This window comes from Perissodus microlepis, chromosome 1 (assembly GCF_051167445.1).
Source record: "Perissodus microlepis isolate ML-2025 ecotype Zambia chromosome 1, ASM5116744v1, whole genome shotgun sequence".
In the NCBI taxonomy this organism is placed as follows: domain Eukaryota; kingdom Metazoa; phylum Chordata; class Actinopteri; order Cichliformes; family Cichlidae; genus Perissodus; species Perissodus microlepis.
Window position 1 is genome coordinate 30,049,309 of NC_140461.1, and position 125,344 is coordinate 30,174,652.

Consider the following 125,344-nt stretch of genomic DNA (forward strand, 5'->3'; position numbering starts at 1 on the left):
TTCACCGCCCCCCTCTCTCTTTGACTCTTCCTTCCTTCTCTATCATCTCCTCCTCCTGCTCCTGCCGCTCCTCCTCCAGCGCTAGCAGGATAACATACCGCCTGCCTCTTGTTTGGATAACTTAATGCTGAGATGTCAGCCTCGATTCTGATATATACCACCTGCCTTGGCCTCTGGCTGACCTCCTACTCCAGCTCCCACTGCAGAGACATTCCAGTGCTTTTCTGGTGCTTTGTTTACACTGCAGCAGATTGCCATGGTCTCCCTATCTGTGTCATCACATTGGTTGGCTTCCACGAGAGTCATCCCAACATGCTCGGGTTGTTTTGGAGGATATGCAAGTTCAACGAAGCTTCGGTGACCCTTAAGATGAATTGCTCTCCTTAAAAGTGAAATTTTAAACTGAGAAGTTAAAATTCCTTTTTTCAAAACTTTAGATTTACAGAATTAGAAAAAGGGGGAGGTCACTGGACATGTTTGCTACACAATTTCTTTTGGCCTGGGCCCAGAAGGGGAAGTCCCCAAGCGGCCAACAGTCATTCAGATGCCAAGAACCCTCCCACTCAACACTGTGGCCACACCACGCCTGGCCTTTAAATGAATTAGTGCTGTTGACTTACATTTTAAGTCCATGTTAGATCCAACCTGAAAGACTGACGTCAAGCAAAAAGAAGTTTTCAATTCAGTAGCCTTTATCTTGGATTTAGCTCAAATACATCAGTTTTAATGGGACACGCACAAACTCTGCTGAAAGCTGTCTTGAAGAAGAAGAAACATTGCGTTTTTGTGTGAGTGTGTTTTTCCATTCTTAGTTTACCTGAAGTTACCTTCTTAGTTATGTTCTGCCAGCAGCTGGCACTTGTGACCAGGCAGATATTTTCATCTACTCTCAGTTTATCTTCTGCATGACTGATAATATTCACTTTGACATCTAGTTTAACAATCAAGATTAGCATAAACAAAGCAATGCAATTTTACTTATTTATTTATTTATTTATTCATTCATTTATTTAATTATCTATTTTGCAAGACATTTAACCAGGCATCTAAAGTGTTTGGTTTACTCCTGCTTGTTTTCAGCTGAGGAACACAGCTGCGAGGAGACCCATTTGTGTCTCAGGGGCTGAGATGGAGACGAGTGCTGACAACCTTTGTAATTCACTACTCCCTCTGTCTTTGCAAATAATCTCTGAATCATTTACTGACAAGCCTTTCAAGGAGCTCTCAGGTAACCGCACTGCTGATCCATCCACTGAGGCTCCCCGTCAAATCCATAATTCATTCCAAGGGGTTAGAACCCTCCATCGTATCTATCTATCTATCTATCTATCTATCTATCTATCTATCTATCTATCTATCTATCTATCTTATTTAGAGTCCCAGCAAAAATGTACGCTTATATCATTTTTCAAAGCAAATCCTTGTTGCCAGGCATCCTCTGCTGCCTTCAGTTTTGTCTACAGTCTTGACTGACTCATTCATTTCTGATCCTTTACTTTAATAAACTCATCATGATGTGATTTGGGTCGTTATCCAACTGCACTACGAAGGGCCATCTGATCAGTTTTAGCAACAGGATGAATCTGAGCAAAGAGTACAACCCTGCACACTGACCATCCTGCTGCTTCTATTAACAGTCACATCATCGATAAACTCTAGTGACTCAGTTCCACTGGCAGCTGCCCATACCATAACATTGCCTCCACCATGTTTGACAGATGTTTGTAAGAAAGCTGTTCCTTTCACTTTCCATACTTCTCTATTTTCCCCATTCTGGTTAATCTGTCCAGAGAGTCCAGATTTGAACAGGCTTTTTTAGATACCCTAATCTAACTTGACACTTCTGTTCTGAGGGCCACCAGTGTGACACTAACCTTGCAGCCTTTTTTTTTATTCCTTTGTATTTACATCCATGGAAGTGTCTCTTGTTTGGAGATGCTGACCATGATAACCCTGTCTGCTCAAGTGTTCTCGCTTTGGCCTAGGGAGGCCAAGGAAAGAGTTTCACCATTGTCTGCTTTAGTTTACTTTCATAGTCTTAAAGGCGTTTTTGTGTTGCTGAGCTGGCCCAGTGCATTACTTATTTATTTAGAAAATAGACCAAATTGTTGAGTGGTCACTCCAAATGTTTCTCATTTCAAATCAGTTCAATGTTATCTATATATTGCCTCAATGCACTTATTATTGTAAGGTAAAGACTGTACAATGATACAGAGAAAACCCAGCAATCAGATGACCCCCTATGAACAAGCACTTTGGCGACAGAGGGAAGGAAAAACTCCCTTTTAACACAAAGAAACCTCTGGCAGAACCAAGCTCAGGGAGGGACAGCCATCTGTCACAACTGGTTGGAGGTAAAGGGAGGAAGACAGGACAAAAGACATGCTCTGGAATATGATAAATAACTAATGATAAATGCAGAGTGGTGTATAAACACGTGAGTAAAAAAAGGTGATAGAAGGAGGAACATTTAATGCATCATGGGAAGGCTCCCAGTAGCCTAGGCCTATTGCAGCATAACTAAAGGAGGATTCCAGGTCACATGATCCAGCCCTGACTATATGCTTTATCAAAAAGGAACGCTTTAAGGCAAATCTGTAACATTACAGATTCATCACAGCAAATAGGGGATACAGATGATAATTATTAATGTTATTAATTTTAATATTAACATTTATTTAATCCTGTCTTTTATTTGATCAGTGACAGGAATATAGTTAAACTTACTTGCACAGCAGTTATTTGTGCATTACACCGTCCCTTGTATTAAAATGATTGTTTTCTAGTTTCTGTTGTTCTTGCAAGTCCTCCATGTCCTTGTCATGGATATGTCTCATTTAATTGCTATCCTGTGTTGTTATCAAGAATAAAAAGATAGAAAGAGAAAAAAGACAAAAAAAACAAAAATAAAAAACCAACAGAAACCACAACTAACTTGAGAGACCCTCAGTAGCTCCGAGAGCTCTCCATGCAAGAAAAGGCAGAGCAATATCAAATTTGTTCTTGTCATTCCTCTTTGTCTGAGACCTTTATAACCAAAACATGAAAATCTGAAAGCTCTGGACAGCACTCTGCCATCTTGCTTTAACAATGCAGTTCAGGAGGCCATACTCGAGTGTCATTATGAACAAAGAGAAAGCCGACAGATTGAACGAGAGGACAAATTTATGGGACAACCCCATTCTCTGTGAAGGATGCCGTCACTCCACTGTTTCTCTATTTATAGAAATTTTGCAGTATTTTTAAACCCACTAAAATAAAGCTGCAAATCTGAACTAAACAGTGTTGATTGCTTCATTGCGCTGATATGCAGACGCAAGGTTTCCTAAACTGTGCCACTGTCCAAACACTTGTGAATTTGAGCCTATATTATAAATAAAAATGTGCAAAAGCACTCGTGAACGAATTCCGTCGCGTACTGCTGACAGCACAATGCAATATACACAACCTTGCTTTAGCAAATATGATGGAAGAAACTGGCAAACAACAGCTGTATTAAAAACTAGGTTAGTGCAACATAATCTTTCCAGGTGATGTGAAAAGACTAAAAAGATACATATAAAATCTATCTATCCATCCATCCATCCATCCATCTATATAAGTATAAAAAGTTCTATAGCAAAGAATGTAAAGAAAAATGGAAATGAACAGTCCAAAACACAAACACTGACCAGAAGATTTGCTTTATTGATTGAAGCTCTGCTGAGATATTTTCTGTCTATACAGGAAGTGATGGTGTCGGTCAGTTCAACCTTCTACTCGATATGTTCTATAGTGTTAACAACAGCTGGTTTTAGTGATCGCCTACATCGTTTGTAACAAAGTTCCCTTTACTGATCACACACCAGTGACACAGGCACGGAGTTGTGTTCATATTAACCACCTGCTCTTTATACCATGCTATCCAACATATCTGAGTGTTTGTGTACACAAAATTGATGGCATAATGACAACTATTGCCCGATCACTTAGGATTATGTGTGATTTATTTTAAACTGTGAGTACTGTATCTGTGAGTCTGGCTCCACTGCTCTGTATTCAGCACGTCTTGTTCGTTGACTGATGACTGTTAACCAAATTGTGGCGGTTATTTTTCATAGTTTATGGTGCAAACTGAGCAGTGTTTTGAGATAAAAATGATAGAGCCATGCTACGACTCTATGAGAAGAATTAAGTGCACATGTGTTGCCTAACACGGACCAGAAGGACATTGGCTGGAGTAGATTTGAAAGGTGAACACATTCGCCATCAAGTGGTAAGCAGATCACATTACAGAGGAAGTGAGATGGAGCTGGCTGAAGGATGCGAGGCTCAATGGGCCAACAGTAAACAGAGGAAACTTTATTTTTAACGCTCAGTGTCATGGAAGAAAAGGTTATGCAAGACGTGGTAAATATTTATCTGCCTCTCTGGGAAAACAGAGCACATAACTTCTATTTCTTTGAATTAATAGTCAAACTGTGATCTCGATTTTGGTGACTAGATGCGTGCTTCAACATGCTTGATTTTTTTATTTTTGAAGTGACAGTTTCACAATTAATTGCGATACTACCAAAAGTAGAGTGTTTTCTTAGCCTCTCTTAAGTGTTCATCCACAAGACCGATGGCTCCATCAAGTGGCAAAAAACAAGGGGAGCTTATGACAACACAGCCATACAGATGGCCTTTAATTAACTTCAAATTCAGCATACTGCTTATTACATTGATATTGCTCTAAAGCGTGTTTTATTGTGTAAATAAAACACGGATCACGTGTATGACATGTACAAATAAACCAACATTTCTATCAGTTTCCAAATGTTTAATGTAAAAGACAAAACAAAACAGGTTTTGGTGACACGGGTGAAAAGAAAGTTATTATTTTGCTCATTTGTCCTTTTCCTTCTGCTCCTTCTCCTTTTTGTCTTTCTCAGCCTTCGCCTCTTCGGCCTCGTGGCGCTTGATGAGTTCCTCCACTTCTTTCTGTTTCAGCACTTTTATTTTCGTCTTCCCATCTTCCCGTGTCAGGGTGGCAATCTCCACTGAAACAGTCGGTGCGAAACAGGGTTTTATTATCGTATACTGTTGGCAACAAGGCAGGACCCAATTTTGGTCCACTGATAGTAAATGGAAATAACAGTAAGAAAGTCCTTTTGTGCCTCACCTTTCTCTGCCGACAGCTTGCTGACATCCATTGTTTTGTTGAGGACTTTGACAGCCAAAGCCAGAGCAGAGGACAGAGTCATCTCTCCCTCTTTGTAGTCCTGCTTCAGCATGGATACGGCAGCCTGAAGCAAAAGAAGTGAACGTGTCAAACGCCACAAAAACAGTGTATTAACAAAAAAATATGTGTATACATGTGTCACTTAGGCCTCTAGAATTTCACTAGAAAAAGACACAAACATTTAGAATATCCATTACTGTATGGGTTTAATCAAACCCAAGACAATAAAAAAAGAAAGAAAGAAAATAAAAATCAGAGAAACGAAGGTAAATAAAGGATTACCACGAGCTTCTGGGATTTAAGATTACAATCTGGTTTGCTTCCCAACTACCTGGTGTATGTAATGAGATCATTTCACAGATTTTCATTATCAGAGTATTTTCGGGCTTACAGCGCTGTTGTTTCCAATGCAGGTTGCCTTCCAGCCTCCATAGTTGCCACTGGGGTCGCTTTGGTACAACTGGAAGCCGTAATGCTTGTCCCAGCCCATGTAGAGGAGAGAAACACCAAATGGCCTCTTACCTGTCAAGACAAACCACACAGCTATTAAAAAATGCTAAAATACATCCTTTGTGTTTTAAGCAGAGAGGAGAGCTTCACAGATATCAGGTTTGACAAAAAAAAGGATAAAAGTCAGTGTTATGAAGAGACATTTAAAACTACAGATGTTCCTGGCAACAAATTTACTAGTCACTTAAATGACAGAAAAAAAAAAATCTCACTAGTTGACTAGTCTCGAATACAAAACACACTGAGAAAACACTGAAAACTGCATGCACGTTAATGGACGTAGATAAATATTTGGTGTATTTTAGTAGCTAGAAGAAACTGTTAATTGCGTTTCTTGTTCATCAAATCATGTTTTAAATGTTGCTGTTATGTGTGTCACTTTGTATCATGGATGTATAACACTGCAAAAACACAAAGTGTCAGATTAGTTTGAACATGCAAACTTTCTGTATGGAGTTTGCATGTTCTCCCCGTGTTTGCGTGGGTTCCCTCCAGGTACTCCGGCTTCCTCCCACAATCCAAAGACATGCACTTATTGGGGATAGGTTAATTGATTAATCTAAATTGCCCATAGTTGTGAATGTTGGAGTGAATTTGAGTGCGAATGATTTTCTGTGTGTTAGCCCGCCTCTCGCCCTATGACAGCTGGGATAGGCTCCAGCGCCCCCCGCAACCCTGAAAAGGATAAGCGGATGAATGGATGTTTAACTAACTAGTGTTTCTGGTGTTAGAGCAAGAGCAAGGGCAGCAGTGTTTAAATGTCTAGTTGACCAGTCAAGCACATTCCCATTTAAAACACTTTAAATGTAAGGACTGACAATAAGTTGAGGAGATTTGCCATGGTGAGCAATGTAAAAGGCTGTGAGCATTAAAACAGACAGTGCATCTTACCTCCAAACTGTGTGTAAGCTTGCTTAATGTCACACAGAGCTGTGACCAGCTGCTCACAGGGTATTGGCTCCTGGTACTGCAATAAATACCTAAGAAGAATTCAAACTGGTTAGTGGTTGGTGTAAATGAGAGAAATGGTTAGAAACTACAGACACGTTTAAGGCTGTAATCTCAAACTTCAGATCACCAACTATTTAACACATTTTGTGATAAAATAACTCAAGTAATAAGATTGATTTTGAAAGTGCACCAGTTTACACATATTTAGGCTTTTCTTTATTTATGCGTATGAAAACAACTGCTGGTGGTGGTTATATCAGCCTGCATTCACCATCATCTCTTTGTTTCTAATTACAACCATAAATGTGTCTCCTTCTGAAACTCACCTCTGTGCAATTAGCCGCAGCTCATTTGTCAGTACATTAGCATCTGATGTGATCCCAGCAACGCTGCAGGCCATGTCTCTGAAAATGTGACCACAAACGCAATGTTAACCAAAAAAACAAAATGAATGACTTCATTTTGAAGGTAAGAATCTAGTGATGCTCACTTACTCATTGAGTTTGTAGATCTTCTCAGAGAAGAAAACCTCATCGAGCAGTTTGTGGATGTTGCGTCTCTCTGCTGCCAACAGCACCCCGTCATTTGCTAGGATACCCAGACACGTTCCAGCGTGACCGATTGCTTCCATTGCGTACTCCACCTGATACAGGCGTCCTGTAAATTACAGTCGGGTTTTTAGATGAACAATATTGAAAAAACAAACCCCTTTAAGACCAGTTTTTGGAAAACAGTGGCTATATAAAATACTAAAGAAAAAATACTTTTACAACAGTTTCACTATGTATAAGAGCTCACAGGTAGCCCCTTAAGTAAAATACTAAACTCAAATTATTCATGCGTTGACCCAGAGTGTTTATTTCTAGGGCGTTGTACTAGGCTCATTAAATCACATGCTCCTGCTTTAAGTACTAGTCATGAGTTTGTGAATTTTGATAGCTTGTATTTGAAGTTCATAGAGGGATAAAAATAACAAAAACTCATGAGATTGTAATAAAATGTAATTATAGAATGATAGTATTAGGCCTCTTGTGTTGGATTATTTTGACCAGTATTTGGTTACAAAGTCTTAGATAAGAAATAAAACATACCCTCTGGAGAAAATATGGTTGTCCGGGAATCATATCTGCGAGACTAAACAATAACAACAACACAAAATCAATGCCTATACTAGTTGAGAAAACAAACAAGTAACATTTTGAGATTTTTAAAAAGTAAAACAGCTACGTACCATTTTCTCAAGTCGCTGGCAATATCCTGAAAAGGTAAAAAGAGCAGCAGTTACAGACAGGCGTAAGCTGCAGAAGACAAGACCCACACAACGATGCCTTTTTAAAATTGACACAAGACGTATCTGAATTCAGAGATAAAGAAAGTGAACATATATTTAGCTAAAGTCAGAAACCAAAATAGGTGCTAAAAATTTCTGAGACTGGTTTACAAAAACAACGCGTGCTTTAATAAGCCCATGGCAGCTAGTCGGCTAACTGGTGCAGCAGAATGAATCTGCAATATCTCAGCATGCTAGCTAGCATGCTAACGAGCTAGTTCATAACAAACGAAGTCGCCAAGCTGCTCCACGACAAAAGGAAGTAAAGAAGTAAAATTATGCTAGAATAACAAGTACTGTAGTGACTATATAGTAATTGTGTATTATTTACCTCGGGTGAACGAGTCTAAGTTGGCGTACTTCTGCCCAGGATGAGAGGTCCACTACTTTCAGTTTGCCGTTTCCTCACAAACACCGGCGTACCGCGTCAGTGAAGTAGCCGCTCAGCAGCGCCACCTCTCAGTGGGAGGACCGATCAGTCTGTAACACAGTGCACAGCTCACTGATGTACTTGAACACCTCCTAATGGCACGTTTAAAAATGACAACTTTACTGAAGCAAAAGTACATCCTCCTCCTTCTTTCATCTGCTCCCTCTAGGGGTAGACACAGCGGATAAACTGCCTCCTCTGTCACACCAACCCTTTGCATGTGGGTTGCATGTCCTCCTGTGAGGAATTTCTCTGTTTTTCCTGCCTGGCAGCTCTATTTTTAACATTCCTAGTCCAATACACCCACTGTCACTCCTCTGCACATATCCAGGCCATCTCAGCCTTGCCTCTCTAACTTTGTCCCCAAACTGCTCAACCTGAGCTGACCGTCTGGTGTACTCATTTCTAATCCTGTCCATTCTGGTCACTCCCAGTGAAAAACGTAAACTTTGCCATCTCTTTTTTGTCAGCAACACTGTTTCGCAGGTCTCAGTACAATCTTGTAAACATCCCCTTTCACTTTTGCTGCCATGTTTTTCTCACAAATAATCAGTCTTGTTCAGAAGCAAAAATACTAAATGACTTCTGAGCCATGTCACATGACACAGTTTAGAGTCATAACGTCATTAGGTATGTTTTTACATGTTGTGGGTCATTGTTGTCATTGAGTTGAACTATTCTTCTGTTTTCAGTTATACTCAGTAAGCTGTTAGAAAGAAAGAAAGAAAGAAAGAAAGAAAGACTTTCTTTCTTTCTATTTATTTAGATTGTAAATATTTACTTTTATTAATTTGGTAAAAATCAATGGAACACCAAGATTATAATATCCTTGGGAACATATTTTATACCATGGATGGTCAATAAATTAAACCAAGTCGCGTTCACTATAATAAACGCTACTTAAACTAATATCAGAAACCGGGCCCTGATAAAGTATATATTCAAAACAGAACTCGGGTAACTTACCTTTTCTTGCCTCTTGAACTTGCTGAAATACATTTACTACTCCAGCTCTGGTGGTGCGCGACAGTAACGAGACAGCTGAAATATCCGGAAGCGTAAAGTAAAAGAAAGCGAAGAAGACACGTTGCATGTGATTGGCTGTTTGAACAGCATGGCGTTTGAATGGGAGCAGGAAGATCTCGGAGAGTTAGCCGACTAGCTTGGAAGTTAGCCAACTCCGTGTTTTCTTGTCTTTCACCCACGCCAGCTTTAGTTACACATTCCCAGTCGTTTGTTGACGCGATGTTTCATGCTCGACTTACACTAAGCAGATGACTCTGAAATAAACATATGTCCGAATAGGTAAGTAGTCACGAAGCTAGTTAACGTTCAACCAATGCTAACATCGTTTACCCCGGGGCTAGCACGGCTTAAGCTAAAATATGTTAGCTAACAACGCTAAACCAGTAGGTGGCAACTGGCACGTTTTGTGAAGCTCGTGGCTTGCTCAGTGTGTTAGTTGCTATATTAGGTTTACGTGTTGTTTTCAGCTGAAACACTGGCGCTTCAGTTGACTCCACGTTTACTCGGGAACGCGGTGTCCTCTGATACCGGGGTCAGCTATATTCTGCTATAATGTGTACATATATAATCAGACATTTGTAAGAGCATGGCAGTACAGTTTTTACTTAAGACACTTATTTCTTTAGAAACAGCCTTTTAGCTTTGATTTGCTAGTGTCAGCATGACCCTTGAACTCATTCGTAGATAACTGGATGTAAGTTAAACATTACTGCTCAAGGAGAAGTAACAACCAGTTTTGTATTAAAGGCATTTCGTAATATATTTAGGTAATATTAGGAATGGCAAAATGGTACAAGATCACCTAAATTGGAGAGGATATTATTGCATCCAGGAGGATTTTCATCAAGTTTCTGCACTTGCCCTTCAACTCCAGAATACAGTGTCTAAAAGAGTTTCAGAACACAAAATGTTTGCCAGTTTTTCATTTTGAATATAAAAAAAAACACGCAGTTTCTTTTAGCTGCCACTTTAAAGACAGTTCTGTTTTCTTTCTTTTTTTTTCTCTGTGTGTTAGACAAGAATCCATCTGATGAGGGGGCACCTACAGCTGTCAGGATGCAGCAGAAAAGGAACATCCAGATCATCGAATGGGAGGACCTCGACAAAAAGAAGTTCTACTCCTTCGGGTTGTTCATGACTATGACAATCCGGGCCACAGTCTACCCGGCCACTCTGATCCGGACTCGACTACAAGTGCAGAAGGGCAAGTCACTCTATGGCGGCACCTTCGATGCTTTCTTCAAGATCCTGCGGGTGGAGGGTGTACGGGGCCTGTATCGTGGCTTCATGGTCAACACCTTCACCCTCATCTCAGGCCAAGCGTACATAACCACCTATGAGCTGGTGAGGAAGTACGTTTCGCAGTATTCAGAGGACAACACCGTCAAGTCACTGGTGGCAGGGGGCTCGGCCTCCCTGGTCGCTCAGAGCATCACTGTTCCCATTGACGTCATATCTCAGCAGCTGATGATGCAGGGCCAAGGGCAGCACCTCACACGCTTTCGGCTTGACTCAAACACTGAGACTGGAAAGCCAAAGAAAGTGTTTGGCCAAACCAGGAACATTATTGCTCAGATTTTTGCTGCTGATGGGTTCAGGGGTTTCTACAGGGGATATGTGGCTTCTTTACTCACCTATATACCGAACAGTGCTGTGTGGTGGCCTTTCTATCACTTTTATGCTGGTAAGCGGAAGCTGTAGTGCAGTTTCTTGACTTTGAGGCTGTGAGTCTATCTTATCTTTTGTGTTTTCATTGTTTTAGTAAATTTGTAGTGTGAATGAATGCTTCATGGCCTCAACATGTGATTAATAACATATCTGCATGTGTAATGTTCTGCAGAGCAACTCTCTAAACTGGCTCCCAGCGACTGTCCTCATCTGATCTTACAAGCCATGGCTGGACCACTAGCTGCTGCTACTGCCTCTACTGTCACCAATCCAATGGATGTGGTCAGAGCCCGAGTCCAGGTAAGCTATTATATTTCTCACCAAATACAAATGTTGGAAGTATAGACTGTAATATAAAGGAAAACTGTTTCCTGTCAAATGGCCAACAGGTGGTGGCACCTTTGGTTGCAAAAAGAAGTCTGTGTGAAAATGACCCTTCCTATTCTTTATCACCAGCAGGATTGCCTGTGCTTCCAGCTTTGCATATCCATTTTTAAATGCTGGTAGAAATGCAACCAAATAAGTTAGAGCATTATTTTTTTTGCATATAAAACTCCAGGAGTTGTGCTTATATCCTGCCTTCAGCATGTCCCAGACCGCTGTTTCCTTCTGCTAATGTCAATCACGTGAAAAGCATGTGCAACAACAAAAACATTATAATGCAGATGCAGGTGTTTTATCAATATGATCAGCTGTTCACAGCGCTTCCTGTGCCGCAATATATATCACCACGTTTTCATCATAAACTGTTAAATGTTTTCATGAGCGCCATTAACTGCGAAAACAAAAAGATGTAATTCCTCTCCCCCTTTTTTCCCTCTCCAAGGCTTATCACAGCTTCACTTGTGTTATTAAAAAGTCACGTTTGACTTTTGTGCCTTAGAAGTTTGAATGCACTTTTGGAAATGGTCTATGTTGATGTGCATGCATACTTTTTGCATATTGGCCACAATATACATTTATTTTCATTTTTGCTGCAGGTTATAGCAAGAGTACCTCAAAATGAAGTTATGAATAATGTGTTTAAAAAAACATTTTAAGCTTTTTGGTGGTCTGTTGCACTTTTAAGCAATTTATTTAGTCTCTCTGGACTTATTGCAAACATATGATTAAAATTTGGGATATAGAGGTTATATTTATGTATAGCAAGTTGAATGTGTTGCAAAAAATGGCACTAAAGTCAAAGTTAGCTTTATCTTCAAAAACCATATGTACAGATTATACACAGGAATTTTAAATTGCAGCGCTCCCACGGCCCTCAGTGTTACACTAAACAAACATAAACATTTTATATACACAACAGAGTCCAACACAATCCACTTGTTTGAAGTCAAGAGTTCATGTGCATAAGTCAACTGCACATTTCTATGTGAAGCTTGCATGTTCCCTCTGTGCTTATGTGGCCTTCTTGCCCACATGGCTGCCTTGCCACAGTCCAAAAACACCCATGCTAGCATAAATAGTAGTTATAAATTGGCTGTAAGTGTAAATGTGAAGAGTTGTCTGGGTGTGTGTTACAGTTGAATCCTTGTAGAGTCTGTGATGTAACGTACACATGTGGCCGAGGCTGTTACCAGCATTCATACCTGTGCGTGTTAACCACCTTGTAATTATGTCCAGGTGTCTTATATGCGATGGCAGCCTTAACCCTTTAAAGCCGGTCGGAGCGGACATTTGCGTAACTATTTTTAAATCCCGGTAGCACTGCAACCACGTAAGCTAGCGCAATAATTTTTTTTGCATATGAAACCGGAGGAGTTGTACTTACATCTTATGCCATCAGCTTGTCCTAGGTCACAGTTTCCTTCCACATATAGCTTTGCAAAAACTGCATAAAAAGCACCTGCAGCAACAAAAACATAATATTCCAGAAACGCGCTTTGCCGATCCGATCAGCTGTTTGTAACACTTCCTACGTCCATCAGCGTGAACTATCACATGTCCGGCATGACCTGCCCGAAACCGGAAGTGACGTCATTTTGCGGAAATGTAGTTTTTTACCATCGTGGCCTTATGAGCCTATACTTGTGTTTTTAAAAGTTATGTTTGACTTTATGACTTTCTGTGTCGTTTCTGGGATGCTGAGGACTCATATTGCACTGCTGGAAATATTTTATTTTGATGCACATGCTGTTTTTTTGCAAATTTGCACTATAATATATTTTTTCGTTTTTCCTGCAGTATATGAAAATTGGTGTATCTCAAAAATAAAACTATGAAGACACTTAAAATAAATTTCCTTTGGTGGGAAACTAGTTTGTGCAACTTTTTTGTATTTACAGTTTTGAGGGATAAGCCTCTTAAATTTCTCTAACTAGAAATATATGTTAAAAAATCAAAAACGATTTAAAATTTTTTTTGTAGTTTATTGCACTTTTTTGCAATTTATGTAATTACTATGCACTTAATGCAGACATATTATTAAAATTTGGGCTATAATGGTTGTATTGATGTATAGCAACTTGAAATGCTCCAAAAAATGGCTCCACAGCATGTAAAAATATACTATAAGCTCTGGCGGACTTGGTTCTATGGTAGGTCTTAAAGGGTTAATAGAAACAAATCTATAAAGTCATTATAAATAATGCTGTGATTATTAGTCTCTATACTGAGGTGGGGATGGTTCTCTCACTGATAAACTGAAGAACTGCAGAGAAAATGTAGCCAGAAATGCACAGGAGGGATCGAAAGTACAGAAAAGGCCGATTACACTGGTTGCTCCATCGATGTGACGTGTAGTTGCATTTCCAGAGAGGTGCATGTCATGTCGGGTTATGCCATGGGTGATAGTGTAGAGTTTCAGAGGTGTTTGTGGTTATGACATACCTACAGTGATGTTTCAATGCAGAAGTCAAAATCAGCTATTAACCCAGTGACAAATTGGCAACCTGTCCGAGGCGTCCTCCCCCTCCACCACCCTTTAATGGATGGTCTCATTTGAGTCTAACATGATCAGGAAATGTAATTTATTTATTTAGGATCGGTGCTATTCTTCTTTAAGTTCTCTCTAAACCATAGATGATCTGGTAGCCCTTACTTCAAGACCAGGTCCAGCTTGTAAAACAAACAAACAAACAAAAAAACATGACCAAAGAGTAAAACTTTATTTTGACAATGACTCACAATTTTTTCTTCTTTTTTTTTTTTTTTTTTGAACTAACTCGCAGTTTCTCCCTTAAAGCATAAATATTACATTACTAAACGAAAATAAGGAAATGTTTGCCATTACTGACTAGATTAAACACATTACCCAGCCCTACTCTTAGCTGTGATGTTTGTGTGGTTCTAAATGGTAATGGGATTTGTATGTGTTTAGGTTGAAGGGAGGAACTCCATCATTGAGACGTTCAGGGAGCTGATCAAAGAGGAGGGCTTCTGGGGATTGACCAAAGGACTGTCTGCACGCATCATTTCATCCACACCCACCGCCATCGTCATGGTGGTTGGCTATGAGACACTAAAGAAACTGAGTTTGCGACCAGAGCTGGTGGATTCAAGACACTGGTAGAAGATATCTGGAGAGACAATATAAGGACCAGTTTGTTGTGCCATTTGTAGCCCTCAACCCTAATTTAGACTTTGTGTGTAAGTACTGAGTGAAAAAGGATTTGCTTTAATTGCATTTAACAGCCGTGGGGTCAAAATGGAGTAATTTAAATTCACACTATGAATTCTAATCTTCAAACTTCAAACCAACTTAACATGAATTACCTGGCTATTAAGAATATTAACCAGGTTTACAGTTTTTATGTGTTGCCGATTAACAGAACCTGCTGCTGTTTGGTACGAATTAAAGGGGTGATGCCATTTTGTTTCAGTAATCGCGAGGGCATGGAAGATAATGCAGCCTAATGGGACTTACTTTATATATTTACTTTATATATTTGATCCTCATATGTGTTGGCATTTTGGTGATTGAAAGTCTTGTTTGAGGACCTTTGCTGTGGAGAGTTGATTGCTGACAGTTATTATGTTTGATCATTTGTGAGAGTAACCATATGGTTACTGTAGTAACCTGTGTTTGTGCTCTTCTAAAAAAAAAAAGCCAAGAAGTGTTTTGATGATGGTCTGGATGAAGTTCATTTAACTGGCGATGACGCATTCACATCAGCAGTAAATAAATCTTTCCCAAGTGTTTGTGTCCTTATGTTCACCAGACTGGCTTTTATCTCCGTTTGAAGTTCCTTTTTCTTGGCCTTTTTTTTTTTGTTGTTGTTGTTTTTTTAAAACCTGCCTTTTTAATGCGAATGCTTTTTAAAGCTGTGTGCATCAGCCAGGTTGCATTCAAACATTTCACTTTAGAATCTACAATGTGACAGATTTTTAGTTTGATTCAAAGTCATCATGCAATTGACACGATCCAAAACATGGTGCATATACCGTATGTTTTATTTACACTTTTTACTGACTTTACTGAGGGGTTTTATTAGCAGTGTCGAAAATATCACTGTGATCAAGCTGGTTAGTAAAAGGCTCATTTAGTGTTTTGTTATCTAACGGGAAGGCGACTACAAGTGAAATCTTTCCATTATGCTCGGGCTGTGACTCTAACCTGGTTGTGAACTAACTGCTGTTTTGCTATTGTGACAGTATATGTGCAATAATGTGAATGCTTTGTCCATTTCAGCACAATGTATTTGTATGTTTCCTCTAAGCTGTGTGAATTTTAAAAAGACCTAAATTATTATTATTATTTTTTCAGATTTATTTTCTTTTGGGGAATGTGGTGACTAAAATTTGCTTAAGAGGAGTAATTTTGGGCTCACATAGATGTTTTTAGTTGCACTTTATGGAAGGTAGTCAATTACAAAACAAAACATTTATTTTAAATAATCTGAAATGGTCAGATTGTAGAAAGGATTCTAAGACAGGAGAAGGTAACGTGTCTAAAAGTTTAGGTGGAGCCATAACTGTCCATGTGTTACACGTACGTCTGCTGTGTTGGAATAACTCACGGGATCCCAGTTGGACTTTGGAATGAACTAAAACTAAGACTCCATATGGATGAGCTGGGAATTAATCCAAAATGGTTTTTTAAGATTAATACTTTTTCCCCCATTTTCATTTGTGCAGCCTCGAGTGACTAATGAAAGTGATATATTTTTGTCTTTTACTGTAAATCTAAACCTGATTATGTCACACAGAATACACCTGGGTTCATATCATGTGTCAGTGTGTCTTCAGGTATTTGTTCAATAAAACATAAGAGCTATAAAAACTATAAAAAGGAGTCTGTCAGTTATTATAGTTTTATATTATAGTTGTTTCTACTTGAATCTTTGACTTTGCTTTTAATCCAGTAGTTTCCATATTGGTTTTTTTTGTTTCCGTTCAGTTTTTATTTATTTCCAGTTTAATTTTTGATTCGTTTCAGTGTTGGCTTTAGTGTTGTTATTGTTTTTTATCTTAGTTATTCAAGGAAATAATCTCACTGAGATTAAAATCTTTTTAATTATTATTGTATTGAGGGTGCATGTCAAAAGTATGTCAATATTGTGCATTCCTGTGTACAGTCCTCGGGGAGTTCAACGTGCAGATAAGAGGGTCTGATGGGACAATTTGTTTCCTTGATGTTCACCTAACCGTAGGGCATCCATAGATCTTATCCAAGGTGACGCTCTGGCACCAAAGGTCATATCTCATTATGTTAGTTAGATAATGAGATGAAAGGATCTACTTTGCAAAGTCCACTGGGTTTAAATGGTGTTATTCCCAATAGAATAGCTTTGCAAATATTTTAGTGTGAAGACTGGAATCCTTGTTACCATAATAATAAAAGTGTTAGTGTACAGTCACACGTCCTCAGTTCTTCAGAAAGGTCACTGGAGACCTACACGACTGAAAAACCCTGACTCTTTAAGATCAGATTAAACAGATTGCAGCACCAACGCAACTGACACGTACGTTAAAAAGCTCAATTTGCATGAGCTGGACAACAGATGGCAAAAGGCAATGCTCTTACAGCGTACACTCTTCCCTCTGAGCCTGTCACACATCCTCCAACTGTCTCTCTATGCCAAACAAAACGTTCACTTTCCCTTTTGAAAATAAAGCCACCCAGAGACCAACGGACAAATCTACTGATGAATGAAACAAACAAGGAGGCCGAGTGAAGACGGCAGAGGCCTCCTTTGAGCTGACACTTCCTGGTGGGATGACAGAGTGCTCCCTGTTCTGAGCTATACATTAATTATCAAGCCATGTCTGGGAGGCATTTTGTCAAAAAGATTGATGAGGGGCCGTCAGACGGAGAACAAATCTGACTTGGCCGAGGTTAAAGGGAGGGCCCCTCATTCTCATGGGATGTATTGGTGGAAGCTGGGTGAGGGTGTGTGGTGCACTGAAAGCATCCACATGAGCGTGGTATTGAAAAGACGATTACACAAGAAAGTTGTTTGATATGTGAAAAGAGGGCAAATAGTGACCACAAAGGAGTTTTATTACATAAGTCTATGTCTCATCTTCAGCGAAAGTGATGAGATGATGATGTGTTCATTGTGTGTCTGGATGGAAATTTCATCTTTAGAAGACCGCTGTAATTTTTTCTCCTCTCCACCTTATACTGTAAAGTGATTCCTTTGCAGCCTAACAAACAGAAGGGAGACATGAGATGGGGGTCCTAATTCAATCAGTCCTCATTTCAAGCAAAAATAAAGGTCATGCAACGGATTGTGACACACTGCAAGGGAACTCCACGTAGGTGTTAAAATTTGGGAAACAGTGTCTTCATATGGACAGCTTTTATTGTCTTGTAACAAATCCAGAAAACAACTTATAACGCACCACGTTCACCTCCGTAGAGGTGGAAACCCCTCCAACTACTCAAAAACTAACCAAAAACATGATTTCTGCTACTTCAAACACATCCTTTAAAATTGGATTTGCTATTCAGTACATGATAGCGCTCTTTGTTTAATCAGCTCTGAGAAATTTAGCGAAAAAGATTTGAATTTATTTCCACTGCAGATGAGATGAGACCTGAAAACCTTGAAACTAAACAGCAGTTTGAGGTCATGAAAAGAATTCTCTAATCAGAACAAACCATCAGAGATATGTGTGTGTGTGTGTCTAGGTGTATAAATGTGTCTGTTGAGGGGGAGAGGAGGCAGAGGTCGAGGGGGTTTGGTCTGCCATGAGGGATCATTACACATAGGGAGGAGAAAGGGAGGGAGCACCTAGACAGACGGAGAGAAGCGGAGAGAGAAAGCCTGAAGAAAGGCAGCAGAGGAGACAGAAGAAAGGAGGCGTTCGGCTGACACACAATCAAAACCGCACAAAATGCAGAATTTCACAGGCACCTGGAAAATGAAAAGCAGCGAGAACTTCGACGAGCTTCTCAAAGCTTTGGGTGAGGACAAATTACTCTTTCTTACCTTAAGGTGTGAGTTTATTCAAAGGTTTTTTTCAAACATAACTGAAAATGCAGTATTCTAGTTAGTGGGTTATTATCTTTTATTACCCCAATTAAATTGAAATGCATTACTTTGAAATAAAGGCAAGTTCAGTGAAATTGTGGTTTATAAATGTAAAAAAACAAAAAGCTACAACAAAAGGCTGTTTAAATTGATACAAATATAAGTCATTTGCTAATCCACATATGCCTAATTTTAGTCTGGTACTTGCTGTTTATTTTTTTAATAGGAAAATATAGTGACAGGAGACAAATTTAACACTGGAACAAACACCGCACTTAAGCTCTAGTGGTGCACTTGAGTGGAAACAGACTGAAGTATTCTGTCATCTGACTGTTTGCACTTCAACAGATCTGGTAAATGGTTTTTCCACTAATTTGAAAGACAGAATCTATCACGTATTGCAGGACAGCTAAACAAATCAAATAAGCCTTCCTCCATGTCATCACATTGGTACTGCACTCTCAAAATTGACAACATCTGGTGATAAAAATCTCAGTTGTACACGCTGAACGCTCCAATTATTAAATTATTAAACCATCAAGTTTAGACTCTAACATCTTCTCCCGACAGCTAAAAGGTGATGACTTTTCGTTTGACTGAGATAGATGGGACAGGCATCTTCTACCTTTACTTTGAAACATGAGCTCAGATATTTTTCTTACCATCTTTTTGGCCCTAGAGGGGAGCAGAAAAAATGTAAGGTGACAAGTCAACACCAGACAATAGAATATAGAGAAAGCAGTAAGAAGTAGATATCTGAAATGTATTCATTTAGTCCTCTACAGGCTCATTAACACACTTTAATGTATGTATATATCAGTGGCATGGGGTGACTTCTAAACAAAGGCAAGCAGGGACAATAAAGCAGATATGCAAGGACAGAGATCACTTTCACTTTGCTTTAATAGATGCTCTCCTTGCTTGCCTAGATGGAACACCACTGTTATGTGCTGTAGTTGTGCAGAGAGTGTAACCATGTTTTTATAGGTACAATCATACTACAGTTATGTTTTCTTTTTCGAAAAGAGGACAGCTGCGAACAAAACAAAAAAGTAAATAAAACCACTTGGTACCAAATAGAGTTTTAGACCGTCAGTGTCATGAGGGATTCTGTCAAAGATGGACCTTTCTGCCTGGTTCTCTTTCTTAAGGCCTGTTTTACAGTTAAAACCTAGTTTTTCAGGTTAAAAAGAACACTAGGTTAGAACTATGTAGGGGTGTGGTATTTAGATTTAATAGTTAAATGTAGAGGATAGAAGACCTGAAAAAGTTATATTGAAAACCAGGTTTTACAAATTACTGGACAACAAAAGCATAAAAAAACAAACAAATTGGCAAATAAGATGAATCTCAAACACAGAGAGAAAACATAGAGCACACAACGAAAACCTGACAGAGGCTACAGCAAAAACACACTAAAGTAAACACACAAAATGAGGGAAAAGTAATAAGAGATGGTGAACTTAGACACTAACAATGGTGGGAAAAGAGCAAAGGAGGGAAATAAGAAACAGAAAACCACAGGAGGATCTAAACTACAAAACAAAAAGAAAGAAAAGACCTGGACCAAACTCACACAGGCAATGAAAACCAGACAAAAGGCAGCACAGAAGGTACTTAAAAAATAAACAATTGAGAATTACAACTAAAGATTAAAATAAAAAAAATAATTAAAGAAGCAACATTCAAAAACTCAAACGAATAAATAACAGAACCATGAATTATACAAAGACCATGGCACTGATTGGCAGTTTCTTCACTGACACTGATTTCAGTGAAGGTCATCACAAAGATAGCCAACCAAAAAGCCTGTGTGTGCCCCTCCCCCTACACACAGAGTGGAGCAGGCAGAGGAGGACTTCCTTGGAGGACTTGTATGACTGGCTGTGGAGATAGGTGAGCCACAAAGTGCCTCATTGGGAAATTGGTGCATGCTTTCAGGTGTAAATGCCATGCTGAGGAAGGTAGCCGTGGCAGCCGCATCCAAGCCCCATGTGGAGATAAGACAGAACGGAGAGCACTTCTACATCAAGACTTCAACCACAGTGCGCACCACGGAGATCAACTTCTGTATTGGCGAGGAGTTTAATGAGGAGACAGTGGATGGCAGAAAGTGTAAGGTACGTGAATTGACCTGTCAAAATTTGAACTCTGAAATGTACCTATGCTGAAGCTATGGATGCTGGGGAAAACAAACAAACTGCAAAGCCTTAAAAGTGGCAGGAAGTAGTAAAAAAAAAATGAGACATTAGTGTGACAGACAGAGATAAACAACCCTCACATCTGTGCTAACAGCCAGGTGAAGCCAAAGTGATGAAATACAGGAAACTCATTAAAATTATGCTTTTCGACAGAGTTTGGCCACTTGGGAAACAGAAAACAAGATTTACAGCAAACAGACTCTTCTGAGCGGGAACGGCCCAAAGACCTTCTGGAGCCGAGAACTCAAAGGGGATGAACTGATATTGGTGAGCAATTTTTAAGTTTATACTCTAACTTGAAATGTGGTGACAGTGTGTGCAGCTGTAGAGTATAGGGAATGCATTATATTATGGGCATTTGTCTTTTTTGAGATGATCACATTTGTTTTTCATTGTAGAAGAAAATTAAATTTCTGTGAAATTGTGGCTCCCAAACTTTCACCGTCAAGAAGGATTATCAACATTCGAGGCTGAAATCCCTCAGCAGATTAATGAACAGATGTTTGGATGTATTGCAAAGTGGGACGGGGTTTCAGATTTGGAGGTCTTTATTCACATGGGTGCTTTAAAAATCAAAACCACAGTTCAAATAGCTCAGCAAAGCATTTTCTTAAAGGAATAGTTTACCATTTTGAGAGTTTTTTCACAAGAGTTAGAAGGTTAATATTTACCTCTATCACAGACTGTATATGAAAATGCAGTTGTAAAAAACTAAGTACACTCTTGCTGCTTCCATAGGATTTCGGAGGGAAAGTAGCAGTCAGATTCTACTAATCAAATGAGCATGATTGGCTAAATATTAGCAAGTGTGAGCACTTCTATGAAAGCAGAAATTTGGCATTATGGTTTTTGTATTGCTTTTGCATGAAAGGGTTGCCAGGTGAAAGCCTCTTCTCTCTTCTGGAACAATGTCCATTGGACAAATAAAAAAAGTGGAGTTGTTTGGCCATGATCCACAGCGCCACATTTGGTAAAACTCAAACCCTCAAAAACTCATAAACACACTTAACTGTCAAGCACAGTGGTGGAGGGGTGATGATCTGGGCACCTTATAGTCCCAGAGTGGACCATGAACTCCTCTCTGTACCAAAGTATTCTAGAGTCAAAGAGGATATGAGGTGGCCAGACTTTACCTTTGGTCCTTTTTGATACCATGCTGTATATAATTGGCTTTTGCGTTGATTAGAATAAACAAATCATCCAAAGCTGTTAGCTCTGACTTTGGGGACTACCAAAAAGTCCAACAGATCAATCTGTTAATAGTAAAAACAATTAGTAGCTCTATTATGAAAATCAGTATATACAGTTAACAATAGTATCAATCTTTTTATTCAGCTCTCAGAAAGTAGTCATTTTCCACAGAAAAACAGAGCAGAAGCCCAAACCGGGCAGATGGTCAAGGGAGTTCATAAATGGGTGGTGACACCAGATGTGCAATTTTTTACCAGTTTTCTAAAATACTGTGTAGTTCATGGGAAATGTCTTTAAGAGCCCATGGTTAGTTGGAGAAATCATCCATTCCTCATTTTCCCTTTAGAAGGGTGTGTCTTTAAGACATCCCATTATAATGATGCATGACTAATGATGTATGTGCATCAAGGACAAAACAAAAGCCACCCAGAACGGTTTACTTAAAACCAAAACTGTTCTTTTCTTCTTCCTTTCAGATAGATACAAATAATCATTTGTTAGATTCTGAAGCAACAGCGATTTGGACAACCTGCAGGAAAACTTACTGTATATTTCAAAGGGGCAAATTAAGATTTCGCTGCCATACGTTCGCTGTTGCATTCTATCAGAAACACTTCTCCCTCCCGTCCCTGGCAATCTGAAATCACTAACACAAAGCAGTTTTCCTGTAAACATCTGGTCCTGGGGTTTATTGGCCAGATGGACAACAAAGCTGTGTCCAGTTTGGCTTTGATGGAGAGCTCCTCTTTACTGGCTGTGACTCTGCAGAGTGGCAATCATGAAAACCTTTGAGATGGCCTGCTATTTGGATTGAATGCAGGTTTTCAAAGGCGTAACAAAAAGCTTTGAATGGGCCAAGTCTGTTTTTATTCAAGATGAGGGCGTGCATGTCTGTCCACGTTGGATTGATGGACTGTAACCTAATAGGCATGTGGGAATGAATCACTGGAGAAAAATGTGATTTTTCAAAGAAAAGATCATGACTTTATGTGTGATACCGGTGGGAAGGGGGAGATCAGACAGATTCCCTGCTGTCAGTAACTTAAGCAAAACGCCTACATATTTCATCTCAGCTAATGGATTGTTTAGATGTGAAGATCTGATGTTGGAGCAGATAATAATGAAAGATAAAACAGACTGTAAAATAAAACCTACAATATGAATTGGGCTATGAGCTCAGTGGCTGTAACCACACATTATTATTATTATAGATAAATCTACAATATGAATACAGGCAGAATTGTCCATATAAGGTATGCTCTCTCAATTATACTGAGTGTCAGTATATTGTGAATGCACATTTGTTCTGCCTACAGCTACAGCTTTGGAAACACAGGGATTACTTGTACACACATGGGCAGAACAGAAGTCGATCCCATTTAAAGGTGTGTATATTTCTGGGCGTTTTAAAGGGAACGATAAAGACAAATATTGAACAAATGGCGCTAAATTCAGTGTCGCTCCTTCAAAGCAGCCTTTAGAGTCTATAGTTAAATAATTATGAAACAATCCAGCTCCTGCTTTGCACACTCACGTAATTTCCTCAAGGGCCAGCGGTCTGGGGTACAGCTGCAGAGGACTGTTTAGTCAAGAAATCAATGAGTTTGAAGCAATAACATTGCATTTTGGCTTTGCCCCGTGAGGCTGTCATTTCTGTCAGACAAATCGTCCTTACATCTGGTGGCTCCAGCTTCCTTAATGTGAATATTTACTTTTGTGTCAGCAATGATTCTCTTTGACTTTTGGAGTATTTGCCAGACGGAAAGAGATTTGAAGACGTCACATCAATAAGAAGCAGATCAATCAGACATTGTAAATATTTCATGCTTTTAATCCTTCACATCCATTTATTTTCCTCTTATCTCATTGAATTCATTAAATTAACACTTGAGCCTTTTTTTAAATTTCTTTTTTCCAAATAAGGGAAAAGGTCAAAACCCTCCTCTGCTGCCCATCAGAAAACATGAAGCTCATTTTGTGGACAACTAAAAGCAACCACATCCCATCTTGTACTTCACAGAGGATTGATCCTTTTAGTGTAAACACACAAAATACCCCAACAACATACACATGAGGCTGACTTAAAGCGCCGTGCAGCAGATGAGGAAATGAGGCTCTAGGCGAGAGATGGATGAAAGTGGAGCTTAATGAAGACTCCATGTGGTGGCTCATTGCGTTTACTGTCATCTAATATGAGTGGACTATAATCAGGGCAGTCTAGTGTAAAATGCAGATGGGGGAAAATGCTCAAAAATGGAAAAGGTCTTTTACTGGTGTGAGGAACCTCACGTATGTCCTCTTATTTCACTTCAAAGCCAATAAATATTGATTAGGAAAGATGAATAGAGTCTTGCATCGACTCATTTGTGATGGTTTAGGAGCTGGGAGAAACTGCAAGGCTGTCTGGTGGGGGGTTCCGGATCTGTATGTGTCCTCATGTGGGTTAATTGGTCTCATTGATCACGCTGTGGAGAAGTGCCAATGAACCCCGGTGTTACCTCCATTAATGTCTCCCTCGACATCACGCCACGCGCCAGATGGAGTCGCCTCGGCTTCATTTTTCACAGCTCTGCTTCTTCGCCGTCCTGCCACACAGCTTTGCCTGGGATATTGATGATGTGTAGTGCTGCAGTTGGCCATAATGTTACGCCCCAGGGACTCCCATAAATCACTGGGCTTTGTCACGCACAGGCACACGCCCCTACAGCCAATATCAACCGCCCCAACGCCCACCCTCTATTCTGATATCAGTGTTTGTGCATCTGTCTCTTTTAGCAAAATATCAAAATAAAAATGATGCCATAGATGTGCGGCAGAGGATGAGCACTTTGACGATGAAATATAGTTACTACACAATACGCAGCTAAGAGTAAAAGAGAAAAGAAATAATAATCAAACAACACTTCATCGAAGTGACTTACTCCTGCCTGACATTAGAGTACATTGATTAGAAGACAGGGTTTTCTTTCCAGTAATGAGCCACACTGATAGAGAAAGCTGAAGGTCCTGTCATATTACACTGCACTTTCATTCAGATACAGTTCTGAAGAAGGGCTTTATTTGCTGTTTTTTTTAGATGATAAGTGGGCTGTAAAAAGCACCGTGTATTAAAGGAGAGCTGATTTTATTTTGATGTGTCCTCAAATTTAGAAACAAAATCTAATTTTGCTTTTTAAATCTTGTTTCAGATCTTTGGAGCCGATGATGTGATCTGCACACGGATCTACGTACGCGCATAGGAGAGGACCACGATTGTCCAAATTCAAAGTTTGCTCAGCAAATAGTCTGTCAGTGTGAGAAATTGCCAGTAACCTGTTTTCAATAGCATCTTACGTTTTTGTGCAAGTCTCTATCTTAGCAGGATATTAGACGTTAGTTCTACCGCCATTTTTTGTATATATTTTTTGTTTTTAGCGAAGTGAACGTTCAGTATGATTTCTTTTATACAAAAAAGAGCAGCAGCAGTAGGCCACACAGTAAATACTACAGGGAAAATGTAATGAAGAACTTGCTAGTGTCAAAACTTTCCCTCAATAAATTTTTTAAAACAATATTCAAGGAGCACACTGAATTCTTGGGGGGCATAATTTAGTCAGTAATTGCTTTAAAAGCGAGGTCAGCATGAACACCCTCGGGTTCTGTGGATGAGAGTCGCTTTAGACAGAGAATATACACTCACGACCACTTCATTAGGTACACCTTGCTAGTGTGCTCAAAAAAATATACAATAAAATACTCCCATCACACCACCAGCAACAGCCTGAATTGTTGATTGGAGGCAGAATGGAGCCATGCTTTCACGTTATTTACAATGGATTCCAACCCAGCCATTGAGACTCATCCGACCAGGCGACATTTTTCCCAATCTTTTATTGTCTAGTTTTGACAAGCTCATGCAAATGTTTGCCTCAGTTCCTCTTCTGGAAGGCAGCAGTAACTAACCACTTGTTACAGGAAAGGTATGCAGAACAGCATCTCTGAATGCACAACACATTCAGCCTTGGAGCAGATGGGCTACAGCAGCAGCAGACCACACTGGGCATCACCCCCATCAGCTTGTAGCCGCCGCTCACTGGAGATTTTTTATCATTCTCTAAAAACCTCAGATGCTTCCCAGTAGGTCAGTTTCAGAAACGGATCAGCCCAAAGATGCTCAATTTGCCGATGTCTACATTCCTAAACACACTGAGATGCTGTCATGTCATACTTAAATTAATAAATAGCTCATTATGTGCGCCTAATAACCCAGTGATGGTAAATCTACTATCTAAAAGTAACTAACAGGCTTTTATGGCAAAACTGAACCCAGAATGAAGGATAGGATTGGGGCTTGGGACATAAGATTAAACATAAGTGACAATGGCAGAAATGAAAAAGGACACCGTGAACTGAACTTCTGTCTACTCAAAGGATAGTTTAATGCCAAAACACCATACTAACAATCATGTACAACATCATAAAAGAGAAGAGACATATTAAACGCAGTACAAACAATGTCTTAATGTACAATCAGCTCCCCGGGGCTTCCTGTGGTATTCTATATTAAACACAGTAATATATAAACTGTTCCAAGATTGTCTGCAGCTGGTTAGGTTACTGACCACTGCTTTTTTGAAAGTGTCAAAGGGTGTCATGTTGCCAGGCAGCTTCTTCTCTGGACCTCCATCCTGCTTATGTAATGATCCACGTGAAAAGTATTAACAATGAAGAACTGAATGTGTTGAAGTTTATATTAAGAATATGTATATTTCTAATGTGAAACATGCTTTCCAGCATTTAATGTGATAGATATCCATCTTCCATCTAACCTCACCTACATTATCTACAGGGCCAATTCCAATTTTATTAAACTGCTGAGAGGAAAAGGCAAAATGCGTAGTTTACATCCCTCTTTTAAGGGCATACAACATTCACATTTGTACTTCAGCCACAAATACAAACAGACAAACTGTGACTGAAGGAATTATTGCTTTTTCCTTGCTCCTTAATCTGTACACAAGTCACACAGCTGACAGTCTCATACTATACATCAGTCAGTGTTTGTCATTAGCACTTACCTTACACAAGAAAAAAAGATATAGTCTTCATAGGTGGCAAAACATCACTGAACCTGTCTTATAGATTCTAACCATTTTGCTTAAATACACAAAAAGCAGATAGTACTGATGAGACTTCAGTACTATATACATACAGTATACTGAACTTAAAAAAATTATATAAAAAAAAGGACAAATTGTTGCTCAGCTACATTCAATCATCTTAAAACCACGAGTGATGTCTGAAGACTAAAAGGTAGAAACACACAGAACTGATCCAATCATGTAGAAACAAAGACTTCAGGGATCACATGTTCAGTAGAACATGAGCCTTTGGTTTAAAAAAAAAAAAAAAAAAAAGTAAAATTTTGTATTTCTTAATAAAAATTTTCTTCAATTTCCAGCTAAAGACTGATTACTGTGCGCTCTGATGTACGCTACACCTCAGTGACATCTGTTTAAAAAAAACAAACAAACAAAAAACCCGAAAAACTACTTTTATAAACATATTTACACAAAGTGTTTGGGCAGTCATAAGTTATTGTACTCGATACACAATGCTGGAACTAATGCCGAGCATCTACCCAGCAATCACTATAGATGATTTTTTTTTTTTAATATATAGAGTGCACCATTGCACCTTTACCACCAAAAGGGAGAACATTCACAGGCTATACAAGTTTACAGCAGGAACCCATATTAAGTTCCACGTCCACACACTTTAACAGAGGTAACTTGAACTTGTTTTTGCTACCTAAACACAGAAGCTGAGGTCGTTTTGTTTTTATCTTCTGTAAAATGATAAGTTGCTCCTTATCAAACACTTTTCACTGTTAAGCTGCTGAGTTTTAGTTAGGAAAACCTTTACACTGAATTGCACCATGGAAACAGATGCTCTGAGTGTTTTTCCTCTGTATAGTCATTTCATGTAAAAATGTGCCTTTAACATTATAAATTGCTGCCACCCACTCAAATATACTGACAGCAAATTTTGAAAAAAAAAAAAAGTTCCATATTACATCTGCTGCAGAGTTTGCAGCATACGCTTTAGAGACAAATTCCTGCAACAGGTACAAAAAAAAGAAAAAAGGAAAACTTAGATCCGGTTTGGATCATGGATTGAAAAACCCTCACAAAAATTTTGGCAACTGAATCCAGTAACGGCAGCTCTGAGAATTCATCCTTGGCAGCTTGTTGTGTGGACACGTTAACAGCCAGTTTGCTGAGACACAAGTATTACGGTGTTTTGTACTTCACCCGGTACTTGTTAATGTTGAGATAATGGAGCACCTCAGGGCTGCAAGTCGTGGTGCAGGCCAACAGGCCTTCTTGTCCATCTCCCATGAACCACTTGCGGCTTTCAGCAGCCATGTCACTGGTCACGTGCTCCTTGGCCCAAGTATCCAGCCAGGCGTGAAAGCGTCTGTGCAGGCGTGTGTTCACAAGCTGGTGGGACTGAAAGAGATAACAGGAACACGGCACAAAGGAACGTCACAAACTGTGTGTACATGAACTGCAAGGGCTGTCCTATAGCCAAAACCAATTGCGGATGTTCTGTCAGCGATATAGGGGGGAAAGAAAAAAACAAGAAAGACAAAAAAATGAGAAATGCTAAAGTTGCCAAATGTACTTGGGCGTCTTGCCCAAGTAAAGTCTGGGGGAAACAGCTATTGTCTCAAAAGACTATAAAAATTATTCTTTTCATATTATTCTCATCCATCGACAATTGGATACAAATCAAGTGAACATTAGCTTGTATGAGAAAAATGTGGAGTACATCATAGTATGACACATACGTTTTTATAAGACTGATCTAAATTAAAACAAATAAAATAAATGAAAAATATCTTTGTACTTCTAGCCATCACAAAAAACTGCTGCAGGACCACACAGGCAAATTTAAATACTTGTGGTTGTTTTATGATTATTGATTATGATTACCGTACAATTCTAACACTGAAGCTTACTGGACAAGACTACAACAACATGGCAAACACATGCCTCTTAATTTTCGTCCTTACCTGATGAGCCCGTGTGAGCGCTGTGTGCCTGTACATGTAATCTTCTGACTTGCAGACATAAACCATCTTATAGGAGTTCAGCTTGAACATGCACTCCATCTTCAGCTCGCTGCTGCCGTCCTGCGACTTGTCCGAGGAGCCTTTGGTCATTCTCTCCTGTTGCAGCTGCTCCCAACCTCTCTGGCACTTCCTTATCCGTCTCAAATTCCTAAAGGCCAAAAAAGATCGAGAGCCATGAATAATACTGAGCGACGCTACAGAAAATTTCTTGATTACACCACACATCAGAAGAATACATCACTTTTTTTTTTTTTTTTTTTTTAAAAAACAAGGAAATATCCAATTTCACTTGAGAAAGTTTTATGGTACGATTTTGTGCTTGACAGTACTTACTGATCAATTTTAAAGCCTAAGATGTAAGGTCAGAGACGATACACGTACACAAATTTAAGAACAGTATTTCCAAATTTGAGAGGACTGTCCCTTTAAAAGAATTGTAGTTTTTTTAAACCCATGCAATCCAACTCACCAAGAACCAGCGATAATTAGTTAGGGAGTCAAATCATTCGTGGGAAATGTGGATCTATAAGAGCAGCAGAGGCAGCGGTCATTTCTCTGTACAGTGCACTTCCATTGCACAGCCACATTTTTCCAAATCTTAATATGCTTGGCAAACAATTGGATTCATCCCGATTTTGTGCAGGCAATTTTCTTTTCTTTTCTTTTCTTTAAAAAAAAAAGCAATTATTCACCCCACCTGAATGAAAGGTTTAAATGTGTACTTACCACAGAGGGTAAAGGTGAGCGAAGACTGAAACCATGAAGCATTTTTTGCATTCAGGGCTCCACTTAAAAGACATGACAGTGAGGCCAATTTCAAGTAAAAACGGTCACATCACAAACACTAAAAAAGGAAACTGCTGCCTGACCAGATACCAAATCCAAAAAATATGAGCAGAGGGTATTTCAATGTCTTTGACCAGAGTGTCATGAAAATGAGATGAAGACCCAACAGAAGTGAAAATTGATTTTTTCTGTTTTGAGTGAGGAAAGGCCAATTATTACTATTATTATTATTATTTTTTTTAAATCTCTTGTGCTGCTGATCTCTCATAGATTTGATGAAAGAAAAAAGAAGACATGATGTGGGTGAGCCCACTGAGGAAATCATAGTCAGATTTATGCAATGGGTTAAAAAAGAGAAAACTCAAGAGCTTTTTTTTTTTTTTTTTTTTTTTGCCTTTTTAAGAAGTTGTTTGATACGTATATGGTAATGGACAGCCATCTCAAAGTAACGAGAAGAAAACAAAACCAAAAACACAAAAAACACCAAAAAAAGATGCTTCAAAAGATGTTCATGTGCAACACTCAGCCTTCACGCCTTCATGCACAGCTCTGAGGTGTCAGGAAAGAAATACACCAACATATGAGCATACAATTTAGACAATCATTTTATTTACAAACCCTACTCCTCTGTACAAGTGCTGCAGATAATGTGCTTAACCAGGGTTAAAAAACAAACAAAAAAACAAACAGAAAACCTAAGATCACTAATCTCTTTCAAACCAGGAAAAAAAAAAAATCTCACCGACAACAAAAAGTTGTAACGTGAGTGCACTGCTTCCCCTGAAAATTGTTACAAACATAACACTGGGTATAACAGTTGTGAACAAGTGAACATTTGAACATTTACAGTTTCAAACAGTGATTAAGTCACATACAGGACCTTTGATCTGAATACAATCACAAAGGGCATGATAAGGAAACCATGACGTCCCTTCTCTTCTTTTAACAAAAGTTTCTCTCAATCTGTTTTTGTCAAAACATCGTAGGAAAATAAAAAGGGAACAAATCCTTGTTTTGCCTTAAGCTTTTGCATTTATCGACTTCTATTCGTGCGTCACATAATCATTCATCACTTCAGTTCAATACAATGTGAATAATCGAACTAATGATTCTTCTTCTTTTAGCACTCTAAGGGGAAAAAAGTTCAAAACCCACAATCAAGCCAAAAACCATCTATAAAAACTTTACTTACTATAAATAAAATTCCCATTAAAAGGAATCAATAAATAAATAAATTCACTTTAAAAAAAAGAAAAAGAAAAAAGATGATCGTGTAAAGTGCTTCCATGTGAGGCAGAGGTCACAAAACAAACTGAAGAAGTTAAATTTACGGCCAGTGAGATTCTTAGCAGGCGGACATTCAGGCACCGCGAGCACAACTAATAACTCCTCAAATTTCCTCTTACAAAAAACAGGCAGCACGCTCACATCCACACAGTTTCCTCTTTCTTTTTTTTTTCTCAATTAGCTTTCAAAGTCAGGCTTGTGCTGAGGTGCCTCTGTTTCTATCTTGACAAAAATGACTTGTGTTTGGCAGCTGGTTTGGCTCGGCAACAGTTGAGTGGCTGCTCAGCTGACTAGAGCCTCGCCTCGGGACAGAAGCTTAAAGTGTGCAGACAAGAGGGAGACATGGCTGGAGCCTCACCTGGGGAGGAACACGGGCTTTTGGGCCAGATGCTCACGCAGCTCTGGGGATGAGGAATCTGAGTTCAGGTACCTGCCTACGTAGTCTGACCACTTCTATGGAGGACAGAGCAGAACAGCAACCAACCATGTAAATAACAAAGACATACATTTAGGTTCTGTATGAAAGCAGGTTGGAGGCTATAGCCTTTCATTCTGGACCATGTGACACTCCTCAGAGTGTAGGAGGGTTTAAAATCATAGGTGCACAAATTAATAGCCAACACTAGTTTGTAGAGGTACATGTGTATGTAAACCACCAAGTACAAGGAATTTATAATACAGGAATATGATTAAAAAGTTTAAAACTGAGATGACTAGTGCTTGACAATTTATTAAATCGTAATATCAAACTATTACCTGATAACTAGTGCTATACTAAAAATTCTTGACGAGCAAAACATATCAAGAGATACACGAAGCAATGCCACCCCAGCATCACATATACTACATGTCTACTTAATAAACTGCTGTGTGCATGAATTGCATTTTGTGAGTCTTACTTCTGCCTCTGCAGGCTCATCAGAGTTTTCCTCTTCTGTATCCAGGAGCTCTACTGCCAGACTGACAGAGGCTTGGTTCTTCACAAACATCATCTGGATAAAACGAGACAACACACACAGAATTAGAAAAAAATACTTATTGAGGGAGAAAAACAAAATAAAGTCAGCCTGTTTTAAAATATAATTATTCATTTCCGTGCTGTTTTGTACCTTGAAGCAGTTCTCATCCGGCATAAGCTGTTCTGCTTTGCGCTGGTATCCCCCCTCTGCGGTGGCCCTCGATGCCTGTGTGGGCAGTGTGCCCCCCGTGGCTTTATTGGAACTCTCGCTCAGATACAGGTCCGTCACACGCACAGACACATCATCAGTGACAAGGTGCTGGAGCTGTAAGAGTAGGTTAGTATGCCACTTGTGTGTCCACATCAGCATGTAGAATCAAAACAGCAGCACCTTCAGTGACTATAGATGCGTACATTTGCTCATCGACTAGAGGCATTACTGAGTTTTGACGTGAGGAGCATGTCTATTTTATTTTCCCCCTTTTTCTTCTCCAAATTTAAGAACGAGCCTACAGCTCGCGATGCCACTCTAAGGTTAAAAATGTATTTTTTCTTAAGACTTTGTACCTTGAAGACGAGCAAATAAACAAATTGGTAAACAAATAGATGAATTAAAATGAGAAAATCTTAAAATGTGCTGACCTGCCGGACAATGCTTTGGATGAGTTTATCCATGGTGAAGGCAACGTAGGCATGGACAGTAAACATCTCCCTCAGGGAGTCCTCATACTGAGCCGGCTCCATGTTTCCATCCAGAAGATTGCGAACCATTTCCAAAAATACTGAGTAGTAGTCCTCCACATCAACATCCACTGCAGACAGAAAACACACACACAGTGAGTAATACATGGAGGAATTGAGGAGTATGACGCACCATGACTGAGAGGGTTCATAGCAAAACGTAACAGTTAAAAAAGTCAGTTTCTCACTTACTTGGCTCCTTCATCTTCAGCTGGATGGCTGGATTTTCGTTTTTCTCCCTTTTGAACCCCAACACTTCTCTTTCCCACTCTCGTTCACGAGCATCCTCTTCGATCTGCTTCTCAGCTTGCCCGTAAATTCGTAGCAAACGAGAACAGAGGATGTAGTGAAGACGAAGGAAGACATACCAGTAGTTGTTCACGTAGAACAAGTTGTAGGCATCGTCAGTTCCCCGGAGCTTCTGAGCTGCCGTGTTGCTGAACAGGAGCTTGGACTTGGTTGGGCTTCTGCCTGGCAGGCCATTGTGTTTCTTGCTGTCATCTTGATCCATCTCCGTGTCTTCGTCCTCTTCTTCCTCCTCCTCCACATCAGAGAGCTCACCTCGCTGTGCAAACAGCAGGTCGGGGATGAAGTGGTGGACTATCTGTTTGATCTTGCACTTGTCTTCTTTCTGGATGCCGACCTGTCTTTTGACGTGGTGAATGATGAGGGAAGCAGCATCCTCGAGGATCTGGCTGTCGTCGTAGGTCAGAGTCATGTGTGGGCCATTCGGTGGCGGTGTAGCAGACTCCTCTGATGCCCGCTCCTGGCGCTACAGGACATACATAATACAGGAGCATTTTAGACTTTAATGTTTTACGAAATTTACAGTTTAGCCAAATACATTAAAACCATTTACAAAGTGGAGCATTATTGTTTGATTCAAGGATAACTGCGGCAATAAACTTAGAATCAGTCTAGATTTATTCTGCATTTATAAATATCAAATAACAAATAAATAATATTGTTTAAAAACAATTTACTTACTTCATCATATAACATCTCAATTTCATTGAGCAAGGTCTTTGAGCGTAATACTTTGGTGTCATTCTGCTTGAAGTTAATGCCTTGATGGTCAAGTGACTTCAGGTAATACTTTTCATTCTGCTCCCGCCAGATTTTGTTGAAGCCCCTTTGGGCTTCTCTCCACTCCTCATCCTTTATTTTTAATCTGAAAACAGAAGAAACAGATGTTATAAAACTGTAAAGGTGTGAGCTGAGGAGGACACACTAAAATCTAACTGTTACCTTTTTAGAACTATGGGGATGGACACAGCAGGGTTCTTCTTGAGTCCTTCAATGATGTCTTGAGCTTTGTCCCCATATATCCGCTGGATGGCTTTGCGGTGAATGACCTCTGAGGAGCCACCCATTGTGTTGTCCAGCTTGAAGCGTAGCTGCTCTTCCGCTGACATACGAGAGAGCCGCCGCTGCACTGTCTCGAGGGCTCGGATTGTGGCAAGGTTGGTCTCCAACACAATATCCAGCTACAAAAGGAACAATCACATTCAAATGAATAATTTCAACAGAACCAGATTTTGAAATGGGCACCTGGACAGTTCATGTGGTGTGAGATCTTTTCCTGTGATTTTTTGACTCCTGAGCAAATCGCATCACACAGACATTTATGTAAAAGACACATATTATGTAAAAGAACCTCCATTATTCCATCTTCTTAACCTCTTCTACATCCAAGGGTCTTATTTTCATTTGGAGCGTGGGTGGACTGAGTATCTCTTACCTCAAAGCGCTCATCTTCACATCTGTAAATGTGTTCCTCATATTGTGTCTTCTTGGAGCTCACAAATGTGGAGTCCTCAGACCATGAAGGAAATGACACCCATGTGTCATTCAAAACCTGCAACAGGATGTTACAACATGCAGTGAAAACACATTATTGTTACTCTAAATATGAGATGCATTTCATATTTATGTAGCAGTAAAATAAAAATGCATGAAACTTAATCTAGTTAAAAATGTCTTGATTTTGTGGTGAAACACTGGGTTCAATAACATCAGTTGATCAAAGAAGTCACTCATTATCTAAATTTAAATGGCTAGTTACAGCCAAAAACAGTTCATGTAGTTTATAAAATTAAAAATATGTTTTTCAGTAAGCAGATCATATCCTAACTTATTATCTAGACACTTAAACATAATAAGGTAACATTAAATGTAGCCAAACAGTTCAATGATCGCTAATGCTTCCACCAACCCACTGATCGACTAAGAACAAGTTTGCTGGCATCTGCTGTCTGCTCAAGACATATTTAACTACAGGTACCATCTGAACTTTACATCAGTTTCTGCTCCAGAGGACGTTGTGTGGGCCAAATACATTTGTTGTTGTACCTGGTGGCCCGAGGACAAAGGATAAAATGTACACTGTAAGACAAATACCTTTATTAAACCGACTTCCTTTAACGACTCACCTCTCTGCACAGCGGTGTTCTTCCTGTGCATTTGGGCTGCTGGAAGCTCTTTGGCAGCGCTCTATAGCTGGACCCCAGCTTCTTGCAGGAAGAGTAGTCGATTTCCATGGCGATACCCTCTGTGGCACGCTCCTTGGGTAAACTCTCTGCATGGCTCGACTCTCCGTGACTGGACTCTCGGTAGCCCAAGAAGTTTTTAAACCATGTAAAAAGCTCTGGGAATTTTCTGTCAGTCACGCCACAACATATGTGAAATACAGAGTTATTGGTGCGGTTAGGGTTTAAATGTTAGCAACATATTTCAAACAAATGCAGGTGGTTTACTGGTTTACATTTGGGTAATTAAAGTTTCATTATGTAATGTTATGTATCAAAACAGTGTTTGATTTAAAGTCAAATCTGACTTATTGGCAAAAAGAAGAAGAAGAAGATGAAGAAGAAAGACGAGATAAAAAGTCAAGAATTACGTACTGAACCAGTCAGTTACAAAATTGGACCACAGGTATGCCCCATTCAGTACCTAAAAACTGTATGTTTAAACTCACCCAAGAAATGGGATAACTAACTGGACCAGCTCAGTGCGTGAAATGACTTCCTGGTTGAAGATGTGCAAGCAGCGTAGGAAGTTGTCATATGCCTCAGAGCTTCGAAGAGCCTTCTTTACCTGTTAAAGTGTTTGCAGCCATGACAAATAAAGCAAAATGAGATTTATTTTCATCACAGATCAGTGAAAGTCTTTATACCAACACTCAAAATGACAATACTGACCTTCTCGAAGAACATTGTTTCAGTGCTGGTGCTGTGTTTGCTCACGTCACTCATGCCATGGTCCTTCCCTGTTATTTTAGGTTTCTTCTGCAATGGTGTAAAGAGATGTTGACTGTTGGAGGCCCTCATATGTCTGAGTCTTGAGTAGATTTTACTAACCCTAATTGCCAGTTTGTCTGATGAACTTGGGTTGTACTACTAACACAATCTAATAAACATGTTCTGTAGTAAATCCTCTTTTTATGAAACTACAGATGTTTTGCTTTTGTCAAAACTGTCTGGGGGCTGATATCTGGAGTCAATGTATTGTCCATACTTCTTAATTGTAGGCTTTCACTGATTGAAACAAAAAAGGCCTGTTTCACCCTACATGTAATGCATACAAAATATATGAAATATTACCTTTCTGGTTTAAAGTACAAACAGCTGAATATATGCAGAGTCAGAGAGTAGATGGTTACATACCTTGACAGGTGGTGTGGTACCCACGCCTGAGGGTCTCCTGATTGGAAGGCCGTTCTGGCTCAGTCTCTGTTTGTTGTTCAGGAAGTGTCTCTTTACTGTACCACCATGATCATTACGGACCGACTCGGCCCTGTCTGGTGTTGTTTTGCTCAGTAGCTAAAAAATGGGCAATACACATGATCTCAACAAAGCAAGACAACAAAATTAACAGTATGCAAAGAGAATTATGTAACAGGGCTCGCAAAATCGCTAGCCCGACGTCCCGGAGCTAGCGATATCTCCGGTCGGGCGACCAAAATCTATCTCAGCCCTGCCCGTCGGGCTATATGATAACCCAACGGGCAGGGCTGAGATAGATTTTGGTCGCCCGACCGGAGATATCGCTAGCTCCGGGACGTCGGGCTAGCGATTTTGCGAGCCCTGTGTAAATACCATTGATTCGATTAAGTGAACCAGTGCTTTTCCTTCCAAGCTCTATTTTTATGCTTCGGTTCTACCGGAGTAGTGATGTGTGATTCTGAGCTAAAAATAATGCATCATACACTGGGCTTCTGTGCACCTATTGTGTGACTCAAGCCCTTTAGCACCAGCTCCTCAAACAAACTCTCTTCTGCTTGTTTTGCACAAACGCTGTAAAAACAAAAGAAAACTGTAAACATACTAAAAAGCAGTTCTGTGGAGTTGAAGCTGATTGTAGTTACTAAGAGCTCATAAGTCCCTTAGCAGCTTTCTGTCAGTAATGTGCCTCCTGAAAGCAGGAAGCCAAACGCAACAATAGCATATAACAGCTAATGAGTTTTCAGAATAAAACACTATCTGCACTGTAAGAAATCTTATGAAGGACAGAACAAAACCTTGCAACAACCCAGACTTGAGCTTAGTGTATTCCCTACGCTCGAAACAGTATTCGGGAATATCTTTGGAAGACGGATGCACCGTCCAGATCTTTAAAGACCTGGAGAATCCACACCAAGGTGCACCAAAGCTGATCTGCCAACACATGGTGGCCCAACACAATACTACAATACTTTATGCTGGTTTCTCTTTTAACTTGGCACCCATCTGTAAATCAATTTCATATCCAATGCAAACAAGTGGTTTTAAGGAAAAGTGCAAAAGACAGACAGTTACAAGGATCCAGTAACTCCTAGTCATACCACGTATATTTGCAGGGACATTTAACAAAAGAATTGACCGTGATGTCTGGAGACTCACCACTGAGCTGTTGGCATCAGGCAGGAACTGCCCGAACTCTGAGAGCAGGTCCTCTTGGTTCTTGAAAAGTCTTGCAACTTGAGTGTAAACCTCCTGCTCAGTCAGTGCTGGGGTGTAGTTTCCTCCAGCTTCTTTAGCATTTCGCTGTTCCTTCTAAAAATATATATTTTTATAAATATACAAGGTATGATATAATTAAAATTTACTTTCACATTTGATTTTGCAGTTGCATATATCTTATAATATCTTAATAACAGTCTAATGCTGTGTATATTTCCTTGCCTGGTATGTGTGCAGGATTTCCAGGAAAGCTTTGTAGATGTCTGGCTGACCTTGGAAGCGGTTTTTGATCTTGTTGACATAATTTATAGCATGGTTGAACTCCACAGGTTGGTTGTTTTGGATAGGTGGCCCACTGGATGGTGTGCTGCTGACAGGAGTGTGGGACTGAACTGAAGGAGAGCGGGGCGAGGCGTAAGATGGGATAGATGGATTGGGTTGGCTGGTGGGTGTATGGGCTGGAGACTGAATTGGCTGTTTAGAAGAACAACAAGTGAAAAAGGTCATTTAATGCATCTGTCATACTAGATGTAAACAAATAAAGAACATCGTTATCTACCTTGCTGGTTTTATTTGGAGCAGGCTGGGCAGGGATAAGTGGTTGGGTGGTGGTAGTGAGTGAGCCAGCCTGTGGCAGACTCTGGTGCTGGTGGTGGCTGGGGGCAGGCTGGCTGGGTGCTCCACTTGCAGGGATGTTCTGAACAGAAACACCGTGTGGTGTGATGTAGTGGATCTGATTTGGCGTGGTCACATTGACTAGATCGTTGGTTTGAACTTCAATCTTGTATCCAGGTGGCAAGAAAGTATTGAAACCCATGATGAGGTCTGGGTGGCCCTTGAAAAGCTGAGACACACGGTTGATGACTCCAGGAGTGTCTATGCTGTAGTAACAGAACAAGTTTTGGTACTTTAGTTTCTGAAACACTGTCATTTGGGTTCATAGAGATCACTTAGGTGTCATGGTAAAATACCAGTTTTTCTTATCAGATGTTAAGAAAAACTGGCAATAAAACAAAAACTCACCTCTGTGACTTGAACTCTTTCATGATATCAAGGAAGTCATTATAAACTTGAGGTTGATTCCCAAACTGCAGTTTTACTTGATCCAAATAAGACAAGGCATCTTCAACCTACAAAAAGAGAATGGAGAAGATTGTCAAATGATCACCACCAAAATAGCAAGACAGGGCAAAGGCAGAGAACTTGTCCCGCTGGTGCTCAGAAAACAACCTGAAGCTTAACATCTTTAAAACAGAAGAGCTCATAATGGACTTCAGGAGGCACGGACAGGTCCACTCCTCTGTTATTATAAATGGAAAATGGGTGGAATCTGTCTCCACCTTCAGGTTTCTGGGCACCCACATCTCCAATGATCTCATCAGGACCCACAACACCAACGCCTGGGTAAAGAAAGCCCAACAGCGGCTGTCCTGAGGATAAATAATCTGGACCAGAAACGGTTGCTGGCCTTCTACTGCTCCTCAGTGGAGAGCGTGCTCTCCTACTGCCTGGGTGTTTTGTACGCATGGGCCACTACTGAGAACAGTAAGGCTGTGGAGAGGGTAATTAACACCCTCTGCCACCCCTGGAGGTCATCTCCAGAGCCTCCTGTCTCAGAAAAACCAGGGCCATCACAGGTGACCCCTTGGACCCCGCCCACCACCTGTTTGACCCTCTGCCCAGTGGTCGGTGCCTCAGGACAATCAGGTCCCACACCTCCAGACCCACTAACAGGCCCCTGCCTCACCAATCTGAGACATGGTCTGAGTAACAGTCATCACTCAGGCCACTCACACATGGACCCTATTCAGATTGAGTCTTTTCTTTGCACTACCTCCAGTCACTTTGCTCTCCATTGTGTGCCCTTCTATTGTTTTGTACATATTCCTCTAATTTGTCTCTTCTGTTTGCTATTCATTCCTGATATCTTTGCTATATATATATATTTTTATCCTGCACAGTTGGCATTGGAGCACCCATTATTTATTGTACAGTAGGGCTGCCACGATTAGTCGACTAGTCACGATTACGTCGACGACTAATTTAATAGTCGACGCGTCGTTTGAAGCTTTGTAAAATCCCAAAAGACGCAGGAATAAGTTGTAGGATTTAAGAGTGTAATAACGGATTTAAACAGAAGATGGCAGCACTGCATGTACAAGGATGCCAGCTGCCGTTAAACACCGAAGAAGAAGTAGCTCTGTCCCAGAATTCATAGCGCGGCCCAGCTCAGTTTCCAACAATGGCAGCAGCTAGTTAGTTTTAATATTACTCTTATTATTCTTTCTGGGTCACAAAATAAACGTTTAACATATTTTCAGGCAAGAATGTAACTGTATAAACCTCAAATATGTGCTCAGTTTATCAAGACACCACATATTTTCAAAAGCGCTCCGACGTTTTCGGAGACGTCTGTTACCCACCAGCTCGATAGCTAGCCGGGGGCAAGGCTCGCTGGAGCCGGTGAGAACACCGGACTCCCGGCAAATCGTTTTCAAACCTACCGCGGTCTTTTGCTACTCAGGTTAAACATGATATAGAAGTCACTTAGATAACTTACAAATTTTATTGTTTGGCTTTTTTTTTAGTATTTTATTTGTTCCTGAGTAAATCGGTTTGGCTGAGATTAAAGTTATAGTTTTTACACAGCTGAATAAACGTCAAGCAGACAACTGATTATCAGAAGTGTGAGATGCTCGAGAATATACTCCGGTGTCCTGTTAGATTTAAGATAGCAAGGAGCAGAGAGCTTAGTTTATTAAACTTTACCTAAACAATCAGCAGATTTCATTAAAATTTAATAAAATATCATCTTGTCTTTATTTTTAGTTAGCACATACCTTAAACACTTAAAGCTGTAAGCTAATGATAATTATATAAGAGCAGATGCTGCTGGTGCAATAAGCTGTACGTTTTACGTCCAATGGGTGGCAGCCCTATTGTACAGGTACAATGAAAATATAAGGGCTACTCTATTCTAAAATGGCAAACCACCAAATAGCAAGATCATATAAAGCTGCTCAACTATACCAAAAACGTAATGATTGACAAATAATACTTTATTTAGTCCCTTTAACTAAACATTAACTTTAAATATAATTCAACTGAAAACAAAAATCAATTGAAAAGAAGTGCCCTGACTAGGCTGAGTTTTCTGCAACAGCTGATTTTCACTGGACTGAAAAATACACTGGGATATATGATAACAAGGTGGCAGCAGACTTATGTGTCCCAGAAGACCCGAACAGAAGACTCAAGATTGACTCAACTGTGCAGATTTGTTACCTGCTGTGCATCGCCCAATGTGGTCTAGGTATATGACGACTTCAAAGGTGTAGAGACAAAGGTCACTGCAGGCAATTTTTAATAATCCTTTAACAGCTTCACCTTCAAAAAATATTGTGAATTTTTAGCTCCATGTCTATAATCTCTCATCTTGCTGTATTAACCAGGGACTTTGAGCTTTTAGAGAGGGGGGAAAAAGCTCACTGGTGAAAAGGGAAGTGGTGCACTTGATTATAAGGGAGAGGGAGAGAGAGAAAAGATGTCCATGTAGCAAAAATGAATGTTAAAAAGTAATTGTTTCATCTGATTTCTTTTAAACTGCTGGAAGCCACAGCGGTAATTAATTTGGCATTAAAATCCGACTAATCGCCCAACCCTATAAGTTGATAAGTAGAAAAGGTTTAGGATGTTGATGAAAAGCCATATATAACAAGCACGCCAGCTTCAAGACTATTTCCCTTTTTTGCCGTTGTCTATTGGACTTTGTTCACCTCTAACAAAGGGTGAACAATGTGTATGTATCTGAATGCCTCCTGTGTAGAAAGATGAAGCTTGTTGCTGCTCTACAAAACATACTCCTCACTCTATCCTTTCAGCATGCAGACACAATGTAATTTTAAAGGCATTCGCTTTTTGCCTTTGTGCACTCGGGATGACCAGCTGTTTTGGTTTATTCTGGTCCTCATGTTTTCATATATGTGGTGATGTACAGATACCTTCAGCCGCTGAAACTGCTGCTGTCCTGTGGCTGAAGGCATGGGTGCAGGTGGATGAACATGACCTTGGACCACTGCAGGGCCCTGTGACGGCACTGCTAGAGCGTGTGAGTGAGGACCAACGTGTGGTGCTGTACTGTTGTGTCCATGCCCATGTCCACTTGTGCTCTGAGGCATTGCAGAAACCTTTGAGGAAGAAATAGATATTTTATATAATATAGACATTTAGACAAGATTAACCATGTCACTAGCAGTATTGTAAATATTACAGATTACATTGTTGCAAAATAAAGGAAAAGAAAATCAAATCAAAATGACACCTACTTCTTAAACACATTGTTAAATAATATAATATAAACACTTCTTCAGGTATCTGTGAAGATTTATCATACCTGGTAGCCCTGGGGAAGAGAGTACTGGATGCTGGTCGATGGCTGCATCTTGTCTGCAGGTGCCTCTATTACAGTAGGGGCCGGGGCAAGGGCCCGGTGCTGGAAGTTTTCTGTAATTCCTTGTATTTGAGGTCGGCGTAATAGCTGCTGCTGAGGCGCAAGTATTGGTTCCTGGTCCTCCACACGCCTCTTCATTATATACTCATAGTCAAAAGGGCTAGAGGGGGGTAAACAACGATGGACAATTTACAGGCTGTTAGCATTTGGCAATTTTTTTTTAAACACACCCACATTATTATATATATATATATATATATATATATATATATATATATACACACACATACAGAGAGAGAGAGAGAGAGAATACTTTTAAGCAATAATAACTGCACAAATCATCATGCAAAGACATCAACTGTTTAAACAAATTCAGGGCTGGTCAGCCTCTCACCTTTAACATGCAACTTACAAGTGGAAACTGCAACATGCTGATTAGCATTTTTCTCTCTGGCTGACAGTGATCTCCAAAGCGGTCTAACATACCACTGCATGTGATTAAATAGATAATAAACTGGCCTGCATTGTTTTAACAGTGACAACAACAGTAAGTACTCATTCAGTCACAGTGGTCAAATTAAATTTGAGTTTCACTATAAACAACTCAAGCAAAACTTTTCTCACAAGCGTCACACAGATAGGTAACGGCAACAAATATTAGGACAATTGTTGCAAAGTGGCTTAAGAGCTGGGCTTTAAGCAGTGGCTTCCAAACAACACTCATTTGGCATAACTAAGCTCCGAATGTGACACCAATCTGCTTTGCTTCATTGTGCTTCCTCAGTGTACACAGAGGCTTTACAGGACTTAAGCTAGAGAGGTTAAACCCAATGATATTTGGTGGTCTTCTGAGAGAACTAACAGTGGTGTGAAAACAGACCTTCTTTGACAGATATAGTCTGTGTACATTTTTTGGCTGAATAGTCCTGATTTAACTGATAGACAGATTAATTCATCAACCATTACAGTGACATATTTTAATTAACTTAAATAATTCTGTATTTATTTATTACTGAGTTATTATAATAAAAACAAATGCAGATACCAACGCACTCCATCATAAAAGTAGTAGTAGAAAAAAAAAACAAAGCTATGAGCAAAAGTGATTATTTAAGGTTGTCCGTAAATAGACATGCCATCATGTTCAGCAGACTGACTGTGGCGGCTGGCTAGGGACCGTCTTTCAAAAGACATTAAGACAGAGTGACGCTGCCAGAGCTGTCATTGAGTCGACTCAGTGAGGCAAATGATAATGATAACATTCAATGCACATGTATTATGTGCATTTTTTTCTCCTGTAATAATTTTTTATAACACAAGTACAAACCTATTGGTTATGCCATTCATTCTCCTGTAAGCATTCCGTCGCATGTAAAACTTTAAGCATATGCGAACACCGCCGATGACTAGACTTTAAGTTAATATTTTTACGTTTTATTTGTATATTTTACAACTTAAAAAATACACGGGGGTGTGGAAACAACACGTTTGAGAAAACGTAACAAGTTAAACTTGTAGCTGCAAGCACAGCGCCCACCATGAGTGTACAGTACAGAAATTTATCGACGGTTCCTAAGCAAACGTCACCGCATTTGCTAAGAGGAGAGGAGACATTGTGCCTCACTGCCGCGCACAACCAATTTCGGAAAACACGGCGGCTGAGCGTACGGTCTTCATTCGCCGAGATCGTGTCTGTAGCGTATCCAGCTTCAGAATTTCTATGCCGAAGCGCTACGCAAATACGGCAGATAGTAAATTGTGTCGAAACTGATTAAGTAGGACTAAAAGAAACTTGAAATTTCGCCGACAGTCAACGTTTTGCAGGCATGTAGGCGCTGTCTCTCTCTCGCTGGCTGTAGCCCTGTCGTATCCCCTCCCCCTCTCTCCCAAACACCGAGCTTGTAAGGCTATCGGTTTTCGGTGAGCTGACCGCTTTCGCTAGTCAGATGGCTGACGTTGACTTCAGTTCTAGCTTCAAAGTTATGTGGAAAGCAAGTTACCCTCTGCTTCGTGCAGACTGACAGTTAAATGTTAGAGAAAAAACCGGAACATATCAGTTTGTCACAGCCGGGTCTTCGTTAACAGCCCTCAGTAAACGGGAGTCTAAGTAAAACATTAGACGAGCAAAACATACTGGCTACCTGACGTTACCCTTGCCGTTGGGTAGAAGACGTCGAAAAGAAAACAGCCATACCTAATCGCATCAGATAACGCGGCAACACAGTCGGTGGCTTAGTTTGTAGCGTACGGGGTACCGGTACAATTGGGGCAGTTGAATTAAGTTTCATGGTCAGTAATTAATTTGGCTATGCTAGGTGGTTAGCTCAAGAAGAACACCAGCTAGCCAACAAGCTAACACTTCGCATAGCTAATGCAAATGTCGCATAAACGGCAAGTTAAGCTAGAAGTTGCAAAAATGATTTTTTTTTCTTCCCAGCCAAAACTACTTATCTGTCAGTTACGTTACTTTGACATCACCCGATCCAGCAATAAAAATCAGTTGTAGCAAGAACAAACTGTGATCAAAAATACATGTTGTCAGGTTAGCCTGTAAGCTAGTTCATGGTCGCCGCTCTTAGATTGCTAACCTAACCAGCGACTTGGTTTCACTGACTTATCGACACTGCAAGTTAACGCAACCGCAAATAAACTCCCACACTATTCTGCTATAACACTAAACTACACCAGCAACAGAAAGTAATCCGCGTTGGCTCACTATTTGGAGACTAGACAAGGTTATTTAGTAGCTAACTGATTGCTATGTTAGCACAACAACCAACCCCCCTCATCACTACAGACTCTCTCCGGCTAGCCAGCTAACACCACTTTAACTTACCTCGGGGAACCGCCACCAGCAACAACTTGACCCACCAGTGGAAGGGATCTCGACCAACACGCCGCTACTCGTGCATTCACCCGACGGTGAAAAAAAGCGAAGTTTTAAGAAGTAGTCGTAATTGAAAATGTGGAAAATCAAACTGGCCGTAGTGGCTACGTCGCTAACAACAGTGTGTGTGTGAAGCGGTGTTCCTTGAACATAGAGGTGTGTCTATTGGGAAGGGCGGGCTGGTCTCCTCCCAGTTTGAACCGGGATTGGTCAGCACTACAGAATGAAAACAAATACAGTTAAGGCTGTGGGCCAGGCCTGTACCATACCTTTGGTTAAAGGCGTCTATGGTCATGCCAAGTGCAGGGTCATCAGCATGCCATGGAAGGCAGCACGCCTTCCATGGCATTACGTGTACGGCACAATATACTGAATTCAACAGATAAGCTCAGTAACTTTCTTGTCAGTTACAATGACTAACGTACACAGTTAGTGCATTTAATAAGTATTTATTTGCACTGATATTTAGGCTTGTATATGTATTATTCTACAACTGATTCTGATATGACACCACACATGTGTTGATAAAATAAGATATGGCTAGTAAGTGTACCTTAGAGCTAAATAATTTAATTGCACACACTGATCTCCAAGGCTGAGGACATATTTACATAGTCACAATTAAAATACCTGTATAACCCTCCTACTTGCTGTTCTCTGCCTCATTGTTAAAACCACCCTGGAGATTTTTCTAATACCACTGATCTTATTATTAGACCTAGGACCTTGATTAGTGCTCCTAGAAATTTTTTTTTTTCTATTTTTTTTTGGCATCAGTAGAGATTGATTAAGGAATAAAAAAAGTGGGTTATTTTCACAAAATCTCCTACAACAGCTAGAAAATCGATCCAATACCAGTACAGCTTTCATCAAATAATAATTCATGCTTTATTCATATTGGCCTTTGCAAACAAACACAGTTGAAGGGCCTTATAAGAGATTAATAAAATAGAACTGTAAAAAGGAAAAAATATTAGAAACAGATCAAAGTGGTTAATAATAATAACTACTTAGCAACATATTTATGTTGTTCTAAAAGCAATACACATACAATTTAAATTTTTATATCTGAAGTAAAGATGGATACACTTTAGATAATGATAAGCTCAAGTTCTTTTTCTTAAACAGGTTTTTGTTGGACTATGAAAAAAATACATAAAGTAGATCTTAAAGTGCCAGTTAACCAAAATTTTAAAAGTTTTACTCATGGTGAAGAAGACATTTTATCCACAATGGTCCTGATTTGTAAAACAAACAAATTGCTGTGTAGATGAAGGTCATATAAATCCACCATTTTACTAGTAAAGTGTAATACAGCAGTTTAACATTTTTAATATTGCATCCTAAGTATTTCTTACCATCGTATAACTATGAAAGGGATAGAGGAATTAAGAAAATTCTATGCAATTCTATTTCTTTTCCCTTTGACAGTATTTTGTGTGATCTCACTTTAATGTGGGAATCTGAAACAGCTCAAAATACACACTGGAATTTGTGTGATTCTATCTCTAAATGTCCAAAGGAAACGAATGAGGTGCTCCCTAAGGTGACAGATAACTCCAGATGCAGGATCAGCAAAGGAGCATTTTCTGAAGAAATATGCTGAAAGTTGTCAAAATCACTCCTGTTGCCAGAGATGAGGCCTGATACGAAGCTGCAGTGGAAGAGAGATGAGGTCAATGAGTTAAGTTTACAGTTAACACTTTGCACTTATTAACATTTAAACATCAAAAGCAAGATTATATAATTGAATATGGTAATATTTTACACATTTGCCTAAAAAGTGAAAGATCACCAGTTTGACACTGGGAAGGGATACAAATCTCTTTGGGACTCCTTTAAGAAGGTAGAGAGGGGCGGATCAATCAAAAATATTGATAGTATCGATTCCAACACTTGTATCGGTGTAAGGTTGACACTAGTGTGATAGGATCGATACTTTGTTTCTATCCTTCAAGTTCAGTATGCAGCCCACTGAACTGTTTTGTGGAAATGAAAAAATGTACATCAAACATGCACTATGAAAAACTTTAAAATCTTTTTATGTTGACTCTCACACTTTTTTTATTTAGAGCCTGTAGCACATTTAAACAACAGAAGACCAACGCTTAATTAAATGTATAATTTGCATAGCCTGTAAAGCACTTTTGTCATCTTTGACTGGAGTGTGACCTACATGTTTTAATTTGCTTATATTTAGGCACCTGGCCAGGAATGAATAAGCCAGTGGCCCTGAAATAAGCCACTGCTCATTACTTTCCTGAAAATCAAAACCACTGTTGCAGGAAACCTAAAAGGTTAAAACTGACTTTTATTGTCATTAATATTGTCTTTTACATGTTAGTGAATTAATGTTTAAAAACAGAGGAGAGGTTAAGTCTTGTTTAAAATAAATTGTCTTACCACTTCCTGCGGTAGTAGTTGCAGCTGTAACAGCTGGAGTTGCTGATGTACTTGCAGTATTGGTTGTGATACTGGTTGCAGTAGTTGCAGCTGTAACAGCTGGAGTTGCTGATGTACTTGCAGTATTGGTTGTGATACTGGTTGCAGTAGTTGCAGCTGTAACAGCTGGAGTTGCTGATGTACTTGCAGTATTGGTTGTACGAGTAGTTGTAGCTGTGGCTGTAGTAGCGGTTGTTACATTAGTACTTGTTGTATTTGCTGCAGTTGTTGTGTTTGCCACGGCTGTTGTCGTTGGAGCAGGAGTGGTGAGCACAAGGCTCACAGGTCCTGATTTGACTGTGTAGCTGCTGGTGAACACACTGCCAACCAGGGTGCTTTGACTCCTGGAGCTGGTACATAGATTTGGGCACAACAGAGAAGGCATGGTGGTAATGCACAGATTGACTGTGCACTGGACATACATCTGTAAACACAAAAAGCTACACTTAGCAGTGTTCAGATTAAAGTATTTCACACTATCGCCACATAGAGCACTACAGCTGTTTACGAACCATTAATACTGGAACAATTCTAAAGCACAATCAAGACAAATGCTCAGAACAAGCCAGCCACCACACATGATGTGTGCAGTGGTCAGTACCTTTCCATAGCATGCTAGCATGATAGCACTTACTGATTAGTAAAATTAATTTAAAATCTGCAATTTGCTTTAGAGGTATTTGGTAACTAATCAACATATTGTTCAAACATTGAGCAGATGATGGTGCTAGCTACATGAAACAAAGTCTCGTGGAAATCAGTTTAAATGTTTCTGTTTGGCCCAGTGGGATAGAACCAGCTACACCAACATTTAATTTCTATTTATTTATTTGTTTATTTTTGCATCTGAGAATGTAATAAATTAAAAAAAGCGGAAAACAGCAGATGTGCAACTGAACAGGAGAAAAATTGTAGGGATTTCCCTAAAACTGGCTTCCAAACTAAAAATATCAACTTTATTTTAAAACACAAATAAGGTAAAACATACATAAAAAGAAATCGTAATTTTAATTTAAACACAATGTTTTTTGGAAAGCTTGTAAAATTCATTTTTCAAATGTTAGAACTGTTAATTAAGTAAACAGTTATTATGAGTTATTATGACTCCCGTGGCTACAACATGTTTGAAAAAAACTCACAGGGGCATGCATCACTTTTAAGGAGCACCTCATTTGTCAACTTCCCACTCGACCATCACAAATTTGTTTGAAAACAAAACTGAGGGCAAAAATACACTCTTAATAGGAATCATGAAAAACATCATGCCACTATTGCTCTCAGATAAGTATTTGAAGGGAAAACACCAGGGCTGTTTTAAATGTTTTTCTAGCACCGTTTTTGTGAAGGCCCCTTTTTAAAATTCAATTATCTACAAAACTACTTGAGCTAGATCCTTTCACCTGACTTGAACTGCATTAAATAATATCATCCTCCTTGTATCTGACTAGTTGTAAACAAAATATCACCCCCTGCGTACAAAACGGTGGTTTCTGCTGGAATACAAATCAGCTGTCGGAGATCAGACATACAAATATTTAAGGGACTTCAAGCATCCTTCATGCTCTCCTAGCTTGAGCTGCGCTCCTAAGTATTCTTAGAGATAGAAATTGTGAAAAAAGCTAACTCAAGTAGTTTTTAGAAAATTGTCTAAAACAGCCTGTCCTACAGCCACAGTAATGCTGAAATTTTGCATAATGCCTTTTAAGAAATGTATCTTTAACATTGATTTGATGAATTGACATTGAATGACCCTGAATACTTTTTGTATTTTGCTGGTCAAAATGATTTCTTTCTCGGTTTCAACTTTTATTTGAAACAAGCCTTTGGTACACAGAAAGAGTACAGCAAAGTGACACTTATGCTTATGTGTGTGTTATATGACATCACTTACAGTTGTTCCATTGGTCTGTATTGTACTCAAATCAAGGCGGTAAACCCTGGAATTATTTTGGGTAGTAATAATCTCTAAGGTGTTGCTGGATGTCAAGCACCTGAAAGAGAGAAATGCGACTGCTATTTCAGTTTGTATGATATGCTTCATGTACTGAAAACAACATTTCTTTGAGAAGATTTTCTAAGAGCATCTGTCCTCTCCAAAGTGGTAACTTTGAAAAAATGACAGGACACAAGCTGAATGTTACTGACCCTTGTTTTAGAATAGGACGGCTTATTGCAAAGTCCTCAGTCTTAGACTCGATGCAGTCGTTTACTATCATCTCGGCTCGAACCACACTGCAATTGGACCTGACGTAGAGGTCCAGTTGTTTGATTCTGGATCCACTTTCTTCACTTACACGGGTACTGTTACTGGAGTTGCTTCCTGTTTCCGAGTCAACAGCTCTACGCACTCTTTGTGGTGAGTTGACGTTAGAGCGAAACGTGGGATTTCTGGTGAATTGTGCCAGGGGCCCTGTTCCTGGGAGGTAAAATTCAATCCAAACACGAAACTCACCAAAGGTCTCTTTCTCTGTGGGCATCTCAATTGAAGCGTTTGGGCCCTTGACCTGGACTCCTGGGATGCGGCAGGCCAAAGGCAGGATAAGTAAGGGCTGGCGGCTAATCATAGAGTAGGGACGCACGGTTTTCAAGGTGTTGGTGTAAACCAGCTCTGGTCCCGAGTGCTGGGAAAAATGGAGAATGGGAAAAGAGAAAATGAAAAAATCCAAACAAATAATCTATCACTGCAAAATATCTCATCGTTTGAGAAATAATTTTTAATATAAGGCCAGAAATTCTATTTTGAATAAAAGGTTTCCAATAAGTTTCATCTTCTGTGTAACCAGATGACAGAGCTTCAGATAAGGGAAATTCTTTTTTTTTCCATTTAAGAAAAGACAGATAAGTTAAACTCTTGGTCTACTGCAGGTGACTCTGTGACACTGCTCGCTGGAAAGTTTATTTTAACACCTCAGTTTTTACATATCGTCTCCCTCCTTTATAGCCTGAAGCAAACATGAGAAGGATTTCTCTTATTCTCTGATGACTACTTAATTAAACTTTACATCCTTCTTTTTTTTTATCCCACTATAATTTCACTGAACAGCATTATCCAGCCTTACAGCACTAATATTACACAGCATGGATGTGTCTTGATAGATGGAGGCAAATTCTTTTTCTTTTAGCTGAACAGAGGTCAAGTCCAGTAGGCAATATATATTAGGCTAGAGGACATTTATGTGTGCTGAAAGAGCAATCTGCTGGGGGTTAAAGCTACATTATGCTGGAATTGTTACTGAATGATATGACTGTTTAATGTCTTACATTTGATTCAGTCCACATGGAGGTACAATCACAAGGCTACAGCCTGTTTGAGCCTAAATCTCTGAACTCTTCTTACAAGCTTAACTCAGAGTGAACATTCTCAGAGCTGACTAAGCTAATTCAGCTAAGCTTTATTTCACCATTTTGATATTCATCAACTCATAGTTCATAGTTATTGATTCGTTATTTAGTTAAAACTGCTTTCTAAAGACTCCTGAAACACATATATACAAGGAGAAAGGAAACCACATGGTGTCAGCAAAGACAAGAGTTTCAGTTTACGTTAAGCTGCTCTTTAAATACTGCTGTGATTCCTTTCTTGAATAAAAGCCTTTCACATTAAAATAAAAGAAGAAAGCCACAGCTACCAAAAAGTAAAGGAAGACATAATTGCGTAGTATTTTACCACAGTCTTTGTGCCACAGCCGTCCAAGGAGATGGTTGCAGTCACATGTGTGTTGTTGTAGTTGACGGGGCAGGTGGGGCTGTTGAGCTGGAGTTCGGCAAGGTTGATGTTTGTGAGCGAGGTGATGGGGAGCACCAGAGTCATCTCTGTCTTCTCACACTTCAGTTCTGACCAGGAGCAGAAGGTTAATTATTGATAATAACTCACGCAACCACACTTATCACACTCGAAATCACCTGAATCTCACACATAAGACCTGAATTTCTACCTGTTCCAGCAGGTAATGTTCTGGTTTCCCCTGAAAAAGTTTGAGAAGGAACATGTAAGCAGTGAGTATTTTCAGATAAAACCCTGCTGTAAAGAAAGAAGTTGTTTTGCCAGATATTTCTAAGCAAGCTCTTACTTTGGTATAGCCACACACATCTTGGCTCCGACTGTAAACTGACAGGATAAAACATTCAGATCAGACAGGTTCATCTGAAGCACATATATGCAAATGTATAAATACAGGTTTAATAAAGCATCAGCTGACCTCTTGGTATTTGCAGCAAAGCAGATGGGCAACAGATGAGTCAGGTTGTTTTCAGAGCGGATCCAGGCCATGGCCATAGTGGCCAGGGGGCCGACTGATGTGAAGCCAGTCCTGTAGAGGTCAGGGGGCCCAACCACGGCAAACTCTAAAACACTGTAAATATTGAGAAAAACCTTTAATAATGTTTGATTCACCTAAAAATACTTCACACCTCTCACACTTCTTGCAAAGCCACACAGGCACACTCAAAAAAAATAATTCTTCACCCTCGCAACCCTCAATAAACAGGAAGGAATATTTTTTTTTAGTAAAATGCAACGGAAATATATAAAATTAAATGTAAGAAAATCCACTTGGTATAAATAGAATATATACCAACTGAATGAATTTCATTTGACCAAACCATTATATTAACATTTTACATTGTACTTATGTGATAAAATTACATGGAAAATCTAAATGAAATCAAATGAGTTTAAATGAAATCATTTTATTTTATTTTAGTCTGAAGCACTTTGGTTTTACATGTACTATATAAAATGTGCTTACTTGACACACACACACGCTACCGTTTTCAGTCCCCTGTTATAATTCTTTAAAACAGAGGTCTGTTTTTCAATATGCAGACTGTTTGTTTCTTTTTGCACAACAAGTCAGCTTTATTTGTATAGCATGTTTAAAAGACATCAAGTGTTGGCCAAAGTGCTGAACAGAGGGGTAACGTAATCAAATGAAAGAAAGAATTCAAATAAATGAGGTAAAAAAGATTACAAAACATCCATATATATGGTCAAAGGAGCTTGCAAAGAAAATCGTCTGGACTTCTTTAAGTTGCTTGAAGACGTTTCACCTCTCATCCGAGAAGCTTCTTCAGATTTAATCTGGGACTCTCCGCCATTTGACCTTAGAACTGAAGAAGCTTCTCGGATGAGAGGTGAAACGTCTTCAAGCAACTTAAAGAAGTCCAGACGATTTTCTTTGCAAGCTCCTTTGACTACGATGACCTGGATGACTGAGAACCTTCACAGACATTCATATATATGCACACACAAGCAGACTCTTATATAACTTTTCTATACAAGTATATTTGTACATGTACATATGCACATTCCTATACATGCATATGCAGCAAAAATGCAGCAACAGCAACAGAAAATAAAAGAATAAACCATGTTGGGATGTTTAAAAAGCAGTGGGAGGGATGGCAAAGGAAGAGCCACCAGGACTCACCTCTCCTCCTCCGACTTATAGTCAGTGTTGATTTTCTCCTCCTGGTATGGCAGAACAAACAGTACAGAGTCATCTTTTGGGGTCCTGTCTATGGCCACTGGTTCATCAGAGCACCTAAAATATGACTCTTCCACTGGAAAGACAAAATGAAACCATTTATTACATTATGCTATGAGTTATTATTAATCTGGTAAAATTATTATTTTCATTTTGGCAGATGATGAGAGAAAGCGCAATTATTATTCTCTATACTTGAACCAAAATATCATCTAAGCGATTGTCAGCCTCACCAGTTAGAGAGAGATGGACAGGGACAGAGCTGAGGGGCAGATCTGTGGCATGATTTACTCTGGGCGAAGGAATCAGGTCCTCCACCATCAGGTAAATAAAATACTGTCCTGCAGGTGCCTGTCCAGTGAAGGACAAAATGCATTTCTCCTGGTAAAAGAATGAAACAATGTCAACAACAGAGATGGTATGTGTGGGCAAGGTTTGACTGTAAATGACATCAATACAAGGCAAAAAAACAAACAAACAACAAAAAAACTGAGTGGTTAAACTTGTTTCCAGACTGTATGCAAACGATATTACACAATGGTGCTTTTAACTAAGCAAATTATGGCTAAACCAAACAAGTTTTTACTTTGGAAACCATTTCACTGATCAAAGACCAAAGACAATTCAGTTGCATTTCCAAATTAACTGGAATGTGATTACTGGAAAGGCAGACTTCTGCTAGTACAGAGTGACCTGATGTCTTCAACACGCTTCAGCCGTAGAATAGCTTTGACATTATGGGCAATGAGAATTCCAGATTCTCATTGGTGGGAGGAGGTAGATTACTTTGGGTAAAGGAAGCAATAGATAAAATTCTGTTAAAGAGCAAGGATGTAAAATATTTTATTACTGTGTTTAAATTTTAAGCTACTTTATACTTTTATGCTCTACGTCACTGTCATAGTTACATGTTTTGTTCTTTCACTGTGTACACTGTGCTTTTGTCATTTCAGTCTAACACTTCCTGCTGTTTACTTTCCCCTTGCCAGTATGTGACCTACAGCTCCTCCCAGCTCACCTGCAACCTCTTTGTATCTAGCCTTTCTTTTTTCACCATAGCTGAGATTTGCCTTTTTTCCCTGGTTTTTGGGGGGTTTTCTTCACAAATTTAAGACACACTATTCACCACAGCAGGTATTTCCACATGTTTGACAGAGCAGAGTTTTATGCCAGATTTCTGTCCTGATGAAACCCCAAAGATGGAGTGGGTTGGGTGTTGGTTGGTGCTGAACATATTTAAATATTTATGTTAGTCTAATCCACACTTATGTCTAATTGTAATCATCTTTAAAATAGTAAAATATGTTTTTAATTAAGAATAAAATAGATTTTAGTGCCTACAATAATAAAGCCTTGAACTCGTGAAATACAACTCACCCCATCCAGCTCTATGAAAGAGTGCTGGGTGCAGCTGACACACTCTCCCGTGTCAGAACTGGCAAATCGACATCGGATCTTGTCCCCATCCAAGTCTTTCACTGACAGATGGAAGTCGTGAGGACAGTTCACACGGGCCCTGTTCTCACAGAACAAGAAATATTGGTGGCATGCAGACAAAGAGATAATCAGCTTCTTGAATCATAAATCACAACAAGAGAGAAAACAAAAATGAAAGTGGATTTGGTGCAGTCTGTACAGCTGAAGGGCAAGGCATCACTCTGAAGAAGTCTTTGAGAAGCAAAGACTTTGGCTGACGTCAATAAGCTTTTGAAGTGTTGCCTCTTTGGTGACGCCTGTTTGGGCGGTGATCTTAAGCTTGGCCTCCAGCAACAGCTGGCTTTTGGAGCTGAAAAAGCCACTGCGAGCGATGAGCATGAGTAACAGATAAACAAATCAGCGGAAACTGATCGCATAAACCTGCAGACTCAGGCTTCACTCTGATTTCACATGGACTTTTTAACAAAAAAAAAAAGATTACACTCAGATTTAAATCATCCGAATAACCAAGTGACATTTTAAAAATCTATTTCATGTAAAATCTTATATGGATCTTTGTTCAGATATATGTAGCTTATATCTCTTTATGACAGCTTAAATGTCCTTAATTTAATTAACACAAATTCAGCTCATGTCTGAATACAGGAGTCGGGAGGAAGGAGAGCAGAGAGTAGGTGTTTACACTACCTTAGTGGAGGAGGGAGAGCCACAAAAGCAGGGTGGTTGAGTCTCCCGCTGTTTGCCCGGATCACTGGTCCTGCATTTATAGACACAAAAAATTCTGTTCTGGACCTAAAACAGTAAAAAAAAAAAACCTGTATTAATGGCTTCTTCCTTTAATTTAACAAATAACATCACTGATCTTGTCACAGATAGTAAACACAATGCTCCATAGCAAACGGTTTGATTCGCACAGGACTGAAGAATCATAAGTCAGTTTGTTTGGGCTCCAGACTGCTTGAAATAGTCAATTTTAAATGCTTTTGTGTACTCTTAGCTCTTTATGATTTCAGATATTGTGGGATATCACTAATGTGGTTATTTCAAGCACAAACCTCTCGCTGGGACCATAGAAGCCCCAGCTTCACCCATTCTTTGTTGCGAGGGGCAACAAATCAGAAAAAACTCTGAATTATGCAAAGCTGATCTAGTAGAACAAAAAAATAAATACAAATAAAAGTCCTCCATAGTTGTCTAAGAAACAAAACAATGTCACTTGGAATAATCTCCGAGTTATTTCCAAATAGACTGCGCAAAGTTTTTTTAAAAAGATGAAAAATGGAGCTGACACTTAAAATGCAAAAATTAATATACAAAATTTAGCATGTCTGAGATCAAGGGTATTCGCATTGCAGGTCTCATACCCTAAACTGATGGTAGCTCTGTAGTCACTGGGGACAGTTTTCTGCCACTGGCGGACACACCAGTCAGAGGGTTTAGTCCCAGTGAAAGGTAACGGGGTGGTGTGGACTAGACAGTCCTCTCCTGGAGCACAGAGTCCAGACAAAGACGGACAAGGACTAGGAGCAATGACAGTGAAATGAGCCCGCACCTGCAAGAAGTAAAGAGACAAACTCCCTCATGTCTGCACTAAACAAACATTACAAACATTTGCATGTAGTTCATCAGGCACCAAATATCAATCTGAGACCCACACAACTAGTATGTTGACTATTAATTGACAGTTATTAGTAAGCGTAATTTCCTACCTTTTGGGATAAATAAAGTATTTGTTACTTTTATTTTACCCACTAATGTTGAGTATTAGTAGGATGCTACACTGCAATTCCCATCAACCAAATGAAACAACTAAAAATAACTGAATTTGGGTTGAAGGACTAATATATGGGATGTTTGTGGCCCAGTGTGATGTAACAATGGGAGACAACAACTATGAAAAAAACAAGGGTTTGTTTTTGAGGATAGATGGAGCCATGAGTAATTAAGACGTACACAGCTGACAGGACTGCATAGAAGAATGCCTAACTAGATTACAACAGACCTAACACACTACACAATGACTGACACTGAATTTGTTTTGTAGAATTAAAAGAATCAATTATTTGCACACATAAGTAAGTAGCAACTAAAATAAAGAAAGAAGGGGAAGGGTTCACTTTGAAGCATGTCAATTTTAATGTTTTTTGTTCTTGCAGTGAATCCTGAAACGTTTAACTAATTGAGTGGTAAACATGTTCATTAGGATATTTCACGGAAAGTATCATTTTAGTAAAGTAAAATTATAGAAGCACAGTTTTGATAAATAATTCTAATAAATAATAATGCTGAGGCATAAAATAATATGGTTTATGAATCATGGAAAATGTCTTTTATTAGTTTCCTGCTATAATTTTGAGTTTATGAAAATCTCAACACATGACTAAAATGTGATAGTAAAAATGTATAATTAGGAACAGCTGAGAGTGGGGAGATCTTGGTTTTTAGGAAAAATTAAAGAGGGAAAATGTTGCTCACTGTTTTTCCTCCATCACTGTCCAGGGGTACAACATGCACAGTCAGGCCAAGAGAAGAGGCGTCAGAGGCCAGGCCTAGCATCAACAGAGCCAGGCCCAGCAATAAGATATGCATTTTGAATCTGTCCAGCATCTCAGCTTCTCAGGCAAGGAGCGAGTCTGAACCTTTGGCAAATACAAAGACAGGAAGGTGAAGTAGTCAAGAGTCAGAGCACTAACTCACTTTTCATTAGCTGCAACACCCCCCCCCCCCCCCCCCCCCCCGCCCCCCCGAATCCTGAATTATCTACACTTCACTCAAGAATTTACTTTTAAGTAAATTTGACTGTTAAAGTCAATCCAACACTGATCCCGCATTGTCTTTCTGAAACAAGGCTGTCGTTATATATCTGACAGGATAGTGAGAGATGATACTACGGAATCTCTCACTATATTATTTATGATTTAATAATGATATTGTAACTGGCAGCTCTGCAATTCAAGGTGTGTAATACCACGTTATAAAAGTTTGACAGGTCGAAGAGTGAAACATCAACCTCGCATCAAAACTCACTTGAATAGAAACCATTTTATCAGTCACAAATTAGAAAACACCTGCAGTTTTTGTGGAATAATTATGATCTTAAGTGCCATCAAAATGAAAAGACCGTGACATACCTGCTGTTTCTGCACTTGGGAATCCCCCACCAATCACAATAAGTAATCCTCAGAGAGGGGTACAAGAACCTGAGGACAACAGCAAACAACCTCTGGAAATCATAAATGACAACCCGATAGAGCAATCAATCAAATAAATAAATACAATGGAAAAAAGGAACACATTTCAAATTCTTAGGTTCCACCCATCATAGCAGAATAAATCTTCTTAACACTGAAAAGTGTGGCAACAGTATAAAACAGCCAGCAAACATATGCCCACCATGTGCAAAACCCTAAATGAGAATGGTGGGACAAAATGAAAGAATTAAGTAATAAAAAATGACTTGTATCGATACAAAAATGCAAAACACGATGTCTGGATGTAAAACAGTACTACAGATTCACATCAAAAACTCTTTCCTGACATGAAACATGGTTGGTGGGAGCAGCATGGTTTGGCGGTGTTTTTAATACATGAATTGTTAATAAGAACCTAAAGCTGGAGGCTCAAAGGCAGCAGCGTCAGGCAGTGGCCACGGAGGGGGAAGTGGCTGGTAGTGACTTGCGTTATTTAGCTTTTTTTCTGAGCTTCACTAATGTTCTAATGACAGGAGTTTTTATTTTATTTTTATTTGTTTGTGATGTCTGTGTGCAAAGTGGGACATTTCTTTTGTACTTAAAAGTCCATGGTGTGATAAAAATCTGTTCTGGAGAAATAGTTCAACATATTATGGTGTATATCTTTATTTCCATTCTTTTAAAAGGCTCTGTGACAGATTTTCTAGTTTTAGAATCTAAATCATCTTACATCATGGACCACACAGAGCCCAGTTTCATTCAAAGTGGGCCCGACCAGTAAAGCTATTGCCTATCAATAAACAGTTTCCTTGTTTTTAAAGTTTTTTTTTATTTCCAGGATAAAGATTAAGCTACACATTTAAACCCTGAGGTATCTTCAGAATTTTTTTTTTTTTAAAGATGCATCTCAGTTTTTCCAATATGTGAAGAAATGCTGCTGACTACAAAGAAACCCATCAGTAGAGCTCCTTGTGCATACACTAATATTTTCATACTTTGGTGCTTGAGAGGGTTATTTGTCAGTAAGAAGGCAAAACTAATGAGAAAACACACAAAAGTCCAAAAATGTATGCTCTTCTTTTTAGTCCACATATATCCAGTGAGCTGGATCCATGCTTGTCAAAGATATCGTGAGGCAAACTGACTTGGAAAAAAAAAGAACTGATTTTTATATTGACAGGTGTATGTAATGAAAACATAAGAAATTACAATCAACTTAAATCTTGTGTCCTGTGGAAAATATTTAGGTCTTTTCCAGTCACAAACTTGTCCAGGTAGTGAACTGCACTATGCAACTGCTTTGAGACATGGCAGCAGACTATAATGTGCTACACCGGCTAAATATACATTTCTCTGAGCACCTCTACATAAGGTTTACACAATGAGAAGCCAAAGTTCTTGGGCTAGCCAAGTCAAAAGACACTGGAGAACCTTTAAAAGATCTGAGTGTATCTATCTGAGCCAATATGTATGCTCTTCACAGTATTGATTACAGAAAATCCAAAATCAATTAAAACTTTTACATCCAATTACTGTTTTTTAAAGTGATTAAAAATGTAACTTGTACAATCCTGGGAAACAAAAACTTAACTAAAAGCCCAAATAACCATGACATTCATGCCCATGCTGAATGTAGGTAAACTTCTGAACTGTATGCTGTTAAAAAGTATCAGGTTTCTAAATGTTGGTGAATAACAAATTAAACTCCAGTCAATTACTCAGGCAGCTCTGCCCTGAAACCTCCACAGAATAAAAGCCAGATATAGAAAACGCGCACTCTGAAATGAAAATGTCAGACAAGGAACAGATATATTTTTTTTACCATAATCAGTCGTCAGCTCTTCATTTTCAAAAGTCCAACTTAGGAGCTTACAGCCTCCATTCTCTTTCTATACAGTCTTGAGCGCTGAGATGTAAGCAGACTAAATTTGAGTGACGACAGAATGAAGTTGAACTGGTTCAACCAGAGCTTCTAAAGAAAACATGAAAATTACTGCACGCCAAGAGAAGCGTAACTGAAGTGACTAAGCTCTGATTATTGTGCACTGCATGAGATACGCCTTCCCCGTATATATGACACCTGCTGCAGTCTTTTAGATTAAATACAGCAAGAGAAAAACCAAAAAGAAAAAACAAAACAAAACAAACACACAAAATAACACAACTCTGAAGACTGAGATGCTTTTTTTATTGAAAGATAAAACATTAGGAGGAATGATTGGTAGAAATGTAATTGTTACATGGTCAAGGGCAAAAAAAAAAATAAAGTTAGTACCAAAACTGTGGTCCTGTCTTGCCAAAAAAACCCAAACAAACAAAAGCATCCATGTTCCCTTCTAGTAGTCACATGACATCATTCACAGAGACTTGGTTAAGCCTCATAACATCTTTTCAATGAAGCTGTTTATTTTTTCCTTTCAGGTAAAAATTTCTGTTAATAATCAGACAATTTTATAAACAAGCTTGTTGGTCAGTACCAGCCCACGAGAGGAAAGGTTTTCATTTGGGAGAAGGATCCCTGGAGTTTGATCAGATGAGGAGGGGAAGGCCCACCGTTGCTTTGGATCTTTTAAGAAGGAGTTAACCTTCTTAACTGCCTTGGTCCCCAATTCCTCATACCTCTTGTCACAGGGCATGACACACCACATGTGTTTCAATTACTGCCCGTTCTTCACACTCAGAATTTTCTCCTTCAGAGAGGAAAAAAAAAAAAAAAATAGTATCAAGAAAAAGGATAACTTGGAGATAGCTTAGGCAGACAGCATAATGCATGTGTAATATTTATTTGTTTAATCAAACAATCTTACTTTGATCATGGTCTCCAGCTTCACGGCGTCAGCAGCAAACTTGCGGATGCCGTCAGACAGTTTCTCCACACCCATGCGGTCCTCGTTGTGCTCCCAGCGGAAAGTCTTCTCATCCAGGTGGACCTTCTCCAGATCACAGGCCTTGGCTGCAAAAATCAAAAACATCAGGTTCAATGTGGCAGCAGAGAAAGGCTGCTTACAGATTTCAATCAAAAGCTGTCCTGATGCATCTAGAATACTCTTCTCTGCATTAGGGAAAGTGTCCCTAGGTTTTGGGGAAACATAAACCAGAAGATAATTAAACAAGTCCTACTTGTACAGAGCAATAGAAAATATTTTTAAAACAAAGCTTGCGCTTCTGATCTTTTAATCTGTTTTAAATGGTTAGGTGAAACTCTCCAGAAAAGATGGGATGTGTTGGCAGACTTGTGACTGGTCCAAAAAAACCCCAAAGTGCATTTTTAGGTCTGTTTAGTTTTTAGATAAGGTGACTGTGGTACTAGAGTTTAGTGGAATGTCACTAATGAGTGTGGCTCACAGAGCAAATGCCCTTTCTGTTGACAAGGAAACGTCTTGTAACAACAAAAACATCTGTGCATGTAAATTAAACAGGCGTGAGAACCACATTGTTCTCATCAGTAGCATAGAATGTACTCTAGCCAGAAATGATTTTAAAACTAAATGAAAATATGTTTTTGGTAAAATCCAGTTAAAAGCTTCAAACCACAATAATCTACGGTAGACCAAATTCTCATTTTTTAATCCACCCTAACATAATTAACACAAAACTGGCAAAAATACTTCAGAGAGCAATATTCTGCATCTTTTTAAAGTCAGAGAGCAGTACCTTTCTGCACACTGAGCATCTCCGTGACAGCACTGTGATCCTGGCTGAGCTCTGCCAGCAGACCGGGGGAGATTGTGAGCAGGTCACAGCCTGCGAGGGCTTTCACTTCCCCTGTGTTTCTAAAGGAGGCCCCCATCACAACAGTGCTATAGCCAAACTTCTTGTAGTAGTTGTAAATCTTGGTCACACTCACCACACCTGAGAAGAAGAAATACACAACCAAAGAAGAAGAGGTCACCAATTGATCAAGATACAACTGTTGTAGCAGTTTGATTTTTAAGGTAATGGTGTCAATCAATCCAGTTTTCAGTTACATGGCTGACTCATTATTATATTACACAATACTGCCACGCAATACACCTGCAACATTACATTACATTAGTTAATTATCCCAGAGGTGATCGATCCAAACATCAAATCACATTCTTTACCTCACACAGGTAAGCTGTCACACAGTGTCACTGTAGAAGTTATAATTTAATCGATGTCTCATCCACTTACTAAAGCATGTATAAATGCTTTTCCCTAACTGCATATCATCTGGCACTGCCACAAAGCTAAAGCAACACTGAGCACATGCATTATAAGTGAGCTACTGTGTCTCTGACCATTTTCTTCAGTAATTTGTAATCCACTTGCAGAAGCTTCAACGAAGTTTCATTTATTTTAATTACACCTCTTTTTAAACAAATTATCTCTATTAGCTCTGTTTTTAAACTGTGAGAATACAATTATGCAGAAAAAAGGGGTATGATGCACACCCACCCACAAATCAAACCGTTCTCAGCTCATCTGACGAGCAGAGTTGTGATTAAACATGTCTTTTCACTGAATAGCTTCGTGATGCTGTTGTGTTTCTAACACAAGCAACCACAGAATGATACAGTCAATGGATAAAGTAAAACACAAGATTTACTGCAAGTCCGTTTTAGCCATGTGTATGAAATAAACTGGTGACTGACAATATCGTCTCATAACTGCAGTGTTTTTACCTGGATCTTCATGTGGCTCGTAGCTTTTGCGATCTGTATTCTCCTTATACCAGTCAAGGATGCGTCCAACGAAGGGTGATATAAGTGTTACCTTTGCTTCGGCACAGGCTACGGCCTGAGCGAAAGAGAACAGCAGCGTCATGTTGCAGTGAACACCATGCTTCTCCTCAAGCTCCCTGAACAAACAAGCAAAACAAACAAAAAAATTTATTTAGAACACATTAATAACAGAAATAAGTTACACACAATGTTATACCAGCTCCCATTTCAAACATCTTCTCAAAGGGCCAAGCTCAAGATCATCATGAAAACACTAACATGTTGTTCTTTAGCCCACTGACTTCTGAGGGGTTTCTTTCTTTCACTTTGTTTTCTAGCCTGTTGGTACTGTCGCACCAGATATGAGCAGCCATTTTGCCAGAATAAAAGCTACATCATGTTCTTGTTTACACTGGTTTACAACAAAATGTGCTGATTTAACAGCAAATAGTGGTTTGTTTGCTGGGTTTCACACTTGTTGAGTAGCTGTTATTGCACTCATGCTGCATGTGCCCCTGTTTGTTGGGAGAAGTAAACACAGACGTGACTGACCAGTGAAATACACCGGCTGTGATTTTATGCGAACGTGTTTTGATGTTCCATTACATGTTTGCTATAATTCATTTAACAAATATTGGAAAGCAGTGCTTAATCTGAGGTCAGTTAAAGGGCTCATATATGTTGGGGTCTCTTTATCAGTAACAGGACTGGAAAAGAAAGCTGCTCCTTCTCTAGAAGACTTTATGCTTTCAAAATGAAATACACTCACACATACGCAAGTGCAGCATCCGAGAGCATAGCACACTTCATACTCACTTCCCAGCTTGGATTCCTTCCCATGTTGATGACAGCTTGATGAGTACGCGTTCCTTGCTAATGCCTGCCTCTTCATAAAGTGCAATGAGCTTCAGGGCTTTTGCAACCATTTCATCTTTGTCAAAAGACAGCCTGTGACATAAATGAGAACCAACACAGCTGTTTGGCATTTTAAAATCTAAGAGCAAGTATTCTTTGCTTTATTTGTTTTGTGACTGTGTTTCCTGTGACAACAAGTTAAATGGTAAACAGCTTTTAAGAGACTGCTATAAATGCCATATTCTGTAGCTCAATCAGTTCACTATTCAGGTACTTTTTTCCCCCCCATTGGTTTTACAGAGAACACATAAATGATAAGAGTTTGCTAAATCAATTTGTATTTCTCAGAGAAAGTTAATTAGCTTCTACCAGTTGTTTATTATCAATAACACAACTTAGCTGGTTAAAAAAAAACAAAAAACAAGAAAGTGGTTAAAATCTCAAATTTCAGGCTCTTAAATATTCCCTAATGCTCTGAATGACACTAATACAGGGAGTGCAGAATTATTAGGCAAGTTGTATTTTTGAGGAATAATGTTATTATTGAACAACAACCATGTTCTCAATGAACCCAAAAAACTCATTAATATCAAAGCTGAATGTTTTTGGAAGTAGTTTTTAGTTTTAGCTATTTTAGGGGGATATCTGTGTGTGCAGGTGACTATTACTGTGCATAATTATTAGGCAACTTAACAAAAAACAAATATATACCCATGTCAATTATTTATTTTTACCAGTGAAACCAATATAACATCTCCACATTCACAAATATACATTTCTGACATTCAAAAACAAATCAGCGACCAATATAGCCACCTTTCTTTGCAAGGACACTCAAAAGCCTGCCATCCATGGATTCTGTCAGTGTTTTGATCTGTTCACCATCAACATTGCGTGCAGCAGCAACCACAGCCTCCCAGACACTGTTCAGAGAGGTGTACTGTTTTCCCTCCTTGTAAATCTCACATTTGATGATGGACCACAGGTTCTCAATGGGGTTCAGATCAGGTGAACAAGGAGGCCATGTCATTAGTTTTTCTTCTTTTATACCCTTTCTTGCCAGCCACGCTGTGGAGTACTTGGACGCGTGTGATGGAGCATTGTCCTGCATGGAAATCATGTTTTTCTTGAAGGATGCAGACGTCTTCCTGTACCACTGCTTGAAGAAGGTGTCTTCCAGAAACTGGCAGTAGGACTGGGAGTTGAGCTTGACTCCATCCTCAACCCGAAAAGGCCCCACAAGCTCATCTTTGATGATACCAGCCCAAACCAGTACTCCACCTCCACCTTGCTGGCGTCTGAGTCGGACTGGAGCTCTCTGCCCTTTACCAATCCAGCCACGGGCCCATCCATCTGGCCCATCAAGACTCACTCTCATTTCATCAGTCCATAAAACCTTAGAAAAACCAGTCTTGAGATATTTCTTGGCCCAGTCTTGACGTTTCAGCTTGTGTGTCTTGTTCAGTGGTGGTCGTCTTTCAGCCTTTCTTACCTTGGCCATGTCTCTGAGTATTGCACACCTTGTGCTTTTGGGCACTCCAGTGATGTTGCAGCTCTGAAATATGGCCAAACTGGTGGCAAGTGGCATCTTGGCAGCTGCACGCTTGACTTTTCTCAGTTCATGGGCAGTTATTTTGCGCCTTGGTTTTTCCACACGCTTCTTGCGACCCTGTTGACTATTTTGAATGAAACGCTTGATTGTTCGATGATCACGCTTCAGAAGCTTTGCAATTTTGAGACTGCTGCATCCCTCTGCAAGATATCTCACTATTTTTGACTTTTCTGAGCCTGTCAAGTCCTTCTTTTGACCCATTTTGCCAAAGGAAAGGAATTTGCCTAATAATTATGCACACCTGATATAGGGTGTTGATGTCATTAGACCACACCCCTTCTCATTACAGAGATGCACATCACCTAATATGCTTAATTGGTAGTAGGCTTTCGAGCCTATACAGCTTGGAGTAAGACAACATGCATGAAGAGGATGATGTGGACAAAATACTCATTTGCCTAATAATTCTGCACTCCCTGTATATTAGGAAACACTTATGTGCAGCACTCTAATAAAAGGTTTTTTGTGCAAGAATGGCATCTTATCTGAAACTCCTCTGAAATTTGCCTTATTGCTTAAAGTTTCTCTTTGAAAAGCTCAAGCCAGTAAACATTTCACATCTTGTGTCATTAATAGCACTTTGTTATAGGTTTGCATATACCTGGCATCCACTTCAGTTGAGACTCTGCCTGGGACCTTCTTGAGGATCTCAAGCCCAAAACTCACAAACAGCTTGTCCATGGTGTTTGCTACCTGCTCCTCTTCGGTTCTTAATGGAGACAGAGACAAAAAGGCTGACCATCTCCACGTTTCAGTTACAATGACAACAAGTCAGAAAACCAATCAACATTTCTTCAAAATGTTGAATTTTAGAACACATTACACAATGGCTGAGAAGTCCACATTAGTAAAATCATAGACTACTGATCTAGGTGTTTACTATGTTTTTAACATGTTCTGTTCACACAGTGTTTCAGTTTACCATGTAGCTTTGGGAAATCAAGACAAACGTGCTTCCTATCACCCATCATATTTTCTAACAGGCACGAAAGGTGTTTTTAAATACTAAAGTGTGTAATGTCTAATTAAACTCCACGCCACATGAATCGACAACATATTAAAGAAAAAAAATCCATCAGATATCAGGTTTAAGCAGAAAAGATGCACGTTTTATTGGATTCACTGCTGTAAATTAAGGAATGTCCCGAGAGCTTCCACAGACGAGCTGTGTAATGTGCAGACATCTAAGAGGCACAAAATATCCCCCAGTGTAGTCCAACAGCTATTTAACTAGAGGACAGTTTAGCCACAGTGTGTTTGACCCATTTGTGCACTGTACTTACCCGCCCTTGGCCATGCCATACTTGATGGCCTGATCCACCAGCTGCTGGTAGGCTGGCATCTTAGCAGCAGCCAGGATAAGAGATGGGTTGGTGGTTGCATCTTGAGGCTTGTATTCGTCAATGGCTGCCGTATTGGAACACAGATCAAAACAGTTCAGTCACAAACACCCCGTTAGCCAGGCTAGATTAAAGCAGGAGTACAGAGAGGTACCAATCATGTGTTTAAATATATTAAATATGTTTAATCTGCAATAATAAATTACAGATGAAACATAACAAAACAAAACAAACACAGCATTGACCACAGGGGGGGGATGGTGTTTCAGACGCAGCCCCTTCTGAAACATGCTATGCTAATTGGTAGCCCTTTAAAGACTGCTGCTAAGTGACTAAAAGCAATGCCTTTGTGGTACAGTGGTTAACACATTCATCTAACACATGAAAGAGACGTGGTTTGAGGTCAGAAGGTGACCCAAATATACAGCCTGAGGATGGAGGGCACACACACACCTTATATAAACACCAGCCTTTCCACACATCAGATCTATATTAAAAACAATAGTTTTCTGTTGCCATACCCAAACCTGCCATACAAATTTATATTTTAACTCCCAAGCTAGGCCATCAGGAGTAACAGCTAGGACCTGCCAACAAAGACACAGTGTATTGCAACAAGGACACGTGTATTCGTGTGTCGGAAGCACAGTTAAGACTGGTTATCCCACTAAACAACTATAGTTTAGATCTTCCTTATTTTCAACTAAAATTCATATCAGTGTTAAAGAGGACTAAAAGAACTGACAGAACAAGAAAAATAACTCACTCATGCTGAATCAACATACTGCTACCTGCAGGTAGAAAATGGTGCCATCTACTGTGCAAACATGTACAGTCTCCAAAAAGAAAAAGAAAAGAGAAAACTGATTTTTGTTATTTTTATATTCTACATTGAATAAGACTTTATTTAATTGTACCAGGCCAAGCGTAGGGCAGAGTACACCCTGGACAGGTTGCCAATATACTGCAGGGCTGTTGTGCAAACCTAATCTAATAATTAATATTCAACTAATGAAATCTTTAGTGGCAAAACATCAAATTACTACAATTCCAAAAAAGTTACAATAAATTAAAAGAACCTAATGTCTTTGATGCATAATAATAAGTCACAAGGTATATAATAAATGTATGCCCCAGTCTACAGACCTTAAAGAAAACAACCTGTTGCAGTTCACAGGACAGAAATTTTATTTGAAATGCATGAGTGGTGGGGCCTTTTCACACACCACAGGGTCAGAGCTGCCAACTCTTCATCCACAGAACAAAGGCTGTGTCTGTCCTGTTGCACGTTATCTCTCAACCCCCTCCTTCTACAGGTCAGCAGGTCTGAACTGGACACTCGTCATCAACTGCTCAAGTACTGCTGATTATGACAACATACCCAATACTTAAGGTTTGACATAAAAAAAAAAAAAAAAGGAATCCAAAAAACTTCCACTGCCAAAAGTGTTTAGGCAGGTAAAATACAGTAAAGTTTCAGGTTTTGACATAAATTTGATCATAAACAAGACTGTGTATATATGCCAGTGTAATTACATTTACACAGACTATACTTCAGAGTTCCTACAAATAAACTGATGATGGCACTTGTATGACTTGGTAGGTGAGGGACATTTAAGAGCACATGAGATCACATCTAATTACCCACAGCATAAGAAAATAAAAACATTGTTTTAAATCAGTGAATGCGTTTAATTTGTCTGGTCAGTTAAAATGTTGTGTGCATAAAGACAAGTTTGTATACTAAACATATATCCATAACCTACCTGCAAACACATAAACATTACTGCCTTGATCTCAATGTCAACTCAAAGTCTGTATTGATCCTGGTAGACAAATCACATATTTCTTATGTAAACTTTTGAGTCTTTGTTCAATAAGAAACCCTAACAATAATGCACGTTTTCCTTTAAAACGTCAATATTCTTGCTGGCTAATTAGTTAACAAGTAGCCAAATTTCATAAGAGCAACCTCCACTAACTTTTAGTCCACTGCTGAGAACTTTTTATCCCCTCACTTCATTAAATTAAGCAAAACTGTGTTGGTTAACTGTGTTTCACCATGTCTTCATGTGAAAACAAACATGTTTCTGCTTGACCTGGTCTTGCAACACGCATGTCTAAACTTGCAACAGGTGAAAGACGAGAAATGCATTTCATAAAAGACAGATGAGCTGTTGGGCAAATCTCAACTGACCACTTCTCTTATCGCAACCCTCTGCAAAACATCTTTGTTTTTTTATTGATGGTGGTAGTGACAGAGGTATTCACAGCAGTTAAGATTAACATGTGTATATCAGCATTGACTGACAGAGACAGCTGATCACAAAAAGTATCTGCTTCTTTCTGGAAAATTCTTGCTCTTCAACTTTTTTACTCCTGCTAGTACAAACTGCTGGGTTACATTATTCTTCCTGTAAAGCAGGGATGTCAAACCCATTTCCTAGCATGGGCCACATACAGCCCACTTTGATCTTAAAGTGGGTCAGACCATTTCGATTCAATTTCACTTACATAGCATCAAATCACAACTGTCGCCTCAACAGACCAGTGAAACGTGACACTCCTGCTGTAAAGCATCTGCAAACTGTACTAGGAAAAATACATACTTCTCCAAGTACAATTAAATCTAAAAGTACAGACAACTATGAATAACTGGTGATTATCAGATTAATATATACTTAAAGCCAAAGCCTTCTTACTGTTCTCTCCACAGACCAATTCTTGGTAAAACTCTAATTTTAACATAAATGGACTGGACTGTCTTGCACAGCACTTTTGTTATGCCCATTCTTATCATGGAGGCATTCACAAACATATTTATTTAAATTACAGGCAATAAACCAAGTTTATAGTTCAGCAAAAGGCTAAAGAAATAAAAAGTATACGGATCTGGGAGTATCAGCTTTCTAGAGTCATGCCTGGCAACATGAGTCCAGTTCTGTCGTGTCATCCTGACTGTGCAGGCTGTGCACGACGAACCATCTGGTTTTGCATCACAGTGTAAATCTAATATTTTTTCCAGCCCTGTTCCTCATTCTGACCTATTGAGAAACACGAGCTTTACCTCTGTTACAAGAACTGGACAAACGAGGAAGGATAATCTGATTTTACAACCACTTACACAGGCAGTGTGCACACAGTAGTCTGCAACTTTGGTTTGCCTAATCAATTTTGCGTTCACACCGCACACATATTCTATTACATAAAGATAACAGCATTTTTATTAGAATAAAAGAGAGGTGTGTTATTATTCAGTTTGCATTGTTTGCTAGTGCAGCTAATAGTACGTAGATACTGTTAAGTAACGTTAGTAACCAGTAATAGGATCATCTACTTCAGTAGTTAACCGGAAAACTAATTTCCAACTGACATGAAACAGTTATATAGCTAACGTTAGCTGGCTAACTAAACACAGTTACTTCGACGCTCACACCCACTTCATGACATCGACACCACCGCGGTCATTCACTTCAACGCTGGATCCTTCCTTGTCACTTAGTTAGCATGCTAACCAGCTAACGTTAGCATGGGATAAAACGGGTTTTACCGTTGAAGTCTCCCGTGTCTGCCACCACCACAGTGTGCTTCTTCAGCTGGTTCAGCGCCGACTCCATCTTTCGCCGTTTGTCTGGTGACCCGCTAGACATAATGAGGTGAGACTGGGACCCTTTTTATACACACAAAACACGTGAGACCGGGAGGAATGTCACAGCGCCCAGCGTAAGAGGACGGGAGCGCGCGGCGTAAAAGAGGAAGGCGTCATCCGGTGCGCGCAGAGACCTGTTAGAGGAAGTGCGCAGAAAAAAAGTTCACTTATAACGTCTGTCTACAGTTTATTTTAAAAATGGAAACCAGTCGGGCAATTCATTATATTATTCCTCACTTACTATACTATACCAGTGCTTTATTTATAAAGTACTTTTAAAAACAACAAGGCTGACCAAAGTGCTGAACAACAACACCAAATATAAAAAAATACTTCTCATTCAGTGGTGGAGACTGGAGAGCTCAGATACTTCTTATATCTTTCGCAATCTGTTGCACTGGCTCGACCTGTGGTAAAGTAAAAAAAACAACAACAACAACAAAAAACCTCCCAAATATAGGAACCTGTTTTCAGACCAGTGTGTACTTTTGATAGCCATTTATTTAATCTCCTTAAACTTACTTAATTACAATTTAATGCACAACATCATCTTGTGATGTTGTATTTTTGTGTAGCAATATCAGTACCTTTGTTTATTTAAAATCTATGACTACCTTCTCCATCATTGTTGAAGAAATTCTATCCCTTGTGTTGTATTTCTTTTTGGGTGTTTTTGCTCCCATACCAATGATTAAAATAATATTGTCACGGTCCTGGGTCGGTGACCCAGTGTATTGTGTTCTGTGTTATTATTAATATTTGAGTTCATCATGGTTTATCATTACTAGTCTTTTGGTTTATAGTTCTGTATTTCTCTAGTTCTTCTTTGCTTTGTGATTTCTAGTTCTTGGGTTTTGTTCCTTTGGCCCTCATGTAGGTTTAGTTAGTATAGGTTTAGTTCTGTCTTCATGTTTATTTTCTTTCTGCACCAGTCAGTCGTGTCTCATGTCGTAGTTTGTTCCTCCTGTCCCTGTGCTCCGTGTTCCCTCTGTTCAGTGTCTCGTCAGCGCCTGTCGTGTGTTTCCTGTTTTATTTTGATAGGCCCTGTCCTGTATGCAGTGTGTCTGGTTGTGCTTCCCCTTGTCTCTTTAGGTCTGATTTGTCCCAGCTGTGTTACCGCCTGTTCCCCATCCTCTCGTTGTCCTGCTTGTGTATTTAAACCCTGTGTTTCTCTCTGTTAGTTAGTGATGGCCAAATGAAGCACTGAAGCTTGTATTGAAAAACGGTTCACTACTCGAAGCTTTTCAACACAGTCCTCTCTGGTGACATCTGGTGGCCAAAAATATGAAGAGCAGCTTGAATCCACAAAATAAAACCAACCGCTTCATTATGACTGCTCACTCTACAGAGTGGAATTCTGTCTGATATTGGGCCTCCGTTGTGTTGCTTTGAACGTGTATTTTTGGGGGGTTAAAAAAATGTGGTTTATTTGTTTAATAAATAATCTTGACCAGTAAACTCTCCTTGTTCAAACATGCACCATGGTGTGGTCTTTCTTTGCCTGTGACTTCTTGATGTTGGTAAATACAATAATTGAAAAATACCACATTACATATAATATACATATAATAATGTACAACACATTATGGAGTATGCTTCTGCTGTGAGGTCCTGCCTCCATGCACTTGTGCAAGTGCTAGACGGGTATGTTTATAAATAATATTATATTAGGGAAATTTTCCTAGACATATTTTTGACCTGGGGGTAGAATTGATTGTGAAATGGAAAGGGAAAATGCTTATGAACTTGCAAATTAAAAACATGATGCATTTAAAGTAACCCTTTTTCATTTTTATTTAAGAAGAGAATTTGTTCTAGTGTGCGATGGCCGAACCTGTTCCTTTTCGTGGAGATCATTTCTCCTGCCTTAAGGAAATTCCCTTCACATGGCAGAGGAGGCTGGAGTGCAGAGAAACTGGTAGAGATGCAGTTATACAGTCTATCTGGGCCCCACAAACTATCAGCTAAAGAGAATAAATAGATTAAATTGCTGCACATTTGGCAGACTAACATTTTCAGATTAATTAAACAATAAAATATATATTTTTATAACATTACATGTAAAGAGTCAAGTGAAAGTTATTTAATGATATTTATATTATGAAAGCAGATTTTTTTGACATTTTAAGTTTTTTTCCCATTATAAGATAAAATAAACACGCACAAAACAAAAGCAAACGGCCAGAACACAAAGCTGGAAAACCCACCCGATTGACCAAAATCAACTCAAAATACTCCCACACAACAGAACCTCCTCTATTCCTGGCTGGCTTCAAGTCTCTTCAAGTGGTTCGCTATCTGTCACCATCAAAACACCACAAATCCCGCAAATGATTCACTTCCTTATAAACCATTGAATCAGACACCGAAGCAGTTAGGCTCTAAATGAAGCTTCGGACGTCACTGATCACGTGACTCTGGCCAAACGAATCAAGCTTCGACACAGTGCTTCTGAAGCAGTGTGTTGATTTTTTTGACACACGTACCGGAGCGTCAGCTTCAAGCGGGCCGTCACTACTGTTAGTTGTAGTTGTTTCTCTCTGTACTGTGTTTTCTCCCTTCGTGTTCCTGGCTTAATTCTAGTTCAAAGTTCCTGTTCTGGTTTGTTTTCCTTGTGTTTCTTAGTTGTTAGCTTCTAGTTTTCATTTTCGAGGTTTTGGTTTGTTTGCTTTTTATCAACTTTGTTTCTTATGAAAAGTCTTTCCAGCAATAAAAACGGTCGCTTTAAGTTTCATTCCGCGTACGTATGTCTACAGATTCATACCTGTCAAATGACTGGTGGAAGTATTGTTGAGACTTGCTATTCACTTTGTATCTGGATGCATCCATCTGTCCATCCAGATAGTTTCTTTAGGACAACACTTTATGTTAATCCTCTCTATTTTGCATTATAAGGGGCATATAAGATGATGCACAGTTATGGGGGACTTATAAATAGCTAGCATAACCCTTTCTACGGGTTTCCATATTCTAAATCGTTATTCATTTATTTGCGGCTTTATAGTACTTTGGTGCAATAAAGTGTATTGAAAAAATTCACTTACAGACTTGAACTTTTTACCCACTGTGCAGTATCATTTAAACTGTGAATTATGGAATATTAGATGAAAAGTCTAACCTTCTGAATATTTAATTACACTATGAGAAGAGAGTCTGCTCTGCACTTTAACAATATGCCATGGCCTTATGTGATTTTGATTGCTTGATTACTTCTGTAACTCCGCTGGGCCACCTGTTGCTGACAAATCTTTGAGCCCTCCAGTAACAGCCACCTGTATCTCAGTCTGATTTGCAGTAATATGGGAACAATTTCATTTTAGAAACCATTACATTTGGTGTGATTACCCTTCCTGCCTTTCAGCAAATCTATCTGTATTCAAAAGTAGCACGTCAATCCCCAGGTTCTAGCAGCGCAATAATATTGTCGCTTATATTTAATGGCCTGTAGGGCTGCTTGACTGGAAGATTTATATTCTGGGGTACCTCACAGTTGACATGTGATATTAAACCACAAACCACAAATAAAATACATTGAGCATATTTATTGAACAATGGCTACCCCAAGGGCAAATAAAGTTTACATTTTTTCATTTAGGATGTAACTTTTGTGTTTTACCTCTGGTAAAGTCCTTGCTGGACATACATTCATGCTGAAAATAAAAAAGAAAAAATGTATTCACTGGACTTTATATAGATTTTTAAAGGCCTCAGTTAGCATGTTAAACATTAACTTTCATGACAATATGATTGGAGGAAAGCCAAACATGTATGGTTTGTTTGGAAAGGCTACCAGGACAAAGCTTATTCTCTCTAAGAAGAACATGGCAGCACACCTTCTGTTTGCAAAGATGCATCTGAGCCAAACCCCAACTCTTCTGGAAAAATGTGCTTTGGACAGACGAGATGAAAGTGGAGATGTTTGGCCATAATGCACAGTGGCACATCTGGCGCAAAACAAACACAGCATGTCAGCAAAAACACAAAATACCACAAAATAGCACAACGGTGGAGGGGTGATGGTTTGGGCTTCTTAGAGGATATGAGCACTTTGCAATTATTGAGTCAACCCTGAATTTATCTGTATACCAAAGTATAGCAGAATGTCTAAAAAATAAAAAATTTGCAATGGCCCAGTCAAAGTCTAGAACTCCCTACACTGCAAAGAAGAGTGGGCCAAATTTTCTTCACAGCAATGAGAGAGACTGATGAAGTCATAGAAAAAATGGTTACTTGAAGCTATTGCCACTAAAGGTGGTTTTGCAAGCTACTGAATCATGGTGTGTACTTAGTTTCATAAGGCTGCATAGAGTTCTGTGAAAGCTTTCTTTTTCCAATGACTGCAGGGCTGAAGGAATAAAGGATCAATCTTTATAGAACTTGCATGCAAATTTTTCATCTACACTGTGTGTGAGATCTACTGAGAAGATGTGTCCAGTTTCTTAAAGTGTAGCAAAATCTACTCGTGATACTCATCAAAAATGGATCCCATCAGTATTTGAGGGCATCTTACATACTTAACTTTGAAATATACAACACTTTTTCCACAAGAGCAGACAGCATGTTTGCTAGTTTTGTTTGAGCATTTTTTAAGCTTTCAGCACACTTAATCACAATCTCTCAACCATGTCATTCAGCTTGTGCTGCCATCATTCAATTTGTCAGCACTTTAGAAAAGAAAAAGTACATCAAATATTTGAACCCCACAGGTGGAGTAGCCTTCGGTCTGCTGATAGTGCTGAGCACTTGGAGCCTGTGGTGCAGATGGTCTGTACAGGTTGACTCCTACTGATGTTGGAGATCTTCTGACTTTTGCCATCAGGAGGTCAAAGTTCACATGGGAATAGAGCAAAATTTATTCAAGGTTTCCTGGTGATGTGTCCTTATGACCTCTCTTCTAGCATCAGGGACACTAGTAGTGTAAAAACAGCTTCATTAATTACTGTTCTTTATTTCACCAGAGCTTCGGCCTCTTTACACCCCAGCTCTTCTCCACCTTGGAAGTCAGTGATGTTGAGCCAAAAACCTCCCTTCTGTGTCCTTATTACTGGCGTCACTAGTGAAATGTCAGCATAACTGCTAGATGTTTTGAAATGTGACATCTGACATTTTCATTTAAGTATGGATGAATTTTAATGGGAAATTACTGCCAAGCTTGAGAAACGGTTAAATAGTTAGCAGACATAGTTATGCTGAAAATGTATTGCAAGGCACAGACTCTTTAAATTTCTTTTGATTTGCTTGACAAATATATATTTATCAAAACACTGTGAGCTCTGAAAATCAGTGTTTTGCAGGTATGTGATGGAAATATCAGTGTTAGTTGTTGTTTTTTTTAAATCAAGTATTAGCTTGGAAACCATCAATATGTTTGTGCGTGGACAAAAAAATGTCTTTACTTTATGTAGTTATTTGTATTCATCGGATGCTTCTTTGAAATCACCCACTGTGTCAGACCAAATTAGCCCATAAATTACCTGTGGAAATTGTCAGGGGGCGCTCCGCTCCACAAAAGATGATTATTGATTTTTCAGTGCTGTAGCGCTAGTGAACACTAGATGTCGCCATTTCGCTGTTCGGCGGCTGTCACATGTGCGTCCATGTAAAGAGGGAGAGGGAGAGAGGGCGAGACCGAGTGTGGTTAAGGGACCGACTTGAGAAGTTTTGTCATAGACTGAGTAAAGAAGAGAGACAGCCGTGAGAGAAGTGAGCGGTAAGTCACTTTTCTTGTCATAACTATTAGGCTCTTACTTCTAACTTCTCTGCTACTTTCTATGTTCCGTCGATTTTCTAGCTCCAACAGAGATGTCAGTGACCTTGTTACAGAGATTTAACGTTGATAAATATGAAGCTTTCATGGGCTGAGGTTGTCTAATTAGAGGTGATAACCGTATCCTGGTGCCGTTTATCTTGTGTGAATTGTTTAATGAACGTTGCACTCCGTTTACTTAAAGGTGGGATTAGATTAATCATACTTGAGCTCACTCATCACCAATAAGGAAAAAAAAGCCCTCTTTCTAACACTGGCCTGTCTGTTTTTAATACTTGTGAGCCACTGTCCATACTAGCTCTCCTGTATGTTGTGACTGTGGAAATGTGGGGATGTTTGGGGATGAAGCTCTCTGATTGGCAGAGAAAGGGTTTCCTGGGCCTCGATAAAAGAGACAAAAATAAACTTGTGGAGAAGAACAACATTTCGAAATACCAACCATTCCTGAAGCTATCCCCTCCCATTAGTTTTCCTTTTTTTCTCCATGTGGGGTTACAGGAACTTAAGGCCTCGCTAACTTCTCAAAGTTGTGGCTGGTCTGGCAAAGTGCAGAGGAATTCTCTGCCATACAATACAGCCCTTATGTTAGGTTAGCAGAGGTCTTAAATCCTCCCATATGAAGCTGCCCCAGTATTCATGTGGCACATTAAACATTAATCTCAACTGAGATTGAGTTAAATTGCTTCTGGAAATCTAGTCTAAAACAGGAGATGGTCTTGTACCTCTGGGCCCATCTTGTGTTATTCTTACTGTTGGAAAAAAACATATACATTTTGTGCCAAAAAGTCACACATGTAAATAAACATTATTATAGAGCGAGAAAAGCAGTTGTATGCGCACAAACAGATGCCACACTGTTGTTGTGACCACAATCCAATGCAGCTATAAGACTTTTAAATAGGAAAAATCTGTGCTAGAAAAAACTCCCACTCTTTATAGAGCTGCTGTGCTAAACAAACATGGATCTGAAGCTCATTTTCTTCCTTTTGGAGTTGCTAGTTAGTGTTATGCAGACCTTTAAACTACTGCCCACATCTTTTTTTTTTTTAAAACAGATTAAACACTGTAATATGCACCCATGCAGCTGCCAGTTATTCCAGTAGGTACACCTCTGTAAACAGCAATGTTACCTTCACGAAGGCTATCATATTCAAAATGAATTGACCAAGTGTTCATGCATACTGTGCGCTCGCTCGGAGGCTGCAGTTCGTTGACATTGACTGGCTTTTCAGTTATTTCTCCAAACTGATATAAATGCCGAGGATGGAATATTAGAAACACAAAATGCAACATAATGCTGTTCAAAAGCAGCACAAACTGACCTAAAGCATGGCTGTATCTGCCATGGTCAAGCTTTCTGTGAGCTCACGATTTATTCCTTTGGGTTTAGAGATATGATTTATGTTCTAGCTCTATATCTCGTCCTTTCAGTAGAATATTATTTCCCCATGACTGAGTTTCCCTTTTTTCCAGTCTGTGGAAACATTAGGGTATGTGATATTTAGTTTTCATTTCTTGTGCTACCTCTGTCTCAATAGTATCTTTTATGTTCTGCTTGGCTTCTTCTTGTTTCGTCAGTCAGATTCTGTTCAGCTGTGCTCCCTGGTGTTTCCCACCCCCTTAATTACTTGGTGTGTCATATTGTCTGAGTCTCCCTCTGTTCTTTGTTGTGTTCAGTTTCCTTCTTATAGTCTAGTTCCTGGTTTTTCCTCACCTGAGTTATTTTCGTATTATGTGTTTTGTTAATGTAAGTTTAGCACTAGTGATGGTGTGATGAAGCCCTTTGAATGTGCTGAATCTTTCCAGCCAATTCCTTCGCCAAAACACAGATCACACGAAGCCTTGTTCAACAGCTTCATTTTCGAGTCCTGCATTTTGGTCCTACTCTGCTGCCACATAGCCGTCCCTGACAATATTGTGAAGAAGCTAATGTGGTGCTTTTGTCCTGTCCTTTTCTGATAATCATTCCAGCACATAACTTAAATCCAAAATGCAAACACTGCACTCACTACCCACTTAATTAGATACTTGTTTCCAGTACCAGGTTGACACTCTCCTGTACACATCTCAAAGGTCTATTGGACTGAAATCTGGTGACTGTGGAGGCCATTTGACTACAGTGAATTCATTTTCATGTTCATGAAACCAGTTTGAGATGATTTGAGCTTTGACATATCCTGCTGGAAGCAGCTATCAGAAGATGGTACACTGTGGTCAAAAAGGGATGGAGATGGTCAGCAATAGTGCTTAGATAAGCTGTGGTGTTTAAACGATGCTCAGTTGGTACTAAGCGACTTAAAGTGTGCCAATACATTGTTCCCCACATCATTACACGACCACCAGCCTAAACAGTTGATACAAAGCAGGATAGATCCATGCTCTTACATGGTTTATGCCAAATTCTGACCCTACCATCTGAATGCTGTAGATGTTGAGATGCATCAGACCAGCAAATATTTTACCAATCTTCTATTGTCCAACTTCTGCGAGCTTGTTTGAATTGTAGCTTCTGTCGCAGCTCACTGGATATTTTCTCTTTTTCCGATCATTCACTCTACAGAGATTGTGTGAGAAAATCTAAGAAGGTAAGCAGTTTATGAAACAATCAGATGAGCCCACCTGGCATCAACAATGGTGCCACCTTTTCACCACCTTTCTTCCTCATTCTGATGCTTGATTCAGACCTTCATAGGCATGTTGACCATGTCAACATGCCTAAATGACTGAGTTGCTGCCATGTGATTGGCTGATTAGGTGTTTGCTTCAATGAGCAGTCGAATTGGAGTACGTAACAAAGTGGCCAGTGAGGGTGCGTTTTTTTTCAGTGTTAATGAAAATAATGAGTATAATATGAATCACATCAGGCTGATTGCCAAAATGCATAATTCAAGTTTGTAAATGTGGTAACAAAAACAAGAGATAAGACAAACTTTAGAACAAACATACACATATTAAACAGAACCTCAGTAAATTACACTGAGCAATCAGTAAATCTATCGGCATGTTTTGGGCACTTTTTCCCTTTTAGAAAAAAGGAAAAAAAAAGTTATGCTTACATTCTTTATGCAGCCGACTGCTGCTCATGGAATCTCCTGCTTTTACCCATCTCACAGTGACAGTCAGTCAGACTACCATATTATATTCCAGGATGTGCACACAGTTAAACGAAGGAAGCAGCTTCCTTTTCCCAGTGTGTCCTCACACATTCCATCAGCTCCAGCATGGCTAAACTGATGAACTGATGGCTCTGGACAGTTGGCAGCTGCCACCCAACTGTTTATGTTTAGCCTGCAAAAAGTGTCCAAGACCAAAGGTGCTCTCTCCATTTAGAATTTTCAATCTGACATTTCTCTCTGTCTGCATTTCCCTCACTGCTTTACGGCGCACATGGCACCTAGCTCCGACTGGAGCTGTGAAAATGTGTTTGGGAGAGGAGGTGCTGAGCACTTTCTTTAATAGTCACAGTTGGTGATGTTTGCCCAACTCTAGCTCTGTGATCGACTTGTGGGCTTAGGTGTGGCTGCTCCCTGGATAATTGCCCTGAACACTGGCTGTACTGAAGGTGTATGTAACAAGGCTGCATTGTACTGCCGCCTGCAGCTCTCTGTGTGTGTGCATGTGTGTGCTGCTCTGTTCTAAATTCACTCTACCAATTTTCCCTCAGTTTTATGTTCCTTCACTACAGCTTTTCTTTTCTTTTTTCCCAGATTTCAGCTGGTGCTCTCCAGCTTTGTTCCCCTAGTATATTTTATTCCTGCAGTTTTCAGCTCTGTGTTCTTATAGAACACTTTTCTCCAGCCCCGCAAAAAGAAAAAAGCCAAGAAGCAAAGCACTAAATACTCAGTATTATGCTGAATATAGGTAACGTGCAAGGTGTTTCTTGAGTGTCTGGTTATAATCTTTCTCCTGCAAGGAAACAAGATGTTGCTTGATATCAGAAGAAAAAATGGGACGTCTTGGGTAAATCAAGGTGAAGCATAGCAAAACCATGTTTCAACTTATGTTGCATTTATGTTATTGCAAGATAAAAAAACAGCATCCATTGTACGTAATGCTTACAGTCCTGGCATGGTGCTGAATTTGTAGCCTAGCGGTATTACTCCTTGTGTCATTTGTTAAAAGTGTGTCGAACAGCAGCCAATATGTGCCACTCTTGTTCATGTTTGAGGTGTTGTTGGTTCTTTAACTTTGTTACTTTCTGTGGAGAAGACAAAAGTCATAATATAGCTATACAAACCAGCAGTAAGCCTAGAGGTAAACAGAGTGTTGAAAGTGCTTGAAGCTACTTCTGCTACTTTTGTCCTTCCTGTGTGCTTTCATTTTTTGTGTTATTGATGTTGTGATATGGAGTTGTTGGATGGGGGACTGTATGTCTCAGAGATGATTGAAAATCTCCTCTGTAATAGATACTGGGCCATGAGTCTGGATTTATAAGTGAAAAATGGATGTCATCAATAAACCAGTAGGCTCTTATTTATTTATTTATTTTACTTTAACTGAATGTTAAATATAAGAGCATTGTGTAAAAGGTCCACATCACACAGTATATAAACTTTTCTTAAAGCAGCAGCTCATGTTTTGCAAGAGAAGTTATCTATATGCTAACTAAAAAACTAGTAAGCAGCTCTTAGGTCAGATTAGCATGAAAACAGGGAACATAAGGCAGACTTAGGCAGTTCCCAAAGGAAACAATGTCCACCAGCATATCTAAGGCACTTTCATTTACATTATCTGTACAACAACAGAAGTATTACAAGTGGTGGGACTGCTGCTGGATGGATTGAATTTGTTTAAGTTTGCTGTCAACAATAAGAAAAGGAAATTGAGGCAGAGTGTGTTTGACAGCCGTTGTCACAATGACAATAATTTTCAGTTAACAGCTCGCACTCGACGTCCCACTTGGTAGTTGTTTTCTTTTTTCCCTGCCTGTCCTCTCCGGCTGTGAGGCACCAGCATGGCCTCTTACATTCTGAAGGGTCTATTTTGTCTGTTCCTCCTTATTGAGAGCTCTACTGAGATGTTAGCGCTGAGTGAAAACCACAAACCATAACGCACTTTTTCAGTGCTGCTAACTCCCGGTCTCACGCCCAGTTTAACACAGAAAAAATACAAGGCTGTTTTCTTTCCCCCACGCTGCTTTTCTTGATGTTATCTCCTTTCCGCACACCCTTCATCTCCCTCTGTCCACCGTAATTTACTCCATTTACCCCGACATGCCCAGCCATACATTCTATTTTTCTGTTTAAATGGCTTGCCTTTCCTTTTACAGGATAAAAATAGCAGCAAGAATTTACGCTCTGTATATAGCTGAATCTTTTTAGCATTCTTGGTGGTGCAACTGTAGACTAATCTTTACATAGGGTGTAATTTTCAATTCTTCAACATGTAGACGTCCCTCATGCTCCCATGTCCTTATTCAAAGATTCTCGCAAAGCTTTCTCTCCACCAGCTCCGTTTCCTAATATGAATTGAGCAAAGGTCTCGGTAAGAGCATGCCTCTCATTTACATTAATTTCTGGCAGCCACTCGTGGTTGCTGATCTTAATACATTTAGTCTAACTTTGTTGAAGTTGGCTCCCCAGACGTGGATCATTCTATAGCTTCAGAGTGAAAATCAATTTCCATGACTTTAAAATAGAGATTATCTGTCTTCTAAAAGTAGAAGTAAAATCCTTCAGAAAGTTTTCAAACCCCATGACATCCTGCAGCGTGTCAGACTGAATACAAAGGAAGTGGAATTTGTTGTTGACAGTCGACACAGAGGAGGTTATAATGAAAAACTGAACACAGCTTTAATTTTGTGCCTCCCCTAGTTTTTTTTTTAAACATTTAACACAAATTGTGGTTTATAAATTATAGCATCAACTCTTCTTAGATGCCCTTGTTTACTTGTCACATCTGTTTTTTTTTTTTTCTTTTTACCAGTTCAAAATGTGACGTTTCTTTAAAGCTCAATAGGGAGCCTGTGTGAACAGCTATCTTCAAAGCACTACAGACTTTGATAGGGATTCATTCAAGTGTGTGTGTGTCTGCGTTTTTTGTCAGCCACTCAAGCACTTAGACGTTCTCATGCTGAAGCTTCTCTACTTTGCTTTACGACTGGGTCCCATGCACTTTTCAAGAGCAGAGCTGTAGCCTATTACAGTTTTATCAGTTACCAGCATAAAAGTTTGCTGTTGTCAAACACACTGTCTTGATCTGATGAAGATACATGAAAAATAAAGAAGCTGCTAATGTGAAATGTTAAAAAAGCTTGGTCCGAGAAATTATTAACCACTCACTTTGATTTGGTCTTATGATTGGCGAAGTAATCAGGTGCTTGGTGATTAAATATTGTTTTGTGTACAGGCACTGTACATAAGCAACAAATACCATTTTACCTTTAAAGCAGCTTCATTACATTTGATTACTCTGCAGTGGTGACAACCGTTAGAGGTATTTTCTGTCCGTCCAGCAGACTGTCTCATTCTTGTACTTGCCATGGTTTTGGATGCCTGAAGGGAATTTCATTACATCTGGCATGCTTGTCTACTTAGAGACACTGTGACCTCTCAAAAATGAGTTTTTGGGCATAATTCAAGAATTCATACGACAAAATTTCACAGACTTGTCTAACAGAATAAAATGATGAAATAATGACATTTTATAGGCAAAGGGTCGGACATCATGGTGATGTAGTAATTTCCGGCTAAAACCCTCTTCTGGAGGTTATTTTTGTCCCACAACTCAGGAACAGAAAGGGGAGGTTTTTGACCACATTTCAGGCAATAACTTAGCAATAACTAACCGTGATAACTAATAATCCAACTTTCTTGGAATTTGAGAGATTGTTTTAGTCTTTTTGCTGCTAATTTTGCTGACAACAAAAATGACAAACTGTGTGTTGTCATAACCCAGCCGAGCAGATGTGGACACCCAACTTTGTGAAGAGGTGATGTAGGGGTTTCAAACTGGTACCATAGGAGTATCTAGTAAAAAATTCAGATGAGTTTGAATGAGTTTTTCAAACACTTATCCAAGTTAGGGTTGCAGCAGTCATATAGCCATATGGGGTCTTTTTCATAACTGTGACTATGTGCAATATAATAATACAAAGTCTAAAAGAATGATCATTAAGTTCTGCATGTTCCCTGACCTCTTTAGAGCATTTTTGCTATTATTGTCCAGCACCCAAATGTCCAATTTTTGGTTCACTCTCTTCTCTCTCATTGGCTTTCTTTCCAGGTAACTGTTTTCCAGTTGCTCTCAAATGAATAGCTTGTAAATAGAGATATGCATCATAATGACAACGTCCCCAAATGATGCCAAAACATGTTGGAAAATGTGGATTATATCTTGCTCTGGCAACACCATTTTCAATCAGGGTAGTGACTGGGAGCCTTTATGGCACAAACAGCAGGCAGGCATAGTTAGGGAAGTAATTATAGTGCAGCATTGTATTAGAAGGTAAAGTTTTTTCAACAGAGATTAAGTATAGTAGGTATTTAATTTTGCAAATGAATCAAAATTTAAATTTGTATTGTTTTTTAATAGTACAGTATTTGATGATGGTTCTTGACAATAAAAAAATGAAACAAGGAGAAATGAAATTGAGTAGGCATTAATAATAAAAAAGTCAGTTTTAAAATTACAGATATATTGTATGTACACAATGTTAAAAATATATATACAATAAGATGTATAAAAATAGAACAGTTGACTGAAAAATGATAAATATAACAAAAGAAGTATTCAAGCCAAATGTACAACCACCTTCAGCTCCAGTATGAAGAGGACTTAAGGTTAGACTCAATGACTGCAAAGTGTACAGGCCTGTGATGGCAAAACGAGCCTAAATCATCACCCCTCCCCTACCGTGCTTCAAAGCTGGTATGAGGCGTTTGTGCTGATGTGCTGTGTTTTGGTTTCAAATAAGGCAGATCAACAAAATAATCACAAAAATTTCATTGTTTAACTAGAGTTTTCGAAATCAAAGCATTTGTTGCATTATATACTATATCCACTGAAAACAACTATCATACAAGGCAATAAATGGTAAATGGTCTGTATTTGTATAGCGCTTTACTAGTCCCTAAGGACCCCAAAGCGCTTTACACATCCAGTCATCCACCCATTCACACACACATTCACACACTGGTGATGGGAAAGCTACATTGTAGCCTTAGCCACCCTGTGTGTGTGTGTGTGTGTGTGTATATATATATATATATATATATATCAATATCAATATCAGTGTTATGCTCATGTTTCTCATCCATCCATCCACTTCCACTTATCCTGATCAGGGTCGTGGGGGCACTGGAGCCTATCCCAGCTACCATAGGGCAACAGGTGGGAAAGCCCTGGACAGGCGCCGGCCTCATACAGGGTTAACAAAGAGAGACAGACAATCATTCACACTCAAACCTGGGAGGAAGTCGGAATACCTGGAAGAAACTCAGACAAACAGTTGGAGGACATGCAAACTTAGATCATGGAGTCGAACTCAGGTCTTGCTGTGGTGCATTATGATGCAACAGTGCTAATCACAGCGCTGCCCTCATGCAAGTAAAATTCAGTAAATTATTGACAGTCTTTTATCTTTAATGAAATTTGAGGTGCTTTTAGGTCTTTTAGAGGCCCTTATGAAGGACATGGATATATGTGAGTTATATGCACATTTTTTTAAGCTTTGCTTTATGTTGTGGAATTGATTACATGCACACAGGGATGATGTTACATTATAAAGTTTACCTTGATTATTGCGTTAATACACTTTAAATTCATGTTATTTTTTTAACACTTCTGCCTGTTATGTTTCGCAGTGTCCACGCTACCATGATATGCTTCTTTTTTTCTGTGAAATATGTGAAATAAACAGTTTGTTGTCCATTTCTGAAGATTTTCTCATCAAAGCAACTCTGTGCTTCTGTTTGTGTTCCTGATCTGTCCCCTGCTCCATTTTTCTTGGTTTCTCAGTTTGTTTTGATGGTCAACACTGAGAAGAAACTGTGTAGTTGTAGTTTTCTATGTCCTAATGAAGCAGCCTGCTGTGCACTTTCAAACTTTAGCTTTTAATGTTCAGTTTTACTGTCGTCTCTGACGCCATGTACAGTATGCTGTCCAGTCATTTGTAATGCACGCAAGTCGACAAGTTAATTGAAGTCCCAGAAAAGACATTTAAGAGAACGTGGATGGATGTACCCAGATTTAACTGTAAACAACTCTAAAGTAAAAAGAAACGATTCACTGACATTAATTATGGGTTATGTGTTTTTCGGGGAAGAAAACTCTCTGGAGCTGCTTTACACTGCCCTCGTTAGTAAGAAAGTCCAGATTGTGTGCAGTTAGTGTATCATTTCATAACCAGACAGAACTTGCAATCAATGTGGAACGGAGAGTGAGACTTTGGACTGCACTCAAACAATATTTCACTGCATGTAATCTAAATTTATGATTAAAATGTGAATCCAAAGGTTTCGCTCATTGTTGAGATGAATCTCCTGGGCACAACCTCCACTGAAAGAGTCTTTATTGGACAGTGTTGATCAGAATGACAGCTGGGCAACATCTGCAGTTACTTAATGAAGGAGGTATGTTTCACATCTATCATAGTAACAGCAAGAACATAATGCAGGAACTAGTGTTCATATCAATTCTTATTATTTTGTCAGTGTTTGGCTTTCTTTTTTAAACTGATCAAAATATTAAAGAATACATTCTGACCAAAATGCAGATATTAAAAATATATTTGCATGAACAAAAACGTAGATTCAGTTAAGACATAATTTTCTCTTTTTGATCTTCAAACGTCACTTTTTGCATTTGAATCACAAACTTATACTCGCAATAAAACGTGTTTTGAGTGCAGTGTGAATAGTTTGGCTCTTCTGTTTAGTGTAGAAACCAATTCTGCATGATTGGATATAAAAGACAACTCCATAGACAAACCTAAATGCCCGACTAAACCTGGGGTAATAGTCGGGCATTTAGCGTAACTGCTGTAACTACGGTATCTGTTTTTCTCCTGAATAGTACTAATTTTTGGATGTCGCTTGTGTCTTTTTTTAAAGAAGTGTCATATTGAGAATGCTGACTGAATATCTTGTTTTCATGCTGTTTTTGGATGATTTGCGTAATTATATCCCCAATCAGCTCACAGTGGCTAATGTCACACACCATTAGCCTCATTCAGCAATAATTTTCCCTGCACTGTAATTAGCCCTCATGTAGGGACCTTTGTTGTTTTGATTATGCCGTTCTTTGTAAACGCCGCTGCATCCTGGTCAAGCCCGCCCACACACAGCTCACACATATCCATGCTTTGTTTATCATCTTACAGACATAAATAGGTTACTGAGCTATCCTGCTGGGCGCAGGGACTATGCGTACACTTAGGGCCCCCTGCCAAGAGCATTTATTTGCATCTCTTTATGTAGGTTATCAATAAAAATATTACAAACGCATGCAAAATGACCTCCGAAAGATGAAAAGATGACCAAGAAAAGACACAGAGTGGCTATAAAAAGATGAAGAAACAACTACAAGGACATGCAAAATGTCTACATACAAGTGCAAAACAAACTCAACGGCCAAACAACACTTAGATTTGTCTAGTAAACAATGCCAACAACCATAAGGCATTTAAAATGACCACAAAAGGACACAAAATGACTACAAAGCAATGTCTCTTGTCATGTGTGTGAGCAGAGCGAACACTGTTCAGTAATATTTTCATGCGGATGCAAGAATGCTATTGTTTTTGTTGCTTTCGTGAGACAAAAGGACCTCAAATGTTTCCTTTAAAAAAAAAAACTTTAGAGCAGAGGAAGACGCACGCACACAACAAAAAGCGACAACGGACAAAATGCCTCAGTTTGCTCTTATTTGTTGTGTTCCTATCTGGGTCTGTAATATAATTAACATTCACAGTCTAACGCTCCTCAGTCCACAGTGACTTGTTCTCATTGAGAAGTTCACAAGGTACTCCTTTACTGCCACAGCCTGCGGATTAGTTACCATGGAAACAAAGCTGTAGGAAGTCAGGAGGAATACGTTACCTTATGTTTGCTTCCTCCGGTGGAGGATACTTTACAGAGAAGTTAGAAGAGTTGTGTTGACAGTGTCTCAGTAACTCTCAGGGAAGCACTGCTTTCTGACAGGAAAGCTTCAGAATATTTCTCCTCTTCCTGTCCATCCAGCTCGTGCGCTACGGGGCCGGTTCAGGGTTGATTTTTATTTTATTTTTACACCTAAATTGCTGTGGTTCAAACAACCTTTAAAGCACACTATAATAATCACAGAAGGATAAATAATGATTAAAAAGGGGCTATGTGTGAACAGCTGCTTATAAAAATATGAGTCGATGGTCCTTTCTGTTTAGGTGGGGGTGTTAACACAGGGCAGTCAGGTGCATTTAATGTGATGTAATAACTTCTTTTACCCCCTGATAAACTGGAGCGACTAAAGTGCCAACTTGCAGTTTTTAAGTTGGCCACTGGGGGTTAAATGAGCCACCAAGTGATCGAGCAGTGCAAGGACAGAGCTCAGTTACTTGCCTGTCTTCATGCTTGGGGTGTTTAGATAGGTAGACTGAATGAAATGTATTAATTATGTTTATGAAACAGTCCAAGGATAGAAAAAGAAATATCATCAGAGTATCTGTTTTCACTTTTGCCCTTACAGAAGAAAATATTCTTTATTTTCTTCTTTGAAAGAAGAAGAAAATATTCTTTATTACTAAGACTGACATGTACCAGCTTATTTCTCACCAGTGTTTTCTCACCTGCAGGTTTGGGCACCTGCAAAGAGTCACAAAATAGCTGTTGTCCCATGACAGCTGGGATAGGCTCCAGCCCTCTGGCGACCTAAGCGGTTAAGAAAATAGATGAATCCAGAACTGAAACAATATTTCAGGCTATGATTTTGACTGTAAGCACACCGACAGACAGCAGGCTGTATAGCCAAAATGTATGTAAAGTCATTAAAGTCATTATTGGGTATCAAGTAGAGAAATGAAAACAACAACAAACGTTTTGTATACTACAAAAGGTGTGATATACAAAAAGAACAGGTAAACAGTTTAATACTAGTAGCTGTAAGGCAGCTGTGTGTTTGTGTCTGCATCTCTCTCCCTCCCCTCCACCTTTCCTTTAACTATCCATTAAGACACTCGTCTATCGTTACGTGTACAGAAGCAGGCAGACATTTCCTGCCTTGTGAGTGAGAGTGCAGGTTCAGTGTGACAAGAGCAGGTGATTTATAGGGGTGACAGAGCTGCATCTGATGGGTGGACTTGGACTTGAGCTCCGTCATCTTTTTGCTGCTTCCTATGATATTGCTTCTCAAGCGGGCCAAAACAGCCCTCAGGCCAACAGGAACTGTCCCAGTGCTCCCAACAAGCAGTCTGTCACTGCATGGATCATGATGAGTCATCATATGATTAACAGAAGGGAAAAGAAGGCAAAAAAAGCCAGTTATGCAAAGATTTGGCTATATTTCAGGCACACACACACACACACACACACACATACATACATACATACATACATACATACATACATACATACATACATACATACATACATACATACATACATACATACATATATATATATATATATATATATATATATATATATATATATATATATATATATATATATATATATTTTTTTTTTTTATTAGGGGTGCAACGATACACAAAATTCACGATTCGGTTCGATACTTTGGTGTCACGGTTCAATATTTTTTCGATACAAAAAAAAGTTCATGCCTTTTTAATTTGTCATTTATTAAAATTATAAATATATATTTTAACTCAAAAGTACAGTTTTTAAATTTAATGTTGGTGAAACAACAAAGTAATAAAAAAATAAATCTATCTGATTGAGGAATCACTCATCTTTGGAAAAGAGAGTTTATTACAGAGAAATGGCTCTTTCCAAAATAAAAGCTATACTATACGCTTCTTCTGGGCTATACTCTCAGCAGCATATTAAACATATCAGGTCCCCATAAGGAGACTCATGTGCTAACTGCTGTCTAAATGACTCGGGTAAAGTTTGTAGCATGCGTGCTTGTTGTTTTTGTCTGCTTCCACTTGTCTTTGCACTAGGATGATGTCGGAGTAAATGTGCAGTCATATTCGTTGTGTTCCCACTAGTGCTGTCAGCGTTAATCTCGTTGAAATGACGTTAACGCCACAACACGGCAAATCTCCGTTAACGAGCTACCACGGATCGCCCCGTGCGTGGGGCTGGACGGCCAACACGTTAACGAGCTAACTGCGCTAAAGCACTAGTTCCCACCAATGTAATTGAGCATTGCGTGGCACATCCAACATACTGTTTTACTTTTGTCCATGACGCGCTTACCTTCAGGGTCATACGTCACATGAAAACCAAAATAGTTCCAAAGGCCAGATCTGAATTAGGGTGGGGGAGGTTCAATTTGCCATGTTGCAACGAGAGCTTAACTTCTGTCTTGCCAGCTTGCTCTGCGCTCAGTGAATCTGCGTTCGACTACTCTGCCTAGGCTGCACTGTCGAGCGCAGATCCACTGAGCTCTCAACACAGACAGCATCATCAGAAGGAAAGTTGATAAAATAAATTAAAAATTTTGTATTGTTTGATACATATGCGTACCGAACCGAAAGCACTGTATCGAACGGTTCAATATCGATACGAGTATTGTTGCACCCCTAGTATGATATATATACACACACACACACACACACACACACACACACACACACACACACACACACACACACCCCTCCACTAATGTCAGAACTGCCCCATTTTTGCGCTGGTTGACATGCACCTTAATGATCATACATTTAGCAGGTTTAAGTGACTGTCTGTCTCACATCCAGCACCAGCACTACAGCATACACTGAACTCTGCTGAACTGATATACTAGTGTTTCAGCTGCATTTTCTAAAAAAAAAAAAAAGCTGCTCTAAAATATCACTTAAACCGGTTGTTTTTAAGACCAGCTTTATATAATATACATGTTTTAGTAGTCACAAAAAAGACCCCAATCGGGTTAGTGTTGTAAATTGCTGAGAGATGGAATGATACTGGTTGGTTTCGGTCTTTTCATTGGATTTGTAAATAATACATACAACAATATAAAATAACAATACATTTATATAAACTAGCTACAGTGTGCTATACTGGATACAGCACACAGCAAATCTTACACATTACATTTGTCAAGATACATCAAACTAAGCAACTGGGAAAAAGGATTTTAGATTTTGCTGAAGACTGCTCTTAATACACAACAAGGCCTTACTGCTAATCTCCTGTAACAAAGCTCTCACAAATTTGGTCTCTGTTAATCAGTGTTTGAAAAGAAAATCTATTTTTTGCTTGTTTAGAAGACATTTTATGTAAAAAGTGTGTGGTTTTCAAAACTTTGCTCTGCTTTCAATTTTCTCTTTGCGCTGTCTGTTGAAGGACTTATTGATATAAAATAAGAAATGTAGTACAAACAATCTATAAGATGGATCTTTTCTTTCTTCCTTTAATTAAAGCAAGATGCCCACCTCTCTGTAGCTTGAATTCACAATAAACCACTTCAGCCTAACACATAACAAATGCTCAGTTAATGACTTCATTGGTTTCAGAGGACTCCTGCACCCTTGAAGGAACACTTCAGAATACCCAGTTTTTAAGGTGTTCCAGAAACCACGAGCTTCTGATAAGTTGTTATTAAAGCAACTCAACCTTTGTGGATAGGAGGTAGCTAGAAAAGTAAAGGATCAGTCTTTTTTTGTACGGTTTTAAGACACAAGACATGTGCCGTGTTGCTCACAAATATCTGCTACTTAGAACAAGCTACGTGACTCTAAAACACGTCTCCCCTGTACAGTGAAAACCAGGCAAAGGTCTCACTACAAAGAAAAATGCTTTCTGTCATTCCGGGGAATTCAACCTTTGCTCAATTTTGCCTTCTGCGGGCCTTTCTTGTAAAGTGTAAACTGGTGTGGCACCACACAGGAAATTTGAAATCAGGTTTTGTACCATAAGGGCTCTGCATCCCCCCGAGTCCTGGGTTCATGGACGCATATGCTCTTGCGCTTCATGCATTAGTAAGTGCGCAAGGGTCTGCAAAGTTGGCGTGGTGCAGATTTTGTTGTCTTTACAAGCAATAGTAAAGAATGAGTAGCACTCACTGACTATAAGAACAGAATAAATACAACCAACACCTAACTTAACAGTTATTTGAGGCCTCCTGCCTACTCTATCAGAGGGAGATAATCAACAAGGAACCTGCTCTTGTTTACCAAACAGATTCTCTAAGTGTGTGTGTGGAAGATGTAATGTAATCCCCAGGACAGTCTACAGGCTCAGTGAAGACATAGAAACTACTATACAAAATGTACACGTGGTTACGAGTGGCTAATTGGCTAAGTAGTTAAGAGTTCACCCAGAATCAGGGTACCTCTGCAACACCTTTAAATCAGAACAAACAAATGAGCACAGACAAATGATCACAGAAAAAAAAAGGACACATTGGCAAGCTGCTCACATGAACTCACACCTCTCTGATAAACAGCTTAGCTGTTAAAGCAGGTGGTTGATTGCAGGTGCAGGCTGAGTAAGGAAGGGGCTTGGGCACTGGCACAGTCAGGTAATGTAGCAGACAAGAGGTCAGGGGAAAAAAGGCAGCAGACAAGAAGCAGCAATGCTGGACAAGGATGGGAAGATGCTAATTTGCATTCAGCAAAGAAGGAGGGACAAGAGGGAATGCTTAGGCCTCCAGCAATATATGCAGATCCACTATTTCACTTTACCGCTCTACATCTCTCTCTTGATTAGCCACACATACAGTTTCACTGGTCTTCCCTTGCTGCTTTGTCACTTGCGCTGGTTGAAGCCGTCAGGGTGGTCAGAGATCAGGTTGGTGAGGGTTAATTATAAACAATTAACAATCTCTACTTTTAAAATTAGGCTTAAAATTGTCTTCTTTTTTTTCTTTACAAAGCATATCGTTAGGGCTGGATCAGGCGACCCTGAATCCTCCCTTAGTTATGCTGCAATAGACCTAGGCTGTTGAGGGCTTCCCATGATGATGAGCGTTTCTTCTTCACTAGGAATGAAAATTGATAAGAATTTTGCAATTCCATTATCCATTCACTTATCAGTTTGATTCCTTATTGATTCTCTCATTGATTGTCATTGGGCTCTCATGTTCTCTGCTTTGACAGAGACCACCAGCAGTAAGCAGCATATCAAAGAGATTACCTTTGGTCAAATTAATTGCATGCTGTGTGGTCAAAGTTTTGTGCATGTTGGAGGTATTTCCTCTCTTTGTTGTGATCAGTGTTGGGGTTCATACTGAAAAATGTAATGTATTAAACAGAACACTTTTCTTAAAAGTAATGCAGTACGGTACTTGATTACTCCCAGGAGAAAGTAATTCATTATACTACTTGTTACAATACTTTTGTATTTCTCCATAAAATAACTTGAAACAAACTGTAATAATTGCAGTTTAACAATGTAAACCCGAGGCTGCAGTCACACACCAACACAAATCCCTGTCCGAATGAGTAGATGAATATGATCTTTCTCTTAGTGTTTAGGTATTAACACAAACGCCAAAAACACAAAGCAGAGAAAAAAAACAACACAAGGAGACTTCAAAGTGATCGCCGTGGTGATTATACTTTAGAAGATGAACAGGTAGAAACAGAGGCTCCAGGCTGACTCCTCATCAGTTTGTTACCTGTTAAAACTCAGGGTCTGCCTGCAGGGCTGAGGTCGGCATTCACGCCGCTTTAACATTACTTTGGGTTGTTGGCTAGCTTACCGTTAGCATGCTGTCTGTGCAAAAGTTTGCGAAGAGCATAGATTGCGTTAGCAGCATGATGCAGCTGATTCTATCCTGGATGCAGTTTGCACTTTACCATCGCACTCTCATCCTTGTGTCCATAAAGAATAAAAGTAATGTCGATATCCATGCTGTAGTCTGCACCGCTGTTTTCCTCCTCTGACACATGAAGGGAAATCAGCTGAAGCGCTTGTAGCGCAAGTGTAAGTGTAACCTATAAATGGAATCAATAGGCAAGTAGACCAAGAACGGGCTCTCGATTAACATCCCGATTTTTCACTCATAATGTGTTTATACACCACTCTGCATTTAATAAGTAGTTATTATTAATCTCTGACTCTCTTCCACAGTATGTTTTTTGTCCCATCTTCCTCTCCTCAGTCCCAACCAGTCATGGCAAACGGCTACCCCTCCCTGAGTCTGCTAGAGGTTTCTTCCTGTTAAAAGGGAGTTTTTCCTTTCCACTGTCACCCTGGGGGTTTCTCTCTGTTATTGTTGGGTCTTACAGTTTACTTTGTGCGTGTGTGTGTGTGTGTGTGTGTGTGTGTATAAAAAGATGATACACCCTTGATCTATGACTTTAGTAAACACTTTTGTTCTCAGCAGCTCATCATCATGCTAATTTTGCAAATTATGTTCCCAATAACTAAAAGGATTGCGATATGTTTTTTTTAAATGTCTTGCTAGTCACCTCTAGTTCCAAAAAACATCCATAGAGGAAAGAACCAAAACCTTTGTGGATTTTTGATTTTCAGGTCTTCAGGCCACTTATTCAGCTGCCCATGGGAATTGTTCCCATATGTTTGATTGCCAGTACACCACTTGCTACCCTGTTTGCTAATAAGTTGTTTAAAGAATTGAGTCTGAGTTTCACAGTGCTGATGTAAAATCACAGTTAAACTGGAGTGCAGTGATTCTCGAACAATTGGTGTAGAGGTGTAAAAATGCTTCAGAAATTCAGGCGGCTGTCTTCTCTGCAGGGGAATGCCAACAACAACCCTTCCTCCATCTCACATTCATATTTTGATTCATACAGTGTTCACAGGGAGGAGGAGCTATTCACAGCTGGGTTTATTTCCAATTTGTTTGGGTGTGTGCGTGCGTGAGAGTGAATGTGCAACCCTGCAGTGAAATAAGATTTTACTCATTTTCAATAGTGAAAGCAAAAATAGAAAATCAATATGTGGCTGTCAGTGCAGATATTAAGGCTTACTGGCACAAATATATCAGTGCATGGGAAACAATGCTCTAAGGAGTGTATCAATTTTTTCCCAGCTTATTATAAAACAGTTGTGGGCCTACAGAGGGATCCCCAGCCAAAATCCAACAGGTGAATTTTCATCAGTTCTAATTTCTCTAATTTAAAACAGACTCTTACACATTACTCAATATAACATCTTGGTTTAAATCAACGCTGACAAGTTGTGTTAAGTCAATATATTATTTATTGTTTAGAAATGTTAATTTGTGCATTTCACCGTGTCTGTTCCAAGAGCAAAAGGAGGAAGCGCTGCCTCACTTCCTGTATTTATAACACTCTGTTTGTTGATGTCACAGGAAGGGACCTGGTGAAGAGGGGGAAGAAAACTGTTGTATTTTATAAAAGTCAAATGTAGGGTTTTGTCTGCTCTAGTTTGTTTTTGTTGCTGGTATAAAGCAGGATCAATCAGTGGGTGATTGTAATATTTAGTCTTACTTATTCCATTGGAGATGATTTTGTTTGGATAGCTTGAGAGTATTTAAACAGAAGAACTCAGTTGTTCAGGACCAGGTCAGTATAGCTGAGTGCACTTGACATTAATTTTGGTTGGTTTATGTTCAGTTATGGTTATTTGCACCAAGTTGACATTTTAAAATTGATTTTTGTAAATCATTTTTGGCCACAATGTTTGTAAATAAATCACCTGCTACACTCGACAGCATCAGTCTACTACCCTTCTTCCGCCACTTTGGCCAAGCGATCTCACCTGTTCTCACATGTTATATGACATTTTTTAATACCCATGACTCTGAAACAAATTTTAAAGGTTCGACATATGTCAAACAGGTATGTGGTAGCTGTAAGCGTATGGTCAGCTGCAAATACTCAACTATTTATGTCTTTTCTAGTTCTCTTCACCCCACTTTGGTGATTAAGAGGTTCATTGTCTAAAAGCAAAATACAAAAACAACAACAACAAAAAGATAAGCAATTTCTACTTTGGCAGCATGAAAACTCCCTATGATACTTTTACTGTGAACTTTTCAGGTCTACAGTTTTGGACCTTTTTTCCCCGCAGCCCTACAAAACACTGCAGCTCAAAGGATAAAAAAAACCTTTGTCATCATTTTGTAGTTATTGAATTGCGGCTCTCCTGGTGGTAGTAAATGCACTTCAGCCTTGTCTTTTATAACTAAAACTTGCAAAAGGTAGCTGCACCTTGCATAACAGACAAGGGTAAACGAGTCCTTTGGAACATAGTGTAGTACTTTCAAACAAAAAAATACACAAAGATACATGATTTTAACATTTCTGGACACTACCAGCTCAGCTCCTCACAGCCTGTCAGGTTAGATAAGGCCATGTCTGGGTGCCCTCAGGACTGCAGCAAGTTTTATTGTACTCTATTTACCAGCTGTGACAGTGTGGCTGGTATTGTTTCACATTGTGAGCCTGTGTGTGTGTAATTGTGGCAAAATATGGTGCTTTCTGTTGCAGCAGGAAGTTTTATTTTGGCATTTGTTCGTGTGTCTCCATGCAGTAGCATGGTGTCCGTACAGTTCACATCAAAATGAAGGTCGAGTTAGGTAACGGGTGTTAAGCGACTCTTGAGTATAGAATAAAAGTCATTGGAAGTATGGAAGTCATTGGTTCTCCTGCTATATACCCCTGCCACACTTTTCTTTTTAATTTCTAATTACCCATCTAAAGTATCTCTATTCACATCATATATCACATATGATGGTGTCTAGTTGAAACACTAGCAAAGCAGATTAAGGTCTTTCAGAATATGCGAAGCTAACTAACACACACGGCAATGCAAATACACACCTGCACAAAGATGTGGCTTGATCCAAGTTGTTTCATGTCTGCTCCGGGGACTTTATCACTGTTTATCTCTCTGGTGCTCACTGTCTCCTGGATCAAGCCGATCTGCCTACACACAGCCACCTGTCTGAACACTCGCCTGATGAAATTACTAACATTGAGATTTCCACCAAACACTTTTTTTGTGTGCATGTGTTTTGATGTGATACTCATAATACCGAGAGAGGACAGATATCTCTATCTGAATGCGGGTTTGGATAAAAAAACAAAGGTGACACTATGGATTTGTTTGAAATATAATGTTTTCATATGTGTATAAACTTAATAGATTTATAGAACACTTTTTAGTAGCATCAAGACTGTTGACATGGTCAGTCAAGTAGCAGAGGGGGTTGTTCATCAGTTTCAGTTGTTTTCCTGTTAATGAAAATTAACAACAGGTGCACTAGAGGGGCAACAATGAGACAACCAAAACAGGAATGATCTTGCAGGTGGAGGCCACTCACATTTTTTCCCTCAACTTTTCTGACTGTTTCTTTTCACTAGTTTTGCATTTCTCTAGAGTAAGTGTCACTGCTGTAAGCATGAGGTGATACTTGAACCCTAGAGAGGTTGCACAGGTAGTCCAACTCCTCAAGGATGACACATCAAAATGTGCCATTGCCAGTAGGTTTGCTGTGTCTCCCAGCACAGTCTTAAATGCATGGAGGAGATTTCAATGGCAGTCAGTTACTGTGGGAGAGCTGGACAGCTATTGAAGGTCCTTAACACATCAGCTGGACTGATATCTGCTCCTTTCTGGAAGGAGGAACAATCTGAGCACTGCCAAAGCTACTAAAGAACCTCCAGCAGGTCACTGATGTAGATGTCTCTGACCAAACAATCAGAAATTGACTTCATGAGGGTGGTGTGAGGACCTGACATCCTCTAGTGGGCCATGTGCTCACTGCCCAGCACCGTGGAGCCTGATTATAATTTGCCATAGAATACCAGAACTGACAGATCCACTATTGGCATCCTATGCTGAACACCCTGAACACACGTGACAGATGTGGAAGGGTCTGGAGAAGCCGTGGAGAATGTTATGCTTCCTCTAACATTGTCTGGTCTGACTGGTCTGTGACTGCGTCTTATTAATAATGGTCTGGGGAGGCATATCCATGGAAAGACACACAAACTTCTACAGGCCAGACAGTGTCAACCTGACTGCTATTAGGTATTGGGATGAAATTTTTGGACCCACTGTCAGACCCTACGCTGGTGCAGTGGGTCCTGGGTGTCTCCTGGTGCATGATAATGCCTGGCCCCCACTCTCGTTTCACCTAAATCCAATAAAATACCTCTGGGACATTATGTTTCAGTCCAGGCCGCACCTCAGACTGTTCAGGAATTCAGTGATGCCCGGGTCCAGATCTGGTTGGAGATCCCCAGGGACACCATCCATCATCTTATTAGGAGCCCCAACGCTGACAGGCAAGCATACAAGCACGTGGGGGCCACACAAACTACTGAGAACCATTGTGTGATGCTGCAAAGAAATTTCAACAAAATAGACTAGCCTGCTGAATTATTTTTTCACTTTGATTTTCAGGGTGTCTTTGAATTCACCCCTCAGTAGGTTGATAATTTTCATTTCCATCAAACCATGTGGCATCCTTTCATTCCTAACACATCTCCCAGTCCATATCAGTGTAGAGACCCAGCATGATTTTTTCCCCATTGAGGTCTGATATGCTTTCAAAGTGTTTTTGAACAGTGTATTATCGGTAAGTTTTGATTGGTATAAATGATTTGCATCATTACATTAGCCCACATTGATATAAAGTATTTCTTCTCAACACAAAGACACTGTCTGTATTTGGTTACATGTTAATACGATCTGTTAAACAGTCCGAGGATATTTTTTAGACATAAAAAGGTGAGAGCATATCAATTTGTCCTCAGAGATGCATTGTGGCTTTAAGCGCAGAGTCCATTAAGAGCCGACTACATTGGCAGTGGGAATGAATTTACTTGCTGCAAATATTCTGTATAATGATCAGTGCCAATGGGACAGTGAAAGGCTTAATTGGCAGCCCAAGTAACATTTTAGACATTTCATGCTTTGCAAGCAGAAAAAGCAAAACAACACTTGGAAATAGGTTTTCCTAAATCAGATTTAAACCATTGATTTGATATTCAACTCATGAAGTCTGTTGCAGCCTGACTGCACAAATCACATTTCAGACTACCCTGCGTGTGTGCATGTGGGCAATCTAATTTCCTTTTCATTCAGCTTCATTGGATACACGCTTTTAAGTAAATACTTTAAAACATTTAGAGGACCACAGCTTACTCAATTTTACTTTGAAAATGAAGAATAGGAGGATATTTTTGAGTAAAGGAGTATATTGTTAAAAAGCCGTCGCATGTCAATAGACGGTCATAATCTGGGAGTGGGTGTCATGTACTGTATGGAACTGGCAGCGTCCTGGCTGCACGTTAAGGCAGTGGGGGTGGTTGCTGCATGTGTGCTTCAGTGAGTTATTACATGTGTCAGATGCCTGTTTGCAGAATGGTGTGATAATTTTAAAGAAACCCCCCACTGCCTCTCACCCCCTCCTCCAGGGGTGATTATTCTTTCCTTCTTGTCCATAAATACCTGTCCATGCAGACACCGTATTTTCTTGCTTTTCCGCGGCGTTTGACTGGCAAGCCGGGTAATAACCTTCACGCTAGGAGGGATTAGCTGCAGAATGCAAATGGCAGATGTGACATGTGTGCATACATCTTGTTTGCAGGTAGAGAGGTTTTCTATGTGGGCTGTTTAGAGGCAAGGAGGAGAGGACAGCATGTGTCATGAAACTGCTGGCAACCCATATGGGAGAAATAGCTGATAAATCGATGGAGATATTGATGAATAGATGGAGGCAATCACAGCTGTAAGTTACTATTGTGCGCGGCTTGAAAATGTTTGCAGTTGTCACAGGCTGATTGCTGCATCTGGTTATCCTTGTCAGTTTGTCAAGTGTAAAAAAAATGAAACGATTAAGACAGAGATGCCAGTAGTTTGCGTTTGCGTGATCATCGTCCGTGGGTAATTATATCATATGCACTGGAATAGGGAAAGAGCTACATGGTGTAAATAATTAAGCAGTCATCCAGTTTTGTCATTCACCAGCTTGGATATGTTAATCACCAGCTTTGTACCATTATTTACACACAAACTGACAAACAGAACGGATATTTTAGGCATGATGTATTGAAGAGATGTGTCACATCTCCATTTACTCCAGCCCACAGCTGCAGATTACCACTTTTGTGGCAGTTTAAGTGCAACATTTTGATGGTAAATTCCAAGATTTACCCTTTTAAGTTGGAAAGGATGCATTAAACACACTATTGGCAGAATCTGCAATAGTCTTATTCACTTCCTTTTCTGGCATTAGAGAGGAGGATTGATTCCCTTCTCACGTCTCAGTGATGAATTTGCTACAGCCAGTCAGTTTAGTGTAGAATAATTATTGGAACCACTGACACCATTGTCTTTATATAAAAGATGGATGTAGTCACCCTGACAAAACCCATCAGTTATTAAAATCCTGCTATGATGCAAGAAGCTGAGTGTTTTTGTTGTGACTGTCATGGACTTTAGATGTCACGAGCTGATGTCACGAGCGGGGGGCACATCTGATTGTGATACTGAGGGACACTGAGTAACAAATGAACAATGAAAATAGCAATTAAGTTGAAAAACTTATTTACTGAGATCATAGAGCCAGGAAAGTTGCTAATGCTGGTTTAAGGCATTTCCACAGTGGCTTTCCTTTTTAGACCTTTTAGTCCATCTTTAACAGATGTGGGGAAAAAAATTGTTTCACAAGACTGTGAGAAACTGAATACATCCCATGATTGTAGAACCATCTTTAGCAGCAAAATCGTAAATAAAAGAATCTAATTGTTCTCTGTATGACTTTATCCGTTGCTCACATTGTTGTGGAGGAATTTTGGCTAGAACCCTTCAAAATGACCTCCACTGGTGTGAACGTCTCTGACTAAACCCTGTGCTCAGTTCCCGGCACCCTTGAACAGAATTGGCAGGTTCACCACCACAGAGCAGGTTCAGCCTGAACAGATGTGACAGATGTGACAGGGTTTGGAGAAGCTGTGGACGTGGACATTATTTACCATGACTGGTTGGTGGTGGGTCAGTGATGGTGTGGGGAGGCATATCCATGGAGGGACACACAGGCCGCTAAGCAAAAAAAAAAGATCATCCATCTTTTACAGATGTGAAAAAAAGCTTTCACAGCTCTGTGAAAAACAAGTCTGAGGGAGATTTGCTGCTGAGCTTGGGATCTTTGTCCTGTTACATGATACGGTTTGGGCCAAGCTTTAGCTGTTGGGTGGATGACCTCAAATTTGAATTTAAAATACTTTGATATACAGAGGAGTTCATGACGAACTCAGTGACTGGAATGTGCAGGTCCTTTGTCCTACTGTACAAGTCCAATCATCACCCCGTCACCACCATGCTTGACAGTTTGTATGAGGTGTTTGGATTTGCCAATTTATTTTAGATGCAACTTTGCAAACCTAAGCTGTGCTGCCTTGTTCTTTTTATAGCGAAGAGGCTTTCTCCTGGCAACACTCCCGAACAAGCCATACTTGTTCACTCTTTTTCTAAGTGGCAAGTCATGAAATATAACCTTTACCATGTTAACTGAGGCCTGTGGAGTCCGAGATGTAACTCCTAGGCTTTTTTCAGTTTCTCAAAGCACTGCACGGTGGATTATCTGGGATGTCCACTCCTGGGAAGATTGCAACATTGTGTTGACACACATAAACACTTCAGACCAGCAAACTGCCAGAATTTCAGTATTTATAGAGGTGCTCACACTTTCTGATGATCTTTTAATTGAGTACATGTACTTAGCAGTTCCTGGTTGCTGGCTTTTTTCATCTTCTTTTATCTGAGATTCAACTTGTGTTCCGTTATACTTAAATCACAGGTGCCAGCATTTGTTTTTTTAATTTTGAGAAATTCATGATTTTTTTCTCCCCATTTCCATTCAATATGCTCGGCTAAGCTAGTCTGTGATTGAAAGCATACGTTTATCACATGCAGTGGTATCAATCATGTCATTCAGAGTTGATTGTGCCAAAGAAGCAAAATAGCAGATTGGAAAATAAAAGAAAGACAAAATAGGATCTGTGTCCATAGTTGGGAGAGCACAATGTGTGGACAATAGTTTTTAGATTGTAACAGTAATATGTATATTATAAAAATTCAAAATAATGCTATATTATGTCGATCGGAGGTTTTTTTTTTTTGCCTCTTTTATTTAGCTTTTTTCTCTTTGCTGATGCAGATTGTCATGATTTTCCAGTCTGCTCTCCCCTGGCATTTTACAGTCTTTCAGTATATTTTGGTCGAAGCCCTTTCAGTTTGGTCCCAAGTGATTTGGCCTCTTTGGAACTCGTTTGTAAATGACCTCTCTTACAGATCGAACGTGTTGCTAATTAGCACTAATCTCTTACCTGTTTTGCACAAATTTTAGTTGCAATTAGGACATTTTGAAAATAAAGTGAAATTTGCCTCCTGTAGCCTGCGTCTGTCAGTGCTGCTTGGCCCTAGTAGAGCAAAGGACAGCTATGTGTCTTGCAGCTAAAATATATGAATATTTTAAGATGCTTTTTTCTCCAGCATTTCACCACAGACAGTGTTGGAGTCAGTGATTGTAGCATAATTACAAGCATCCTTTAAAAATACATGGGAATTGCGCTCTTGAATCTTATTAGATACTCAGTTCAGGCTAGACTAAGCATTGCTACTGGTGTTGTGTCATTTGAGAACACGAGGAGACACATACAAGCTGAAAACAGCTTAAAACCTAATTAGTTTTCTTTTTGTTTTTTTGTTTTTTGTTTTTGCTGTGGAGGCTTTGGAGAAGGGGAGCCTGTGCTATAAAAACTACATTAATAATTTAAGTTCAATTTCCTGAGTTCACCTTTACTGATGATAGGTAATTTATCCTTAAGCTGTCTGAAAAAGCTCCAAAACAAATGCTTACAAATGCTCTATCGCCTTTGTTTTCACCTTCTACTGACCAACAGTGACACAAAAGAGCCAAAAGTTTGGAAGCAAAAAGTCTCTTTTTTCCCTCATTGTCTATAAAACCCTGTGAAAAAAGCAAAAGTGATAAAGCTTTAGCTGCCGCTCTGTGCCTTCCAACATTCCTTTTTCATCCGTGACAATCACCCTCCAGGCAAAATCCTACTGAAGGCATAAATCTTTAAAGTGATCACAAATACATTTCTTCTTCTTCTTCTTTGTGTTTTTTTTTTTTATGTACTGCAAACTCGCATTTAAAATCTTCTTTTCAGCTGTGGCTGAGTATTAAGCATGGGTCGAGCTAAGATGGGAATTACATGGGGTCAGTAAATTTATTAACCAACAGCAGCATCATGCTGTGAGCTGTTCGGCCAGGCAAGCAGCCACAGACGTGACTGCAAACAGCAGTTTAGTGAGAGGCCTTTTTCATGTGTCAGCAGGCAAGTGTAATAGCATGCATGCGTAAGAGAATCAATTAAATTCAAGGTCATACAATGCCATTACCAGACCTAAGCAAGTGGGCTACGTCTTTTAAAGCAATTGCCTTTGACACTCACTCCTTGTACATGTGACAGCTGCAGTGGACAAACAGATGGAAGGTCAGAGAGAGTGACAGGAAAAACTGATTAGCAACTGTACAACAAATGGGCTTCTAACCTGCTGCCCAAAGGTCTGAAAGTGTACTCGGTAACACTTTATGCTACGTAAAGGGTGTAATTCCCCTGTAATTAAATGGATTTTCAATTTGCTGTAAATTCACTGTACTTTTCAGACACAGGCTGCATTGTGGGGTGGATTACTCTGGGCTTTTTACATCTTTATTTTTCTTTTTTTATGTCTTTATTTAAGAATCATTATGTTGACGTGCATGATGGATGTTCTCTTATTTAATTGACCTTTTGTTTTATCAATATAAATGCAATACAGTGGGCCCTCGTTTATTGCGGGAGTTACATTTGAAAAATAACCCGCGATAGGTGAGATCCGCGAAGTAGCCAACTTTACTTTTTGCAATTATTATAGATGTTTTAAGGCTGTAAAACCCCTCACTACACACTTTATATACTTTTCTCAGACGGGCATGAACATTTTCACACTTTTCTCTCTTGTTTAAACTCTCTCAAAGTTCAAACCTTTGTAGAAAAATAAGTCCAGTATTATAGAATGAAACCAAAGATCAAACCCTGTTTTCAGGTTTTCAGGTCCAGAACATGGGAATAGAGCAGCTGCGAGAGAATTAAACATTAATGAATCAATGGTACCTCTATAGAGGAAGCAAGAGGAATTAGTTTAGTAAACTTTGTCTCATCTGACTGTTTTGTTTCGCTTAATGCGCCTCATAATCCAAAAAATACGTCTCATTCTACCTTCCTTTAGCATGTCCAGAAGTCCAACTTCTTGTGCAATGGTAGCATCTTCCTCTGCCTTTTGGGTGCTCCCACAGGTGCCTTTGATGGTGCAAAATGTTTCGTCGACATTGTTGTGTTTGTTGGGGAGAAAACTTACAAACATACAGTACAGCACTTCAGAGTCACACTGCCAGGGATCGAAGATTTATGTAAATTTATGGGCTCAAATTGTGGTCATAAATATTTTGTACTTGTAAATCAGTTTTGTACTTGTAAATCAGGATTTGTATTTGTAAAAAGAATTTGTGTGCGTGTAACAAAGATTTGTATGTGTAAAACGAATTTGTGTGTGTGTGTAAAAAAGATTTGTGTGTGGACTTAGCCAAAAAACTACCTGAGAAACTCTGCACTCAAGTTTCAAGTTACAAGTTTGTTTGTTTTTTTTAGTTTTTTTTTTTTTTTTTAAAATTTAAATTAAAATTTTTTTTTTATTAGTAATATTAACATACAAACAAAATGCACCATATATTACAGATTCAGAGAATAAACATTCCTTACATATTAGCAACTTTCATACATAGGAAAAAGAAAATATAAAGATGGGGTCACATAATTTAACAGATTATTAACTTACTAAATCAAAATCTTCCACAAAGGAAACAAAAAAGCAGCCTTTTTCTTTTTAACTAAGGTCAAAGATTTAACCAACAGGTTTAAGTCGTTTTTCCAGTAAGCTAGTGTTGGTTTAGTCTTAAAAAAACGACATTTATGTATAAATTTCTTGCACAAGATTAATAACATATTAACACCATAATTAGTTTTCTTTTCTTTCAAAAACACTCCAAACATTATCATATTTAAGGTAAATGGGGTAATTTGAATCCCACTGGAATAAAGCCAGGTATGAAAATCCAACCAAAATATTTGTATAAAATTGCACAAAAAGAATAGATGGTCCAAATCCTCCTCTTCTGTTTCACAAAATACACAATTACCCGTTTCTATTTTGAATCTATCACCAAGGAGTCTATTTGTCGGGTAAATTTTATTCAAGATTTTAAATTGGACTTCTTTCCCTTTGGGAGGGATAGGGAAGGTGATATAATCAGTTCTTATTTTTTCAATTTCTTCCCTTTGGAAATCTTTTAATATGGAATTACGTCTAAGTAAATTTGGAGAATAAAGACTCCTTAATGAAGATCTTAGAAACTTATTATTGCATTTAACATCACAAAATCGAATACCATCTATATATAATTGCTTTAACTTGGGGGAGATGCCAGAATATATTATATCATTTACAACTATGTTTTTAAGTGACAATGGAATGGATTTTATAACCCGATTAAATTTAATTTTAGAACATTGGATATTAAACTTTTGGCAAAAATCTTGATGTCCTAGAACATCTCCTTCCTCATCTACAAAATGGGCAATTGCCCAAACACCTTTTGATAACCAATCTTGAATAAAAATAGATTTTCTGTTCATCAGTATATATCTATTGTTCCAAATTGGGCTATTATGTGGAGTGAAATTATGTTTAAATAACATTTTCCAATAAAGAAGGACCTGTTTATGGAATTCAGAGAGTTTAACAGGTAGCTTAGTAATTTCAAAGTCACACTTTAGGAGAAAATCGATACCCCCCAGTGTGTTAAAGACCTTACTTGGTATAAAAAACCAAATGGAGTGTGGATTATTTAGGAAGGATTTTAACCATTTAAGTTTCAAAACACCATTCATTATATCAAAATCAATTGCGTTTCCACCGCCTTCAATGTATGGTTTAACCAAATCATCTTTAGATATATAATGGCACTTATTTCTCCAAATAAAATTAAAATTCAAGCTATTAATTGTTTTAATAACTTTATTTGATATTGATAAAGAGTAAGCTGGATATATAAATCTAGATAAACTATCCATTTTGGTTAATAATATTCTTCCAAAAATTGTGATGTCTCTTTGTAACCACTTATTTAAGATTGTCTTACATTTGTCAACATTATCTAAAATATTTACTTTTTCTAAGACTTTGTGATCTTTTGAAATTGTGATGCCCAAATATTTTACCTCCTTCTTCACCTTTATATCGTACAGTAATTGTGAGTTTCAAGTTACAAGTAGGAATTTTGACCCTATTTTTCTTCCTTTCATCTGATTGGCCAGTGTCATGTCAATCACAAATTTAACTATCCAGTCAGAGAACAGATGGGTTTGGCTGTCGGAGGGGTGCTTTTTTTGAACTGCAGGTCCTTGAAGGGTAATACAGTTTGAAGCTGGAGGATCTCTATATAAATATCCGATAGCAGCTAGGTCCCCTAACTTTGAGTAGATGTTGAAAGGATAAAGTTGTGGTATATCAGTGGTTAGAAATACCATTATTACTTTAGGATTAGTTTAACACAACGTCAGGGCTGACCCGGGACCATTGCTGTGAGTCACAGTGTGCAGCATAAATGTCCTTTTACATCAGACGCAGCATGTGCTGCTAATGCTAACTGCTAACTAAAAGCCAAGGATCCAGAATTTGTTGCGCTGGCTGCTGAGCTCTGTGGGTTTTTGCAGCAGCTCTACCTGTACTAGATGCACCTGCTCCTTGTCATTTCTATCTCTGACTTTATGTCCTCTACAAGAGTTTCTGTTTTTTTTTGCTTGTTCTTCAAATGTTCAATAAAAATATGTATGCTAATTCATAACGAAGGAAAGCTTTGTAAGTATCCCCACTAATGAAGACTGTCATTTCCACAACACGTGGGTTGGCACGTAAAAGGGCATTTATTCCCTCAGGACCTGCAGTTCAAAAAAGCACCCCTCCGACAGCCAAACCCATCTGTTCTCTGATTGGATAGTTAAATTTGTGATTGACATGACATTGGCCAATCAGATCAAAGGAAGAAAAATAGGGTCAAAATTCGTACTTGTAGCTTGAAACTTGAGTGCAGACTTTCTCACAGATTTTTTGGCTAAGACCACACACAAATCTTTTTTACACACACAAATTCTTTTTACACATACAAATCTTTGTTACACACACACAAATTCTTTTTACACAAACAAATCAAGTACAAAACTGATTTACAAGTACAAAATATTTATGACCACAATTTGAGCCCATATAAATTTGACAAGCTGAACTCATTCTGTACTGTACAGGAGACACGGCATGAAGGAGATCGATAGACAATGGTCTACAGCCAATAAGGACGCAGAACACAATGCACTGTAAAAAAAAAAAAAGAAGAAGCAAATTTGCACACACAAAAAATCTGCGAAACAGCGAGGCCGCGTTATAGCGAGGGACCACTGTACAGACTGTTTCCCTCTTATGAACATTAAAGATCATCTTATAATGTAAGATGTTTAAAGCTGTTTCTACAGTATTTGAACTGGAACATATAATTTATGTTTCCTTTCCTGCATAATACCCAGAATTTATTACTTTTTACTTACAACACAATAATTTTTCTTTTCTTCTAAATACAGAAGCATTAGGCATCGAAAAACAAGTCCGTAGGTGAATGAGGAATATTGTATAAAGTGCTTTAAGTGCTTAAACAGATTATGAAAACATGATATTAGAGCCTGATCCAGTCTGTTTACCTTTAATTTACCTTTTTTAGGTAAATATAATTACATTGTAATTTCAAATAAGATACATTAAAATAGCATGTAATTAAAGTGTAATTACATTATTGTAAAGTATTTCTGTGTATTCAAAATGAGCAGCACCTCTTCCCCATTAACCTGTTATAGAGTTGAATTTTAAAGTGAAGTTCAAATAAATAAATCTGACACTAAGTGGTTACAACTCACATGCTCTCCCTTTCTCTCTCTCTCTCTCTCTTTTTTCCTACCAAAAATGCTTTTATTATTACATTCATCTGTTGGGTTGGGAAATGGTGGCACTGACAAAAACACAGGAGGTGGAGCTGAAGGTGGCAGAGGTAAGATGTTAGGATTTTTTTTGGGGAAGTGATCAGGAGGGACAGGATTAGAACTGAGTATACCAGAGGGGCAGCTATATCACAGGGATAGCTGCTGTTGAAGATGGAGCTGCCAGGCAGGAGTTAGAGAGGAGGATCCCAGTCCCCCTTCACTATATCATAAGAGGAGATGCAGAGGGTTGATGTGACAGGAGAGGATGCTAGGGATAGGTTAGACGGAGGAAGAGGATCTTTTATGGCAACCAGTCAAAAGAAAAAAAGAAAGAGAAGGCGATCAGTAAACTGAGAGAACAGTGGTTTGAGTTATGGAAAATGACACGAAATGACTTGAGATGGTTAATAATGACACACATAACAGTGTGGTCAGTTTATATATCTGTGTGAGTGCATTAAAGCCTATTAATATTTGACGGCCGAACTGTTCGAGTGTAAGTATCCTGCATTAGTCCTGCTCAGTGGCGCCATTGAACATTTACACAAAGCTGGATCTTTCACTGTTGTTCAAAGTGAACAGGGAGAACGCATGCTATCTAGTGCACTGGCATGGTTCACTGATGAGTTTTTGATTGTTTGTGAACAATAGCGGCGCTCAATGGTGCAAAGAAGGCAAGCATGTCTGCTCCCTCCCTTTTTAAAAGATTTTTAGTGTTTCAGGCCACCTGGTGAGTGTACGCCTCACATTCAGTTTCATCTCCATGACAACCGACCAAACTTCATTCACTGAATAGGCTGCCTTAAAAGCCTGAAATCTCTTTAACAGCTCAAGAGATGCGTCAGGGTTTACATATGCTACACTAGCACTTTCAGACTGAGCGACTAACAGTTACATTTAAGAAAATATTAGAACATCAGCCTTTTCTTTTCAGTAGTGCATGGCCTTTACCGCTCAGTGGTGTGCTCTGGGTGTTGAAGGGCAGGTCCACAGAGACTCGGTTTTTTTATTTTACGCTACAAAACTGACCAGCTTTAAGCTTCAGCCCTTTGCCTTGTTGCACAGAATACAGAACAGTCATCTCTTTTCTGTTTTCTTCAGTGTAAGTAGGCGCAGAGCCATTCCATTCTTCTGCCCACTGTTCAGGTCTTTGCATAGACAGTATTTGTGTTTTGGCTCTGAGCATGGCACACTGCATAATTGCATTTTGCCGTGTCAGGTCTCACAACTGCAGACTTCAGTGGGCTCATCCACAGACACACGCCTGATTAACAATAGGCTGGCTCACATGCTTTTCATGGTTACTTAATTGTTTTGTGTCCTCTCATGTAACCCACTCTCTCTGGCATTATATTAATTAAACCTTTTAGTTAACGGCATAACTCATGCTGTTAAATCAGAAAGTACAAAGGTATTAAGTCGCCACACTGAACTAATAGTGGGCCAAGGTATGAGTCATTTTCCTCTCAGGCTTTGTGGAGTGATATTATGAATTCATGGTGGTTGAATGTCAAAATTATTATTATTAAAATTATTTTTAGATTTGTGCTTAATTTGCACTATTAGCCATGCAGGATGCATCAACTCTGCCTTGTACTGTATGCCAGCACAGTCTCACCTAAACAGAATTGGATAAGCAGACTCTGTCTGCTTATTGATAAAAACAGAGAGTCTTGTCTGCTACTGACACTCTTTCCTCTGAAGACTACCATATAGGCCTTTTACGCAACTATATGACTAAATGTATGTAAAATGTTCGCGGTGTCATCACCTTTACAAGGGCAGAATTTGGCACCCTGCATCCCTTAAAATAAAGGGTCTAATTCTAACTCAAACCATCATCATTTTTTTCAACTTCAATTTAACCAAGTTCTTCAGTGCCAAGTGAAAATTGATCTGCACATTTAAAACAGACTTGGACTCAATATTCACCTCTTTATTTAAGATGGACCTATTAATAACTTTTACACTACTTTATAAATGTATATGTGTGTGTGTGTGTGTGTGTGTGTGTGTGTGTGTGTGTATATATATTTTGGCTTTGTGAAGTTCAGTCTCAGTTTCAGCTTTCAGAGCCTTACAATATGAGAATGAATAAGGGAAGTAGGCTAAATTACTTATACAGTTAAAACCCCTTGCGTACTCGCTACTCTCGGTCTACTCCATATTTAATTCAATTCAGTTTAAATATATAGTGCCAAATCACAACAAAAGTCATCTCAAGGCACTTTATATTGTAGGATAAAGACCCTACAATAATAGAGAGAAATCCTAACAACTAGAGGACCCCCCTATGAGCAAGCACTTTGGCAACAGTGGGAAGGACAAACTCCTTTTTAACAGGAAGTTGCTGAGATTGGCTGGTGGTTAGAGGAGGAAGACAGGACTAAAGCCGTGCTGTGGAATAGAGCCAAAGATTAATAATAACTTATAATTAAATGCAAAGTGGTTTATAAACACATGGTGAGTAAAAAGGGTTTAGAGAAGGCGAAACACTCAGCATCATGGGAAGCCCCCAGCAGCCTACGTCTATTGCAGCCTAGGATTCAGGACCACATGGTCCAGCCCTAACTGTTTTGTCAAAAAGGAAAGTCTTAAGTCTAATTTTAAAAGTAGAGACCTTGTCTATCTCCTGAATCCGAGCTGGGAGCAGGTTCTACAGAAGAGGGGCCTGAAAGCTTTTAAATATCCCAGGTACCACAAGTAAACCAGACGTCTGAGAGCGAAGTGCTCTATTAGTGTGATGTGATACTATGATGTCTTTAAGATAAGATGGGGCCTGATTATTCAAGACCTTGAATGTGATGAGAAGGATTTTAGATTTGATTCTGGATTTAACAGATAATGAGTATTCTAAATTGTAAATTGTGAAAATGTGTACATAGCCTTTTGAAGCTCAGATTCTTTTTATTTTATTTGTATGTATTTTGCATAGCTTGTATTTCTTTGGTGTATTTTTCATTGTACTTGTAAATTTGTAGTTTTTCAAATTGTTTTTAAATGTTTTTTTTTCTATTCTATTTATCTGTCTATGACTATTTTGAAAAGGATATCTTGATCTCAGTGAGACTGGAGGCAAAGCTGGATCTATTAATATGTTCCTCAAGCGGTTATGCAAACTTTCTACTGATAACAGAATTCAGCATTATCTTTTTGTCAAAACACGAACCAGCCGATTTAGATTTCTGACTGTGAAAGAAGAAATGTCAAGCTGTCCTTTCCTTCAGGTGATTTTAGACACACTCAAGGTTGTAGATTCAGCCCTGAATCCAGAGAAAGTCGTTTTGTGTGCTGTTGTTGCTGTGCTTCAGATTACGTCTACATATTTAGGTGTTATTTATTATTTAAACTCTAAGTAACAAACAAAAAAGACCCCAGTGTGTTTGGAAGAAATCTGAAGACCAAAAGCAGATATAATAATCTGTTTCTCCCAATAATTCTGTTTTAAATAGTATCTCTTATTATGTTCGATTACCATTTCCACTACAAGGCTCCTAAATAATTTATTTTCTATTTGTTCTGTGATTTGCTTTTTTTACTCTGCAATGCTGGTTTCAGCTTTTACTAAACCCTTGATGCATATATCTTGTCTTATTGTCTGTAATTATTTGTCAGCAAAGCAAATTTTAAATCCCTCTTAGTCAGCTGATTCGGTAAAAACATGGCTATTTCTCACGGGAGCGGCTCTTATTAATCTTCATTTCCCTGAGTCTTCAATGGTGTCATGGTGTCTTGATGTTGTGAAAATGTGCTTTCAGTCAGCTCATATGCCTCACACTCACAGCTGTGTTTTTGGACAGTGATGTCCTGACAGCACCTGAGCCATGCATATTCTCAGTATGTGATAATTAAACACTAATAATAGTGTGATATTTAGGCCTGCACATTACCCATGAACAGAAATTTGCAGGATCTGCGGTGCAGACATACAGTAAAGCCAGGGGCGATTTTAGCCCATTTTTGGGGGTGCTTCAGCACCCCCAAAATGAATCAAAGCACCCCCAAAGATTTCTTACTTTTTTTTTTTTTTGACAATATTTGCTGTTTGTGTGACACACTGCTAAAAATATAAAAAGCCTACAGTACTTGGTTGGGTAGCAAACATCGCCGGAAAACAAGTTTTTTTTACACCCAGGTTACCTGGTGTAATGTTTTTCAGCTAAAAAGAAACATGGTTTGACTCCTACCTAACTATATAAAGAATAACTGAAGGTTAAATGCAGCTAATATGTCCTGTTTTAAGCCAGGCACTAACACCTCCGCTCCGCTGGGTCTCAGCCACCAGCACTCTGGCAGCAACTGCGCTAGAGCCAGAGTAGGGGAGAGGCGAGCTGGAACAAACCATTTTCTTTTTTCTTTTTTTTGGGGGGGGAGGAATCTATATTTTTGTTGTTAAAATGCTATGTCTCAACCAAGTACTGTATGCTTTTTATATTTTTAGCAGTGTGTCACACAAACAGCAAATATTGTTAAAAAAAAAAAAAAGCACCCCCAAAAATGGGCTAAAATCGTCCCTGTATTTAAGCTATATTTCAGCTACAGCAGTCAAACTACATCAATAGGATATAAACGATGGAAATAGCCATTGAGCGCTTATTTGTGGTTTGTGAAGCCCTGTTTAGGGGTTTTACATGTTAGCATGATTGCTTGGCATCTTGGTTTTTGCAGCCTGAAGTGGCTACATTTGGAAGAAGTGCTACATTATCATAACACTAGCAAGATCTGGTTGTAAGATGCATCTATACTGCATGAGTGCATTACTTGGATATGTTATCCATCCATCCATCCATTCATCAGATCACCAGTCAAAGGACTAATGCTAACTTTCACATTGTCAAAGGAGCTTGCAAAGAAAAGCGTCTGGACTTCTTTAAGTTTACTTGAAGACGTTTCACCTCTCATCCGAGAAGCTTCTTCAGTTCTAAGGTCAAATGGTGGAGAGTCCCAGATATAAACCTAGTGGGAGTATCCCCCCACAGAGGGACAAAAGGACCCCCTGATGATCTTCTAATCGCCTGAGCCAAGGTGTGAAACTGGGTGTGGGTCCCAATCAGCCAGAGTTTCGGGTGTGTTCATTGTGAAACCTGGCCCCACCTTATCATGCGAATTCCTGAGGTCAGATGGCCCAGGATGTGAGTGGGCGTTAAGGCGTCTGGGAAGGGATCTCAAAACTGGATTATATCCTATTCCTAAAATCCACAAGGAAGCTGTCCCACTCAGACCCATAGTCAGTAGCATAAACTCAGCCACTTATAACATTGCTAAACACCTTGCTACCATCCTTGCTCCTCTTGTGGGGAACACCCCACACCACATCAAGAACTCCTCCGACTTCACCGACAAGGTCCAGAAACTTACCCTGGATCCAGATGAAACCATGGTGTCCTTTGATGTAGTCTCTCTCTTCACTTGCATACCCACCACGGAGGCCGTGGAGACTGTCAGAAAACGACTACAAGAAGACAGCTCCTTGGAGGACAGGACCAACTTCACACCCGATCAGATTTGCACACTGTTAGACCTCTGCCTCACCACTACATATTTCAAATACAACGAAGGCTTTTACAGACAAAAACATGGCTGTGCCATGGGCTCCCCCGTGTCACCTATTGTAGCCAACCTTTACATGGAGGAAGTGGAAAGGAAGGCTCTTGGCTCTTTCAAAGGAAGAGTACCCAGCCACTGGTACAGATATGTGGACGACACCTGGGTCAAAATCAAGACACAAGAAGTGGAATCCTTCACTGCGCACATTAACGCTGTGGATAAAAACATCAAGTTCACCAGGGAAGACACAAAGGACAACTGTCTGCCTTTCCTGGACTGCGCTGTGCACATTGAAGAGAACGGCAAACTCAACATCGAAGTTTACCGGAAGCCCACACACACGGACCAGTACCTCCTCTTTGACTCCCATCACCCTTTGGAACACAAACTTGGAGTAATTAGGACCCTACACCACCGGGCAGAACATGTTCCCTCTAAGCCTGAAGGAAAAAAGAAGGAACACACACATGTAAAGGAAGCACTCAAAACGTGCGGCTATCCTAAATGGGCGTTCTTAAAGTCAGCAAAGAGGCACAGAAAAGAAGACCAGACACCAACGAGGGAGGATAAGAAGGACAGACGCAACAACATTGTCATCCCCTATGTAGCCGGTGTATCAGAAAAACTTAGGAGAGTTTTCTCCAAGCATGACATCCCGGTGCATTTCAGACCCAGCAACACGCTCAGACAAAAACTGGTTCACCCGAAAGACAAAACGCCAAAACACAGACTTAACAATGTGGTGTATGCTGTACAGTGCAGCGAGGAATGCCCAGACCTCTACATTGGAGAGACCAAACAGCCACTTCACAAGCGCATGGCACAACACAGAAGAGCCACCTCCACAGGACAAGACTCAGCAGTCCATCTGCATCTTAAGGATAAAGGACACTCTTTCGAGGATGCCAATGTTCACATTTTGGACAGAGAGGACAGATGGTTTGAAAGAGGAGTGAAAGAAGCCATCTATGTCCACTGTGAGCGACCATCTTTGAACAGAGGCGGGGGTTTACGACACCAACTCTCTGCCATCTATAATCCAGTTTTGAGATCCCTTCCCAGACGCCTTAACGCCCACTCACATCCTGGGCCATCTGACCTCAGGAATTCGCATGATAAGGTGGGGCCAGGTTTCACAATGAACACACCCGAAACTCTGGCTGATTGGGACCCACACCCAGTTTCACACCTTGGCTCAGGCGATTAGAAGATCATCAGGGGGTCCTTTTGTCCCTCTGTGGGGGGATACTCCCACTAGGTTTATATCTGGGACTCTCCACCATTTGACCTTAGAACTGAAGAAGCTTCTCGGATGAGAGGTGAAACGTCTTCAAGTAAACTTAAAGAAGTCCAGACGCTTTTCTTTGCAAGCTCCTTTGACTACGATGACCTGGATGACTGAGAACCTTCACAGACCTAACTTTCACATCTATGGCCAATTTAGAATCACCAGATAACCCAGCGAGCATGTGTTTAGAATACATCCATGCCAGGCTATTTAGGGCCTTTTTGGGATGACTTTGCATGCTCTCCCAGGGCCCAGGGTGGAACAGTGGTGCAAGAAGGTCCTGGAGTTGAATCCAGATACCAGAAATCCTGTCATTTACGGGTAAATAAAAATTAAATAGAATTTTACTCACCAAAACTGGACCATGGGCTTCTTGGATGACCTATTCCAGCGGTCCCCAACCTTTTTTGCGCCACGGACCGGTTTATGCCCGACAATATTTTCACGGACCGGCCTTTAAGGTGTCGCGGATAAATACAACAAAATAAAACTAGTACCGGTACCGAAAAAAAGAAGATTTATTCATAACACACGTGAAAAGACCCAGGAAAACCGAGTTAACGATAAAAACGATAACAAAATAACGCTGAAAACCAATAAAAACCCTGAAAACCATACATTTCACACCTGAGCCTCAACTCTCGCGGCCCGGTACCAAACGACTCACGGACCGGTACCGGTCCGAGGCCCGGGGGTTGGGGACCGCTGACCTATACCACACATGAGACCATTTTGCATGTGCTTTGGCACAAAAGGCACCAAAGCTACAAACACTGTTGAATTAGTTCAGGTAAATCCTAGCAGACAGCAAGCAGCCTAGTTGGCACCCACATCTCACTCATTCCCTGATTTAAGTGAGAGGTTATTAAAAATAATCACAGCCTCGTGAGCAGGAAAATTAGAGGAAGAGACCAGGCTGTAAACATAGGGTGCCTATAGGGACCCAACTTCAAGTACCCATTCAAGGAACAACCGTTTTTGGCACATCAATAATCTACTTTTTAACCCCAGCGGTTGCTTTTTGTTTAATAATGACAATTTTTGTGTCTAGTTTGATTTTAGCCTTACTGATGTTTTTTAAGTACATTATGATTTTTGCATCTCATTCACACATTTACTTGAGCCCTGTTTTGTAAACTCTCAATGATTTCTAAAGAAAATAAACGGGCTGCTTTAAAGTAAGAATAAAAAGTGTGAAAGTTTGACCGTCCAAAAACTGCATTATCTTAAAAGTGTGAAGTGAAATGTTTTTTGTGATTGCATAAGCTTAAATTCTAGCAGGCAAACAGCTCTAAATAATTTGCCAGGCTTGTGGAAAGGCCATTCTCATTTCATATGCTCATATTACTGCTCTGTGCGCACTGCAGTCATCCTTGTAGACTGTTTTGTCATTTAGTGGAGATATTCATAGGAGACTCATATTCCAGCTTTAAACAAGGGAAAGCAAGCCAGACTCCTACCCCTTTATGGCTGCACGGAGACCGGAGTGCAGCGCAGCGCACTTTGTGCATCTGACTGAGCAAGGCTGTCCGTTCATATTATGCTTTCACATTACAACGATCCATAAAGCGTTTTAATGTGGGCCCATCTACAAACCTTCAGTCTGAATAAAGCTAAATTACATCATGCTGCTTGCCATGTTTCTGTTTCCCCATGCATTCGTACATGGTGATGAGTTCAAAGTCACCGTGAGCCCCGTAGTGCCAATGCACCCAATGAGTCTGGGATGAAGCTGTTTGTAAGTGGAAACATAGACCTGAAGTGGAATCCACTTTACTGCTGCACTTGCTGAAGTTTCCTGCTGCATGATTCATTTCAGTCTGTATATTTAATGAAAGTGACAGCAGATTGCACCAATTAGTGGGATAACTGACGTAAAAGTAAGATGAACCACATCCTGTGTAAATATTTTTTCCCCTTACATGCTGTGATTGATAAATATATAATAAATGGTATAAATATGCTCAAAGAGAGAGAGAGAGATGTGGTAGTTTATATTTGGAGGAAAAAAAGAAATGAATTTATAAGTTTCTTGTTGAACCCGTAAAACCTCATCTACAGATATTTTACTGGATCGCGTGTTACAACATTAGCACGACACATGAATGTCCATCTGTCACTGTGATGTTTTTTAGTTTTATTGTCCAGGTTCTTTCTAGCTTTGTGTTTTTGTCTATCTTTGGAGTAGGGTTCTGTATTCTGCTGCAATTTATCTTTCTGTTATATCTTGTTTATTTTCTTATGCCTGATACAAGTTCTTCATGGTGTTGTTATTCCATCCTTTCAGTTCTGAGCTTCTGTTTTGTAGATCCTTAGGTTCATTCTGTTAATCCCCCTTTGTTTCCCCATTCTGTTCCTCTGCAGTCTTTTTTCTGTGTTTGTCTTTTTGTCTTGTTCCCTCATTTTGTTGTGTCAAATAATCGTCTCTTCAATCAGTTGTGTTGTACTCTTCCTGTTTTATTTTGCTAAGTGTTGTTCAGTTTAAGTCCCTCTTGAGTCTTCATGTTAGTAACCCTCGGCTATGTTCTCACCTGTTCTCACTCGCCTCAATATCTTGTAAGTAGATGTTGTCCGAGTGTCCCTTTGACCTTTCTCGTGTACTCGCTCATGATTGTGTCTCCCTGCTCTTGGTTTCCTAGTTTTCAGTTTCCCTGTTCTGATTTTCGAGTTCATCCCTTGTCTCCCGAGTCCTGCATCTGGGACCACGTCCTGCCTGCCCCACAGCCGGTTTATGACACAGTTTAGAGGTGCCCTGTTATTTCTGTGTGACTATTATATATATTATATTCAGTGAATTTTAATGCATTTGGACTAGTCTGTTGCTTTAGCAAATGCCATTGCTCACAAATCCAGGAAATCTTCTGTTAGATTATGAATAAATCCACAGCAATGCAAATGCAGTTGGAGCATCAGAGTTGCAGCAGAAGTGCTTGTGCAGATCTTGTTGGTGAAGATGAAAACCAAGCAAAGAAAGCATGTGACCACTATTGTGAGCCTGCCACCCCTGCTGAAAGCAGATGGAAGGGGAAACGTAAATATCACGTGACAGTCATGTGATAGCATGTATAGATAGAGGGCACACTTTGCTGTGACATCAACATCCTTATGCTGCACTGGTTATTAAAATCGCAACGTTCGGATGTGAAGATGAAGAGCTTAAAATTTATTTTTTTACAACAGCGGCCAACTCAGATATGATATTTGCACTTTGGCTTTACTTCATGTTGCTTAACAAGGTCTGCCCTTGTTTTTCTTTTCATGGATAAAGGGTATTTTTTTTCCTACTCTTTCACGCCTGACAAAATTTTGATGAAAACACTAGTAACCCAAAAATCTTTTCAACAACGTCAGTCATTCAGTAAGCCAAATTCATTCTCCTAGCATAGGCTGCCGCTGCCTCTGCGCTCTGACCAAAATACACACAGGAGACAAAACAAAAATCTATTAAATAGTTGATGCAGCCTTGAATAAAGTCAGTACCTCTGAAGCTTTGAAATGTCTCTGTGGACTCATAAAACCAGTGACCCAGATGGCTCCCAGGTTGCGGGGAGCATGCAGTTACGCTATTTTGTGTGAATGTCAGCGGCCGTGTGTGCCTTCGCACACACAGAGACACACTTTAGGTGAGTTGTTTGTTGTGTGAAAATCCGTGCAGTGCGAGGCTACGCACACAGATATTGTATGACCCAAGTTCAGGTCCAGAGAGAGACAGAGGGAGAGAGGAACATGACTGAAGTGAAGCGTGCAGAGAGCAGCCTGGGTTGTGAGCAAGAACAACCTCTGCATGTGGAATGAGTTCCAGGCGGGAGGCAGAGAGGAGAGGAGGAGGAAGCACTAGCGCAAGTGCAGCAAGCTTCTCAGCACTGGTATGTTAACACGCCAGGTTTTGTGTGCGCCTCTGTGTGCACGTACATCATGTGTGTGTGTATGTGTGTGTGTGTGAGAGAGAGAGTTATCTAGTAGATGGTAGGGTATGATTGCCGTGTGCACGAGGGAGGATGGAGCTGCGAGGCACTGATTGGTTGTGCACTCTCATAGGGTGTGGCCAGAATGTGAATGACTGCTCCTGCCTTTCGCGCTGCCAGGTTTTTGGGGACAGTTTCTGAGGAGGGATGGGGTGTGTGAGACTGTGTGTGTGGAGGAGAGAGCATTGGAGCCTGTGAGAGAAGGCAGGAAAGAAAAAGGGAAAGGGGGGGCAGGAGGACAGAGAGAGAGAAAGGGAACAGGAGCTTGTGAAGAGAGGGAGGGAGGGAGCTTCAGGCAGCGAGGCTGGACTACCGCTCAAACACTGCAGTCTTTCTTTTGCTTCTCTGAGGAAGCTGTCTTTCTCTTCTCGCTGCCTGTCTCTCCTTCTTGCTGCTTCTTCTCTCGCTGCTTGGCCATGACCCTGGTGGACACCTTGATCTCCTTGCCCACCTAGAGAAGAGGAGAGAAAACGCTGTAGCGGAGGAGGGAGACGAGAGGAGGGGACAACCGCACACTTTGCTTCTCTGATGAGAGTCTGGAAATTAATTAACCACCATCAGCACAGGGGGGGAGAGCAGAGAGGGGCTCAGGAATAGAATAAGAGGGAGTTGAAGAGAGTGATTTGTTAGATGAGAGTGGAGAGACGCAGAACAACCCCTAGACACTTTTCAGAGACAAAAGGTTCAAGTTAGGGCAGGAACTAAAGAAGCAAGGAGGAAATTGGGCAAGGCAGGAATTCCACAGGGATACAAATTGAAGAAGCCAAAGAATGGTCTGCTCATCAGCGTCATTCATCCTTTCATGCCTTCTTCCATTCTTCCTCTCACATCCATAACACCATTCTTCCCGCTTGCCTCCTTTTCTATCTTAGTTCTTTTTTTTTTTTTGCTCCGTGCATGTCAGCAAAAGCACATCGCCAGTCACATGCCGAACACTCAGACGCAACTAAGACCAGAGAGTAGTGTTTCATTCTCAGCGGACGTGCGCTCTGTCTCTGAGTAAAAGAAGTTGATTAACCAAAGCAGGGGTGCTGTTATTTGCCAGCCAGGAAGCACCTGCTCAGGAATTTCTCATGAGACCAGGTAGGACCATTTCTGGATCATTTTGGCAAGCCCAAGGCGCTCGAGAGGTCAAGCTCTCCAAGCATTTACCTGATTGAACCTTTATGAGATGAAACTGCAGATCAGCTTATCTGGGAGCATCACACCTGTGTGAGGGATTAAAGAGATAGGGATGTGCAGATGTGTACGTGTATGTTGGGATTATGTCCTAAATGTTCAGATTTACACAGATGTTGTGGCAGGATTATGCAAACTGTCCTGCAGAATATATAATATATAAGATTCAAAAATAGCAAATCAGTTGAAGTGAATGGCAGCATATTGTTTTCTCTCAGATTACATCAGATCACGTGTGATCCCACTCTGGGTATAATTAAATCAGTAGTTCAGGAGTTTAATTATTTTGAGGCTAGGTTAGAAATACTACTGAAATCCATCTCGCAGCCCCCCCTCAGTGGAATACCTCTTTGTCCCTCGCTGTGGACTTTGTTCAGACCTGAAGTGCACAGAGTGACTATTAAAGACTCCTAAAGGCTCATTCAGCTTCCATTATGAGACGCTCAAGCACAGACGAGACTCCATATCGGCGCAGTCCATCTCTGGACAGCAAACCCGACACGCCGCCGTTCACTTCTGGGTTTCACCGCTTTAGCGGAGAGTTCGAGTATAAGCGGCCACCGTTTGCGTTCGGCTTTCACACGACAAAGGGGCCGCAAACGTCCAAGGGACGCTATGCCCAGGGCAAGAAGTATGTGGTGTTTTACCTGGACCTCTCCTTCATATTCCTCCTAGAACTGCGGCGCTGCAGGATGGCTGAGGGTTGCATGATGGCCCTGCGATATGGAATGGTCTTCTTCAATCTCCTCTTCTGGGTGAGTTCTCTGTCTTTTTTTAAACAAAAATCTTTTTATATAAATATATGTATTCTTGTGCATGACTTTTGAAGAGGGGGGAGTGTTTGTTTTGCTGAAAGTGATACTTTGCTTCCTCGCCTCAGATTTTTCTTACCCCGTTTTTTTTTTTTTTTCCAAAGGAGCTCTCTTATGCGTGTCTTTGTAACCACAGTGATGTTAGAGGAGTGAGGAGGGGGCAGAGTTGAGAAAGGGACAGATCATGCATTTAGATCATGTGTACAAAGCCCACTGTGTGGGTGAGTGGAGCCTTTTCTGCTCCCTATACAGTTCGTTGAGTGTGGGTGTGCACTGCATTGTTTGCCGTGTTAAGCTGTGGCACATTTGGAGCTTGCATTATGTGTACACTAGTTAATCACAGTGTTACCACTGTGTTGTAATTCTTCACCCACCTCTGCCTCGCCCTCCTCCCCATACAGCAGCACTTCTTAGTTCATCAAGGCATCTGCTGTCAGTCTGCTCAGTCCAGTTGATCGTATCTTTTTGCTGTGGGTTGAGGGTTGAGCTCCGCTGTGTCTGCCTGTCTTGATCCATCTCTGATAGCCCCCGTTACCGATCACTTGCATTTTCATTGTGAAGTCTGTCATGTTCCCCTGCTGTAAAGATTTCAAGCTTGTGTTGTTTTTCCCCCCTCGCAGACTCCTGTTGTGCACTCACTTGCAACTTCTTGGAGAGCTTTATGGGGTTTTTGGCCTCTGTGGTTACCTTTCTGGGATTACTTTGATTTGTCATACGTCTGCTCTTATTGGTAACAGAATGAGATGAGGCCTTGGGCACTGAAATGCAATCTAGCTGCCAAGATGCAATCTCCCTCAAGGAATGAGTGACCTTTTCACCTCTACATCTTCAGTCAGCTATAAACGGCTGTCAGAGAAGGGTCGCGGTATTTGTTATTAGCACTCGGTGTGCATGTGTGACTGTGTGTTGCCACTGGGGATAAATAATGACCACTTGACCGAGGGTAGCTATAACCTGTTTCTGATAAGCCAGTTGTATTAGGTAAGAACAGAAGAGCTCTGCCAATTTAAAACTAAGGATGGTACATTTTGACTGTTTCGTCCCAAACTTTTTGCAGATGATTTTTAAATTTTAATGGGATACTTCATATTCTTAAATCTGAATATTTTATACATTGTAATGTGAATGGGATGGCTTTTACTTACAGTCAGCATAGATTAGGGATGTCAAACGTATTTTACAATGTGGGCCACATACAGTCCACTTTAATCTTAAGTGAAGTGAAACTGGCCCTTTCGGTTGGTGTAAAGAACTTTTACTATATATTTATTCATAAATATGCAATTTCAATGATATGTCTCAGTTTTTCGATATGTTAAAGAAATGCTGCTGCAGTAAATTAATGTGGCAGCACAAATCTTTAAATTGTAATAATTTAATGTGTAAAATCATGGCACAAGCTCTGTTAGCTCATTGCTCACAGCTTTTGTTAGTTCACAGAAAGTGCTCTATTTTTACACAGTGGCTCTATTTTCATCGATAGTGAAAAAAACAGAAACAAAACAAACAATTTTTCTCTCATTTAGTTGTTTATTCATTACTTAACCACTTTGCTGTAGCATGAATGGCCTTGGGGGAGGTCTTTACCAGTTGAAAAAGCTGTAAAATGTAGGAAATTACTGTTAATATTCATGCTTTTTCCAAAGCCCTCCAGTGGGCCAAATTGAAGTTGTTGCCGGGATGATTCTGGCCCCAGGGCCTTATGTTTGACACCCCTTGCATAGATTGTATGAACAGTGTCCTGATGAAAATATATTTGCCCTTTAATTTCACTTTCAGAAGGAAAAACAATGTGACAGTTTACATCCTGCCTGAAAACAAAGCTCTCGATAGCTCTTTCCCTCTCTTACAGTAGACTATTTATATTTGTAAGATTACCAGGTGAACTGGAGGTGGGAAATTATTTGTCTCAAAGTTTCATGGCATTAACAGTTCTATAAATAAGTGCTATAGGTTAACCTATAGGTGCATAGGTTTCTTCAGGTGTAGAAACAAACTTAAATATATGAGAATAATGTGTGCAAATAGAGCGACATAAATAGCAGCTCTGTGCAGTGAGAAGAAAGGTGTGGTCGTATTTCACTGAGCGGTGTTAATATATTTATATGCTACCCACCGTTTTTAATGCACCATGACTTGAGGCTTCTGCACAGTGCTTGACAAACTGATCCACTGAGGAAATCATCTCTTAAGGTGGCATTATTGCTTATTTGCCACAGTCTGACAGCAAAGTGGTTGGCATTGATGTTTCCATTGACAAAGTTATTTCACGTTGTTAAAGGCGTAATAGAACAGACTGGTGTTTTGAATCAAATTAAATTTAGTAATTTTATTATCCAAAATGTTTTGAAGAAACATCAAATCTGGGTTTTTTGGGGGTTATTAACAGTCATTTTTATTTGCCAGTGAATGGGGCCATATCTCCTTTACCCATGCCAGCCAGTGCCAGTTGACTGATCTGATCCTAGCAACTAATATTGAATTTGCCAACACTACTTTCTGCTGTTTCTTTGGGAACGTTTGAGCTTTTTGAATTAAACTTTGTCAATGTGTCAGTGTACGTGATTTGCCAGAGTCACATCAGATACATTTTTAACTCACAATCAAGTGAAAACATCTTCCATGACCCTACGCTGTGGTACTTCACAACATCGACAAACTACAGCTTTTGTTATTGTTTTGAACCCTATCTGCAAATAAATAAATAAATAAATGCAGACTTTAAAAATTTTTTCTTATTCCATAATTAAAGTGTTTTCCTCCAAGGAAATAATGAAATAGGTTATTTGTCCCTAAATGATGTTAAAGGTTTGGTTAGACTTAAGTCAGGAGGCAGAGGTTGGTGGTTAAATCGCTGGCTCCAAGATACCAAACCCTCTGATGCATCTATGTGAGTGAGCTTAGGTATAGTAAAGGGTTCTGTGTGTCAGTGGGTGAATGAGCCTTGTAGTAAAAATGCACTACATAGGTGCCAGTCCATTTAATTAGATTTAAGAACAAAAGTTTTCCAGTGAAGTTAAAATTTGAGTATTAAAGGTTTTTTTCAGTAAAATGTGTTAAAGTCAAAGGTTTTGTCAACCCGTCCATCCACCTCGATATCCTTCCTTACAAAATACTTTGTAAGGAAGTATTTTTTTTTTTTACTAAACTGGCACTTGTTCCTAATGTGGGCATCAGAGGGTTTTTTCATAATAAAATGCAACTTTGAGGCATATTAAGCTGCTTGCTGTCAACAATAACAAGTTTTCTACATTGCATCTCAGTGCACCACTAATATACTTCTACATCGAGCTACTCAGGTATGAAAATAATAGTCTTCCATTTAAAAAACAATTAAAGTATTACAGAGAATAACAGGAACCTTGTGAAGAGCACTTCTCTCATTTTAAAATACATTTTTATAATTCTCCATAAAAGGTGGCGGAGATAAAGTTTCCATTTAATTACCCCACTTTCCTTGAAATGAGGTTAGAGTGAAACGGTAAATTACAATGCGTCAAAGGTAAAATGGGAATATAGAGTGAGGAAAACACACTGATGAAAGATGAGGACTATGACAAAACATATCTGTAACAGCTCAGAATACCTTATATAATGTTAGAGGTTTATTCTGTATTTGAAGAATGCCAACTAAACATTCATCTAACAATTCAGCACAGCACCAATCAGTTTCTTCCTTACCTACGGACATACACCACTGTGCCCACGGCTGTTTAACGTCGTATTGGAGCATTACTGATGAGCATGTTAGTGAAGTTAAATAATTTAAATATAATGTCTTAGCATATAATAATAATAATATAATATAATAATGTGTCTAATGTCTGTCCCTGTGTGTTAGCCCTGCGACAGACTGGCAACCTGTCCAGGGTGTACCCCGCCTCTTGCCCTATGACAGCTGGGATAGGCTCCAGCGCCCCCCGCGACCCTGAAAAGGAGAAGCGGAAGCGAATGGATGGATGGATAATAGTGTAATAATAGTAGTTATTTGTCATGTTGCAGATACAGATGACTTACTGATGACTGGGAAAGAGGCTAAACAAAAAGTTTCATGTGATGATATCCTTTTTGATTCATATAAACAGAAAAAGTTTTAACATTAATTAACACAACGAGAGTTAAATTTAAACCACTTTTCTCTAACAGGTGGAGAAGAATAAAAAAACCCCACAGAATGCATACTGTGAGAAGTCACACTGTCTTGTGTGAGAGTACAGTGTTTCTTTTTATAAACTCTATTTAAATTATCTTGGAATGTGTTTGTGATGACCTTCAGGGAGGTTACAAGCTAAGAAGGGTTATTTTGAGAAAAGAAGTGCTCTTAGCTGGCACTTTTCCTTTTCCAGTGTTTCCATAGTTTAGTGGTTTACACATTCACCTCGCCAGCGAAAGATACAAAGGAACAGACACAAATCCCGTCCTGGTTGTGTCAGAAGAGGCATCTGGCATAGAAATCTACCGAGTTAAAGAAGTGGTGACCCCTTGTTGCAACATATTTGATTTTAATTAGGAAGGAAAGTGGCTTCCTTGAGAAAAATCACCTTTTCCAAGGTTATGTTTTGTTGTATTAAAGTGACCTGAGTGAATTGCAAGGTGAAAATGTTTCTCTGGATGTTAGTTTTGTCCTTAACCTCTTAAGCCCCAAGCCTAGCTGATCTCCTGCCTTTTGCCCCCGTATCAGGGGGCGTTGGGGCTTAAGAGGTTAAAGAGCAGCGACTGTAGACATTTAAGATTCAAAACACTTACAGACGACTCTAGTGACAGTTCTCTGTGTTTCCAAATACAAAAAAAAATCAGGAGAAACTTTTCAAACCTTTCCTGCAGACTGGACGTCTTGACTGTTGGTTTTTTTTTGGTACTGAAAACATTTTTTTTTGGTCCCAAAATATGACAAAATATTGTCAGACCGCCTCTGCTGGTGTCTAGCCTTGCTTACTGAAATCAGGATTGTTAAAAAAAGCTGAAGAGCAGGCCTTGTGGTGTGTAACCCAGCACAGTTTCTCAGAGGAATATTTTCAGGTCAAATGAATACGACACTGCCAAAGATTGAAGGCAGACCTCTTTGCTCTGTTTTACTCTCAGCTTGTTATCACACGGCTCCCTTGTGGTGGGCAGAAACTGACAATCATTTGTGCAGGTCCGAGAGCAGCGGGAGGTGGAGGGGAACCAAACTGTGCTGGAAGAGGCCAGGGTGCTTTTTGTTACTGTGGCTGTTAAAATGAGTGAGAGAGAGAGACGTGAAATGAAAACTTCCTCTGACGTGGCTGCTCAAACATGTAAAAGATTTTGTGTCTGTTTGATGATCAGCGGGTATTCATGCTCAGTTGCAGATAACATCTTTTTCTGTTGCTGAGACATGCTATTCTTTCCTGTTTTTCTTTGGTTTGCACTGAAGTGGGACACACTCACTTTTTTAAGTGACCGTGGCTGTGCTTACACTCAGAAAATAGAGTCATGGCAGAACAAGCAGAGCCGTCAGGATTTTGCGCTTATGTTGGTATCAAAAACCAAATTGTTCCAAAAGGGAATTGGAAGAGGTCAAGAAGACAAATCTGAAATGGGTTTGTGAGAATAGCTGTAATGATAGAGGCCAGACCTGCTGGTCTGTCACAGATGAAAGAGGTGAGCATGGTGGTAAGAGGTACAGATGATAACAGTAACTATTGGTGGGACATAAGTGGCATCCCGCTCAGTAGGCTGGTAGAGCTTTGAAACAGGAGGACAGCGGGGCACATACATCAAACTGCACTATTGTAGCTCATGTGTCACTCTCAGGCCAAATTTTTATTCATGCTTTTTTTGTAACTTACTGATCTTTGAA

General features: G+C 39.6%; 7 protein-coding genes across 11 annotated transcripts in view; 3 read left to right on the forward strand and 4 right to left on the reverse strand.

Annotated features, from left to right (window-relative positions):
• Nucleotides 1-4,320: 4,320 nt before the first annotated feature.
• Nucleotides 4,321-8,459, reverse strand: psma4 (proteasome 20S subunit alpha 4). Its single transcript, XM_084944788.1, has 9 exons — nucleotides 8,326-8,459; nucleotides 7,896-7,921; nucleotides 7,756-7,798; nucleotides 7,159-7,321; nucleotides 6,991-7,068; nucleotides 6,605-6,693; nucleotides 5,595-5,725; nucleotides 5,144-5,267; nucleotides 4,321-5,021 (listed from the first exon to the last, which is right to left on the reverse strand). The coding sequence occupies exons 2-9, from the start codon at nucleotides 7,896-7,898 to the stop codon at nucleotides 4,867-4,869; spliced, it is 786 nt and encodes a 261-aa protein (XP_084800914.1). The 5' UTR covers nucleotides 7,899-7,921; nucleotides 8,326-8,459; the 3' UTR covers nucleotides 4,321-4,866.
• Nucleotides 8,460-9,488: 1,029 nt separating this feature from the next.
• LOC146394058 (solute carrier family 25 member 44-like) lies at nucleotides 9,489-16,339 on the forward strand. Its single transcript, XM_084944676.1, has 4 exons — nucleotides 9,489-9,729; nucleotides 10,466-11,134; nucleotides 11,291-11,418; nucleotides 14,435-16,339. The coding sequence occupies exons 2-4, from the start codon at nucleotides 10,507-10,509 to the stop codon at nucleotides 14,624-14,626; spliced, it is 948 nt and encodes a 315-aa protein (XP_084800802.1). The 5' UTR covers nucleotides 9,489-9,729; nucleotides 10,466-10,506; the 3' UTR covers nucleotides 14,627-16,339.
• A 1,909-nt stretch (nucleotides 16,340-18,248) lies between these two features.
• On the forward strand, nucleotides 18,249-25,478 carry crabp1a (cellular retinoic acid binding protein 1a). The gene is made up of 4 exons (XM_084945274.1): nucleotides 18,249-18,466; nucleotides 20,475-20,653; nucleotides 20,888-21,001; nucleotides 25,114-25,478. The coding sequence occupies exons 1-4, from the start codon at nucleotides 18,397-18,399 to the stop codon at nucleotides 25,162-25,164; spliced, it is 414 nt and encodes a 137-aa protein (XP_084801400.1). The 5' UTR covers nucleotides 18,249-18,396; the 3' UTR covers nucleotides 25,165-25,478.
• Nucleotides 25,479-26,319: 841 nt separating this feature from the next.
• LOC146394060 (paired amphipathic helix protein Sin3a-like) lies at nucleotides 26,320-45,264 on the reverse strand. Its single transcript, XM_084944895.1, has 21 exons — nucleotides 45,041-45,264; nucleotides 42,148-42,364; nucleotides 41,756-41,941; nucleotides 38,778-38,884; nucleotides 38,314-38,635; nucleotides 37,977-38,228; nucleotides 37,695-37,847; nucleotides 36,480-36,635; nucleotides 36,015-36,101; nucleotides 35,792-35,910; nucleotides 35,247-35,472; nucleotides 34,556-34,672; nucleotides 34,063-34,301; nucleotides 33,802-33,985; nucleotides 33,007-33,586; nucleotides 32,716-32,885; nucleotides 32,225-32,398; nucleotides 32,015-32,107; nucleotides 31,474-31,568; nucleotides 28,983-29,190; nucleotides 26,320-28,416 (listed from the first exon to the last, which is right to left on the reverse strand). Exons 2-21 carry the CDS (start codon nucleotides 42,340-42,342, stop codon nucleotides 28,198-28,200), a joined length of 3,882 nt encoding a protein of 1,293 aa, XP_084801021.1. The 5' UTR covers nucleotides 42,343-42,364; nucleotides 45,041-45,264; the 3' UTR covers nucleotides 26,320-28,197.
• A 691-nt stretch (nucleotides 45,265-45,955) lies between these two features.
• Nucleotides 45,956-59,701, reverse strand: LOC146394061 (uncharacterized). Of its 2 annotated transcripts, none has more exons than XM_084945085.1 (16): nucleotides 59,470-59,701; nucleotides 57,588-57,656; nucleotides 56,932-57,095; nucleotides 55,821-56,008; nucleotides 55,144-55,248; nucleotides 54,397-54,535; nucleotides 53,253-53,400; nucleotides 52,963-53,095; nucleotides 51,733-51,885; nucleotides 51,604-51,641; nucleotides 51,469-51,498; nucleotides 51,201-51,367; nucleotides 49,679-50,154; nucleotides 49,425-49,524; nucleotides 47,495-47,957; nucleotides 45,956-46,745 (listed from the first exon to the last, which is right to left on the reverse strand). In XM_084945085.1, the coding sequence occupies exons 3-16, from the start codon at nucleotides 57,061-57,063 to the stop codon at nucleotides 46,663-46,665; spliced, it is 2,355 nt and encodes a 784-aa protein (XP_084801211.1). In that variant the 5' UTR covers nucleotides 57,064-57,095; nucleotides 57,588-57,656; nucleotides 59,470-59,701; the 3' UTR covers nucleotides 45,956-46,662. The 2 variants fall into 2 exon arrangements, with proteins under 2 accessions (XP_084801211.1, XP_084801135.1); XM_084945009.1 differs by having other exon boundaries at nucleotides 57,588-57,679.
• Nucleotides 59,702-59,814: 113 nt separating this feature from the next.
• taldo1 (transaldolase 1) lies at nucleotides 59,815-69,892 on the reverse strand. The gene is made up of 8 exons (XM_084945162.1): nucleotides 69,690-69,892; nucleotides 66,083-66,206; nucleotides 65,401-65,508; nucleotides 63,149-63,280; nucleotides 62,294-62,469; nucleotides 61,302-61,499; nucleotides 60,455-60,600; nucleotides 59,815-60,337 (listed from the first exon to the last, which is right to left on the reverse strand). The coding sequence occupies exons 1-8, from the start codon at nucleotides 69,787-69,789 to the stop codon at nucleotides 60,305-60,307; spliced, it is 1,017 nt and encodes a 338-aa protein (XP_084801288.1). The 5' UTR covers nucleotides 69,790-69,892; the 3' UTR covers nucleotides 59,815-60,304.
• A 5,509-nt stretch (nucleotides 69,893-75,401) lies between these two features.
• tspan4a (tetraspanin 4a) overlaps nucleotides 75,402-125,344 on the forward strand; it is a 180,528-nt gene continuing 130,585 nt past the window's right edge. The window contains exons 1-2 of one of the 4 annotated variants that reach the window (XM_084945561.1): nucleotides 75,402-75,498; nucleotides 119,387-119,466. In XM_084945561.1, coding sequence (XP_084801687.1) covers nucleotides 119,404-119,466 — 63 coding nt within the window. In that variant the 5' untranslated portion in view covers nucleotides 75,402-75,498; nucleotides 119,387-119,403. Of the gene's footprint in view, nucleotides 75,499-117,324; nucleotides 117,434-117,660; nucleotides 119,467-125,344 lie in introns of those variants that run through there. The other 3 variants (XM_084945641.1, XM_084945475.1, XM_084945394.1) reach the window with 3 other exon arrangements.

What these genes read in the sequence shown, in the direction of transcription:
- psma4 (XM_084944788.1), bottom strand. An exon ending in AAGATCTACAAACTCAATGA is followed by an intron (nt 7,069 to 7,158) that starts GTAAGTGAGCAT and finishes TCACATTTTCAG; the next exon opens with AGACATGGCCTGCAGCGTTG. An exon ending in CTGCGGCTAATTGCACAGAG is followed by an intron (nt 6,694 to 6,990) that starts GTGAGTTTCAGA and finishes AATTCTTCTTAG; the next exon opens with GTATTTATTGCAGTACCAGG.
- LOC146394058 (XM_084944676.1), top strand. Translation starts at nt 10,507, where the DNA reads ATGCAGCAGAAAAGGAACATCCAGATCATCGAATGGGAGGACCTCGAC. An exon ending in TTTCTATCACTTTTATGCTG is followed by an intron (nt 11,135 to 11,290) that starts GTAAGCGGAAGC and finishes AATGTTCTGCAG; the next exon opens with AGCAACTCTCTAAACTGGCT. An exon ending in TGGTCAGAGCCCGAGTCCAG is followed by an intron (nt 11,419 to 14,434) that starts GTAAGCTATTAT and finishes GTATGTGTTTAG; the next exon opens with GTTGAAGGGAGGAACTCCAT.
- crabp1a (XM_084945274.1), top strand. Translation starts at nt 18,397, where the DNA reads ATGCAGAATTTCACAGGCACCTGGAAAATGAAAAGCAGCGAGAACTTC. An exon ending in TGGATGGCAGAAAGTGTAAG is followed by an intron (nt 20,654 to 20,887) that starts GTACGTGAATTG and finishes GCTTTTCGACAG; the next exon opens with AGTTTGGCCACTTGGGAAAC. An exon ending in AAGGGGATGAACTGATATTG is followed by an intron (nt 21,002 to 25,113) that starts GTGAGCAATTTT and finishes ATCTTGTTTCAG; the next exon opens with ATCTTTGGAGCCGATGATGT.
- LOC146394060 (XM_084944895.1), bottom strand. Translation starts at nt 42,342, where the DNA reads ATGAAGAGGCGTGTGGAGGACCAGGAACCAATACTTGCGCCTCAGCAG. An exon ending in AAACAATGTTCTTCGAGAAG is followed by an intron (nt 35,911 to 36,014) that starts GTCAGTATTGTC and finishes ACACTTTAACAG; the next exon opens with GTAAAGAAGGCTCTTCGAAG. An exon ending in ATCCCCATAGTTCTAAAAAG is followed by an intron (nt 33,986 to 34,062) that starts GTAACAGTTAGA and finishes TTCTGTTTTCAG; the next exon opens with ATTAAAAATAAAGGATGAGG.
- LOC146394061 (XM_084945085.1), bottom strand. Translation starts at nt 57,063, where the DNA reads ATGCTGGACAGATTCAAAATGCATATCTTATTGCTGGGCCTGGCTCTG. An exon ending in CTTTCATAGAGCTGGATGGG is followed by an intron (nt 53,401 to 54,396) that starts GTGAGTTGTATT and finishes TTCTTTTACCAG; the next exon opens with GAGAAATGCATTTTGTCCTT. An exon ending in AACTACTACCGCAGGAAGTG is followed by an intron (nt 46,746 to 47,494) that starts GTAAGACAATTT and finishes CTTCCACTGCAG; the next exon opens with CTTCGTATCAGGCCTCATCT.
- taldo1 (XM_084945162.1), bottom strand. Translation starts at nt 69,789, where the DNA reads ATGTCTAGCGGGTCACCAGACAAACGGCGAAAGATGGAGTCGGCGCTG. An exon ending in AGACACGGGAGACTTCAACG is followed by an intron (nt 66,207 to 69,689) that starts GTAAAACCCGTT and finishes CCAATACGGCAG; the next exon opens with CCATTGACGAATACAAGCCT. An exon ending in CGAGCCACATGAAGATCCAG is followed by an intron (nt 61,500 to 62,293) that starts GTAAAAACACTG and finishes TCTTCTTCTCAG; the next exon opens with GTGTGGTGAGTGTGACCAAG.